General features: G+C 46.9%; 3 protein-coding genes and 1 long non-coding RNA gene across 5 annotated transcripts; 1 reads left to right on the forward strand and 3 right to left on the reverse strand.

Moving 5' to 3' along the window:
- Positions 1-26,197: 26,197 nt before the first annotated feature.
- Positions 26,198-32,746, reverse strand: LOC142764935 (uncharacterized). The gene is made up of 4 exons (XM_075865470.1): positions 32,255-32,746; positions 29,451-29,564; positions 27,356-27,439; positions 26,198-26,307 (listed from the first exon to the last, which is right to left on the reverse strand). Exons 1-3 carry the CDS (start codon positions 32,594-32,596, stop codon positions 27,356-27,358), a joined length of 540 nt encoding a protein of 179 aa, XP_075721585.1. The 5' UTR covers positions 32,597-32,746; the 3' UTR covers positions 26,198-26,307.
- A 2,667-nt stretch (positions 32,747-35,413) lies between these two features.
- LOC119186215 (cystatin-2) lies at positions 35,414-60,817 on the reverse strand. Of its 2 annotated transcripts, none has more exons than XM_075866550.1 (4): positions 60,570-60,817; positions 43,591-43,840; positions 41,211-41,315; positions 35,414-35,680 (listed from the first exon to the last, which is right to left on the reverse strand). In XM_075866550.1, exons 2-4 carry the CDS (start codon positions 43,813-43,815, stop codon positions 35,588-35,590), a joined length of 423 nt encoding a protein of 140 aa, XP_075722665.1. In that variant the 5' UTR covers positions 43,816-43,840; positions 60,570-60,817; the 3' UTR covers positions 35,414-35,587. The 2 variants fall into 2 exon arrangements, with proteins under 2 accessions (XP_075722665.1, XP_075722664.1); XM_075866549.1 differs by lacking the exon at positions 60,570-60,817 and adding an exon at positions 52,855-53,013.
- Positions 60,818-60,995: 178 nt separating this feature from the next.
- LOC142765492 (uncharacterized) lies at positions 60,996-97,001 on the forward strand. Its single transcript, XR_012884289.1, has 3 exons — positions 60,996-62,136; positions 76,553-76,649; positions 96,863-97,001. It is a non-coding gene; the product is annotated as an uncharacterized LOC142765492 (long non-coding RNA).
- On the reverse strand, positions 76,943-86,250 carry LOC119186217 (uncharacterized). Its single transcript, XM_037434919.2, has 4 exons — positions 85,995-86,250; positions 83,957-84,097; positions 81,264-81,559; positions 76,943-77,268 (listed from the first exon to the last, which is right to left on the reverse strand). Exons 2-4 carry the CDS (start codon positions 84,039-84,041, stop codon positions 77,017-77,019), a joined length of 633 nt encoding a protein of 210 aa, XP_037290816.2. The 5' UTR covers positions 84,042-84,097; positions 85,995-86,250; the 3' UTR covers positions 76,943-77,016.
- Positions 97,002-118,799: the final 21,798 nt, after the last annotated feature.

Genomic DNA, 118,799 nt, shown 5'->3' on the forward strand with positions numbered 1-118,799 from the left:
CAAGGCAGCAAGTTGTGAAGGGAAGAAAACAAAAGCAGCAGTGAGCTACGCCGAACAGGTACCCCATGCATTCGTCGAAGATGGTTTATTCGGGCAACAGATGTTTTCCGCGGCTGTACGGTGCGCTAACCCGGGGATTTCTAGTTCCATGAAGGTTTTTCAGCAGTTCCGAAAGGCAACCAGTAAGCACAAGAATTGATTGATAGGTGGGGTTTAATGTCCCAAAACCACCATATGATTATGAGAGACGCCGTAGTGGAGGGCTCCGGAAATTTCAACCACCTGGGGTTCTTCAACGCGCACCCAAATCTGAGCACACAGGCCTACACCATTTTCGCCTCCATTGGAAATGCAGCCACCGCAGCCGGGATTCGATACTGCGACCTGCGGGTCAGCACCCGAGTACCTTAGCCACTAGACCACCGCGGCGGGGTGAGCACGAGAATTCGGACTCATTATTTGAGCAGGTATTGATTTTGCATGAGTTCATATAATTAAACCCATGCATTTCTCTGCAAGTATGAAGGGACTGATAGAACGGTATCGTCCCTTGAGTGAAGACAGCAGCCAAGCTCCTGTCGGGAAAATGCGTTCAATGAAAGGCTTAAACTCTTGTAGGCTCGCCTACGTATTTTACTTTGTTTTGCTTTTGGCGCGCAGTTCAAATTACTTCAAGTAGTTATAGGATGCTTCCTGTTGATGGGATGGTGCAATATAAAAACTTGTGAGTCTTTACTTCTAACACTGTCACACAAATACACGTGAACTAAATGCTTCTAAAAAGGATTACAGAGAATGTAGATCGAGCCAATGTTTTGACAAGTGAACTTTTCTTCAAGGCAATGCTGTTGCCCTGACAAGGACAAGTCAACTTGCCGAAACACTGTTTCCAGCGACGTTCGTTCTCGAAAAACTTCAGATCACTTCAAGCCTCTCCGTGCCTCTCAACTTCAGTCTTGTTTGGCACTCAAATTCCCTAAGAATTGAGTCAAATACGACGTGTTCTAGTTTTTTTGTTGATAATTTTTGTATTAGGTAATATATATTGGGTTCAATGTTTTCTAATTATGTCTGTACGTCACTTGTAAATTAAAGATGCTTTTATAGATTGACACTTTCATACTACGTGTCTGTTTCTATCTATCTATCTATCTATCTATCTATCTATCTATCTATCTATCTATCTATCTATCTATCTATCTATCTATCTATCTATCTATCTATCTATCTATCTATCTATCTATCTATCTATCTATCTATCTATCTATCTATCTATCTATCTATCTATCTATCTATCTATCTATCTATCTATCTATCTATCTATCTATCTATCTATCTATCTATCTATCTATCTATCTATCTATCTATCTATCTATCTATCTATCTATCTATCTATCTAACTATCTATCTATCTATCTATCTATCTATCTATCTATCTATCTATCTATCTATCTATCTATCTATCTATCTATCTATCTGTCTGTCTGTCTGTCTGTCTGTCTGTCTGTCTGTCTGTCTGTCTGTCTGTCTGTCTGTCTGTCTGTCTGTCTATCTATCTATCTATCTATCTATCTATCTATCTATCTATCTATCTATCTATCTATCTATCTATCTATCTATCTATCTATCTATCTATCTATCTATCTATCTATCTATCTATCTATCTATCTATCTATCTATCTATCTATCTATCTATCTATCTATCTGTCTGTCTGTCTGTCTGTCTGTCTGTCTGTCTGTCTGTCTGTCTGTCTGTCTGTCTGTCTGTCTGCCTGTCTGTCTGTCTGTCTGTCTGTCTTCGATCACGCGACCTGTGGGTCAGCAGGTCGCGGGATCGAATCCTGGCTGCGGCGGCTGCATTTCTGATGGAGGCGGAAAAGTTGTAGGCCTGTGTTCTCAGATTTGTGTGCACGTTAAAGAACCCCGGGTGGTCAAAATTTCCGGAGTCCTCCACTACCAACGTTTCTAGACTAGGTAAGTTGCAAAACTCCCCGCGTCAGACTACTCGGCACACGGCGCCGGGACAGCTTCCGGTTTGGTGGCACTGGCGGCGCAACCAGCTTCCGCTAGCAGGCGAAAACGCGTAGTCGTCGTAGCAAGACGCCGTGGCGGCCATTCGGAAAGAGCTTTGCCAACAGTACATTATTGAGAATTGTTGTGCTGCCGCAGAAACTTAATACTGCGTAATATTTAGCGGTGTCAGGCAAGAATAGTATAATTATGGCTTTCTGAACAGCCTACAATAAACAATGCTTGATATATATAGCATAAGATACACGAGTCTTTCGGTTAGCTGCTAGTTGGTGTACGTTCGCAATAGATTATTACACGTGAAAAACCCAATTACAATGCCTTGCATCGTCTCTTGTGGCTGTGTTTTTTGTGCTTGAAAATAAACTACAACTATATGGCACAATCTCGTGGCTTTTGTCTGGTTATGTAAACAGATTTTTTTTTTTTTCATGTCAGTTACATTCTTTAGCAACTTAGGCCGTCGAAAAGCTACGCGTGCGGCCATTATCTTGAGCGTGTCTTCCCTCTGCTTCTTTTTGAGTTCCTCTAATGAAACCTGTTAACACAGCTGCAGCCAAAGCTTCGAGCAGAAATTGGTGAGCGTTTCACAGTCATTACTTACGAGTCTGCCTGCTGACGCACTGGAACAACATGAACACACTTTCAGCTTTTCAATGTCCCCCAGAAGTTTGGCCAATTGGGTGATGGTATCTGCATTGCCGGGCGACTTGGCCAAGCGATGGTGACGGCTGCTAATGGTGACTGTCATGTCTTCTGTGACGACAATACTTTTCTCCACAAATAGCGCTTTTTTAGCACTAGTAACACCACAAGACGACTTGTCTCGCCATTCTCAATAACTTTCCACCAGCATGCAGCATGAAAACAAACGTTTTCTATGTCTTGAAGTGAAATGACGCCACTAGTTGACGGAATGTCGGGAGTTATTTCACTGTCTTCAAACTCAGTGCTCGGAGATAGTCTATTCTTGTTCGCCGGTGATATTCCGGAAAATACCCCACTCCTATCGGGTAGCTTTCGCTTCTTTGTCGCCGGCCCCACGACAAAGGTAAGCGGGCCAATTCGGGAATATTCGTGGAACGCACCCTCGACAAGCCCCACTTTGCTCTGGCGATTTGTACCTTCTTACCATATGACGCGAGCGAAAGTCTTCAGGATGTCCTTCTCATGAAAGTGCATATCACACACACGTGAGGTGCTAGGAAGTTTCTTATCCACACGAGGAATAGCGTGGTCTCATACCTCTCGCTGCTCTGGTACACGTGGGTACAAAAGAAATGTTGTGATGTCTCTCATTGCTGTAGCTACTCTACAGCCGGGAACGCAACATCTGGGCATGATGAAAACACGCAACACATACAAAGAAGAACAGGGCACGCTGAAGCACAAAACTGTTCACGCAGAAAGAAGCCTCCACAGATATCGACGCACTGCAACATGCACAGGCGATGGAGGTTACGGGAATGACACGAGCGAGCATACGGTGAGTGGATCCGGATGCGACAGCGGCGCCACATTTGTTGCTGGCAGCGGTGGCGCCGCGCAATAACGCTCAGTTTTGCAACTTATCTAGTTCTAGAAACGTTGTCCACTACGGCGTCTCTTGTAATCATATGGAAAATATGAATATTATATTTCATCTTGGCGTTTTGGGGCTTTTTTCATCAAAAAGACAAAATTAGGCGAAATGCTAAAGGGGACGTTAGCAAATTACCAGAATGCTTTACTGTAGACCAAAAATAATTTGAGCCACATGTAGTGTGAAACAATGTTGACAGGTGGTGACAAAGATGCAAAAATGTGCTTTGTTGTACATGTTCAGCCGTGAATTCAACATTGAGCCGGTCATACTAAAAAATATGCTCAAGAGCATATTCTGTAGAAACTTTCACTGGCTACTCACTCAGAAAATCTTATCAAAATGCTGATTGTTTTAAGCAAGAAAAACATTTTTAGAATTTGTGTGTAACCGCTCTCAAGGTTCGCACGTGTCAATACGCTGTAAAAATGCGTCCTAGTGGTATGCAGTACGGTACACTGTAAAAGAGAACACTCGAATGCACCCCATCGATATTTGCCGTCTGAGAGCAAGTGAATAAGGAAACAATCTTCATGCACCTCAGTAGTTCGTCAAGAGGCGTCAGAACTTCTAATCACCAGTACTCATATGCATATTTTATCCACTATGCTTCCATAAGATAGCGGAATCCAAACATGCTGCTCATGCAGCTGTTTCTTTAAACAGTGGACCTGTCTGTATACAAGGTGCACGGATGGGGGATCATCTGGAAAACGTAATCATTTTTGTCTGTGAATATTTAAATCATTTAGGGGCTAGTATTAGCCTTAGTGAACGAGAAACGCCAGACCTACTGCCTGCATTTAACCACATGCAGCTGTCTGCTGGCAGCCTGCGTAATATAGCCGTAGAGACTAACTATATGATCCGGCATTCTGAATTAAGGATCAGCGTCCAACGTCTCGCGCGCGCTCGTGCTTCTGGCAGCGCAACTCATGCCTCTCGTGCACGAGCACGAGTCAGTGTGGGATCGACCTTCGAAAAAAAAAAGAAGACGCGCTCGCTGATGAACAGTTCTGTTTTTGAAATGCTCAAGGGTAGGAGGAGGAGGAAATAACTTTAATAAAGAAAAAACGGCAAGATGTGGAAGAATTGTCTCCTTCCCCTAGTAAGAAGCCATGAGTCCTTGAGCTCTGGCGGCATCCTCGGCGTGCCGAAGGAGGTCGAGTTGCACTTCTAGGTCGGCGCTTAGCAGTGCGGTCTCCCACTGCTCTCAATTGCTGCATTTTTTATATTGTCGTGTCAGAGAATCATTCATTTTTTGCACAAGTTTGCCCAAAATAGTGTTTGCTGTTTGTCCTCTTGAATCTATCACGTCAGGTGGAGTTGCTGGGTATGATTGAAAGCCTCCTTGGCACAAGAGAGCTGAGCCCTGATCCTTGTAGATTGGAACCTGGCGAACTGACCAGTACACCGGCGTTCAAGCCGCCGGAATTCGCGTCCCTCGCTAGTGCTCCAGCAACATAGGCAGCGTCCGCAGACAACAATGGAAGGATGGCTTGCCAGGTGAGAGCATCGGAACTTATCCTGTCCTCACTGTGCATCCCTGAGCTCTTCCATGGTGACGCGTTCGAAGATGTAGAGGATTGGTTAGAACACTTGGAGCGGGTTGCGAACACGAACGGCTGGGAGGAGGCAAGTAAACTGCGTCACGTGTACTTCGCATTGGAGGATGCAGCGAGGACGTGGTATGAAAACCACGAAGCGGTCATACCAACATGGTACGAGTTTCGACGACAAATAGTAGCAACGTATTCCAGCACCGATTGTCGGGAGAAGGCAGAGATTGCTCTACAGACCAGGAACCAGCGCACCAACGATAGTGTTGGCACGTATATTGAGGACATGTCCCGCCTATTCAGACGTGCCGACCCGAACATGACCGCAGAGAAAGAGCGGCGTCACTTGATGCGAGATGTCAAATAGGAGTTATTTGCCGGTTTGTACGCAACCCACGTCGTGCGGTGGCTGAATTACGCACCGGAGCCACCACAGTAGAGCGGGCATTGCAGCAGCGCTCCCTTCACTACAACCATGATGTTAGGAGTGTTCCTGTGCATGTACTTTCAGCAAACCTGGGCAGCAGCAGCGAAGCGTTGAGGGAAATGGTGTGATCCATTGTCAAGGATGAGCTCCAGTATTAAGCTACTGCAGCCACAAGTAGCGCCGCCAGTTTCGTCTCTCAATACCTTGATTCGAAATAAAGTTCGGCATGCCATTACACAAGCGGAACCCGACCGCTGCCCGTTCGACTCGAACAGCAATTGCAGGAGCGTCCTGCAACAACTTACGCCCATGATTTACGCCAGCCCGCCGTGCACACTGCTTCGTTTGCAGCCCCTAGTGGCTACCGACCAGCTACGCGTGGCTCACCTTATCAAGCTGATTCAAGACAACGGAAAAGCGACGTTTGGCACACACCTGACAGGACGCCGCTCCGTTTCCACTGTGGCGAAGATAGACAACTGTACAGAATGTGCCCATATCGACGAGTTGGTCACCGTGGGTTTCCTGTCAATGCGCCATGCCCTCAAAATGGCTAAAGACCCATCGAAATTGAAGATTACTTGTCCAATCGTTCGTTTTCAGCTGCTTGTTTCCAGCATCAGCCTAGATCACCAGCACCCGTTCGCTATCGATCACCAAGCCCTCGGCGATCAAGTTCACCTTCTCCATCTTCAACCTCAACACGCCATCGTTCAGGCAGTCCCTGTCAGGAAAACCGAAGCCAATGACGTGGGGAGGCAAGGCCACTGATGTCCGACCAACTGAAGATCCTCCTTCAAGGGCCCAGTGCAGCAAAGACGAGTGGAATATGACGACTAAGTTAGGTAAAGACGAAGTTTCTTCAGACTTACGCATGACCGTAGACGGGTGTGAATTCAACGTTTTAGTCGACACAAGTGCTGATTATTTGGTTGTCAGTTATGCTGCCGCAAAGGATTTAAGGAAAGTTTTGACGCATTGGAGTGGGCCCAAATACGTACGGCTGGGGGTCATCTCATCACACTTCTGGGAAGATGTGCCACTAGAACCGGAATTGAAGGTGATACTTACGTTGCAGATTTTGTCGTACTTCCAGAGGTTTCTAGGGATGTAGTTCTGGGAACGAATTTTCCGCTAGCAAACAGAGCATTAATCAACCTGCAGAATCCTAGTGTCTCATTTTCGACGAAACGGGCCATAGACACAAATGAGCCTGAGTGCACTGCATTACGTGTTATAGATTGTGAGGTTACCGTGCCACCACGATGCGGCGTAACGGTCAGTGTAAGAATTGAAGCATTTGTTGGCTCTGAAGGTATAGCGGATGCTAGCATCGATTTACTGCTGAATAAAGGTATTTGTGTAGCTCGAGACATTATTCAATTACGGGATGGATGTGCTGATGTATTGCTAACAAATTTCGGAAATGAAATTCAGCATGTTGCAAAGGACACTGCTTTTGCCTTCCTGCACGGTTTTGCAGGAGTGACAGACTTATGCGGTCTGGTGTCAGGTCCACCTGTTTCGGAACCTGCGCACGATGTCGCGGCAAGAGTTGCGATCGACAAAAATCTATCAGCAGTCACGAATGAAATCATGCAACACCTCATAAGGGACTTAACTGGATGTTTTTCTACCTCGTAGAAAGTACGGTGGACTCAGGCTGTTGAACACCGAATAGTAAATTACGAAGCTACAAGGCCGGTATACCAACGTCCGCATGCAGAGTATCACGGAGGGAATGATAGATCATAAAGAGCCAAGTGAAAGAATGCTGGAGGATGATGCCATACAGCCATCGAACAGCCTGTGGGCATTACCTGTATGTAGTTCTTGTAAAGAAAAAAGACAACACGCCGAGATTCTTTGTTAATTACCGAAAACTGAACAGCGTGACCAAACGGGATGTATACCCTATGCCACGTATTGATGACACATTAGATCGGCTACGGCACGCAAGGTATTTCTCATAATTGAATTTAAATAGTGGTTATTGGCAATATGAAGTGGACAAAAGCGACCGTGAAAAGACAGCTTTCGTAATCCCGGACGGGTTTATGAGTCTAAAGCACTCCCAATCGGCCTCTGTTGTGCGCCTGCAACATTCCTGCGCATGATGGACAGCGTCCTCTTAGGCCTCAAATGTCAGTCGTGCTTAGTCTACCTGCACGGCGTTGTTGTGTTTTCAGCAACGTTTGAACAACACGTACAGAGCGAATCTGTTTGACACTTCAGGCCATCCAGTCAGCCGGCTTGACGATTAAACTGGCGAAATGCCAGTTTGGATTCAAGAAGCTTCGTTTTCTCAGTCATGTAATCAGCGCTGAAGGTGTTGGCCCGAATACCGACAAGACTGTGGCCATGGGGCTGTTTCCCAAGCCGAAAGGCAAGAAGGAGGCACGCCGATTTTTAGGTTTACGTGCTTATTACAGGTGGTTCATGAAAAAATATTCGAAAATGGCTGAACCTGTAATAAGACTCACGAAAGAGGACGTGCCATTTATTTGGCACCATGAACAAGAGAGTACTTTCAGTGAACTAAAGAAACCTCTTCAAGCCCCAACTACCCTGGCCCATTTTGATGAAACCACTTTTACGGAAATTTATACAGATACCAGCAATCTCAGCCTAGGCGCGGTCCTGGTGCAATGGCAAAATAAAGAAGAGAAAGTGATAGCACATGCTAACCGCTCCCTCTCAAAAGCTGACAGAAACTATTCTGCGAACGAAAAAGAGTGCTTGGCCGTGATATACGCGATCAGAAAGTTCAGACCATACCTCTACGGCAGGCCGTTCTGTGCCGTCAGAGACCACCACTCACTTTGTTGGCTGGTGAGCTTAAAAGACCCATCAGGACGGCTTGTGAGATGGAGCTTGAGGCTACAAGAATACAAAATTACGTTAGAATATAGATCGGGCAGAATATATGACGATGCTGACCGCTTATCACGTTCACCAGTCGACTCGACCCTTTCAGAAGAGGAGGACTGCCCACTCCTTTGTGTGATAGAAACCTCAGAAATCGCGAGCATCAGCGGTCTGACGTGCAACTATTCCCAATGATAAAGTATCTTGAAGGGCATGACGAACAAGTTCCTCACTTATTTAGAAGAGGGTTATCCTCATTCTGGCTCCGAACTAATGCACTCTACAAGAGGAAATTTGAATACAAGGAGATGTTCCTACCAGTTATACTATCAGCCATGAGGCCTGAAGTCTTAAAAGCCTGTCATGACAAACTGTCTGCGGGTCACTTGGGCGTAAGCCGAACATTTGCAAGAATTCATCAGAAATATTGCTTGCCTAAGTTGCTTGCGTCCGTGAAGCACTACGTGAAGACATGTTGCGAGTGTCAAAGACGCAAAGCAAGACCCCTCAAGACGGTCGGACTTCTCCAGCGTATAGAGCATCCTATGACTTCATTTCAACAGGTTGGAATGAACCTCCTCGGACCACTTCCTATGTCGACATCAGGAAAAAGGTGGACCACAGTTGCCACTGACTATATGACATGGTATGCTGAAACCAGCTGCCTTGAGCGAGAAACGGCAATGGAAGTCACGGAGTTTTTCGTTCAGAACAATGTTCTTCGCCACGGAGTCCCAATCGTCATGATTACCGATCGAGGGGCAGTGTTCACGTTTGATTTGATGCAGTCCTTAAAGACAAAGACTAACACCATTCATAGGAAGACCACTGCATATCATTCCCAAACGAACGGGTTGACAGAATGCTTGAACCGCACCATCGCTGACATGCTGTCGATGTACGTCGACATTGAGCATAAATTATGGATGAAATCTTCCCATACTAAACCTCCGCCTACAATACGGCTGTTAAAGAGACCATCCGCGTCACAGCATTTCAGATGGTCTACGGTCGCACTGTCACTACGATTCTCGACGCCATGCTGCCAGTAGATACTGACGATTGCAAATCATCTGAAGTTGACGACTTTCTGCAAGGGGCTGAGAAAGCACGTCAGTTGACACGTCACCGAATACATCAACAGCAACACAAAGACGCAAGTTATTACAACCTACACCGCAGAAAAGTTCAATACCACCCAGGCGAGCGAGTGTGGATGTGGACACCAATATGACACTGTGGCCTATCAGAAAAGCTCCTTTGTTGATACTTTGTTCCGTATAAAAGAGAGAGAGAAACGAGAAAAAAGGAAGGCAGGGAGGTTAACCAGATGCTAATATACGGTATGCTACCATACACTGGGGTTGGGGAATAGGGGGTTGAAAGAGAAAGGGAGAGTTAAAAAATAAATAAAAGAAAAACACCGACACACACGCACACACAAAATCAGTCCACTCAGAGGCGTTCCGACAGGCCAGTAGTTCGTAAGAAGCCCAGTAGCGCTTGCACGGCTTTCTTCTGTGACGATGAGTCATGACGATGGCACAGTATACTTTCTTCTGACAGCGGCTGGTCATCTAACCTGTTTAGTTTATTAGAAAGGTGTTGTCTTTCCAGGTTGTATTTCGGGCAGTCACACAGGATATGTCGAATCGTTTCTTCATCTCCGCAGTGTGCACAGTCGGCGGTGTCGGCCATACCTATGCGGAACGCGTACGCACGGGTAAACGCGACTCCCAACCATAGTCTGCACAGAGCAGTAGCGTCGCCTCGTCGAATTTTTGTTGGAAGCTGCATGCTTAACGTTGGATCAAGAAATCGTAATCTTGCATGCGTAAAGAGAGGCTCATTCCAAAGAGCCATGCAGCGTTGGCGAGCAAGAATGCGGAGCCTCCTAGCAGCGTACGTCCTTGAGAGAGGTATTGACTGGTCGTTGTCTTCTGTATGAGCTGATCAGGCAGCTTGATCAGCTCGTTCGTTACCGATAATTCCACAGTGGCTTGGCAACCACTGAAATATAACGTGGTGCCCTTTCTCTGTTATATGGTGTAGCATTTCTGCTGTTTCAAATACCAACTGCTCGTGTGGACCACGGCGTAAATTTGACAGAAGTGACTGCAGTGCCGCCTTGCAGTCGCAGAAAATCGTCCACCGTTGCGTGCTTTGGTCGTTAATGAAACGCAGCGCAGCGCGTAGCGCTGCAAGCTCTGCTGCCGTTGTTGTGGTTGCATGAGCTGTACTGAATTTGATGGTTGTGGCGTGCGTTGGAATAACGACCGCCGCTGTTGAGCTGTTTGGCAGGACGGAGCCGTCGGTGTAGACGTGAGTGCAGTCTTGGTACTTCTCGTACAGCAGAAGTAAGGCGAGCTGCTTGAGGGCTGGTATTGAGAAATCTCGTTTTTTCTGGATGCCTAGTATTGTCAGGTTCATGACTGGCTGTTTGAGGCACCATGGAGGAATTGAAGGTATCGCCGCGGGCGTAAAACCAGTTGGTAGGGAGTCACCATGTATAGTTATTGTTCGACAAAAGGAAGTATGAGGTCTATTCACTGGTAGAAAGGCTAGGTGGTGATGGGGAGTCCGGCCTACATGCCTTGTGTGTGTCCTCAAACCTTCAATTTCAAAATGTGTCGGCACGAGGTGGTCTTTGGCTATAGCTATAGTCGCCATTGTTTAGGCACCCTGAGGCAGACCTAGACATATTCGAAGCGCCTGTGCCTGAACGCTTTGTATCATGCGTCGACTTGTTTTGCTGGCGTTTGATAATGCAGGCAGACTGTATCGTAAAAAGCCAAGGAAAAGCACCCTGTACAGTTGTAACATAGCATTAGGCTGCATTCCGCAAGTCTTTCCAGCGAGAAACTTGAAAAGATGGCATATGCCTGTCAATCGCTTTTTCAAATATGACACATGACGGCTCCATGATATGTCTCTGTCGACTATGACACCCAGAAATTGGTGAGATCGACGATATGGTATATTCTGACCGTTAATTGACACTCTGTGATTCGACATGGGTTTGCACGTAAATGCAAGAAGAGCGCACTTTCCGGAAGAAATTTCCAGGCCTCGATTGCGTTGATACAAAGTAGTTGCAGTAGCAGCTCTGTATTCTCGCTCGTAACTGCAGGTGAGTTACCGCAGATGTCCAGATGCAGATGTCATCAGCGTATGTTGATAGATAAATATTGTTTGCTAGGTGCGTATTGAGAGCGATTAGTGTTATATTGAATAGCACGGGGCTCAGTACACCACCCTGAGGGACGCCACGACAACTGAAATGTGTAGACGTGTTCCTGGTCTCTGTACTCACAAAATAGGATCGCGTTTGGAGATAACTGCGTATCCACTTAAACATTCGGCCACCCACTCCAATCTCTTCTAGTGCAGTAAGGATGGCGTCATGTGTAACGTTATCTGAGGCTCCTTTGACGTCAAGGAACAGAGAGGCGCAAAGACGCTTATGGCCTTTCTCGTGTTCAACGTACGTGATTAGGTCGATGACGCTATCGATCGATGATCAACCACGTCGAAAGCCAGCCATGGCATTTGGGTAGATCTCATGATACTCCAAGCACCACTCGAGTCGGCCGAGAATCATTCTCTCCATCACTTTATCCACGCAACTAGCCAATGCGATCGGGCGATAGGAGGAGAGTTCTATTGGGGATTTGCCAGGTTTTAGTTGTGGTACTAGACGACTAGTTTTCCAACTTAAGAAGACAGTGCCCTCTAGCCAACAATCATTATAAAGCTGAAGTAGAGCTATTCTCGCGCGCTCACCCAGATGACACAGGGCTCTGTAGGAGATTCCGTGAGGTCCTGGTGCGGAGGTCCGTTTGCATGAAGCGAGTGCTGCTTTGAGCTCCTGAATGGTGAACTGGAAGTCCATACAGGAGTCACGTGGTGGCGGACAACTGCTCGAAAGTGGTGAGCTGCTGATAGCTGGAGTTTGCCCTGATAACCCGGCACAGAACTCTTCGGCAACGTCCACATCTGGTCGATTTTGGTGAAGGGCTAAGACTTCTGAATGGGCGATGACCGCAAAGCTCTAACCGTCCTCCATATTGCCACGTTCCATTTCCCAAGTTTTTGTTATCGTCCCAAAACACCACACGATTCTCAGCGCAAACCGCGCCTGCAGTTTTCGAGAAGGTCCCGGACTGTAGTAGATCATTTCGATAAGATCACGCCCACTGTGCGAACGGTACAGATTGTTCTGGAACCTACGCCACCGCCAGCGATAACGCTAGAACATTCGACGGCAAGAGTATAAATGCCGACGCGCTTCGCCGCTTGTCAGTTGTTGATCGTAGGCCGACGCTCCGTTCGCCGCTATCAGTCTGAGACTGCTATCTGTGCGAGACTGCTGCTAAAATTGGACTTTCCGTTTACTGGGCACAGGTTCGCCAAAATAAACAGTTAAATCCCAACACGAAGTCTCCTGTCTTCGGCCACGTCACGACCCCGTGAAATCTGGTGGAGGTGCTGCTTCGTTCATGTACCGGACGCCCCCGTCAAGCCGTGAACCCAGCCCACGTCGCGGAGAAGACACCGACGCCAACCAGGAGCAGCGAACAAGCCGCCGACAGCAAGGGCTACCACCGGAGTACGGGCTTCTACAAGACAAGGCGCGGAAGACCAAGGCCATGACCGCGACTGCAGCGACAATGACAACCGCAGCGTCCCAGCCCACGATGGTCATGCATCAACCCAGGGAACCACCAATTTTCCATGGGTCATCGTTCGAAGACCCGGAGTCCTGGCTAGAAACATACGACCGTGTGGCCGCCCTCGACCACTGGGACCATGACGAAAAGCTGCGTCGTGTGTTTTTCTATTTGGAAGACACCGCAAGGACCTGGCTCGAAAATCGGGAGTCCACGCTTCGAACGTGGGATGTTTTCTCCGACGCATTCCTGCAAACGTTCGCGAGCGTCGCTCGCAAAGAGAGGGCCGCTGCTTTATTAGAGACCCGGATTCAGCTCTCAAAGGAAAATGTCGCCATTTTCACAGAAGAAATGACCCGATTATTCCGTCACACTGACCCAGACATGCCTGAGGAAAAAAAAAGTTCGTTTCCTCATGCGAGGGGTCAAACAGGAGCTCTTCGCGGGACTGATGAGAAACCCGCCAAAAACCGTCCAAGAATTTGTAGCCGAAGCGACCACTATCGAAAACACCCTGGACATGCGCACCAGACAGTATAATCGTCGCCTGACTGCAGACTGCGCTGCTGCTCAAGCCAGTAACTCCGGAGACCTGCGTGAAACAATCCGAGCGATCGTGCGGGAAGAGCTGCGCAAGCTGTTGCCTTCGGCGCAGCCTCAAGTGGATTCAATCGCCGACATTGTGCGAGAAGAAGTTCGGCAATCGCTTCAAATTCCCCACGCATCGCTGCCAGAGCCGGAAGCTATGAGCTACGCCGCTGCACTGCGCCACAACGCTCCTCCCCGTCCACGCCAAAACACCGCCCCATCGCACTTCCGTCGACAGACGCCACCGCCGCCCCCCCCCCCCCCCACCGACGTCATACCGTTCGCCAGCGGTCCAGCGCAGTGCACCGAGGAAGACTGACGTCTGGCGCACCCCTGACCATCGCCCGCTCTGCTACCACTGCGGCGAGGCCGGACACACATACCGCCGTTGCCAGTACCGACAGATGGGACTGCGTGGCTTCGCCGTCAAAGCACCGCGTCCACAGCCAGGAGAACGACCTCGTGACATCGCCGACTACCTGACAGGAACTCGGTGGACACCACGAAGCCCTTCGCGTTCGCCGTCGCCCAGCCGCCGCACGTCACCACACCACCGGCAGTATACTCCGGCCCAACGCGGGGCCGGTCTCCTAGCCCGTATCCGGGAAACTAAGGGCAGCAACCGGTGGAGGTGCGGTTGCTGTGCGACGAACTACCGAAGATCCTCCTCCGACGACGCCGACGCGACGGAGCTTTCCGAACACAACGCCAACCAGGCAAAGCCCTGACGGCGAAAGCTCACTTACCGAAGGTGGCCTGACGACGCAACATGGAAGCAGCGGAACAAGCAGACGCAGCCGTGACCCGACGCCACGCTCTAACTGTAATGCGAGACGGCGAACTAGCGACCTCGACGTTCTTATCGACGGCCACAGTGTGACCACTCTCGTCGATACTGGAGCCGACTATTCTGTCATCAGTAAGTCATTCGCCGCGAGGTTAAAGAAAGTTAGGACAGCTTGGAAAGGCCCTGAAATCCACACAGCTGGAGGTCATCTCGTAACGCCTGCAGGAATCTGCACAGCGAGAGTCACCATTAACGGTCGTATTTATCCTACAGACTTCGTAGTCCTACAGCGTTGCTCGAGAGATGTCATCCTTGGCATGGACTTCTTATGCCTCCATGGTGCTGTCATCAACCTAAAAACAAAGTCGATAACGTTATCCACAGAAGAAGCACTACCGCCGCGCACGCCGTCAGGACACCATGCCTTGAATGTGCTGGAAGAACAAGTCACCATTCCGCCTCGCTCAAGCGTCATTATTTCAGTCGGCGCTCCTAAATCACCTGACTTGGAAGGCGTCATCGAAGGCAGTCAGCATCTGTTGGTCACCCGAAATATTTGCGTCGCAAGAGGAATTGCAGAGCTACGGGAAGGCAAAGCAACGGTTATGCTCACGAATTTCAGCAATGAGTACAAACATGTGAACAAAGGAACAACGGTCGCATACATCGAAGAAATTGTCGAAGCCACCAGTGCTTTCGCCCTCGCCGATTCTGCGGAACCTGCTCAGAGGAACCAAGCCCCTCCCATAGCTTTCGACGTCGATCCCAGACTTCCAAACGATAAGCAAGAACAGCTCAAGGCCCTGCTCCTGCGATACGAAGATTGCTTTTCGTCGTCATCGAAAATTCGGCAGACCCCAATCACGAAACATCGCATCATAACCGAAGAAAATGCCACACCACTCCGTCAGAGTCCGTACAGGGTTTCGACGCAAGAACGTGAGATCATAAAGAGACAAGTTGATGAAATGCTGCGGGATGACATTATCTAGCCGTCCAACAGTCCATGGGCATCCCCCGTGGTGTTAGTGAAGAAAAAGGATGGAACCCTACGTTTCTGCGTCGATTATCGCCGCCTGAACGAAATCACAAGAAAGGACGTGTATCCTCTCCCACGAATAGACGACGCACTTGATCGGCTCTATAACGCCAAGTACTCTTCGTCAATGGACCTCAAAACTGGCCATCGGCAAATCGAAGTCGACGAAAGAGACCGAGAGAAGACGGCGTTTATAACACCGGACGGCCGCTTCGAGTTTAAGGTTATGCCCTTCGGCCTTTGCTCATTGCCTGCAACTTTTCAACGCGTTATGGATACAGTACTGGCAGGATTGAAGTGGCAGACTTGCCTTGTGTACTTGGACGACGTCGTCGTGTTTTCCTCGAGTTTTGACGAGCATCTCCGGCGCCTTGAAGTTGTAATTCAATCCTTCAAGACTTCCGGACTCACACTGAAGCCAGAAAAGTGCAGATTTGCGTATGAGGAGCTCTTGTTTCTGGGGCACGTTATCAGCAAGTCTGGAGTTCGTCCCGATCCACGAAAAACAGCCGCCATCGCCGACTTCCCGCCGCCCACTGACAAGAAAGCCGTACGCCGATTTCTGGGCCGTGAAAAACTTCGCCCGCATCGCCGATCCTCTCACCAACCTTACCAAGGCCGACGTGGAGTTCAAGTGGGAAACGCCACAGGAACGCGCTTTCCAGGAGCTCAAACATCGCCTCCAGACGCCTCCGTTACTTGCCCATTTCGACGAATTCGCCGAGACAGAAATACATACTAACGCAAGCAGCGTAGGTCTTGGCGCCGTTCTTGTGCAGAGGGCTGACGGACTTGAAAGGGTTATTAGTTACGCCAGCCGATCGCTATCCAAAGCAGAAGCAAATTATTCCACAACAGAAAAGGAGTGCCTCGCCATCATCTGGGCTACGTCGAAATTTCGCCCCTACCTCTACGGCAGGCCCTTCAAAGTTGTGAGCGACCCCCACGCCTTGTGTTGGCTTGCCACCTTGAAGGACCCTTCAGGTCGCCTCGCACGATGGAGCCTGAGACTTCAAGAATATGAATTCAATTACTGTCATTTACAAATCCGGCAAAAAACACTCCGACGCCGACTGTCTCTGTCGTGCGCCTGTCGACCAACCGCTACCCGACGACCCGGATGACGACTACTTCTTGGGAACGAGAACTACCGACGACTTCGCTGAACGACAGCGGGCCGACCCGGAACTTAAGGCCCTAATAGAATACCTGGAAGGCAGGACCGCCGAAGTCCCGAAGGTATTCAAGCGCGCACTTGCGTCGTTCTTTCTACGAAACGGTCTTCTACAAAAGAAAAACTTTTCACCGCTTCGAGCTAAGTACCTCCTTGTGGTGCCTTCAGCTCTGTGACCAGAACTGCTGCAGGCCCTGCACGACGATCCGATGGCAGGGCACCTCGGTGTTTCTCGCACGCTCGCGAGGATACAAGAAAGGTACTACTGGCCACGTCTTACTACCGACGTCACTCGTATGTGAGGACATGCCGGGACTGTCAGCGACGCAAGCCACCGCCGACAAGGCCAGCGGGACTTCTGCAGCCAATTGATCCACCTTGCCGACCTTTCCAGCAGATTGGTATGGACCTACTGGGGCCGTTCCTGACGTCGGCTTTCGGAAACAAGTGGATCGTGGTAGCTACCGGCTACCTCACCCGCTACTCCGAGACAAAAGCCCTGCCAAAAGGCAGTGCATCCGAGGTAGCTAAGTTCTTCGTCGAAAATATCGTCCTACGTCACGGCGCCCCGGAGGTCCTTATCACCGACAGAGGAACCACATTCACTGCTGACTTAACTCAAGCGATCTTGGCATACAGCCAATCAAACCACCGCTGGACGACAGCGTACCACCCACAGACCAACGGCCTCACCGAGCGGCTTAACAAGACGATCGCCGACATGCTGTCAATGTACGTCGATGTCGAACACAAGACGTGGGACGCCATTCTTCTGTATGTGACCTTCGCATACAACACGGGGATGCAGGAGACGACGCAGATATCTCCATACAAATTGGTCTACGGAAGGAGCCCGGCAACGACGCTCGATGCCATGTTACCCAACGTCACCGACGAAAAAAACCTCGATGAGAGCGAGTACCTTCAACGCGCCGAAGAAGCCCGACAACTTGCGCGTCTTCGTATCAAGAATCAACAGACGACCGACAGCCACCGTTACAACCTTCGACGACGCTTCGTGGAATACCAGCCCGGTGAACGTGTTTGGGTGTGGACGCCGATACGCCGACGTGGACTAAGTGAAAAGCTTCTGCGACGGTACTTCGGACCGTACAGGGTGGTTCGACGTCTCGGCCCACTTGATTACGAGGTTGTCCCCGACGGCATCACGAACTCTCAACGACGCCGATCGCGACCTGAAGTCGTCCATGTCGCGCGCCTCAAGCCGTTTCATGCACGTTAACAAACTGAAACAGTGTTTTTTTGTATTATTGTTGTATTGTAATTTATTCATTGTACTTTCTTGCATTATTATTGTACCTTCATCTTTAGTTAAAGCATCGGGACGACGCCTTTTTTCAGAGGGGGGCAATGCCACGTTCCATTTCACAAGTTTTTGTTATCGTTCCGAAACACCACACGATTCTCGGCGCAAACCGCGCCTGCAGGTTTCGAGAAGGTTCCGGACTGTAGTAGATCATTTCGATAAGATCACGCCCACTGTGCGAATGGTACAGATTGTTCTGGAACCTACGCCACCGCCAGCGATAACGCTAGAACATTCGACGGCAAGGGTATAAATGCCGACGCGCTTCGCTGCTTGTCAGTTGTTGATCGTAGGCCGACGCTCCGTTCGCCGCTATCAGTACGAGACTGCTATCTGTGCGAGACTGCTGCTGTAATTGGACTTTCCGTTTACCGGGCACAGGTTCGCCCAAATAAACAGTTAAATCCCAACACGAAGTCTCCTGTCTTCGGCCACGTCACGACCCCGTGACAATATCTGCGATAAAGGCTAACGAGGGTCGAGTGACTCGCAGAAAGTAATCCAGCGTTGGAATTCTAGATTGTCTAACCGACGTTTGATCTTTCTGCATACGTCTAGCAGTCCGTAAATATTCTATGTCCTTCGTGCGCCGGTACCTTCTTTCAGCTTGTCGTCGCAAGGCTCGAAGCCGCTACAGCTCTATGTCGATGTCCGTGATTCTTACAGGGCATGGGATCGTACACACAGTCTCTTTTACAGTGCTCTTGATGGCCTCTTGTAAATCGGATATGTGTTCTTGGCATTGGTCTTTCATACGGGACTGAAATTTTTTCCAGTCAACTCTTTTAACCATGTCGCGCACTTTAGGAGGCGACAATCCTCTGATCTTGACGTATGTTGAAATGTGATCACTTCCGTGCGTTTCTGTATCCGTGAACCTGTCACTAGGCTTCGCGAAACAAAAGCCAAGTCGAGACAGCTACTGTATGTGGAGCCACGTAAAAATGTAAGACTGCCATCGTTCAGTAACCAAAGTTGGTTGTCGGAGGCAAAAGACACCAAGCTTCTGCCCTTCATGTTGGTATTCTGACTTCCCCATAATGTATGATGAGCGTTAAAATCCCCAATGATAACACAGGGGTCGGGAGTTAACGCTATGATGTCTCGTAGTCTTTTTTGATCGAAACGGCTTGATGGTGATATGCGCCAACCACAGTGTTGTTGAGCCTCCTCTTTTTCACTCTTAAGCATATGTATTGGTTTCCGTCATGAGGTGGTACAGGTTGAAGGATGTAAGTGAGGTCTCGGCGAATGTACACCAAAACCGTGCTGCTTTCAGTAACAGTAGACGACATAAAATGTTCGTATCCCGAGAGTCGTATTGCACTCGATAAGTTCTGCTCACAAATGACGATTACAGGAAACATATTGACGTACACAAATCGACGAAAGTCACCAATGCGCGATCTCAGATCCCTGGCATTCCACTTCAGTATTGCTGCTTTACGAACCTCATCTCTGAAAGACAGTGGTGGGTTAGCCATGGTCTACTCTAGGGCTGCGAGCACTGGACTAAGCGCGTCCAGTACTTGAAGGGCACTTTTGGCTGACGGTGTATTCATGTCGTTTAACAACATGCAAATGGTGTCCACTAATGATCTTAGCATCACCGTCACGCGATGATCTGGCTTCCCGGCCGTTGCAGCATTTTGTGCTTGTTCTCGACGCGGCTTCTGTTGAGGCTCAACAGGTCGTGTAGGCGGCTTCTGTTGAGGCTCAACAGATCGTCTAGGCTGAAAGGGTGGCCATTCCTTTGGAGAGAGAGATCTTCCAGCATCTTCTTTTTCAGCGCAGATGTTTGCCGTGCTAGGAGCCACGCTTGTCGATTTCACTTGAGTTTCTGACTTTCTCGTCAGATTTTGCACTGTCCTTCGTGAGGACCTTCGACGATGACGGCGCCTTCGCCTTACTTTTTGCGCAGCTTCTCTGTGAGTCGAGTTGTCTCGCACCATTTGCCTCAGAATATAAATCTCTTTCTTAATCTGAGGACAGTCCTTGGAGGAAGCACTGTGAGCTCCTTGGCAGTTGGAGCATTTCAACGTAGTTGTATTACAGTCGTCTTCTGAGTGGTGTTCAGCGCATCGGGGGCACACTTCGGTATTTCTGCAAACGCCCTTCACGTGGCCAATCTTCTGGCACTTGAAACACTGAATAGGCTTCGGAATAAATGGGCGAACCTGTCGACGGAAATGGCCAACCTTCACGTAAGAGGGAAGACAGTCACCCTTGAATGTTAGTCGCACACAACGAGAGTTGCCTAGGGGACCAGCATGCACAATGACGTTGTTTTCACTCACTGGTTTTACGAGTACAGGAAGATTTTCATTGGTGATTTCAGTGTCTATGTCATAGATAACTCCTGTTACGGTGTCACCATTCGCTGGTATGGTGGATCGGACTTTGATGTTTCCCAGCTCTGACACATGCTGTAGCGTGTTCAGTGCACTCGGGTTCCTCACGTCGATTGCCAAAACATTCTTCTTCGTGTTTATCCTGATGTCCTTAATCTCGTTAGGCACAATGTTTTCAAGGTACAAGGACAGTGCTTGCCTGTTGAGGAAGCGTAGATTGGCAGTAGTAGTCTGCGGCACAAACAGAATGGAGTGAGGCCATCGCTGAGGCGCTGTCCTCACAGTGGCTGTACTTGATATTGATGATGCGTTCATAATTCTTCGTTTGGCCTTGCGGTAGAGCACAGGTTCGAAGTCGTCTTCCAAGGACTCGTAGTCTTATGCAGAGTACAGCTCGGTGTCCTCGCTCTCACTAGATGGATTACCACGCTTTCTTGAAGCAATGCCCGTGGATGAACTGGTACTGGGTGGGATCTCCGGGGATTGTACATCCATGACCGCGATGTAGGGGGCTGGAGACCCCGCTGTTGCGCTGTGGAACGCAGAAAAAAAATTACGGCATATTCACGGGGTGAATGATGATGAATGGGCGAAGCTCCGGAGGGATTCATCGGTAAACTGTGAATCTTCCGTGTAATTCGCCCAGTCGATCATCATGTAAAGACGTGAGAAACGCTGTGTGTGTATATACACAAATCAACTTTTATTTGTTCTTAGACGATGGATGGCTTGCGATGTCCCTTGCCTCGCGCGCTCGCAACGGGATTCTGTCTGCGAGCGCGCGCTGCTGCCGCCTTGCGCTCTCTCCGCTGTGCAGCCTTATCCATCCGGCGACTCCGAGCGCGCGCCAGCAGCGAATGAATTTTATTACAACGCTCCCCCTAGCGTACGTCGCCGCACTAAATCGAACGATTGCCTTCAACCAATGACACGCGCCATATGTGACATCATTCCTATTTTATAAGATCTCGCGTCTTTCATCAACTACAAGTACCGCTTTCTAGTTTATAACATGTTGCATCTTTTCATCATCAGCTACCAGTACCACCATCTAGTAAACACTACAAGAACTAAACGAGAGGTGGCTACATACAGGAGACGATACCACCATCTAGTGAACACTGCAAGAACTAAACTAGAGGTGGCTACATACAGGGGACGGTTCCGCCATCTAGTGAACACTGCAAGAACTAAACTAGAGGTGGCTACATACAGGCTACAGGGGACGCACAGCCCCCGCCCTAAGGAGCTTCGCCCCTAAAAACAGCAAAGACCGCAAGATGTGTTCCACAAGAGAATCACTTCGTCTTCCTTCCTTGTTCCGTATAAGGTTCTCCGACAAATTAGTGACCTAAACTGCGAAGTCATCGCCGATGGACGCATCTGTTCAAAATGGCAAAACAGTGTGGAAGTCGTACACGTTGTCCGTACGAAACCCTATTATGAGAGACAATGAAAAAGCTCCCTTGTTTGACTCCCTCCATCGCGAATCAAAACGATGCGCATTTAATAGGGGGCTAATGCCACAGAGACTAACTACATGATTCGACATTATGAATTAAGAATCAGCGTCTACAATCTCGCGCGTGCTCGCGCTTCTGGCAGCGCAACTCATGCCTCTCGTGCGCGGGCATGAGTCAGTGTGGGTTTGATTTGCAAAAAAGAAGACGGGCTCAGTGATGAACAGTTCTGTTTTTGAAACGCTCTAGGGGACTCATTCATTTTTCACAGTTAGTTTTCAGGGTACAAGTTCACCCATAATAAAGTAGTTTTGGTGTTTCTCGTTTTGAATCTGTCAGAATATGCTTACACAGCGCCGGGAAGTGGTATTAATCTGTGCAACACACCGCTACGTATATTCTAACATTTGGAAGCGGGAAGAGCCCTACTACTAAGAAAATCATCTGCAGAAATAAAATGGAAACGTTTTGCACCTCGGACAAGTCGCAGTTAGGACCAAAATAATCAAATATAATTGACCATTTGACATCGAGGTGTCTCCTGACGCGAAGAGTACCAGAGTCTTGGAAGAACGCTAACATCAACTTAATACATAAGAAAGGAGAAGACAAGGACTTGAAGAATTACAGACCGATCAACTTGCTCTCTGTAGTATACAAGCTATTTACAAAGGTAATTGCTAACAGAGTAAAGAAAACATTAGAATTCAATCAACCAAAGGAACAAGCAGAATTTCGAGCAGGCTACTCAACAATAGACCTCATTCATACTATCAATGAGGTAATAGAGAAATGCTCAGAGTATAACCAACCACTATACTTAGCCTTCATAGATTACGAGAAGGCGTTTGATTCAGTAGAAATATCAGCCGTCATGCAGACACTGCGGAATCAGGGCGTAGATGAAGTATATATAAACATCCTGGAAGGAATCTACAGGGGATCAACTGCTACCATAGTTCTTCATAAAGAAAGCAACAGAATACCAATCAAGAAGGGTGTAAGGCAGGGGGACACAATCTGCCCAATGCTATTTACCGCGTGCTTACAGGAGGTTTTCAGAAGCCTAGATCGGGACAGTTAGAGATAAGAGTTAATAGAGAGTACCTTAGTAACCTGCGCTTCACCGATGACTTTACATTACTGAGTAACTCAGGGGACGAATTGCAACTCACGATTACAGAGTTAGACAAGGAGAGCTGAAAGGCAGGTCTTAAAATGAATCTGCAGAAAACGAAAGTAATGTACAACAACCTCGGAAAAGAGCAGCGCTTCGAGATATGTATTAGTGCACTTCAAGTTGTAAAAGACTGTCTATTTAGGGCAGGTAATAACCGCGCAGCTGAACCCCGAGATTGAAGTAACTAGAAGAATAAGAATGGGGTGGAGCACATTTGGCAAGCACTCTCAAATTATGACAGGTAGATTGCCACTATCCCTCAAGAGAAAGGTACATAACAGCTGTATCTTGCCGGTACTTAGCTACGGAGCAGAAACCTGGAGACTTACAAAGAAAGTTCAGCTTAAATTGAGGACGACGCAGCGAGCAATGGAACGAAAAATGGTAGGTGTAACCTCAAGAGACAAGAAGAGAGCAGAGTGGATTAGGAAACAAACGGGGGTTAAGGATATCATAGCTGAAGTAAAGAACAGCAAATGGACATGGGCCGGGCATGTAGCGCGTAGACAGGATAACCGCTGGTTGTTAAGGGTAACTAACTGGATTCTTAGAGAAGGAAAGCGGGTAAGGGGGAGACAGAAGGTTAGGTGGGCAGATGAGGTTAAGAAGTTTGCGGGTATAAATTGGTAGCAGCAAGCACAGGACCGGGTTAACTGGCAGAACATGGGAGAGGCCTTTGTCCTGCAGTGGACGTAGTTAGGCTGATGATGATGACGGCATTATGGCGGGATAGGAAGTCCCATCCGAGGATGACATCATGTGAACAGACAGCGAGGACAATAAACTCCACAACGTAAACAATGCCTTCGATGGACACTCTTGCAGTGGAGGCTGCGAGAGGCATTACTTGCAGTGCACTTGCGGTGTGGAGTGACAGTCCCGAAAGCGGCGTCGTGGCTTTACGTAATACACGGCAGACATTAGTGGCAATAACAGAAGCAGCAGTGCCGGTGTCTACAAGGGCGAAAGTACAATAACCTTCACCAGTTACTGTGACCACGTTAGCAGGAGAGGAGCGAGGGCTTAGACAGTTCGAAATTGGCGCAGTTCTCGCCTCTTGAACTGCGTTGCTTAGTTTTCCTGGTCAGGAGGTCTGGGCCGGTGACGCATGGGGGAGGGTGATCGCCGACGAGGAGACGGTGCGCGCGGCGTCACGAAGTCGGGGTCGTTGGGAGGGGCATAGCGAGGTGACGAGACCGGCCCGTATTGTGCGAAGGGTTGGCTGCCGGGTTGCGACGATCGGACATAGTCGCCGAACGTCTGAGGTCGACGGCGGCAGTAGCGGGCAACGTGTCCGGGAGTAAAGCAGGCGTAGCATATCGGTCGGTTATCGGGCGTCCTCCAAGGATTGGCGTCTGGTGGTGCCGCCCAAGGTGCAGTATAAGCAGCCGGGTGTGCGGGCTGTGAGCGCGAGGTGTAGGGTGGTTGCGGAAGCCTATGCACGGCGTCTGCATATGTGAACGGCGCTGCTACAGGCTGCATCACTTGCGAACAGGCGACAGGAGGAGTCACAGGCTGCGCTGCATACGTTATGGGCACGGCCACAGGCTGCACGGCTGGTGTATAGGCGACAGGAAGGCCTACCGGCTGCACGACACGCTGGCAGTGAACACGGCTGGATAGAGGCGGCTCGTGGTGCGCAACAGGAACAGCTTGGGCAACCTCTTCCGAAATAGCAGTGCGAAGCGGGGCAGGTAGACGGGTGGTGGTCTCGTGAGTGAAGGGCACTAGGGAAAGTTGGCGGGCGACTTCCTCACGGACGAAGACTCGAACTTTTTGAAGCAACGGTGAATTGTCAAGCAGGGTGTCGAAACTGGACGGTGACTCACCACCATGCTGAGGCTGCCGAGTCAGAGTGCGTTGCTTCTTCAACTCGTCGTAGCTCTGACACAAGCTGACGACTTCAGAAACTGTGCTCGGATTTCTTGCCAAGAGCATTTGAAATGCGCCGTCGTCGATGCCCTTCAGGATGTGTTTGACCTCGTCAGATTCGGGCATGGTGTCATTTGCACGTCGACAAAGGTCGACGACGTCCTCAATATAGCTGGTAAAGGTCACACCAGTCTGCTGAGAGCGGACGTGCAAGCGCTGTTCTGCCCGCTGCTTGCGGACAGCCGGCCGACAGAACACTTCAGCACATGACGTTTTGAAGACGCTCCATGTGGGGATGTTGTGTGTGGTTATTAAACCACCATTCGGCGACGCCAGTGAGATAAAATATGACGTGGCCCAGCTTGTCGGCTTCATCCCACTTATTGTTGGCGCTCACCAATTTGTAGTGCTCGAGCCAGTCTTCAACGTCGGTTCCATCCGCACCGCTGAAGACCTTCGAGTCCCGTAGCCTAGGATGGCCAGGGCAGTTGAACTGGGGGCGAAGGCGTCCATGTAGTGGCGTTGTCAGTCATGACAGGTGGTAGCGTGCGGCTTCGCAGCTCCAAGGTGTAGCTACGGGGATTAACAGCCCTTTCCACCAAATGTGAGGAGGTTTATTAGCCGTTAAAGACAGCGACGAGACAGCGTGAAGAACCGCCCAGCGATCGGCACAGAAACGAACCGAAGCACGAGCCGAGAGAGCCGGGCGTTGGCGATGCTGCTTGCTGCAGGCCCATCTTCTTCACAAAATAAATAAATAAAGCATGGTGGAGTCTCCTGAAATTTCGAGCCTCTCAGGTTATTTCACGTGCACCTAAAACTAGGCAGACGCGCGTCAAGCATTATCGCCTTCATCAAAAATGAAGCCGCTGCGACCGGGATTCTATATCGCGACGCGCAGTGAGCAGCCCAGTGCCTTAGTGAATAGGCCACTATGGCAGGTACGCAAGCTCGTAAGTCTGACACGCAGTTCAGTTGTCATCGCCCCCGGCTGTTGAAGCCCAAGCCGAATGGACAGGGCGTCGGCCTCGGCCAAGCACCTGCCCCAGATCATTCGTCCAACCGATCGCCGACTGCGACGCTGATACTAGTTGCACTGCCTTTGCTAAGAACGTCACGGGTGCCTCCATTGGCAAGAATTTCTTACACAGTATGGTGCAGTCGGCTAGAACTACACATGGACACGGGCTGACGTCCACACCTCATCCCTTTGAGTACTCTTGTAAAACAAACTGAGAAAAGCCCACCCTCAGGTGTACATATGCAAGGAGTCAATGCCAGATACGTGTTTCACACTTTATTGCATTTCAATGTGTGTGGCTCTCTCGCCTGGCGCAGGTGCGCTTCAGGGGGTCACAGATGAGGATCCCGGCTTTGAATACCGGGTAGCTTCTGAAACAAAAAAATACAAAGGCATAGTTGAAGGTATTCAGTTACCATGAATCGCTAATAAACGTTGGTATTTCGCTTCCCATAACCACAACATTGTTACTAGAGACGCCGAAGAGCAGGGTTCCGGAAATTTCGATTGCCTGCAGCTGGGGTTGTTTAGCGCGCACCTGAATCTAAGCCCCGTATTCTAGAACGCCCCTTCACTCAACGCTCCACCTTCACTTGAGAAGGTCGATCGGAGCGTCATCTCTGGGCAGGGCAAGTCACTGCATATCAGTGACCATTCGATGCTATTCTTGAGTAGGGCAGCGTCACTTTCAACCGAGTGGTGGCGCAGTGCTCAACTCTGTCAAATGAAGGGTGAAGGTCGAGTCGAGGAGCGTTTGTGAATACGGGGCTAAGTGCACGGGGCCCGAGTACTTCAACTGCATCAAGGTGCGCACGCCACGGCCAGGATGAGATAACTCGACACTCGTTTTGCCAGTCGAGTACTATAAATACAGGCGGAGATACGCCTTGATAATAACAATAAAGAAGAGACAAAACTACAAGGCAAGCACCGGCCTAAGACAAGTCAGCTTTGCATCGACAAAATATATTGCGCAAGAAACAATCGAACGTAACAATACGCTGTATTGGGCCAGTCAGTGCCTCGTTATTGCTATTTATTGAAATTTGCATTTTTGCTTTAGAAACTACAAAAGGAGATACTCGAGCGATCTACGTCTTTGGAAAGAAAAAGAATCGCGTTTGGATAAACGTGGAACAAGAAGTCATGATAAAAAGAAATTGTGGGGTGTCGGATAAAAAAATGGTAAGACCATACGAGGCACACTATATGGTGGCAGTGAGCCTGCGTTATCAGCTGGATGTGTTTATTATGACCGCCATATAAGCGCACGTACAGTTTCACGAAAACTGTACGAGACCACATTTGCCGGTTTGGTGGCTTTAAAATGACAAACAAGAGTAAAACACTAACTAAACACAATCAAATCAATTGCGAATGCGCCAGTGTGGACGCTGCTTTGGTGAATTTGATACTTACTTAGCCCGTGGGTTTGCACCAAGAACGCTCCAGTACAAAGGCGCTGCCGTACAAGGTGAAGCTGGCCTGGCATAGCCCGTTTGCCTGAAACGATAAAAAATGGCGCAGATTAGCACGCAATTGGAACCGTAATGCGTAACAACGCGCGAGAGCCCTTTTTCTCTGGCCTATTCTATTTGCCAGCCTGATCAACACCTCTTCCGTAGCGTTGAAACACGCATGCACAGGAGAAGGCACAAAAGGGGTGCCATGTCGGGTACAGCAATATACGCAGAGGCCACCGAAGAATAGCGGAATCCTGGTAGGTAAACCTGCCGCGAACACGTTTTTAGTCTCTCGCCACTTGCAAATTCCAAATCTTTAGTGTGGTAAACTAGGCCACCACGACTTTTGTGGAGTGCTTTTGGCGCCTGTCAGAAGTGACCACGCCAACCGAGTCATACCGTTTGTGCAATTACAACTGGATATTCTGTTTTCTCAGAGAAGAACGCTGTGCATGAACGCCTAGCTATAGGTCGCGTGCGCTCCACAAGACGTGGCACACTTCGCTATAGTACCACTATTGCGTCGCCATTACCGACTTTGCAAACGCTGCGCAAACTTAGCAGACACATTCTCACAGAGCCGCGAATATCAGAGGGCGCTACATGGTAAGCATGCCACCCGAAGTCTGCCGGACTTGAATGTATAGAAGGTCCTCATAGAAACTTTGGAATCTACGATGCAACCCTTTAAAAGAATCGATGGGTGGTGAAGCTGTAATGGTCGTAACACAGACACAGAGCGAAGAAGACAAGGAATAAGACAATCGGCCATGTTGTACAATCTTTTACTGTAGTCGTCACCCCCTCGATGCACTGCTAAATTCAAAATGAAAACAACTAGAACAAAGCAAACGCCACAGCGGTGTGATGTGTCCGATTTAAGGCTAAAGCCTTAGATGCCCGACGAAACGAGAATGATGACCGCCGTCCCACGGCGACGTCTTCCGTCGGCGCGTACTGGGGACGGATAAAAAGTGAGCGTGTGACGACGACAACATGCGACATGAGCATGATGTCACAAGACGCTTTAATTTGGGATGTCATGACGACGTGACTATGCCGTCACAAAAACCGCCGTTACAAGAGGACGTCACATGCCATCAACACTTGGTCAAAACGTGGTCACATCTGGGGAAGTGCAAACCAGATGAGGTGCCTCATATACCGGAGGTGATGCCGGAACACACCAGGCGAAAAAAAAACCTTTGGAGTGTGGTGGCGGGGCAGTATTTGTACGCCGATAGAAACAAAAAGTAAGACGGTTTTCGTCTTGAATTGTGCTCACGTGGACACATAAGGACCCTCAAACTTCTTTTCATGTTGTCCGTGTCCTACGCACACTTTGTTGAAGACGCAGACCTTCGCAGCCGGGCTAGTGGCAGCAAAGCAAAGTGACCAGTTCCTAGATAACAGGGCTGTGCATTGTGTTTTGTGACAAAATGCTGCTTGAATGTAACACTGAATTACCCGTTTTGGTGCCACCGTTTCTTGGCAATGAAAATTTCGCTCAATTTACCCGGACGCGATGAAGTGAGGTGCACAAACGTGCTATCCAGAAGGCATTGCTCGATGTCCTTATCGCGGTCACGTCCCGTTTATCCCGAATGCAGGTGCTGCCATCCACGCCTGAAAAATCTGGTAATACCGCTTGCCCCTGCTGCGTGTTAGATCTCTCTCCGACGTCGGTTGCATGCTGCTGTGCCAGCACAGGACTCTGCTGCTTCCATACATCTTTAACGTGCACGACTAACCAGAAGTGCTTCGGTTGCCTCCCCATTTTGAAGGCCTAAAGTGCTGGCGTATCGGCTGGCTATCTTCATCATATCGGCCATTAAAACAAGTTTTAGTTGTCACTATAAGGTTACATGCTGTTTCGAAATAGCTATACTAAGTGTTCCGAATCAAAAAAGTGTAGCCCATGTAAAAATTGTGTGTGTCTGTATATGTGTAATTGTGTCTATCGCGGTAGAATGGAATGCCAAAACGAAAATGGCTTCGGGGCATGTTCAGAAAATATAACACTAGCTTCATGCTGCCAGAGGTAATCTCACCTTCTCGTCGACAGGCGGGCAAACGTAAACAGAGTAGGGACGATGAAGACAGCCACTGCGGGCAGTCAAGAACTCCATGCGAAGAGTGGCTCCGACATTCAAATGACCAGGATACTTAAAAAAACAAGCAAACAGTATATTCATCATTACAAAGTCAGCCACGCTTGAAATCTTTACAGACGCTTTGTAACTGCAACAACATCAGACATTGACGCACGGAACAATGTCAAGAAGCGTTGCATACACAGAATCGCTTGAAATGTGTCTACAGACCAGAAGGTTTCATTGCGTCAACGTATAGCGCTCAAGAATAATGAACGCCGTGAATGCAGCAGAAGAAGAACCGCTCGTCGAGGTACGTATACTGAAGCGGGTTCGCAAAGCAGGAAGCGACAAACGTGACTTCTATGAGTAGCTCCGTCAGGGCGCGATGCCGGATCTATACTTGCGCTGATTACGCGCTAAGACAGGACCTACTCTTTTAAGGTGACCCAGAAATCTGTCGCAGTGCCGTAAAAAAGTTGCATACATGTTGACAGTCGTAAATGATTCGCTAATTTTGCAGAAACCTAGCTTTGCGAAGTGACGATGCAGGTGCTGCTTTGGCGTCTACATATCCGTTGCCTATAGCGTACGATATTACGCGCACGATAAAATTTTCCCCAGATAAGCGGTAGATATGAATGCGGTGCAGCGCCGTTTGAACGATACTATTTGCAACTAAATTTAGTGTAGATTATTGTTTAACGTTGCATTAGTTGACCGAGGGACCCAAACCTACTCGCAAAAGTACTAGATTCGACAAGGGCGTTTCCACTCTGCGAACCGGGAAGAAATGAAAATTAAACATGTTTGTCCCAAAGAACAGAGAATTCCGCAATGTTAGAAAAAAGATGCGAACTACCCGCATGAGATGTGAGTGGGAGATATCTTAGAGAGTCACACCCAATGAGAACAGAAATCGGCAAAGCATTAGGATACCATTGGCAGAAAGAGCTGCTCGTAATACAGAAACTTTGGCTTTGCTTGGTTTCATTGAGGTTCATTTGCGATTACAGAAAAAAAGTGACGAGACGTCTGAACAGAAGATGAAAAAGTGAGGCAACTCCATGGGCCAGGCAGGGACAGCAAAAAGTAAAAGAAGGCACAATTGAACGGGATTTAAGGGAATATTCGTTTGCTAGGAAACGGTAGACCAATGCAACAAGGGTGTTCTAAAAACACACGGTAATATTCGGGAGATGATAGATAGAATTGTAGGTTAAAATTTTTATATATTAAAGGAACTATTAAAACAGAGTGAAAATCAATGAAAGATGGTTCTCGTTGACAGCATACACCGAATAAAAATAATTACGAGGCCTACATGTTGCCGCGTTCGTCTTTGTTTAGCATCTACAAAGAAAATAGTAAATTAACCCGCCTTGGTGTCGTAGTCTACAGTTATGGCTCTCCACTGCTGACCCTAATGTCGGGGGACCGAATTAATGTCAGGCGCCACATTTACATAGACGCGAAATCCCAGAGGCCCGTTCACGTAGATTTATGTGCACGTTAAAGAACACCAGTCAGTCGAAATGTGCGGAGCCCTCCTTTAGTATAACCTAACATATGCCGGCTTTGGGGCGTAAAACCGCCAAGAATAATGATGAATAGCACATTCCCCAGTTACGTATTCTTAAAAAAACTTGCTTGTTGATTACTGTGTTGCCGTTACGCCGATAAGTTAACCGAGTACGCATGCATTAAAAAAATTTCTTAGTCCAAAAATTATACATGCCGAAAGAACGAGAACAATAAATTTATTTGGGCACACGCGGCTTTTCAGAAACTGATTAAACGGGCTTTGTTAGCTATATACAATGAAGTGCTGCCTTGGTCGGCAGTATAATGTACACCGTCGCGCACAGCTCACCTTAGCCATTTTGCTACAACATCGTGTAGTAGAATATGTAGCCAGAGACCATATTTTTCACGGTGGCTATTTTCCATGGTCTAGCGGCTAAGGCACTCGGCTGCTGACCCTGAGATCGCGGGATCGAATCGCGGCTGCGTTTTAGATGGGGGCGAAAATGCTTGAAGCTTGTGTACTTAGGTTTGAGTGCACGGTAAAGGGCCGGTCAACAGGCTCCGAAACGTGCAGGAAAAGGTCGCGCATCTTTCGTACGCCTGACCAACGTTCTTCCACGTGCAGTGACGTCAACTCGGCAATCGGCGACGTTGCCGTTGTGAATACGACGTTGCAATCGGCGACAATCATCATCGGGTGTGTGCACGCTTGGTCTCAGACTGCCCATTCGTTGCTGAGCCCTTGGGCTGAATAAACGCTGTCTCAACCCAGACGTCATACGTGGTAGAGGTGGATTTTTGGTCCTCGGTCCTCTCCCACTTCGCTCGACTCTCTGGAGCTGCGTTCAGGCCACCGATTGCCCCCAGTGTCTGGCAGCATGTCACAGATTGAATTTATAGCTCTTTGTTGAAACCCGGTTTAGACCAATCAACAAGCTGCGTGCTGCGTCACGTCGCCGATCACCGAGTTGACGTCACTGCGCGAATAAGGAGGTATGTCACGCGCAGGCAAAATGCACTAGCTTTTCCTGCGGGTTTCAGAGCCTGTTCACTGGCTGTTTAAAATACCGCAGGCGGCGAAAATTTCTGGAGCCCTCCACTAAGACGTCTCTCGTAATTATACGAAGGTTTGGGAACGTTAAAAACCTAACCATCATTAGTAGCCAGAGACGATTCTAAAGCGGAAGAATTGTTCTCGAGACCGGAAGGTATAAAATCAAAAGCGGCACGCTCACCTTGACCGCGGCGCGGGTCACGTTGAAGACTGTGTTCAGAAACTTCGGATGCAACTGGTTAGAGGGTTTCTGCAGCACGGACTCGGCGAGCTTCGTGTAGAACGCACCGTGAGTGCTCAGTTCACTCGTCGGTACCACAATGCACGCGTGCAGTGTCGTTCGGTGATTCTCAGAGGTCGGCACGCAGCCTCTGAAGAGGTCTGGCCTATGCGACCTGATGGCTGGCGTGCATAGCAGCAAAAGTAGGACGAATTTGAACATGGCGATCGAGCTCTGCGGTTTTCTTCGGAAGGGAACTGTCTCGCTGAAATCGGTTCGGTGAACCACGGAGCGTAAGAGCATGCAGGCTGACTCGTTTTATAAGGCCCTTCTAGTGCCGAGGCTTTCCTTAACTATGGGGATAGTAAAGCGAAGTGTGATAGGGAAGATTGTGAGCGGACAGTCGATGAACCGTGCTGTCTTAGTGTTTGACCTTAAGGTGACGCTGCAAAGAGTCACGTTTGTATGTTCTAAAGGCCTCCGATGAAAAGCATGGGGTGCGCTTTCAAGTCATGCGCACATGTGCTCACGCATACGTGGTCCAAAATGATAAAATTCTCAGACAAATATTGTGCAGGGCACACATACCAATCTTTTATGTTTCTCTGAATAAGAATGTGCAAGAGTAATCCAGATAAATAAAGTTTTAACGCGTTATCAACTCCAGGCGCACTGCAGATGCCTTTATGACGTCGACAGCACATGCGCCAACTATATTCGGCTTGCCATCACAGCCAAACGACGCATGCGCAATGGTGACACGTTCTGATAAGCCTTACTTTTTGATGTAGCACGTGGTACAGTAGATTGTTTAGTTACGTCACGACGCTTCTGAGCCCGATGTGGTGCGTTTATTTGTTAGCTGTGGCCGCAGCAGTTCGACGAGTCCTAACCGTAAGAAATGAACTTATTTCATTATATTTTACGTCCGGAGACCACGATATGGTTATGAGACACGCCATAGTGGAAAGTTCCGGAAATGTTTCGACCATCTGGTGTTCTTTAACGTGCACCCGAATCGCGCAGTACATGGGCATCTACCATTTCGCCTCCATCGAAATGCAATCGCCGCAGCTGATCGAACCTGTGATCATCCGGTCAGCAGCCCAGCACCGTATTGACTGTTCCACCGAGGTGGACTGAACTGTAAGAAATCCCCATCCACTTTTGCTTAGGTGTATTATACACAAGCACTGAACGTTGTCAAGCTTAATCCTGAGTCACTCATTATGGTGTACATGTCTCACAGCCGTGCCGTACGTTTGGCGCTTTAAACACAGATTTTTATTTTTCATGGAAGTCCAACGTTTCACACCGCAAGAATTGGGCTTCTTTGGCGTAGGCGTGGGGCCGGCGCACCTGGAATGAACTGTGGTATTTATTGTTAGGTTTCCGTAGCAACGCAACAAGTCCTGTGTGTAGTATAAGTGTTTGGGAACCCTTTAGACGAAACAAATTTTGGATATGCTTTTGATACTAACGATACTGCCTATAAGGGTCGTGTTTCAATATAAAAGAAAACTTCAATATTGTTTTTCCTGTCGTTATAGGACGCCGCCTTAGTATTGGCCTAACTAGCAGTTATATAGCACTGACAGCGCGCTGGCTTTACAAACGCGCTTCTTCCTTAACATACAGTAGTCACCACAACAATGTGCTGGTAAAATGAGCCAACGAGGGTATTAAATCAATGGGTGGTCAGAGAGGAGGCAGCGAGCCCTCGCCGTTTGCCGTGCACTGTACAACTGTCCTCGACGAACAGCTGGACCTCGTCTTCAGTCTTCTGGACCTCGTTTTAATCACCTCCCTTCTTGAAGTCCTCATTTAGGTAGTTACTCTCTGATGTGCAACTGCTGGGAACGACATACATCCGTCCACACTATTCATCGCATATAATATAGTTCCACTAAGCTCTGTCATTATGCCTTGGTGTTAGGAAATTATTACAAAATATGTTAAGGTAAACGTCCGCGACCCTTTTAGCTAATTAGCCTCATAATTCGATTGTTGCGTCGCGATGTCACATGATACAACGGGGCTTGTTGGGACGAATTAGGTTTTGTTTACCACAGTTGGAATAGTTAGGCTCCATTTAAAGGCACATGGACGCTTTTTTGTTTGTTGACCTACAAATTCTCCAAGCTATGCCACCAAGTTAACTAACTACGGTTGACCCACCGCTGATTGATGCATAGCCATCAATGTTTTTTGTTGTTGTTGGCGGAGTTCAATCATACTTTATATGTAGGTTCATGGGTGCGTTTGCACGTGTGCGTATATATATATATATATATATATATATATATATATATATATATATATATATATATATATATATATATATATATATATATAAACATGCAAAATTTAAACGTTTCGGGGCGAGTGAAGGGTGAATGCTCCTCTCCACAACCAGCAACGCCAGTGACAAAATAAACAGGAGTGTTCTTCCGCAAACTTAAAACCGGCATATCTGTTCTCGGCAGCCCTTTTGTACGCCGTGTATCCCGAAAGGTAACGATACGACTACAAATTCTGCTCTACAGCGAATACACGTGCAGATTTCGGTACGAAGCACAGCATAGGCTATAGAGCTCGTGGTCTTTAGAGTAGAAGTTCGGGCCAGTTGGTGATGCATACTTGGTAAAATAAAGCGCGGTAAACGGAACAAAAAATGTGGCCGATACCGGAGAAAGAGCTACCGTAACTGCATATTTATAAGGTTGGTGGTGATGGTCTCCAGAGCTTTCTTGCGAAAGAGCCGTTTGGGCAAGACTGTCAAATCATCTTCCGTATCTGAAAGCACCAGTGCCAAGTCATTTCTCCCGCTTGAGTGCGCGCGCACACGCACACACACACACCCGTATATATATATATATATATATATATATATATATATATATATATATATATATATATATATATATATATATATATATATATATATATATATAATCACGACGGGTAGATTCTGCACACGTATAAGAGTTATTGTGCTTGCACTGTTATACGGGGCAACGCACTAACATCCGGAAATATCGTGTGTGCAGGGTAGTGAATATGTCATTAGGCACTGCATTGTCGGTCCCAGCAGCTAGAATAAAGAAAAACCACGACAAATCAGAATATTGAGTCCGGCTTTATTTTTGTTCTGTTCAGTAATTGATCGCACGTCATGCGCAAATAAACAAAACAGTATTTGTTCAAATTTCTTATTTGTTCTGATTTGGACCACACGTTACTTTTCTTTGGGCTTGTTGCATGTAGGTAGCTTTGGCGTTGACTTTGTGGCTCTCAATTTGTTGCGCCGGAACATGTGTAGCTGGTCACTTGGGTCGTGTTCATCCAAGGAACAACGTAGACGATTGCCGAACACTTCCCGTTCACCTGTTGTGGGAAATAAAATTGTTCAGTGAGTACATGTGATAATACACGATGATGGGGTGGGAATATTGGAGCGTTGTGATAAGACTTCGCCATTGTGAAGTCACTGCTCTGCCGAGTCACGACAGGATCGACACGTGCTTTGGATGCACGTTCATAGCCAGGGGTGCTAATTTCCCATCATCCACTAAGTGCACCAGGTCACTTCATGTAGTTACTCAATCGCATTTGACCTCTTAGCATCCTGAACAGCCCGAATACAATAGTGCGTCCAGAGTCCATGCGTGGTAGGTAACTGTAGTTGCGCACTTGCAACAAAAGGACGCGGCAAACATGGACGAGCGCAGTTTGCGCTCCTCTGCGTCTGCGCTGTCCTTTAGTGTAGAAGTGTGCAATCAAAGGTACCTACCAAGTATGAACCAACTCACCAAGCAGCAAGTTTTATTGGTCCATGCGAGTGCGTGTAAAAAAGAGTCCTCCAAAATGGGCAACGAATTTCGAGCGAAATCATCATCTTATTTTTAGATACTTGTGTGACATGCTGTATTAAGTGAGGTACGTGGACAAGCATACGCATGAGGGCCCTAGAGAGGGAGCTGCCCCCCTTTAATAACCTAAAAAGGTGGGGACGCAAAACCTGCCCCATTGTTCGCCTTAGTTATTGCCAAGCATTTTTTTTGCGATAGCTACGCTCGAAGGTTCTGATGCTGCATTCCGCGAACTGTTTACTATCCATCTTCAAGAAGGGTCATAAGTAGGCCATTGTGAAAAGCACGATGTCGCTTAATTTTTTTTCTATTTTTCATGCATTGTGAACTATGATGTAGTACTTTGGATTCCACCAATAGGAGGGGGGGGGGGGGCGCTGCGTTGAGGCTTTGCCTTCCCTTCCTCTTTTGTGACGAATCCTACGCACGACTGTGAATATACGCTTACTCGCATAGCGTATGCAAGGATGGGTCGAGGGGTGTGCGAAGTGGATTAATTTTCACTTGAAGACCAAGTCGGCCCATTTTTAGACCATGTCCATGTAATGGTGTTTTTATGTTACTAAGACACTCTTGCCATGAGCCAAACTGAAATGCTAAAAAAATAGAAAATATTATTTAATAGGCAAAAAGGAAACAACCGAAACCAGAACCCAACCGAGCGCACTGTCTACGTATGATGAGCTATTTGGTAAGAACCGGAAGTCGTATACTGGTCCCTCCGGCGCATAGTATGAAAAATGTGAAGACCAGACAAGCGACGCGATGGCCAGACACCTTATAGAAGGGAAGGAAGCTTTCCCTTGCTAAACATCACTGCCGTTGCCATGTAGTTAGTACAATAGTGCAATAAGCGTAGTTAAACATAAAAGTAGTAAACAATCAAAGTAGTTAGTTCAATAAACGCGTTAGTGGCCAAAGTAGTGATGCCATCGGCTGCGTCATTTCCGTTGACATGCTAAAATACCCTCACACAGACAGTGTTGTCAATAATTGTGGGAAGCGAGATGAACGTTTTGAGGAAATCTTTAAATTAAGCCTCTTCAGCCACCTCCGTTCGTGAACTCCTGTGCTCACGACAAAAGAGACCACATGCTGTGGAATTTTCGGCGAATTTTTCCGGGCTCAAGCTTCCTGTAGCAGTATTATCACCACTACCACCACCGTTATAAAGCAAGGTATTGCGGGTAGCAAGTAATTCTGTCTAATCTTTCATATCGGTGAGCAGCATGCAAACACGATAATGAAAATTAAAAAAAATATAGTTTAATAACCTGTAGGCCATGCGCTCTGTAATAGAGAGAGTGACTGTTAGTGCTAGGGTGCAGTAATTTATGCCAATCGATAATTATAGCAGTCCCAGATTAAGCTGTGTTCAATTTGGAAGCATCCTAGTACGCAGAAAACTTACAATGAGCGAGGCCTTTGTGTTCTGTTTGTTTTGTCGTTATGTACTGCGCGCATTTTTATCAAGGATGAATTGAATGTAACTAGTTCGGCTTTCCGTTTTGATATATACGACCACTCTGAGTAGGGCGTCACAAGCATCTGTTTATTAGCAAGTTTAACAACTACATGTGCGGTCGAAACGATTACTTTTCTGTATTCGAATAATTATAATACCTCGTCACTCTTATTGAAACACTGCCTCTTATAACTCTATAACTACTTATAACCTAAATTCTTAAATCCTTAAAACTTTTCTTGTCGGTATGCTAAAAAAAAAAACTGCGTCGTCAAAAGTAGAACGTGCTGGGACCAGTACGCATTGAGCTGTGCGCAATCGGTAGCCTAGCTTCGGTTCTCGGTGCATGCCTCAACCGTGACACCAGAAGACGAATTCATGTGAGGGTTAAACTGGCTGTTTCAAACTATCCTGGAAGGCCTAATGCATATGCAGTTGTCAAATGCCCACTCCGCCATAACCTTTCCTTTTGCGGCCGGGGAAGGGTCCGATACGCGTTCGTAAGGAAACACGCGAAAATACGCGGCTGCTACCTTTGTGGATTATTTTGCAGCAGCTGATGATGGTTAAATATAGCTGAGCGCTTTGTAACAGGTGTGCCTTCAAAACACCACTTGTTGTACATTTGAAGGCACTGTGTAAGCCCTACACGTCCCATGAATTTCTGGTCATTTTGAGTTACCGCTTTCTCAGTGAATAGAAAGAATATTCGCATAAGCTATGCATCTTTTTTTTCTAAATTTTCTATTCTTTTTTTACTGAAGTTTAAATAAGAAAATCTGGATAATAATACAATTTTTGTGAATGTTGACCACTGGGACTAAACTTTTGGGTTCACCTTTGGGCATATACGAAACTTTACAAAATCTCCAAAGTGCATTACTTCAATTTTACATTAAAACTGTATGCACTTATGCGGAATACAAGAAAACATAATGAACTGGCTATCCTGAAAAACATTGAAAATAATGGTACCTAAGAAATAAAAAAAACACGACTTTCAGATAGTCGAGTTCAAAATTAGAAAACGGTAAAAAGTGATCACGCTTTGCCACCAAACACTATTCGCCTACCTTATCTAGTAGCTCTAAGCTTGGTAATAGTTCCCATTGCCATATTTTTACTTTGGAGCCTCTTGTAATGCTTGTGTTGCTTCTTTATTTTTGTGAGATGTCATGTGAGATGTCACCATGGAGCGTGGTCAATGTTTTCCAGTATGTAGACTCTAGCTTGGTCTGGCTTCAATTCTAACTACTTCAGAATTTCGCCTCGTGTGATACTGTCATCATTAAATGCAAGAACAATATCCAAAGTCCCCATACTTAAGATTCTGAACCTCAAAAAGAGACAGCAGAAACTCTGCGACTCCATTCTCATTAACTCAACACTTACACCGGGTCCATTTCCCCTTCCCCAATGCAGGGTAGCAAACCAGACACTTGCTTTCTGGTTAACCTTCTAGCCTTTCTTCATACCATCTCTCTCTCTCTCTAAACCGGCTTGCCCTCACGCGCTATTCACTCTAATTGCATCGCAAGTAACGCTCGTCTTTCACAGCATACTCGTTGTCTGATGCACGTGATTCGCCTCGAAGGACGCTCAAAAAGCAGAGGAGTTCAACAATGAAGTGCTTGCTGGTTCAGCGGCTCAGTGCGCCACTAAAATTTATTCACATTAACGAGACAACTCTATGGGTTGCGGTGAAATTCACTCTTCCTGAAAACCTTTTTTACCGCCAGTATTTAGGCTTACTGACAAGCACGACAAACACAATAAAGCTACGACTGGGAAGTGTTCGAAGCGATGCGCTCTGAAGACGAAGTGTGAATATAAAGGCACACAGTGTCATCGTAGTGCCTTAAAAGTTACCTGACAGTTTTCTATACGCAGCTGACTCTAGACAAGCATTCTTACTTTACTACATGAAGATTTTTATATATGTTTCTATAGAGCCCCGCCACGGTGATCTCGTGGCTAAGGTACTCGGCTGCTGACCCGCAGGTCGCGGGATCAAATCCCGGCTGCGGCGGTGCGTTTCCGTTGGAGCCGGAAATGTTGTAGGCCCGTGTGCTCAGATATGGGTGCACGATAAAGAACCCCTGGTGGTCGAAATTTCCGGAGCCCTCCACTACGGCGTCTCTCATAATCGTATGGTGGTATTGGGACGTTAAATTCCACATATCATCATCATCATATGTTTTTATAGAAATGGGAGGCCGTAAGAACAGAGCATATACGAAGGGCTTGCGCTAGGGCGCCTTTCCATTCTTTACTTGCTTTCGGGAAAACTAGTTATGAGCCACGAAAAACTGCTGTTTTGGAAAATAATGAATGTGGATAGTATGCACACAGAGAAACCCTTCAGAAATGGCCAAGAAAACAAAACGTGATTTTTTTTTCATGTTTCGCCCTACCCTGTCCTCTTCACATGTTTCGAAGCCTGGCACAATTCTACGCTTCGGCCACGCAATGTTACAAACACTTCAAAAAAGCAAGAAAAAACAACTAAGGCCTGGGTTTAATTTTTAGTCGAACTAAACATTTTCGGTGTTTCTTTAATTTTCACCTTTGCCGATTTATCGGTCACACTCAAGATTAGGATTTTCTCTCGCAACCATCGACGCTGACGCCGCAGTTTTGGCGAAGTAAACTCTTTAACGCTGTCGTGTTAAAATGATTATTGATTGATTGATTGATTGATATTTAAGCTTTAAAGCCGCAAAATCATCGTATAAATCATGTCAAAATAGGTGAAATGCTCTTCAAATTCTTCGTGCAGAACAACACTTGCGCTGCTACACCGTCCCATAAACGTTCATCTGTATTATTAAAAAAAAGGGCTGGCAGGCTTTCATGTCCTCTATAGAAACGTGACACCTCAATCTGAACTAAACCTGAACTATCGATATATCACTAAACCTTACACGTCTCAGACTTCAACGTGTAATAACGGTGCACCTCGTTAGATGGTGACGAATACTAGCTCGCGAATGGCACACCAGAGAAAGTGGATTCCCCTTCATGTAGTCCCTTTAGGCATTACTTCGAGACATCGAATCTATGCACAACAGACATCGAATCTATGCACAACAGGCAAACAACGTACGGGCATGACACACACGCAACCGCTATTATAGCTGCGTGCGCTGTGAAACCTACACAGTTAAAGTGCGCAAATAAATGACAGAACATGCGTGATTGTTACAAGAACGGCGTCGCCAACTCGAACTATAGGTAAACGGCATAGCAGATAATAACCGGCTGAGTTCAGCTGATGCAGCTCCACAATTGGATTACGGATAATTCCGGGGGATGCAAACACACGGGATGCAGGAACGCTTACGATTCAAGGGTGGCAGTAACAAACAATAGGCTTGAGGTAAGCTTGCACTCAATTAGGTTGGATTTGAATTCACGAAGCCCGTTTATGCCGTAGAAAGCTTAGAAGATATACAGAAACGACTCCTTACTCGGTCAAGTTGCTCGAGTGAGACTTGCGTATAGTTTTTCAGCTTTGTCTATGCACATGTGAAGCGGGTATAGTTCCTTGATTTAGAAGCACACTGGCTTGCAAGCTTACCGGTCCGGCTGGAGGACATTGAGTGGCCGAATATTGCACTTGACCGATCCTGCAGCTTGTCGGCGCCGTAGTGAAGGTCAGGTTGTAGTTCACGCCAGCAACAACCTGCACAAATGTAAGGGTGAAGAGGTGTTGTTTTTGCTCATATGGGCTAACGTACTCAATCTTCACTATCAGTCATGAGGGACACTGTAGGGAAAAGGCTATGGATTAATTTAGGCAACTACGCATTCTTTAAGGGCGTGTAAAGGACATCGCTGGAGTATTCTTGCGTTGCGCTCTCATCAACCGATATGCATTATAGCCGCTACTTGGATCAGAATCCGCGTCTATATATGCAATGAGCCAGAAAACCGGAAATAGCCGAACAACTAGGCGGACCCTTGAAAAAGGCGAGATATCGGGCTTGTTTAATCAACATCAAGGTAATAATTTTAAAACGAGCATTACCTATGGGGCACATAGAGCGAAAACATCAAAGAGGACCTCAATAAATTATGTTTTAAGGTGTCGGAGCATATTCAATGGTTTTGGAAACTGCTGCAGACACTCCGGACGAACGGTGGTGGCTCGTCGCCGGCACAAGCCTTAAGCGCCTCTTGAAACACGTAAATTGATTGTCGCCCTCAACTCCAATGATGCAAAAGAGCGTCACGCAATGACGTCAATGAAATGCGCCATACTGGCTCAGATCAGCACAATGGGTGACGCCATCCATGACAGCATTCTGACGTGCCACGACGTAGCTTCACACCATGACATCACAAACGACAGCGTCGCCCAAATGCGGGCCTCTCACGGATGCAGCGAAAACCATAGAGAAGTGCGGAAAGCTTGCAATGCCTCCTATTTCGGAGGCAATGCTGGACCACGCTAAGTGCAGGAAGCTATCGGAAGGGAGCGGGGGAGGATCAATACTTAGGAGGAAACGAGTAGCATGGATTTCGCTCTCGGGTCGTCTTAAGCAAATACATAAGGAACCATGTGAGTTTTTATTATTCATTCAGTTCATGCATGTGGCACGTAGATTAGAAAATTATGTCGGTAAAGAAAGTAATTGTACAAAAGTAAACGGAAACACTGAAGTGTTGACGTAAGAAGGGGCTTGTCACTACGTGTGACAAAAAACAAGACAAAAACAGAAAAACGCATTTGATATTGTGTTTAGTTGAAAAGTACTAATATAACAATGTGAAAAATAAAAAGGTCACAAACTTCAAGTTGAGGAAACTAACAAAAACCATCATTACTTGGCGACGACGAACTGCTCCCAGGAACGACAAATTTATCAGCGTTAGACGAAACTTTGCGGGCAGGAACAGTTAATACGGCTCTCGCGTTCGGACAATCATACCGCAAATGAGTGCGCTCCACAGTCAAAAGTCACGCTGCTTATGAAATGTTGCCGATTACGCTGAGTGAATGCACCAATGACGGTAATTCTGACGAGACCTGACGGATGCACTTCTAAGCACTTTTAAGCACTTCTAAGCACTTCTAAGCACTCGTGAGATTACACTAAATATTGACTGAAAATTATTCACCTCCCTGTCTTTAATTTTAAGACAAAAGATTTGTGCAATTGTGATCACACTCTGCGTTTATTTTTTTTTGTTCTGGTCAAGTTCTGGTCATTTTGTTACTAGGCTCGTGTTTAGTATCCTACTTTGGCGCTTTCGCTTCAGTGAGATAAATGCGCTGGATGGTGAGCCATACTCAAGAGTTTCTCACCACGACAAGCACCATATTTATATTTATACAGTGCAGTATCGATCTTAAAGCTATTGTTTATGGGGTCCGTAAAATGCCTCTGACAACACAAAACCAAGCGAGTTACTCTCTCTTGGTGTTTCAAATCATTAAGGTGCTCATCGTGACTTCGGAATGCTGATTCACGTTACCTCATTAGAGCACGTACTTCAGACTGGTCCACATATATACGAGAAATGTCAGTTGTGAATTGTCTCCCACCTGCTTTACCATGCAGTCGCCCACCCTTTCCTTTTTGTCTGGCATGACTATCGTCTTCGATCAACTTATTTCACTTCATTTAGTAGGTTTTCAACCACACAAGCGGAAACAACAGCGCGTAGCGGGAAAGCACGAACGAAGTCCTGCTGGACTCTACTCTTAGTCCTGACATTGTCCGTAAATTTTATGACAAAATAGGCGGCCAAAAAGAAATAGGGCCCGTAGAAATGGTGGCCAAATCGAAAGAAACGACTCTCTTGGCACTGAACTCGGAGTACTTTAGGGGCTCTTCAAGGTAAATTGTATCTTACAGTATTCATGTGCACGTGCCTGATTTTTGGTTGCACAAGCGGCCAGTGAACAAATAAACATACAGACAACAATGAAATAAGCAATGCTCCGCCCTAACCTGAGTGGCGACGTTAGTGAGGTTGACGACCGTGTTGTATACTGTCTCGCCCTCTGTTTGCGTGGACACTGCGTAGTGGGCAAGCTTCAGGTACTTGGGGCTTCCCTGGGGGTTCTGCTCGGTCCAGCCTCCCACCATCGTTGAACCGGTATAGCCACTTCCCAGCAAGGCGCTTGTCCACAAACCAGCCACCAGAAGCAAGCAGGTCTGCTTGATCGCTATCATGGCAGCCGAAAGCTTTCAACACGTCCTGAAACCGATATACACCGTAAAGGTTAAGGTTACACTTTATTTTCATGGAAACATACCCTGTCCTACAGCAGGTGTATGCTACCACCTCATGGCAGCAAATAACCCACTGCCATCGCCACTACTACTCCACACTCGGCTATGCTATTTTTTGTGTGGCATAGACAAGCGACGGTTCCAGCCTGGTTACCAATCTGGGCCTTGCGCCTGTGAAGTTCCTGTCATTTAACCATTCAGTTTGTAAGGAAAGCAAAAGGAACATTTCGGACATCGGCTATATACTGAGGATGACGCCCGAAAATGTTAGTCATGCGGACGATAGAGTGGTCGTTAACCAATACCCAGGAATTATACCTGTTTATTGCTGCAAAGAGAGAACAGTGAGTGAAAAAAACAAAAACAAAGGGGGTTAGGGATGTCATAGTTGAAATCGGGAGAAAGAAAAATGGCACATCCCACGTACAGTGGGAATCGATGATATGCGAAGCATGAATTAGAAATTTTGATATGTCACTATGAATCGGCACTACGTTTTGAGGTGGAGGTAAATGATGCCATACATGACTTCCGTGTCATCATTATCATGTTTGGATGTGTCGTATACCTTCGTCATCTATTCACATCACGTGATACCAAATTTAGTGTATGTGCACCTAGCAAAACGGCCGCGAGCATGCTATGAGCGTTGTATGCTGTCATGTTCCCACATGACACGCGTGTCAGGATTATGTTTGCACAAATAAAACATTTCGCCACCATTGACGTCTCGGAACACCAAGTTTGGTATATATGGAGCTAGCAAAACGGCCGCGAGCGCATCATGAAGGGCCCAATATACTCCAGTGTAGCGTTGAATTGCGCGCACGCTGGGCACAGCGACGCTACGTTAGCGAAACGTGAGCACTCCTTGTCTGACACCAGGTGCGACCGGCGTCCATCGGCGCGGCCCGACGGCAACCGGCGCGAAATGAGACATGCTGCATCGCGCGCCGATGCCACAGAGTAACATTATTCTATGCCGATGCGTTACCCAGACAACACTGCGTCTCTCTCTTTTCGTGACGGAAGGACACCGGATGCGCTGAAATGCGCATGCGTCAAATCAACGCAACTCGGCGCGCGCCTGTGAGTATATGGCAAGATCGGCGCTTGGCGGGGCAACGCCGGTCCGCTCGAAATGAACGCCGACGAGCATGCACACCACATCATGTCGAAATGTATTGGCAGCTTCACTATGGCATGTAGTCGTGTTTTCACATGACACGCATCTCGTGATTATGATGTTTCAACCAGTCACATACCTTCGGCACCATTCACGCACAGTAATACAGAATTTGGTATATGTGACGCTAGCGAAAGGGCCACGAGCGCATCATTGATTTGATTGATATGTGGGGTTTAACGTCCCAAAACCACTATATGATTATGAGAGACGCCGTAGTGGAGGGTTCCGGAAATTTAGACCACCTGGGGTTCATTAACGTGCACCCAAATCTGAGCACACGGGCCTACAACATTTCCGCCTCCATCGGAAATGCAGCCGCCGCAGCCGGGATTTGAACCCGTGCCCTGCGGGTCAGCAGCAGAGTACCTTAGCCACTAGACCACCACGGCGGGGCGCGAGCGCATCAAGAGCGTGGCATGTAGTCATGCTGTTACATGACACGCATGTCATGATTTTCATGTTAGAGTCTGTCACTTGTGTTCACCATGCAATCATGTCGTACCGTACAGTTTTTCAACATGCCATGTGAAGGAAACCACAGCAAGGGTTACATAACCATGAAATGTAAATCATGACATTCATGGCATACATGTCAGGATTTTCATGTCATGACTAGTCAGACTATGTTCTTCATACAGTCATGTTATGCCATACCAAGTTTTGTATCGATACAATTATCGAAACGGCCAGGAGAGCTAAAGGTCCTAGGCTGCTAGATAGATAGATAGATAGATAGATAGATAGATAGATAGATAGATAGATAGATACGCTCAAAGTCACTGAAGTTTGCTAAAAATGCATCGCATTTAAAAGGAATATTGGCAGGGCCCGTAGCGCATAGGAAGGCTGGTCGCTGGTCACTAAGCGTAAATGACTAGATTGCAGGAAAAAAAAACTAAACAAATGCGCGACGGGGAAACAGATTTGGCTGGCAGAGGAGATTAGGAAGTTTGAGGGTACAATGGTGGCAGCACAAAACACATGACCGAATTGACTGGCGAAACATGGGAGATACCTTTGCCCCACAGTGGGCGTAGTCAGGATGATGATGATGATTACAATGAAGCTGTCTGAGCCTAAGCTGTAATGTCTTTATCATCACCGTAGTAGTAGCAGTAGTAGTGGATATAGTATAAGCCTCACGCAGGTCATATGACGTGAAGGGCGAGAGTGAAGCTGCATGAGGGCGACCAAACAAACGTGGGCGTCGTCGGCAGGAGGGTGCAGAAGGGGGAGGACAAATGTAACACCAGCCGTTATCTACTTCAAGTGCCAGTGTGCCACTTGTCCCTCCCCCCTCCCAGCCAAACAAACACTACTCTTCACCGTCCAGTCGTTATGCAGCACAATTTTGCAGCACCAGCCGACGCCAATGAAAACAGACGCTCGCTCAGGAAGAAGGCGAGAAGCGTTGGCGCTCCCTCGGTCGCACAGAGAGAGGGAGCGAGAGGAGGTTAATAAATGTTTACGGTAAGTAGGTCAAGCGGGAACGAGATCGCAGTCTTGTACATCGTATTCTATAGGTTGAACGCATGCGATGCATTAGGGAGCCTGTTTGAAAAAAAATTGGCAGATCCCACGTACAGTGGGAATCGATGATATGCGAAGCACGATTGAGAAACGTTGATATGTAACTTTAAAATCAGCACAACGTTACTAGGTGGAAGTAAATTATGCCGTGCATGACTTCCGTGTCATGATTATCCTGGTTGGATGTGTCGTTTACCTTCGTCATTTATTCACGGGGCGTGGTACCAAATTTAGTATATGTGTAGCTAGCAAAACGGCCGCGAGCACACTATGAGCGTGGTCTGTTGTCATGTTCCTACATGGCACGCGTGTCAGGATTATCATGATTGCACCAATCACAGATTTTCTCATTAATTGACGTCACATAACACCGATTTGGTATATGTGGAGCTAGCAAAGCGGCCACGACCTCATCATGAAGGGCCCAATATACTCCAATGTAGCGTTGACGCGCGCGCACGCTGGGCACAGCGACGTTACTTAAGCAAAACGCGAGCACTTATAGTCTGACGCCAGGCGCGACCAGCGTCCACTGCGTGGCCCAACGGCAACCGGTGCGAATTGTGACATGCTGCATTTCGCGCCGATGCGTTTCCCAGGAAACACTGCTTCTCCCTCTCTTCGTGACGGAGGGACGCCGGACACGCTGAAACGCGCGTGCGTCAAAGCAACGAAGTGCAGCGCGTGCCTGCGAGTATATGACAGGACAAGTGCCTGGCGTGGCAACGCCAGCGTGATGCGACGAAATGAAAGCCGGCGAGCACGCGCATCGCAACACATTGAAATGTATTCGCATCTTGACTATGGCATGTAGTCGTGTTCTCACATGACACGAATCTCAAGATGATCATGTTTGCACCCGTCACATACCTTCGCCATCTATTGGCGTCGCGTAACACCGAGTTTGGTACATTTGAGGCTAGCGAAACGGCTGCGAGGGCATCAGGAGCGTAGCTTGTAGTCATGTTGTTACATGACACGCATCTCATGTTTATCATGTTTGCACCAGTATCAAAGCTTCGTCATCCATTCACGTCCCGTAATACCAAAGTTGGTATAAGTGAAGCTAGCGAAACGGCCGCCAGCGCATCATGAGCGTGGCATGTAGTCTTGTTAATAGATGACACGCATCTCATGATTATCATGCGTGCATTAGTCACATACTTTCGTCATCTATTCACGTACCGTAATACCAAATTTGGTAATTTGACACTAGCGAAACAGCCGCGAGAGCATCATCAGCATGGAACGTAGTCATGCTGTTACATGACATGCATTGCACGATTTTGATGTTAGGGTCTATCACTTGTGTTCGCCATGCGATCATGTCATACCATGCCAGTTTTGCAACATGCCATGTGAACGAAACCACCGCAAGCGCTGCAGGACTATGAAATTTAAATAATCACATTCATGGCATACATGTCATGATTGTCATGTTATGACTCATTGAATATGTTGTTCATATTGTCATGTTGTGCCATACCAAGCTTGGTACTGATACCATTATCCCAGCGGCCAGGAGAGCTGAAAGTCGTAGGTGGCTAAATAGATAGATAGATAGATAGATAGATAGATAGATAGATAGATAGATAGATAGATAGATAGATAGATAGATAGATAGATAGATAGATAGATAGATAGATACGCTCTATGTCGCCGAAGTTCGCTAAGAATTGCTTCGCATTTAAAAGTGAACATGTAGACTCCCTTCGATGCATCGTCTGCCAGCGCCACAGTGTGCCCACGCAAATGGCGTTATGGGAGGTGAGGCCGTGGTGGAACGCTACCAGAGTGGCGGTGCATGTTAGGCAATGAAGTAGCACTTGCAACAGCTTGATGAAGAATTTTAACAGAAGAAGAAAGACGAAGCACAGAAAAATAGTGTCTTTCGCACCTCATTCCTGTGATTCGTCTTCTTCTGGTTGTGCTTATGGGCGTCGAAATGTTTTCTCGAAGTTATGTACCGTAATATGCATTTTGGGTGAACGGGTGGGTGAAATGGAGCACAATGGCACTGGAACGCTAGCGTCCCAATCATGCACAGTGTTGATTGCTCATATGTCGCAATGAATCCACATTGCTTAAAGAAACGCTAAGGAGGAAAACGATTTTTCACCTGTTAAAGTAGAATTTCCCCATCCTGAAAACACCGCTGTTACCACTACTTGACATTTGTTAAGAGGGAAAGCGCGCGAAAAAAACAACTGCAGGTGGATACGCCTCCGTGAGATTACCGCACCAAACATGATGTCATAGATTTCGAAAGTGTCTACTGAGCTTTACGCAGCTTTTGAGCGATAAAAATGGAATACACTGTCATTTGTAACTGTCATAGAACCAGAATACCAAGTTTAGAAAAATTTGATTGAGCCATCGTCATGAAAGCGGGATAAACATTCTGAAAATTTATACGTCATACGCAGAGGTTTCAGCGTGAAATTTGAAAATGAAACGGCAACCTTGGCATCCCCCGCTAATCATTAACGTATGATAGTGAAACCTATGGCAGTAGAGTTCTCAGAGCTGTATTCATCAATTTAAATCAAGTAATCGTTTTTCTTTTCTGTTTTTTTAAACCGAAGAACAATGAAACAACGAATAAATTTTAGCGAAAAGCTAGCCGGAAAAAAGGAGTAATATGCAGGGCTAGATGACAGGCATAAAAGCTTCCTATTTGATGGTTTTCGTGCTGTATAACTAGCTGAAAGTTTCGTTTTAAGGTACACATCTCCGTTTACAAAATGTAGTCTGTATGTTGGAACTGTATTTACATGAAAAGAACACTGAGGGCATGCAAAAGGTTATGAAAGCGCAGAAGGTTAGTTTTGAAACTTTATTTTAGTTGCAGGTACGGCAGCTCCTACAGAGGCTCATGAAGGAGCGTACACAAAGAATACAAACAGACAATAACAAGTACCTACATGTAAAGGCAGAGCAATGTTCTGTACTTGTCGTAATACTGCATTAAGACTTCTAAGGCACACGTCAGTATCACGTACAACTGTGCTTCAATAATCAAGAAATAAGATAGGTGCAAGAAACTATTTTGCGCCATCTGTGGCACATTTCGGGTCTAGCCTGATGACGCACTTGGAAGAGCCAATCACCAGTACTAAAATTACTCGTGATAAACAAAGATGGCTGCACTGAGCACAAGACCGCATAAAATGCTGCTCGCCTATTACTGAACGATTGACGACGCAAGATGGTTAAAACATTCCCGAAGATGCGGGTAGTCAACGTGGATGGTTCCCTTTTTGCCACAATGGCCAAAATAAGACCGGCTGACCAGGTATCGTCCAATACCACCTGGATAATTTGAGGCCTGCTCACTGTCTCTGCCGCGGGCTCTGACGTCACTCTGTTTAGACCGCACTGTTTCGCTGCACAGTCGTGCCAACGCTTGCTTGCGCTCGTCGCTCGACAGGCATGGATCGCCAAGCCTGACGAACATTTTCGTGGTGTACTGGTGTGCTTGTGGGCGACTCTAGAAGACCGTGTTTTTGTGCCTGTGAACTGCAGCGTGGATATGTGATGCGCTTTGTGTACTGGATATTCGCAATGTGTACACGGCTGCAAATTCGATTAGTTGGGCGATGCTGCGTGGCGAATTGTCGCGGCAATTGATGATTGATATGTGGGGTTTAACGTCCCAAAACCACCATATGATTATGAGAGACGCCGTAGTGGAGGGCTCCGGAAATTTAGAGCACCTGGGGTTCTTTAACGTGCACCCAAATCTGAGCACACGGGCCTACAACATTTCCGCCTCCATCGGAAATGCGGCGGCCGCAGCCGGGATTTGAACCCGCGACCTGCGGGTCAGCAGCCGAGTAATTTAGCCACTAGACCACCGCGGCGGAACAATTGTCGCGGCAAATAGACCGAAGTTGCGAGTGTTCTCGTGTCCTAAGGACAACCGAAAAACGAAATGCGAGCAGGTCGTTCGTCAATCTCTTTTCTCCCCTTCATTCTTTCCACCAGTGCAGGGTAGTAAACCGCACGAGCGTCTTGTTAACCTCCTTGCCTTTTCTTGCATCTCTCTGTCTTTTTCTATCGGCTATTGATTCATGATAGATAAACCATTGGATAACTCTTGATTGGTTCCTCATCGGTTATCGATCGCCTATTCATTGGTTATTACTTGGCCGTAGTTATCTATTTGTGCCATGTGAAGCGCAAGAAAAACTTTTCTAGATTTTATAGGATATTGAATGATCAACGATTAGCTATGCAGTGTATATTGATGGTCTATCACTGGGCATTGATGCTTGGCAAATATTCACTTCGAAGGTTTTGCAAACGCCGCACGGTGAACATAAAGCATCAAACGCTCTTTTTATTACTGCTCAAAAGACGCAGTACGCAACTCACTGAGTTTTTTTTACAGGCTGTAAAGATAATTGCGAAATATTAAGATGTTCTTTTTTGTCGCCTTGTAGTTATCTGTAAGTTCTTTTAAGACATCAATTTATATAGACGCAAAAATAATAGGTTTCCGCAATACATTCGAATCAAACATTATTGTCAACTAATAAATAGCTAAATGAAGCCGAGTAGCTGCCGTTCTATTGTATTAAGTTGAAGGCAACAGCTCAACACAGAAAAATAGGAGCTTGAAATATATAGGATGATATTTATGCCTGAATCACAGTCAGTGCTCTCTAGCTAAAGACCACGTCTAGCTAATGGGTTCATTGCTATATTTGCTATTAGCGAAGCAATGCGAACAGCATATGTTAATAAAATTGAATGATGTCAGTCTCTTTTGTAATTACAAATCTTTTTGTATTCCTTCCGAACAAATTTTGATACGCTGAGTTTTGTTATCATTTTATTCCAACTTGGTTTTAAGTGGACGAAGGTTATAAAGTTAAGTCGATAGTGACGTTCTATCGTACGTTGTATATGCTGGACAAATCTTTACGCATTTTCGGTTCACCAAAGTACCGAGTACTCGTTCATATTGACTATTACAGTGAAGTTTCTAAACAGCTATAATATCGCTGTTTTTTTTGTTTAATGTAGTTCATGTGGCCACAAAGAAAGTTCAAGTTCCAATTTTCATAAGTACGTTACCCGATTGGTGAATGAATTTAAAGGTACTGTAGGGCAGTTTTATTCACACTAAAATTTCTCAGGTTTTAATTGATGTTTGTATGTATTAGTCCACTGATTACTTTTTATGCTTTAATGTTTTGCGTTGCGTGATTTTTTTTAATCTATATAATGTCTAAGGAGTTAGATGATGATGCACGTGGAAGGTATCGGCTACACTTTGGCCCTTGAGTCAATATTGAAGATGTATATTTAAAAGGAACTACGAAGAGCAGTACACGGAGAGTAAAACACACAAGCACACGTGTAAAAACCCACTCACAAGCATATGTCGTTTGATTTCATTCGGACTTTAAGAATTTACACGGCTATATTTTGTTTTTATAATAATATTATTATGTGATATCTTACGTCCCAAAACCCACGATATGATTATGAGAGACGCTGCAGTGGAAGGTGTCTGAAATTTATACCATCTGGTGTTGTTTAACGCGCCCTGACACCGCACAGCATCCGGGCCCCTACCATTTCGCTTCCATCAAAATACTACCGCCGCGGCCGGACTCGAACCCGAGACCCCCGGGTCAGCAACCGAGCAATGTAACCACTGATCCACCGCGGTGGACTATCTTTTGTTTTGCATCAATGAATCTTGTGCCTTGTAAGAAACGGTACATCTTTTTGCACCGTCGAACTGTTGCCGTATGTTGTAAAATACTTCGGGTTTTTGGCCTGCATATTATCTATTGTCATGTAGCGTTACGCAAAAAAATAGACAGCAACAGAATACGCATGTTGCTCCCTTGATTTATTTAATGTTAATGCGCTTTCTTATAGCATACTTTCTTTCAGTAATGCGAATGTGTCCTAAAATAACTTGAAATGCTTTTTTGTGTCATTATATAATGCTTCACTGAATACATCGTGCATACTAGACCATAGGGTCCGCTAATGTCCGCAAGGTGATGGAAGACGGAAATACAGGTGGGGTTTACAAATTGCCAAGAGCGATCTGGTTTCCAGCTCACGCTTGTTGAAACAGCTCAAGTTAGTTCTGCAAGTCAAGTACATAGCAGCAATATTTTGTTCTTCCACACTTCATCGTTCGATCTCTGCATGCTATTGTCGCTATTATTTACCACCGACGCTAGATGCAGTACATACGGTGCTACCGAACAGAAAACATTCATGGTACTCACCCAAGAAAAGCAGAAACTATAACGTCGAGATAAAGCGATCGTCGCTGGATGAATCGGAGTCGGTGTAACACGACCGTGCACTATAAAGCCTTCTGATTGCGGGGCGCAGTCGTCCGAACGCAAACACGAAGCCCGGGGAAAGCGTTTGACAGCTAAGCATGGACGAAAAACCCTGCGCGCAGCAAATGTCGATTGCTTGTAGAAAAAAAGAAGAAAAAGGAAAAGAAGAAAGCTTGCACGCAAGTCCGGCACGTGCTTGGCTAGCGGTGTAGGAGATAAGTGGCCGTGCGATGAAGTGTGCGTTGCACGAATTCTACAGCTGACGTTGCGCAAGGACAGACGTCAGACAGGTGCACTGGACGCCTTCTGCGCGAAAAACAAAATAGTCTATAGGCGGGGGCTGTCTCGACGATTCATTCATTCTGTCTCGACGACGGTTGTTGGTAAAAGTAAGGGAGGCTCGGTCAGTGGCGTCGCAGTGCACACAGACTATTTCGCAAGCACGTGCGTAGGCAAGGTTGGGGTATTCGCCAGCTTATATACACACGCCCACATACAAATGTACGCGCGAAAGTATATAAAACTTTTGAAGCGCCCCACCCCCCCTCACCTCGCGAAGAAAACAAAAAAAGACGTGCGGCTACTCTCCTGAATTTCAGAAATCGGTTTCAGTGATTTTTTATCGAACTGTTATGCCCATCGTTTTGTACCTTCAATACTGACGAACAGTGCTGCGGTAAACGCATACGTGTGAAAACAGTTGAGTTGGTAGATTTGGCACCTATTTATTCACTTTATTTATTTATTTGTTTATTTATTTATTACTTATTTATTAGCATATGACCAAGAGAGAGAGGGTGTTACAGAGGGCCTGAGCACAATATGAACACAGTAAAAATTATAACAGCAGCTAAGGAAATACTACAAATCACAATAGTTAAAACAAGAAAAACAATCACAGCATGTCCACGGAGTGAATGATGATTGGTGAGGCGAAGCATTCATCAGTCCGTCCGTGCTTTCGTCCATCCATTCATTCTTGCTTACGTCCGTACATGCGTCCATCCGTGTATCCATCCATCCGTGTGGCCGTTGGTGCGTCCGTCCGTCCCCGCATTCGTCTATGCGTCCATATGTTCGTCAGATCGTTCGCCCGTCTGTCTGTCTGTCTGTCTGTCTGTCTGTCTGTCTGTCTGTCTGTCTGTCTCTCTGTCTGTCTGTCTGTCTGTCTGTCTGTCTGTCTGTCTGTCTGTCTGTCTGTCTGTCTGTCTGTCTGTTTGTTTGTTTGTCCGTCCATCTGTGAGTGTTTCCGTGCGGCCATCCTTCTGTCTGTCCATCTGCCCATCCGTCAATGCGTCCATCCTTCTGTCTGTCTGTCCGTCCATTCATACGTCCATCAGTTCGTTCATCCATCTGTATTTCCATCCACCTGTCCGTCCGTCTACCCAGTGAACACTTCTAGTACCGCCGTATAACATGTTTTCATGATGTATTCATCATATACAAGTACCGCCATCCAGCGGACATTCTAAGGACCACAATTTTGGATAAGTGCCAGCAGTGGTTACGCACTACAACGAGGGACGCACAAGCCACGCCATAATGAGCTTCGTTCCTCAAAACAAAGAACAATAGTAGTCTGCAGTTCCCCCATAAAGGTTTGTGAAACTACCGTCATGAAGAGCGCTTGGTCCTTAGTGGCAGCAATAGAGAGGGACGGCGGTTCCAATCTCTACTTGTCTTTGGAAAAAAAGATTGCAAATAGTGGTTAGTGCTGCAGAAAAGAATGGCTACTTTAATCAGGGTTGTCAACATGAGATGAGAAGTATGCAGGTTCCTAGGTGAATTCCTCTCTCAGTGCTTGATTATGGAAAAAATGGCAGCATATCCACGGGGTGAATGATGGAAAGTGTGGCGAAGCATCCGCCCGTCCATTCGTTCTTGCTTCCATCCGTCCATGCGTCCGTCTGTGTGGCCACCCGTGCGTCCATCCGCCCGTTCGTGCGTGCGTCTGTTTGTGGGTCCGCACATCCATTCATGCGTCCATCCCTGCGTTCGTCCATGCATCCGCCCCTGCGTCCGTTCATGCATCCATTCATCCGTCCGAGCAGCCATCTCTGCGTCTGTGTCCATTTGTCCATCTAGTCAGCACTCCAAGTACCACCATCTCGCATCTTTTCATCATATATTCCGCATATAGAAGCACCACCATCTAGCGTACATTCCAAGGACTAAACGAGAGGTGGCACACGCACACTTTCTTACGGCTTGCGCTTCGTGTCTACTTCCCACCTTTAACCACCTCGAGTTCATGGTATATACTAGTTCACTGTATTCATGGCACTGCGACCCAACGCTCGCTAAACCTTTCAAAACCAAGGAGGTTACGCCCAGCGAGTATAACGTAGCAACCCTGTAGCAAATTTCTGGAGCCCTCCACTACGGCGTCTCTCATAATGATATGGTGGTTTTGAGACGTTAAACCCCACATATATTATCAATCATTGTGCCATTGCTGAACAAAAATAGCCTAGCATTGGTGGCGAATATGGCTGAGGACCGAGTACTTTCATACGAGGAAGTTCGCGATCTGATTCTGCATGAACTGAAGCTCACACCTGAGGAGTACAAACGCCACCTTTACGCCTGTCGGAAAGGTGATGAAACATGGGGACCAACTTCACAACGAGACTCGAGATTTTGCTTGATTATTATTTCCGCAATAGAGAAATTAGCAGTGTTCAGGAGCTGCTGGCGTTGCTCATTTTAGACAGAGCCAAGCAGCTGATGTGTGAAGACATGCGTACATACGTGATTCAGCATGAGACAGCAGAATGGCTGTGCCCTCATGACCTCGCGAAGTTGGCGCAAACATATGATGAGAGCACGAGTTATAGAAAGCCACGAAATCCAGCTACTGGACGATCTAAGAATGGTGAAACGTTCAATCACCACTCGACAGTTAGGCTAGCTCAGCGAAACAAGAGAATGGGCTCCCGATGCTATGCTTTCGGAGAGAGTGGACACTATCAGTGGCAGTGCTCCCAAACGACACAGACGGCAGCAGAAGAGGCACAAGACCGTTTGTCTCCGGATAGACTAACCGCGCGGGTGGCATGTGAACAGGTGGAGGCCAACGTTGCACGGGCACGGTGGTGCTGGAATATCAAGATTGATGTAAATGGAATTGATAAGTGTGGGTCGCAAGTTTCACGCGTGCTTAGATTCAGGAGGCGGATATTACAGTGATCTGGGAAAAGTTAGTCCCGCAATCAGCGAGAGTTCAGCGAGTAGGCCAAGTATGCTTGAGAGGAGCATTTCGGCAGGCAGTTGCAGTTGACCTAATGTACGTCTCGTTAGCCCTGTATATTTCGGGTGGAAGCTCAGCTGCGGAGCTAATGGAACTGTGCACGGTCACAGATGAACTCGTGGAAGGAGTATAGACGCTCTACTTACACCAGACACGCTGGAAAAGCTTAAACAGACGCGAAGTGAATCGAAGACATTGGCGGTTTAGATAGTGAGAGTAGAGGTGAACGCTTCTGAAGAAATTGATCGTGAAGATGAGGTCAGTGCTAAGGAGAAACCGGAGCACCAGCCAGATCTAGCGGGATCGTGATCCGTTTCTTTGACAGGGCAAGTAGCGGCTAATGAGGCGTACAATAAAATGTTCGCAAAAGACCTAAGAGAAGACAGATCATTGTTTTCGCCGTGGTAAGAGGCGCGTGAGGGAACACATGAAATGTTCATAGAGGGGGTCCTATCGTTCCACCGGGAACTCTTAACGGGAGGCAGTGTAACCAACTTGTATTACCTGAATAACTCCGCGAAGTGCTTGCTGTCGCTCACGATGCACCTTTTGGCGGGCATTTTTCAGCGAAGAAGACAAAAGAGCGCGTTTGTAGTGCATTCTTTTGGACGACAATGGTGCCGGACATAAAAAGCATTGTCAGTCTTGCCATACATGTCAGAAATTCGCCAGTAGGAATGTGGTAATAAGAACTGCAGCGTGAGCACGAAGGTGCTAGAAGAAACAGACGAAAGGCGAGGCAAAGAAAGCAAAGAGGACAACACGAGCGCAACACAGCACTCGTGTTGTCCTCTTTGCTTTCTTTGCCTCGCCTTTCGTCTGTTTCTTCTAGCACCTTCGTGCTCGCGCTGCAGCCCTTATTACCATGATTTCAAACCAACTAGCCCAAACAGCAGTAGGAATGTGGCCGATCCAGTGCAAATCGCTCCCCTCACACGACCGCAAACACCATTTCAAGTAGTGTACCTTGACTGTGTCCGTCCCGTAGAAACTGCATCATATTGTCGCCATCGGTACGCTTTGTGCATGATTGACTTATGCATGAGGTGGCCTGAGGCCATCCCGCTTCGAGCTTTGACCGCGAGCGCAACTTGTCTGGTGTTGTTGGATATATTCCCGCGGTACGGGGTCCCAGAACTCAAATGCAGGGACAGGGAACTAACTTTACAGCCACGTTGACTCGAGAGCTGACAGAAAGGCTAGGATTGGAGGTACGCTTTTGAACACCAGAACACCCGCAGAGTAACGGCTTAGTAGAGTGGTGGAACGGAACATTAAGGCGATGTTGAAACATGTCATACACGATCATGCGCGAGATTCAGACCGCTGCATGCCATGTGTTCTGTGGGTGTATCGTGAGATCCCTCATAAGAAAACACGGGTGTCACCATTTAAGCTAATGTACGGTCGTATGGCCCAAGGCCCGTTAAACATACAACAAAAAAAGCTGGACGGGAGATTGGCAACCTCCAATAGGTCTAAATAAATCTGCGACTGCTTACTTGACGGAGCTACGTGCTCGAGTGGCAAAAGCAGCTCGCGCAGTTGACGGCCACGCAGAACGAATACAGCGTGAAGTCTGAATGTTCAATAATTGCAATGGTGCACCGAGGAGTGTACGGGACAGGGTCCAACCTGCGATTGTGCGGGTGTGACTACTAGACTGCGTTTTTCTGCATTTTTTTATTTTCGAGTATGTGTCTCTTCTTGTTATTTCTGCGTGACTTTGTGCGTTTGGGTGACCACCAACATTTTAAAAAGAGACACTTGTGTGATAGTGCTTTGTAACGATGTAAGACATTGTAGTGAATTCCTTGTAACATGTTTTTGTTGTTTTAGTTACTTTTGTAGGATGTTTACGCGCGACTCGAAGTGTGGGCAGTGTGCCTAGTGCCCCCCCCCCTCTCCCTATACGGTTCTTGAAGTCGTATGTACAACAAGCGTACATACAACATTCTTGGGTTAGAAGGAGTTGTGTTTGGGGCAGGCGAAGGATGGCCAGTCGGTAGACGGCGCCCGACGAAAAGGGAAGTTAGTGAAAAGGGGCTGCCCAGACGCGGACTACGCCGTTCTCCTCGAAACGCGTCTTTGTCGTCAAACCCCATAAGCCTTTGTTCACCGCTCCATGTGCTGGGGAGTATGAGCTTGTATAGTTTTGTCGCTTCATCAGTAATGCGTGACCAAGTACATCGATAAACTGCCCCATTGACACAATAATAATTCATCAAGTTTTGTCAGAGCACTAAGTAACTTCGCATGAAAAATAAGTTGAATGTAGTCTTCATAGCCACCGGATATTATAGTTTCGCTATGTAAAGAAAAAAAAATATTCATACGCAAACTTTTATGATATTGCCCATTTTAATTTAAATGTAAATAACATACTAATTACTTTATGTTCATTATATCTTCACAGAAACCTTGGAGGACACTTTGTCTAAAGACACAGTAAATTCCGCTTTGTTACGTTGAATAGTTTCACCGTACTCGCAGTACAACGGAGGCTTGTACAGCGAAAATGCTTTTGTTGCCCACACTATTTTCATTGCTACTAGGTAAGGCTTGCGACCAGGCATCAAAATGAGATCTCATTGAAAAGAGGGGACAATAAGCTTTTTGAAGTAGCCCAATGCTGTTTTATCTGTGAAGCGCAGCGAGCCCAGTGCATGCGCAAACAATGCGTAAAAGGCGGAGTGGTTGCAGCCGGAGTGGGACCACCAACTTGAATTTGAAGCTGAGATGCTGTCATCCTGAGACTCTCAGCTCGTACTCGTTCAATTGAAGTGCGGTTGCAAGACAGTTTCGAGTGGCGCGTGCTTTTACAGTGCAGGTGCACACCCGTGCGCGCGTGGCGATACTGCCAAAGGAGTGAATGGTGATACCAAATGCGGCCCTGTGGCTGATATAACGATGCAAGCTAAACCGAAGCTACTGAAAACTGGCTAAGAAGGCCACCTCAAAACTTCATACATGCGGTGGACCTTTGGAAATATTTTTTTGTAGAATAGGCTTTCTACTAAATACCTGGCATACATTTCTGATAATTAATACTGCTCAACACGGTCAGGTTGCGAAGTTCATACCATGATGTGATAGTTGGCTTGCAAAGCTTTGAATTACAGAGCGTTGATATTACTGTAGCATAACCACGAGGGGCACACACTTCTAATAAGTTCGCCAGCCAAGTGCATTTTCTCAATAACACACGCACATTGCTTCGTGTAAAAATGGTCTGTCAGAAATCATTGTTGCCAGAATGGGCAAGCTCGAACGGATTCTGAAAGTTGAGTGGCTGGAGTAACTACTAGAAAGTGCTGGATGCGCGAGAAGTAATTTCAACATACCGATATCGACTATCCAAAGCATTGATCAATGGTGTTTAATTTGAATATGCGTAGTAATAGAAGAGTTAATGAAATAAGCATTCTACAAAGGCAGAAAACAAGGTAGTGTGTTTTTTCTTTGCATACAAGCATCTTTCACCGTGAAATGTACACTACACTGCATGTACGCGATAAGCATCCAATACTTTGTTGTTACCATCTTAGATGATGAACGGTTGCACCTCACAAGCTTTCTAAGAGCACTCTAGCGTCGCGGCGAGACGCCAACTTCGTTCGAAGTCATCGCGTCTGGCATACGCAATGATTGCAGCTATAGCGCCGAGGTGGCAGCACCAGCCGGAAGGGATCAGCAGACTGCGCTGCTGCGTACGCGAGTCTTTTTTTTTTTTTCACCAGGAAAAAGAAGCTTTTGCACAATGCGAGCGCTCAGTGTTCTAAGTAGCGGCACATGTAAAAGTGTCAGACGAAGCGTTCAGCGAGGCCCATTAGCACATCTCCATCTATAGAACAATGGAGTAGTAGACGTAGTCTCCCATTGAACAACTGAGAACATCAATCTTCGAGGAAAGGAACAATATGTTTTCAGCTTTCCTGAATGGTGAACCCATCCAGCGGTGGTCACTGCCGGGCGGCTTTGGGAATAACGAAACTTAGGGCCATACAAATATATTGAGTGACGAGTGAACTCGCAGTAGTTGCCTTTAACATTTTGTAAAGTGGGCGTTATAGTTTACGATGCGCGTACTTCCCACATGAGTTTTTCCATAGCGGCTACGTTTTCTTCAGCTCACTCGACAGCGAGGGGAATGGATATCGTACTCGTCATTTCCACTGTCTGAAGTAAGAACATTGTCGCTGATAACGGCGGTGTTTAAATAAATATATAAGTTCATGAGTTTACAGCAAGACAGAGAGAAGAAAGACCGAAAAAAAATTGTAAATGAGAATAATACTCAAGTTCAAGAGTCTATCCTTTGTGCGTAAAAGACCAGAAAACGCTGATTGCACTGCTTACACTACAAACCTTCTACCCACTATAGTTTATCTGAGCAGTTGCCTACCTTTCTGGATGGCACGAAACCCTTCCTGGAAGCCTGGGACGCGCGTTGCGAAGTGATGACACCGTGGCCATCGTCGGTGTACACGGGATATCCGCTTACAAGATCAGCTGTTGTTCGTTCTTTGTAGTTGACTGTTTCCGGTTGTTGATCTTACCTACATTCTAGGTGTGTGGGAAAAGAAACAGAGCGAAATCTCAAGACGTCCTTGTTTCCGCGATAACCTGAGCGAGTTGTAAAAGCGGGCGCAGCTGCTGCGGGCCGCTGGCCGGGTTTCTGAGTCGCGTACTCTCGACACCAGGCAGAACGTAAACAGACTGGGCACAGCTGCGTGTCGCTCAAACACATTGCGTTGTTTGATGGCGAGCTTCATTCCTGGGAGACCCGCGGACTCTGAGAGTGAGGGATCCCGCATTTTGCTCTCGACAAAGTCGTGTTGAGGAACAGCTGCTGGATCTTGCTTTGCGACTGCTGATGTATGCGCTTGCGAAAAAGGCTGATGACTGATGCTGAAAAAGACCCAGATGGCTGTCGACGAAAAAGACGGACTTGTTATTTCAACTGTGGGCGTTATTTGTTTCGCCAATGTCTGTGGCGACATCACTGTATGAAACGTCGCAATATGGTGAGGTGACGTATAGTGAGACGCTCGATGTTAATTAGGATAAAAATAAGTCACGTATTATGATTGTTGATGCAGCCCCGCCGCGGTGGTCTAGTGGCTAAGGTACTCGGCTGCTGACCCGCAGGGCGCGGGTTCGAATCCCGGCTGCGGCGGCTGCATTTCCGATAGAGGCGGAAATGTTGTAGGCCCATGTGCTCAGATTTGGGTGCACGTTAAAGAACCCCAGGTGGTCTCAATTTCCGGAGCCCTCCACTACGGCGTCTCTCATAATCATATATTGGTTTTGGGACGTTAAACCCCACATATCAATCAATCAATGACCGTTGATGCATCCAAGGTCAATTATTGTTGCGAAACTGTGAACGAAAAGGGGTTGAAAACCTATTTACACTGACATGAGCGTACGCTGTATCTATAAAGCGCGACTAGGTGAGGTGGTGTGAAATAATTGAAATCAAATACTCAAAGGAATTTTGCATTAGAATGTGTTAAACATGGCAGCGTGAACTAGCAATTTGCTTTCCGGCTACCTAGCATTTGGCAAAATAGTTTCTTGCCCCATTCCTAAGCCGATCCCCAGAAATGGAAGGCCTACGAAGGCAGTCCATTTATGCGGGCTTTGCTTCGGTCAACCGGCGCCTTGTCGGCTAAAGAAAGCATTGGTCAGTTTTATGGAGGTGTTGTGCGCCTATCTTTTATAGGTTATTTCTTTCTCACACGTTGAATAGGGGTGTTGCATTTTATAGAAGATAAGCGAGCACATAGTAGCTGTAGATAACCGTTCCTTCGGCTATAAATTGCTTTCGCTGGCGCACGGCCGCAGTGCTCTCGCACTTTGTGGCGGTGGATGCGGTGTGCTAAGCGAAAAAAAAAAAAAAAAGACTGCGCTGTGTGATTATCTCACGGCTGGTGTTTCGCTCCAGCGGTTTCCCTTGGATGGGCAACGTGAGTAACGATTATGCTCGTCAGTAGTATCATATTCTTTTTTAACGTGGAGAGTGTTTTTGTGTAAGCGACAAGAACATCATTGGGATAATAAAAACAACCACCCGTTCCTGGGCCAGCTGTTTCTTGTGTGTATATATATATATATATATATATATATATTGTCATGATGAAGAAAGACGCTGGGGTTTCTGGCGCGGGGACAGCGAGCTGGGAAAGGCAGAGGAAGACGAAGTTAGATAAAGAACAGCCGGCCTGCAGCAAAGGCGTTGTCTCTTTGTCTTATTTCTCCACGTTACAATGGCGCAGTCGATGAAGAAGACGTCATACGTCCCGGCTTCGTCATCCAGGACGCCCGCCGACGTGCAGATGCGGTAAGCGTCGCTTGGGGACGGCGTCAAGGCCTCCTCAGCAGCTGTGCACCTGCCGCCACTGCCACCACCGTTCGGGGATGGCGCCAAGGCCTCCTCGGCGGCTCTAGTATACCCATCACCGGTATTTCTTCATGAAAAGGGACACCGTCTACGCGTCCTTCGCCCCGGATTGTGCCGTGAGCACAGGTCGACAAGTGAACCCTGCGGCACAAGCCACCTGTCCGTATCCTCGTGGATCATCGGCAGCGTGGTTCTCTCATCGTAAAAACGCTGTTCACGCTTCCTCGATCATGGAGCCGACCGCCCTCCTGCAGCCGGGAGCACCTGTGCCGCCATTCGGGGACGGCGTCCAGGCCTTCTCGATGGCTCCTGGGCAGGCTTGCCCCGGCCCCACCACGACAGTACATGGCCTGTCGTTGACCGGGAATGCCGTTCACGCTTCCCACTGCGACAACGTCCTGCTCAGTGCTTCATCGGCACCTCAGCCGCTCAGGGGTGCTGTTCAAGCTCCCTCGGCCGAGGGTACCACAGCAGTGAGTACGCTGATCGGGGAACACGTCCCCACTGGCTCCGCATGTGGGCCGCCCGAGAGTGCCACCGAGCTTTCGCGCACCATTGCGCGACTCCGCCTCGAGGTCGGCGCCCTGACAGCGTCGAGTTCTGCGATACTCCCTGCTGCTTTGCCGGGACTTCACATTATCGATGAGGCGTTGGCCGCGGCCGCCTCGCAAGACCATTCAACAACTTCCCCCGAGAGCCGCAGCAAGCTCCAGTATACTCTCGCGGCTCTTTCACACCAACTTGGCTGTGTGGCGTCGCTATTTTAGGGAGCTTCGCCTGCCGTGACACCACCACCGGCTGCCTCCGAGCTACCCGAGTTTCGCGGCTTCCAGGACGATGCCGTCGATTGGGTGGCTACCATCAATGCTCTCGGAGCTCGCAAGGGATGGAGCGACAATCAGAAGTGGTGCGTAGCCTTAGACCGCCTTCAAAATCCTGCTGCTGCGTGGCACAGGTACGAAGGCGTGCGGCAGCAGTCCTGGGCGGACTGGAGCGCCAAGCTCATTGCTGCGTTTGGAAGAATTGAGTCTGACCTCACTGCTACCTCTCATTCTACCCTCGCCACTACCGAGCAAGGGGCTATTGAGAAGCACAACGACGAGGCAGCTGCACCCTCTGCCAACCTGCCCTACCTCGGAGATCAACCTCACGAGGCGCCGCGCCCCCCTACAGCTGTGCCGCGTGCCCCCTCCCCGGACAGCTTCTCGGAGTACCCTGCGGCAATCATCGAGACAAGCTGGACGGTGTACTCCTCCGGGCAGATCTCTGACTCCGCGTCGACACCTGACACACAATTACCCTTGACCCAACTTAGGACCGCCTATAAAGCACAGAAGCCAGTGAGCCAGCCTCCAAGCTGGTCAGCCTCAAATGGCTTGGATCCATTGACCTGCTGCGTGACGACGGCGGCTCTTCCACAACCAGCCGGAGACCAAGCACACGTCACAACGGCCAGTTTGACCCATAGTAAGGAGCCGCACCATCCCCTGCCACCTTTGCCGTCATTGGCCGATTGCGTGGACGCTCGTAACCTGCCAAATGCCGTCTTCCCTAACGAGCCACAAGTGCCTACTCCACCTGAGGAGGATGCCATCGAAGTCATTCCGGTGCAGTTCACGGTTACTCCGGATGGCGAGGCAACTGGCCATGTCGACATGAACGCACGTGACGGATTGGCAAAAACCTCCACTTCGACCAGCAGTGCATCAGCGAAGCCGCTAGAGCACGACTTGCGTCGCAAGTCTACGCGCAAAGTCTACACAGCGATGTCGCTGATATCTATCGATATAGCCCATCGTACCTTCCCTCGCTCTGAACAACGCAGGCGTCCCCGCTCAGTGTGGGCCGCAGTACTGCATACTGGTGTCCCTGCAATGTCATCCAAGCAGCGAAGGGGTAGTCATCGCGATGGTCCGCCACCAATGCGATCCCTCCGCACCAGCCAGTATCACCTGCTGGGTTTACATTCTCCAGGTGACTACATTAACTTGCCGCGCGGACGCGACCTGCAACGACCACCTCGACACAGCCAGGGTCGTCCACCAGAGTACAGGACAGTTCCACAGGACAGCTCGAGGCGTGCACATGACAGACTACCACGGCACTCCCAGTGCCGCCCTCCAGAGAAAATTGCCCTTTGCGCGCACGCAGTCGTGGCCGAGTGTCATGATGAAGAAAGACGCTGGGGTTTCTGGCGCGGGGACAGCGAGCTGGGAAAGGCAGAGGAAGACGAAGTTAGATAAAGAACAGCCGGCCTGCAGCAAAGGCGTTGTCTCTTTGTCTTATTTCTCCACGTTACAATATATATATTTACGTACAATCCAAATGGTGTACGAATAACTGTTTATTGGGGCGAACTTGTGCCCGAAAAGTAGCGGCGTCTGTAACAGGCGATCAGCAAAAAAAGGGATCAATCTCCGAGAGAAAAAACCCTCGAGCGGTGGTCCACTTCTTTTTCATCAAAATCCCGTGCTGAGGAAGCGCGCGCCGTCACGGCCTTTTCTTGTTTGATCATAAAGCCGCTGATCTCTTGGGGGGGCGCATGAACTAGCGCGCGTAGTTTGAATACTTCGTTCACCTTGCGTCATTATCCCTCCTCCGAAAACGCATCGTCCCGATGCGTAAAAGCAGTGTTGCTGAGATGGTCTGAATGCGTGATTTCCAATGGAGAAATAGGTATTCCTCATAATCGGGTGTGTATAATTCGATGTTCATTGCCTGTCATAGTATGGCTTCATTCAGACTACATGCACGATTTCTGTGCTCCTTCGGCATCTTGATGAGCTCACTTGTCCTTCCGGTGACACCTCGTAGTTCAAGGAGCTGACGCGACGAAGGACTCGGTAAGGGCCGAAATAGCGGCGCATGAGCTTTTCGGAAAGGCCAGGCGTCCGCACAGGAGTCCAAATCCAAACTAGGTCGCCTGGTGCGTAGTCGACTCCTCTCCGACGAAGGTTGTAACGGTTTGCATCCACGCGTTGTTGTTGTTTTATGCGATGTCGCGCCAACTGCCGTGCTTCTTCGGCTCGCTGAATGAATTCGCTGATGTCAGGCTTGTGCTCTGTATTGTCGCCTACAGGCAGCATTGCATCTAATGGTGTGGTAACTACTCGATCATAGACTAGCTGGAATGGCGTCACTTTAGTAGTCTCCTGCACAGCAGTATTGTAAGCGAAAGTGGCGTACGGCAGTATCTTGTCCCACGCACGGTGCTCCAAGTCAACGTAAATGGACAACATATCGGTTAGAGTTCTGTTGAGTCGCTCGGTTAGCCCATTAGTTTGGGGGTGGTAAGCCGTTGTTTTCCTATGACTTGTGTGGGTAAGTTTCATAATGGACTGCGTCAGATTGGCTGTGAATGCAGTTCCTCGATCCGTGATAACCACCTTTGGGGCACCATGCCGTAGTACGATGTTAGTGACGAAAAATTCAGCTACTTCTATAGCCGTGCCCCTAGTGAGAGAGGCTGTCTCGGCATACCGGGTTAAGTAGTCTGTCGCCACTACTATCCATCGGTTGCCCATTGATGACGTGGGAAATGGACCAAGTAGATCCATTCCTACTTGTTCGAACGGAGACTCAGGTGGTTCAATTGGTTGGAGAAATCCTGCAGGTTTCAATAGAGGCGTTTTGCGTCTCTGGCAATCTCTACATGTCCTTACATAATGCTGTACAGCATCCAGTAACTTTGGCCAGTAGTATTTTGTGCGGATGCGAGCCAATGTTCTACTCACTCCGAGGTGTCCTGCTGCTGGGTCATCGTGGCAGGCTTCCAGGATTTCGGGTCGCAAGGCCGAAGGAACGACGAGTAGGAATTTCTCCTTGCTGTGCTCGAAGTTTCTTTTGTATAAAACGTTGTTTCTCATGAGGTACGAGGACAATCCCCGGACGAAAACTCGAGGAACACGCATGGGTTGCCCTTCCAGATGCTTGATCAGTTTAAGCAACTCCGCGTCAGATCGCTGATATTCAGTCATGTCTGCGGTGCTTACGGCCCCAAGAAACGGAAAGTCGTCTCCATCTTCCCCAGGTGCAGATTCCATTAATGCGCGTGATAGGCAATCAGCATCGCTGTGCTTGCGACCCGACTTGTATACGACTGTTATGTCGTATTCTTGCAACCTGAGGCTCCATCTAGCAAGTCGCCCAGAAGGGTCCTTTAGGCCTGCGAGCCAGCACAACGAGTGATGGTCGCTCACTGCTCGAAATGGTCTACCATATAAGTACGGTCGGAATTTCTGTATGGCCCATATTACCGCCAGACATTCTTTTTCCGTCGCCAAATAATTTATTTTAGCTCTCGAAAGAGTGCGACTAGCATATGCGACCACTCTTTCCTCTCCGTTTTGCAGCTGCACAAGGACGGCGCCTAGTCCCAAATTGCTTGCGTCCGTGTGAATCTCTGTTTCGGCTTCTTCGTGGAAATGTGCCAGGACAGGGTGGTGTAGGAGTCGCTGTCGTAGCTCATTGAACGCCTCTTCTTGCTCGCTTGTCTAGGTGAAAGGCATGTCTTCTTTCGTCAGTCGGGTTAGTGGCTCCGCAATCTTCAAAAAATCTTTAACGAATCTTCTGTAATAGGCACAAAGTCCTAAGAATCGTCTCACAGCCCGTTTATCTGTCGGTCTAGGAAACTTTTCTACAGCTGCTGTCTTTTCGGGGTCAGGTCGAATGCCTTCAGAGCTAACCACATGACCGAGGAAAAGCAGTTCATGAAAACCAAAATGGCACTTTTGGGGTTTTATCGTCAGCCCTGCTGAACTAATCGCTTCGAGCACAGTACGTAGTCTTTCCACATGCTGATCGAAGGTGGCCGAAAAGATCACGACGTCATCGAGATAAACAAGGCAGGACTGCCATTTTAACCCGGACAACACAGTATCCATCATCCGCTGAAATGTGGCGGGTGCGGAACACAGGCCAAATGGGAGTACCTTGAACTCGTATAACCCATCTGGGGTCACGAAAGCAGTTTTCTCGCGATCTCGTTCGTCCACCTCTATCTGCCAGTATCCGCTCTTGAGGTCTAGAGAGGAGAAGAATTTCGCGTCTCGTAGTCTGTCAAGGGTGTCATCGATCCTTGGAAGGGGATAGACATCCCGCTTTGTGACGACGTTCAATTTTCGGTAGTCAACGCAGAAGCGCAAGGTCTGGTCCTTTTTCTTTACCAGTACTACAGGTGAGGCCCATGGGCTGGCCGACGGTTGAATTACGTCGTCCCTGAGCATTTCTTCAACTTGGCCTCTGATGACTTCTCTCTCTTTTGGTGACACTCGGTACGGGTGCTGGCAAACAGGTCTAACAGATTGATCGACTATGATGCGGTGTTTGATGATAGATGTTATTTGCACTTTCGATGACGTGGAAAAACATCAGGCGTACTCCCGTATAAGGCTCTCGATTTTTTGTTTCTGGTTCGGTGATAGGGCTGCTTCGATGTGGATAGATGCGAGTATGGAATCTATACCGTCAGGGTGCAGTGGTGCAGTCTCGGTAGAATTCAAATCCGTAATCGGCACGTAATCATGCAAGTGACCAACCACAGTTCCCTTCGCAAGGTGCTGCACCTCATTTCGGAAATTTGTCAGGAAGACACTCGTACACCCATCACGCAGTCGTACAATACCTCTTGCTGCACCGATCCCTTTCTCGAGTAATAGCCCAGTATTGCTTTCTGCCATTCCTTCATAGTCGTTGTACACATTGCTTTTTACGGTGACAACGATGATGGATCTTGCAGGTACTGTTACATCATCACTTGCAATCTGGAGCGCATCGAATCGTTTTTCACTCTCGAAAGTCGCGATGGCGTGTTTCGTCGAGAACGAGACGCACGTTTCCTGTAAGTTTATCACTGCGCCATTGGCCTGCAAAAAGTCCATTCCGATAATTACATCTCTTGAACACTCCGACAGGACAATGAAGCTGGCGACGTAGGTGAAGCCGCGTATCCCAACTCTAGAGGTACACATGCCTGCCGGATCGATAAGGTGTCCCCTGGCGGTTCGCACTTGTGGTCCTATTCAAGGGGTCAGCACTTTTTTCAGCGTTCTGGCAAGTCCCCTGCTCATGACGGAATAGTCAGCGCCTGTGTCTACTAAAGCATTCGTTTCGTAGCCGTCTATAATTACCGACAAATCAGAAGCGACGTTACCATTTCCGCACGTAGTCTCGTGTCCGTCATCACATTTTGAAATCGGCACTGGAGGTTGTTTTCTTGCGTCGGCAGCGGCCTTACCTCCCCAGGTCGCCGATTCTAGTTTTCCCGAAGCGGGCTTTGGGGAAGTCGCCTCGGAGAGTTTGAAGATGGGCGCGGACTTGGTGACCGATACCTCAGTGGCGCTGTCGACCGAGACTGATGCTGCTGCGAGGAGTGAGCCCCTTGACGCGTTGACAAGTACTCCTCGATTTCAAAAGGACGCTCCCCATTCTGTGGACAGGCAGCGTTTACGGGAAAACCCCGAAGTCCAGCTCGGCGATATGCACGCATCCGGTAAAGATGGCCAGCTTCGCCGCAGTGATAACAAAGCGGAATTCGATCAGGAGTGCGCCATATATCAGCTTTTCGGATCCTAGTCTCGGCTGGGGACTGCGTAAATCGAGGTTTCGGCCGATGCGTGCTTGCTGCGGCGAAATAAGGTCCAGGAGCGGCGAAAGGAGGTCCAGGGGGTGTTTCTCAGTACCTCGGCGTACGAGACTGCGGGCTGCATTGGAACTGACGCTTGAACAGGCTGGGCTTGTGGCTGCTGCTCACGGACTGCCTGTCTCACCTCCTCCCGAACAACTTCCCCTAAAGACGAGACCGTTGAGGGGTTGCCGTTTAGCTTCTGGAGCTCTTCTCGAACCACCGATCGAATGAGCTCTCGTAATACGTCGATGCCATTCTCGAAGGCTGCTGACACCGCGTCTACGGGTGCGACGTTAACATCTCGATTGTAGTGCCTCGCTCGTTGTTGCAGAGTCTTTTCAACCACTGTCGCCTCGGTGCGAAATTCAGCGACGTTCCGCGGGGGACATCGGAGCAAACCGGCAAAAATCTCCTGCTTCACCCCACGCATCAGGTGCCGAAGTTTCTTGTCCTCGCTCATATTTTGATCAGACCGGCGGAATAACCGGCACATGTCTTCCATATACATTGCGACGCTTTCATTGTTGCGCTGGTTTCTTGCCTGCAAGGCAGCTTCCGCTCTTTCCTTGCGGTCTGTACTCGGGTATGTGGCCAGTAGCTCCCGTCGGAAATCATCCCACGATCGAATGGTACCTTCATGGTTTTCAAACCACGTTCGTGCGCTGTCCTGCAATGCGAAATAAACTCGGCGGAGCTTCCGTTCTTCGGGCCATCCGTTGCAGTTGGCGACGCGCTCAAAACCCTCCAGCCAATTCTCGGCGTCTTCATGAGGATCGCCATGAAAAGGGTCCGGTGTACTTAGGGATGGGAAGGTCAGTCGATGATTCGGTCATGGTGCTGGTCGCTGTGTGTGGCCAGGAGATGATTCCGTAGTCGATGTATGGTCAGGGCGTCTTGTGGAGAACTGCGTTCACTGTGAGCAGGAAGTCACGGCTGGTTATTTTTTCATCCACTTTTCTTTGTTCTTATTTACATTCCATTGATTCTAATAACTTTCCCTGTACATTCCTTGGCATTACTGTCTGTTAGATCTCATTACATATATATATATATATGTATATATATATATATATATATATATATATATATATATATATATATATTGTAGCGAAACATCGGGGTTGTTCAAAGTTAGGCGCATCGGACGACCAGAGAGACGAATAAGTGTGGGTGAAACTTCGCGGAGGCAATGGATGAGAAGTCAACACGATGATTTCGGGGAGCACTCATTGGGGGTTTATTTGGCTAACACAACTTCAATTTACAAAATGCACTAGGTCACAAAGACAAAACATAGAAAATGGTGGCATACCCCTCGGCCTGCATGACATGTTCTCCGGTGGTGAGATCCGCTGTTTATTCCGACTCCGCTCACTTCAAAAAGAGCCCCAGTCGCTGCTTAAATAGGGTTTTTTTTTTAGCGTCTCCGGTAGCGCCGACCAACCGGGCCAGCCGAGGATAATCCAATCAGCATTTGGTTGCCTGTAGCCTGTCTGCGACAACACTGTCGCAGCTTCTGAAACGGGCGCGTTCTCCGAAACGGCCTTGACGCGCTCACGACTGCTCAAATTTAGGTGCACTTTGTCCCCGGAGGACCTTAGCGGCGGCTCGTTCGTATGAAGCGGGGGGGCTCAGTAGTTAGAAGAAGGAGAAAGGCACCCAATTTCTGTGGTCTGGTCTAAAGCAAGGCGCGTTGCCTACCTTGGCGCCAAGCGCACAGAGACCGACCAGACGCAGCCCTGTCTGTTCCCTCCTTCTTCCTCAAGGCGCGCTAACAGGGGCGTCTGGCAAAGAACAACCAGCTGTAGCCGAAAAAGAACAAGGTTTACCGCGAAACATTGCTCTCGCGACACCTCCCCCCTACGAAAAAGAGTGTCCCACTCGTTTTATCTGTAAAATCCGACAAGAAATAGACTAAATATACAAAAAGGTTTTGCATTCAACAAGTGTGTGAGATGCTTATTTAAAGACAGTTATGCTGTGTATAAAAAGTGAGAGGCTTTAGAAAAATTACATAAAAACAACAGATGAAAAAACAAAACAAAATCATAGGGCACAGAAATATATAGGTTCACTCGTCGGTACTGCAATACAACTCAGTGTCCGTTTCGTAAGCACTGAAATTCTGTTGTGCGTTGTTATTACTTGAAAATGTCTTCCATTCACAGTAAAGTTCAGTGTCCGTGTCGTAGTTTTCGCACTGCTGTACTGGAACACTGGTCTGTGTCCCGCGCACACAATGTTGCAAACGGAGTTCTTGACCCACTCGCGAACCGCATTCGCTCACATCACCATTGGAGCCGCACTCGCGCACATCACTTTGACAGAATCCCTGTTCATCACTCCTTGCGCTGTTCCCGCGCACAACACTTCGATGCAATAGTGGTCATCTTTCCTGGCACTGCCCTCGTGACATCACCACCGAGATCGCGCACCTCATGATTATCATCAGACCCATCGTCCGCGTCGTCGGCATCGGAGCCCAATCGAACGTGGCAGGGCTTTAAACGCACCACATTCACAACGTCACGTTTTTTCCCAGTTTGGTCTACCACCTCCCAGTTGTTCTCGGCTACCCGGCGCACAAGGCGGAAAGGTCCGTGATATTTGTGAAGAAGCTTCGTCGTCTTCCCTTTCGCCCGGGAGGGAGTCCACAAGTACACCAAGTCACCCTGATAATAAACAACACTTTGTCGCCTAGCATCATAGCTGCGCATGTTCTTCTCCTGCTGACGCTTCTCCCGTTCATTTACTATTTTTCGAGCCTGCCGCAGCCTGCGGGCCACTTTCATTGCATCCAGGGTGTAGTCGAATCCGCGTTGCGCACCCGACTCTACATCCACCGGTAGTGTCGGTTCGTGTCCGTGAAGAAGAAAGAAGGGAGTGAATCCAGTCGTCTCGTGGGTGGAAGAATTGTATGCAAAAAGAACGTACGGTAGGAATTCATCCCAGTCGCGGTGGTGTGAGGAAACGTACATGCTGAGCATGTCAGCCAACGTGCGGTTAAAACGCTCGCACAAGCCGTTGGCCTGTGGGTGGTATGCTGTTGTGGTGGCATGCTCGCTACCCACGAGCCGGAATATTTCTTCGGTCAAGTTGGCGATAAAGTGCTGCCCACGATCGCTTATTACTTTCTCCGGGGCACCATGACGTAGGACGATTTGTTCGACGAAAGCTCTTGCTGCTTTTGCGGCAGTGGCCGCTGGACACGCGACAGCCTCGACCCATTTCGTATGGTAGTCGGTAATCACGACGATGTAGTGGTTCCCTGCTTTGGATTTAGTGAAAGGCCCAATGAAGTCCATGCCCACCTGCTGAAAAGGTCGACCTGCAGGTGGGATCGGTTGGAGGAAACCGACCGGCCTCGCCGGTGGTTGCTTTCGTGTCTGGCAGTCGGGGCAGGCGAGAACGTACTTGCTTACGTACGACAACGTCTTCGGCCAGAAATATCGGCAACGAACTTTCTCTCATGTGCGCTTGACACCTAAGCGGCCTGCCGTGGTGGCGTCATGGCAGTACCTTAAAATCTCAGATCTCAAGCACTTGGGGACAACGAGCGCCGCACGATCCTCCTGAAACCCTTTTGCCCTTCGATACAGTACACCATCGATCAACCGAAAGCTCCGTGCCGTTCTTGTAGTTTTCCTGACAACGGGCGCATCCGGGTGCTCGAGGTGCTGCATAATTTCTTTCATCCATGGGTCTGCCCTCTGCTTTTTTCCAACATCCACCTGATCCAGAACCAGCAACGGTAAGGGGTTTTCTTCGCTTACAGGCGCGGGATCATGAGGAAGGCGGGAAAGCGTGTCGGCATTTCCATTCTTGAGGACAGGGCGGTGTCGCAACGTTATGTCGATGGGGCGGCCGGGCTGGCCCCCTAGGCCCGGCCGTTCTCGTTTTCCGAAGGATTAGGCTGCACATTCTGATTGCCTTGGAGCTCCGCCTGTTCGTTCCTGCCATCTCGGAACCGCTGCCAGCACTGTTGTGCTATGTGACTTATGCGGCGGCAAATCTGGCATCGGGGACGGCCGTCGTTGGCACGGGAAGTTTTCTGAGGCCAAGGCATTGGGGGGCGACGCACCTCGTCTTCGATGCTTTTTAGCCGGTCAGATAGCAAGGTGATCGAGTCCGCAATCGCTTTCAGGTCTCTTTCGTGGTCGGCAGCCTCCCGTGGGCAACGCAATTCGGCCGCGGCGCAGGTGGCGACACACGTAGGAGGAGAGTGCCCTGTCGCTGCGGCGGGTGCGAACCCTACGGGATGCGCGATGTTTTGCATCCACGACTGCAATCCGGTAGAATGAATACTGAATGCCAATCGGTTGTAGCCCCGACACACGGCTCATCAAAGCTGCCAGAGTTATGCGTTGCAAAATTTGGAGGAATGCAGTGCAGCTCTCCGGGTTTGCGATTATCATCTTCTCCAGAATATCCGGACGCAAACCGCGCATAAGGTGCGCAACCGATCATCTTCCGTCACGGATGGGTTCACTCTTGCACACAGCTGTAGGACGTCATAGTAGTACTGCTCGGGGGTTTCGGACGGCAATTGGGTGCGGTTTTGTAGCCGCAAATGGGCGATCTCGACTGAGTGGCGACTCGTAAAGGACGTAAAGCCAGATATAGAAATTTCATCTTCGTGGCTTGGTCCCCATTGTTAAGCGACGCTACATGTTTGTATCAAAGTAGCCACTCGGAAATAGATTCCTCCGGCGCGCCTCTAAAGAGTGGTGGTCCGACGAATGGTTTAGCTTGGAGGGTAGACATAGCAGAGTAGAAGGTAGGGGGTTCCGTCATAGTAGAGCTGTCAGAGGTAGGTTCCTGATATTTGTTGTTGACTCGGAGCATGATTTCAGAGCGGGACTATCGTTACCCCGCACCTCCACCACTTTGTAGCGAAACGTCGGGGTTGTTCAAAGTTAGGCGCATCGGACGACCAGAGAGACGAATAAGTGTGGGTGAAACTCCGCGGAAGCAATCGATGAGAAGTCAACACGATGATTTCGGGGAGCACTCATTGGGGGTTTATTTGGCTAACATAATTTCAATTTACAAATGGCACTAGGTCACATAGACAAAACATAGAAAATGGTGGTATACCCCTCGGCCTGCATGGCATGGTCTCCGGTGGTGAGATCCGCTGTTTACCCCGACTCCGCTTACTTCAAAAAGAGCCCCAGTCGCTGCTTAAATAGGATTTTTTAGCGTCTCCGGTAGCGCGGACCAACCGGGCAAGCCGAGGATAATCCAATCAACATGTGGTTGTCTGTTGCCTGTCTGCGACAACACTGTGGCAGCTTCTGAAACGGGCGCGTTTTCCGAAACGGCCTTGACGCGCTAACGAATGCTCAAATTTAGGTGCACTTTGTCCCCGGAGGACCTTAGCGGCGGCTCGTTCGTTTGAAACGGGGGGGGGGGGGGCTCAGTGGTTAGAACAAGGAGAAAGGCACCCAATTTCTGCGGTTTGGTCCAAAGAAAGGCGCGGTGCCTGCCTTGGCGCCATGCTCACAGAGACAGACCAGACGCAGCCCTGTCTGTTCACTCCTTTTTCCTCAACAAGGCGCGCTCCCCGAGACAAGTTAAACGGCGCCGCTAACAGGGGCGTCTGGCAAAGAACAAGCTCCAGCTGTAGCCGAAAAAGAACAAGGTTTTCCGCGAAACATTGCTCTCGCGACAATATATATATATATATATATATATATATATATATATATATATATATATATATATATATATTTTCTAGGCACAAATTGTGCACTTCGTCTTCATCTGAGCAGCAATCAATCACCATCATAGTTCATGGGTGTACGCTTCATGAACGGATCTGTGTGTGGCGCTTGTTCGCCACCGAGTTTGCGGCTATATATACGCCGTTATAACCGAGTCGTCATAAATGGTGCAGGTGAATTTACTATCTCTGATCCACCCCATTCGGGTCTCTGTTTGCACCCTCTATCCTCCGTTATACCGTATAACTAGTGGACCGACGCTCATGCCACTTCTATCCCCATGCCACAAGCCCCCCCCCCCCCCCTCTTTACGTCGTACTCACCATCGTCACCTCCCGATCTTCGCCATTCTTAAAGGAGAAGGTACGGGGGACTGGCTCAGCAATCACAAGAAGCAAGCGTTACTTATCTGTGGGACGACTTTACCAAGCTCCATCGTGCCTCCATTTATCTCATGGGTGTTGCGAAGACATGGTTCTTTAACCATGAGTTGACTTGACCGACTGGCCTGGCCTTTCTACCAGCGTAGCGATGTACTTAGTTCCCTGCCTTTTGTGGCAGCATCACATACTCCCGACATCTGCCCTACCGGCCAATCGCCGCCAATTCTGTGCCCTACAACACCATTCGAGGTCGCATGTACGTGTTATGGACCTCTTCACATGACTGGCGCTGGAAATCTTTAAATAGGGACTACCGTAGGTTATCTGACGTACTTCGCCGAAACAACGTCTATGGTTACTGGTATATTCGTGGAAGTTGCTGACTTCATCCTTCAGGCTATAATTCTACGTCATTGGGCTCCTAGCATAGTTCTGAGCGACCGCAAAAAGACGTTGTTATTCCAACGGCTAAGTGAAGTTCTACGCGCATCTGGCACTGCACACAAGCCAGCGTCTAGCTACCATCGTCAAAATAATGGCCTGACCGAGAGATTTCATCCAAATCTTGCCGACATGACCGCGGTCTACATTAAACTGGACCACAAAAACTGGGATAACTTCTACGATTCCTCACCTTCACCTACAACACCACCGTTTAGCGCACAGCTGGCTGATCAAGTAACTGGCTGTGCGAGCGTGTGCACTTCGGCAAACAACAGTGTTCAGTGGTTACCTGTTGCTCGATAAGTTTCAACGAGAATGGAAGTTTCTTTAGTTTCATTGAGCTTGGCGCTGACACTGGAAAATTTTCATCAGCAGAAGCTGGGATAAAAGACGATGGCATCGCTGTTTGCTTCACGTGGCGCCACAGACGCTATGACAAATGGGCGGTCGGTGGTGGTGGGTGGGATTTATAGCCGGCGCTTTCTGGACCTCGTTCGTGCACACAAATTCTTTTAAGAGGCATTTTTCTTATCTGTGTAGACTAAATAAACCTTGTCCTTCTAGTTCTCGCTGAAAAAGACACATTATTAGGTGACCGTGTCATGGTTCCTTTAACTAGGCTCGTCTAGTTCTGTAAGCTTTAGTGTGTCCTGTAGGCTTACATTCACCAGCCTTATTGACAATTCGACTTGCCTTGTCAGATGTGACTCGTGCACACGAAGAGAGTTTTCTGGTATCGTGAGTCAGCATAACAAAAAACTTAGCATCACAGCTCTAGAACCAACACGCATGCTCTTCCTGCAGCCTCCGTTATCAGTGGATGATGACAACGATTGTGTTGCCCCTGAGAGCGCCCGTGGGCTGCCATAACGCCCGTGCACCAGTGCGAGGTCACGTGATGGTGAGTACATTTTGCGGGCTTTATCTACCTGTCAAGAGATTAGACACGCCATCTGTGCCTTGTTCGAACAATTTAATTTTCGACATTCGGAACACGCACCGTTGTACGTGGTAATTCAACTTGGCGACAAGCGTCAGCTGACGTTTCATGGACAAGCCATCTTTATTGCACGGTCACCTATGATGCCGCCACGCCTTTCAAGTGCATACCTGCGTTTGACTATTTGCGATGCACACTCTAGGTTCAGAGGTGATAGGCTCCATCACATCAGTAAGAAAGAAAACTACTCGCCATAGTGACGCAAAGCATACTTTATTGATATTTACGTCACAAATGTTAAATGTATGTGCTGAAACCTTACCGTCGATTAGATTTTGAGGTCGTCCCTGAGTATGGCAACCGCGTCAACACGAATAAATCTGCTCCAGAACAGCTGAAGATGCGGCATGAAGAATACGCCCAATCCTTCCAGAAACTCGGTCAATCCCGGATTGGCCCCTGTTACGTAGAGCTGCGCGTCGTCGATTCGTTCGGGTGAGACGTTGTAAAGCTGAATTCGATGTGGTTCCTCGGGAGTCGGATCAACGACAAAGTAGAGTCGGAGCCTGGCGGCCGAAATCTTGGAAAGGTACAAAAGAAGCAATTGACTCATTAAACCTTGTTGATGAAACAGCTGGATTGTTATGTGCAAGAAGCTTACAACGCAACAGCAGGCGATCTATATAGGGCAAGAAAGAGTGTCAAAAACGCTTTTGCACGTCCTGAACGCTTCGCCTTCCGTTAAGTTAAAATAATTTTGCAGGAGAAATGATGTTTTTAATGAAGGACACCTGGAAAGTAGAGAGATGAAAAGCTTAGAAAATGAAATAGGCATCGGTTTCAGTTCGCTTCAGAATTCGCGGGAACCTAATCGTCCTAGTCTAGCATGTAGTTTGACAAAGCGCAACATGAACAAATATCGACTTCTACCACGTTTGACTGAACTACAAGCCTCTAGTGAGAATAATGTGGTAGGGGAGAAATTGTGAAAAGCATTAGGTTGGAACATCCACGTTACAGAGAAGAATAACGTTGTTGCCAAACAATAGCTATAGCTTAACTTTTCCAGTAACTTTGGAATGCCATTAGTCGGCCCTCTTTGCCCCCACGAACATAGTTTTATAATTTTTCTTGGTTTTAGAAAGCACTAGCCCAAGGAATATTAGCTACAGCTTAAACAAAAACGCCAAGGCTGCGAAGAACGCGCTGCACAGTCCCAACGAAAGCTGGAAGAGTGGCCTTTCAGGGCATTTTATAATATTTGGGTAACTGCTGCCACTTTCTGGGTACCCACTACGCCATTATTAGTAACCTTTTTTTTGTAGTTGGCCAGCATTCACTGTGCCATCCTTCGCCATTTTTAGGAGAAGCGTGGTATTCGCAACACACTTGCTAGGAATTTTGCAAACTTTTTAATGCCATGGCTGACGACGATGAAGAATCATGCCTGCAGTGCGTATGCACCGCACTTAGTAAATGATAATGGAGAACAAGCATTCGAATGAGTTTGAGCATGAAACGACCCACTCGTTACGCAATCCGCAATGCGTGATACCTGGTTGTTCTTTTGGTGTTCTAAAACGCTTTATTGCTCACATTACCGCGATTCCTTTCCCGGCGTCAAGCGTACCTAAAGGCAGTTTAGAAACGAGTTCCAAGCCCCGGCGTGGCTCAGAGGTAGAATACTGCGCTTCCGCGCAGCGAACTCGAGCACGAATCTCGTTATGTCCTTGGTGTTTTCTGTTTACCGAGTTTTTTTTATTTATTGCGATACTGCTTACGGACACCGGCGGTGGCAGCGGCATCAGCGGACAGCTACGGTGCCACACATAGCCCGTGTTCTTAGGTTTTACCTGCCCAAACCATGATGTGAGCATTATGCAAGCTGTAATTGGGTTCTCCGTATTATCGATAAACATTTTTAAGCGTGCCTTTCTTCTTGCTCCCTTGTGTTACTGGGGCTTTCTATCTCTAATTCTATTCCCTGTAAAATGAAATAATGTTTTTTGCCTGCCTGTCTCTATAAAATGCTGGGCATACCTGTTTATGTATATGCCATAAGGATTCTTTCATTCTATGAACATTCTACACGTTGTCGCGCTCTTAAAGCGCCAACTGTTTACGCATGCTAAAGTACAAATAACCATTTCATCATTTTTCTTCGTATCTACCTTCGTAATTACCTGGCATGGCAACTAGGTCTTTAGTATATCGAGAGAATCCACTTCATCTAAATAGTCTTTGTGTAACTGTTACTGCAACAAAATGCGTAACTCTTACTCAGCATGATTCAATTGCAAAAACAAATGCTATGTGGCGGAGTAACTACACTAATTCACACGTGATTTTATCTTGAACGAAAGGAAAGCCGTGAAGAATGAGGACGAGCAAGGAACGACTAACATGATCGGACATACTGTATTTCGCGATGATCATTTGTTCCAGATGGAAGCATACCAAGTGGTCCAAGTATCTATTCTGGTAAAAAAAAAAATGCTTTTGAAGCCAAACGACTTGCATTTTGCGTGCCCGTTCAACCATGCATTACTTTCAAAGTCTATCACATTAACTGAATACCGATTCAGTTTTTCCATGTGCCACAAGCTATGATTACGCTCTATAATATTCCAATTCGTAGGCTATGTAGATAGATGAATATATCGGTACTGAGATATTATAATGATCGTGTTTTGACTCGTCGACGGGAACTCGTTCACCGCTCAATTTTTATCAAAGCGGCCTTGTTTAGTGCGAGGCCCATGGGGCGGCCTATATTAGTCTCCCACAGTAGAGTAACAAGTACTCTAAATTATTAACCACTTTTGCTTAACAAATTTGCTATATGTACACATGAAGAGTGCACGGGGTCACAACCAAGATGACAAAATCAGTGCCTCTTTCTTTTTCTGGTAGGGAAGTAGCTCATAACAATAAAAAAATGGATGTGTAAAGGTTGAACAATGCATGTAGAAGGTTGCCAGCAAAGCTATTCATTTCATGAAACGCATTCAGTGAGCTGAGCTCTCCTCATCATGCGAGAGCCACGCAATGCATAACTTCAACTCGTGTTATTGTGATAGCAAACATATGGACACTCTCGGCTGGATTTTGCGGCCAGCGCCGGCGTCACTCACCATACATGTATAAGTACCTATATATATATATATATATATATATATATATATATATATATATATATATATATATATATATGTGTGTGTGTGTGTGTAAACACAAGAAAGAAAAGGGATCGGGAAAAAGACTCCGGCGCACGCAATCGAACTTATGAATCGTGAGTGCGAGGCGTTAACCAATGTGCTACCGAGAAGCACCTCCTTCAACGTTCAAACGGCAAGATATCTATATCTAACACATACCGCTGCTGACGGGCATATCGGGGGAAGGGAATTATCGTGTTTTCAGCATTACCAGCAAGACGGTGCATTGAGCGCGCGTCGCCACATTGTCATACGTGGCGGCGCGCGCACGCGCTCTCATCTCCCATGCGTACGTTATGGCAGAAAAGAAGGGGGGAGACGCTCATTTGCGTGCGCTTATCTTGCGGTGGGCAGGATCTACGTCTTAGCTGGCCTTGGGTTGTGACTGGAACGACTCACAAAGATCACTGCAATCGTTGCACAGTCCCCGTTTGCGAAAAGGGCGCGCTTTTCAGACACAGCGAAGTAACAACTGAGACGCTTATTCGCGTTCATCTGTACCCCTGAGTATGTTTCGTGTGTCATTTGTGCGTGACAAACGTGGGGCACATTTCGATCTGCTTGTCATTCTGCGCGTGACCTCCCAACTAGTTGCTATTTTGTTCATTGCTTTGACTTTGCGGTAAAGATGTGACTTCTTTATGACTTGACAAAGCGGTTGCTCAGGCTAGTAATGTCTCCTCTGTTATGCTCTAGTTTGTTGCGCTGCGCAAACAAGTTTCATGGTGGTATCGTGTGAGAGCTACAGTTAGATAAAGGTAGAAGCGAGAACATGGACATAAAAGAAGGAGGTGTCTTGGCGACTTCGGAAATTTTATCCGCAATAGACCTTGCATGGGTTATGAGTGACACTTATGTTCGGGTGCACTGTTGTGATATGGGGGTCCGCAAAAAACACCGTATGCAGGGTAGTTTATAAGTCATCGTTGCGTACACTGCTGCCTCGCGCTACGCGCGACTACATTATTGTCTGCCCAGGCTTTGTTTTAAGAAGTAGAAAAGCTAAACATATTTAAAAGGAGGAAACCAGGTAAGTCAATGCCTCCAAATTTCACAAGGTACATCCACGCATAGTGTGTAGCATCTTAATCATTAAAGGCGAATAGAAGACAACGAGGTGATCACGTTTTGCCTTCCTTTCTACGAGTGCAATTTTTTCGTTTGGCTCTGCGCTGTGCATTATAAAGACTCAGAACGTCATTACTTATAAACTCGCCCAAACTGCTATACATGTGAAATTTGTTTTTCAATATTGTGGTAACCATGTACACATATTGGAGTCACAGACGTTCGATCGCTTCCTAATTTCAACGTTAACGTCACCGCCAAATAAGTGTGTTACTGCAAAAATTATTACCGTGGTTCCCAACTTTCCGGTGCCACCCGTGCAGCTGTTCCACTCCGCGTTGATTCGCAGTGGATCGTCGGCGAACGCCTCGACCTCAATGAGCGTGCGGTTGGCGACGCAGAACGTGTAGGGCGGCTTGTATGCCCACAAGCTCCCGAGGCCCGTCACTTCAGGTGTGGAAGTCTTGAATCCCATTATCCAAGTCTTCTCCTTGCTGCCCGATATGGCGATCGATTGTGGAATGCGCCGCAGGTAGGCATTGATGGTCGCTGTCCAGTCGATCTCCGGAGTGTTGTCACAGCGTGCTGCACATGAAGTCTGGAATTATTTGTCGAACGACTCGGCGTCCGAACATTATCCAGAGTCGAAAATAAACATACCAAACCAACACATGACAAATCATTGTTCATTTTGAACAGTTGTAGAATCATCATGTATATACTTTCTATGAATAACATATTTAAGTACCGAATTACCTATACCGGAAAACCCTTTCTGATCTTCTTGAGATTTTGTATAGCCTGGATTGACTAATTGTTTTATATCCAAAGGCGTGCGGTAAGCGCAGCACATTTTTTTTCCATCTGTCTCTCTCTGCAGAAGTGGTAAGAATTAACCAAGGTTCCTCAAAAGCAATCAACCTATTGTTTAATCCTCCAATTAAACCTCTGTGATATTGAACGTCGCACGAAAGTGACGAAAACTGGTGAAGAATGAAATATGTAAAAGAGGGTGGTTTAGATCAACTATCATGAAAATGAGGAGGGTTTCGGCGCTCTGAAAGAAATATATTTGATGACGCAGTAGAGGTGGCAGCCTTTGCAAAATAAATTTACACAGTAGTGAAGCTTGCTTTCGTGTAAATTTAGAATATTGTTTAAGTAAAAGCTTTTGGCAATCTATAGACAAAACCTTACCAATTGCATATGCTTTGGTCTAGTTGTATTATGTAGATTGTTTATAAGCCTGAAACTGGGCACTTGAAAAAAGGTGTTTCCGCTACTCTAACGTATTGCAGGAAGGCTGCGTTAGAATGCAGCTCAGCCTCAAGTAGTTCTTTTTCCCTATATGCCCGGCTTCAGCCCCCAGCGACAATTAAGGAAGGATGTTTTATCCACTAACGCTGTCGGCTACTTGTCCGGGAACCTGTTGGCTTCATCGTTTTTGTTGACCGGCGGTGAGGTGTGGAATATACCCAACTTTCGTGGCGCATACCAGTTGTTTGATGAGCCGTGAATATATGACACCCCGTGAGGACACGCCGACAAGCCTTGACATTGAGGTGCTTCGCACCTAATAACACCTGCCAGAGTCTTTTCAATAGGCGGTCGGGAATCGTTGCCTATTCTGAAAAGCAGATTATAACACGCTGCAGATGCTTTGTGGGCGTAACAAATGCTGCCAGTGTATCGCAGTGGTTGCGGGCGGTGCCCTGCTGTTGACTCGAGCGTGACATGCTCAGTCCCGGCTTTCACATCTCGGCCGAAACGAGATGCCAGAGGCCCGTGTACTGTGCATTGTCAGGGCCGTTAAGCAACACCGGTTGGTAGAAATTTCGTGAAGCCCTCGACTAGGGCGTCTCTGATAACGTTGGTAGTTACGGGACGTAAAAGTGCATCTGTAAACTACCACCTCAACCGTACCGACGGAACAAGAAAAATTACGTAGATAACTGTACGGCGTGTTGTCGTATAATATATCCGTTTTTCAACCAAAATAACTTATGTCGTTCAAAAAAAAAAACAGATAATCGAGGTCACTTGTGTGAGAATTCGAGAGCATAACTGAGATACGAGGTTTCTACTTCAAAGTTTGGAATGTCCACTGAATAAAAAAAAATTACTTGGTTTAGATTCACCCATGAATCAGTGGCAATTATTGCCCAGAGATGTACATCATCTCGACGTGAACGTAGGGTGGTGCCGAAAAGCTCGATTATTTTTTATGCTAGAAATTATGATATTGAAGGACGTCAGTATACCAAACACTGCGTGAATTCTGTGTAGTTCAGACAGTTTTGTTGCTATAGTTAGCACCAGATTGCCACTATCTCTCATGAGGAAGGTATATAACAGCTGCATCTTGCCGGTACTTAGCTACGGAGCCGAAACTTGGAGACTTACAAAGAGGATTCAGCTTAAATTGAGGACGACGCAGCGAGAAATGAAAAAAAATGGTAGGTGTAACCTTAAGAGACAACAAGAGAGCAGAGTGGATTAAGGAACAAACCGGGGTTAATGATATAATAGTTGAAATCAAGAAGAGGAAATGGACATGGGCCGGGCATGTAGCGCATAGACACTATAACCGCTGGTCATTAAGGGCAACTAACTGGATTCCCAGAGAAGGCAAGCGGGCTAGGGGGGAGACGGAAGGTTAGGTGGGCAGATGAGATTAGGAAGTTTGCGGGTATAAATTGGCAGCAGCAAGCACAGGACCGAGTTGTCTGGTGGAACATGGGAGAGGCCCTTGTCCTGCAGTGGACGTAGTCAGGCTGATGATGATGATGTTGATGATGATGATAATAATAATGATGAGTTAGCGCAATCGATGGTTTCTTGTTCAGGGCTCTCTAGCTTAGTTCTCTCCTTTAAATATTACTGACGTTACCTTGTCTTGTAGCTGCATAATAGTCGTGACTCCTATGCTCTGTTAAACGAAACTAAATTAAATTGTAAACAGGATGACTGAAAAATGCTCACCTGTAACAAGGTTATAGTCGTTATTTGAGGCAGTGCCCAACTGGAACACAACGAGTAAAGCAAATGTGAATGCTAGCGGCACCATGATGGCTCAGAGATTCTTTGACGAAGTCACGCAGCTGAAATGACGAGTTCGGACCACTGAAATGATGCAAAAACAAGAGCATGTTTGACGTAAATATATAGGACTTGCAGCAACCATTTGTCATCTGAAAAAGTACATTATCCTTTTGTTGAAATATTATACAGATATAAATTTCAGGAATTATTTAGGAGCTGAAATACGTGAGAGGCACCAAATATTAGCTGACTACAGCACATCCAACTGTGCCAAATGCCCCCACGCATATAATTGTTTGGCTGATATAAGGATCTGTGTCGGTGGATCAGATTTAAACGACTAGCGTACTGAGCTTACGGGAAACCTCATTGCGTATTTGCTTCTGCGCCAACTCATGCCTCATTTCTAATAACTAGCACTGAAACTTTCTTTCGATTTGTATCGTCGATCCTAAGAGAAGTGTGGAAAACGCACGCAAGACCATTAAAATATATGAGCTTATCAAATGCCATACTTATGGGCTTCTTCGCCTCATGTTTTCCTGCTGCTACTTATGGTAAAATGTCTACAACTCACTTGAAGAACTATAACCTCCTTACCTGGCATTGAATTAATATAACATTTCTTATTTAACATCACCGCCAGCCTATTTTCCACTTTAAATTTGGAGAAATTTATGTCATACACTGAGATGAGCTATGAAGTGGGCTCTTAAGAACTGTATATACATATAGAGTACGCTAGTATTGTGCGGTTGCCTCACCAGAAGGTGTTGAGGACAAAAATGGAAAGAATACTAAAATTAGCAGTCCGTTTCATAAGCGGTAGATACCGACACACACACTCAGTGACAGCTTTGTTAAAGTCCTGTGAGCTTGAGTCTTTGGAATGTCGCAAGCGCAAACATCGCCTTAAATTTCTTTTTAAGATTACAAGCGGGCAAACAAAAATAAATAAGGATTCATGTCTTCAGCCCCCTGCAAGGCGATGTGATCGTCTTAATAATAGTAGAGCAATTAAACCTTATTGCACACGCACGAATGCTTTCCGCCACTCCTTTTTCCCAGACACAATAGATATGTGGAATAGTTTACCCAACGCGGTTGCGCAACAAACAACGTCAGTGAATTTTTAAAATGCATTAGACTGTTTTCTTTGTAGTAATGCGTGCTAAATTCTGTTGTGAGCATTTATTCGTTGATTTTTATGTGTATTGTCACTGTTTTTTTATTTTTCTGTTGTTGGTTATTCATCTCGTAGTAAATGTGCTTTTGAATTTTTATTTTATGTGCGAACGTTACGTACTTTGTGACACCCGCCCTGTAATGACCCGAAACACGGGCTTGACAGCATCAAATAAAATAAATAAATAAATAAATACTTAAACATCATTCGCTGTTTTCGCCCACAGCTACAGATTATGATAGCCAGCTTTGACCTGAAGTCGTTGGTTCAATTCCGATCGTGACCGTCGCATTTCGAAGGATTCGAAACGGTCGATTTCCGTTTGTGGTGCTATGTCTTTGCACGTTGAACAGCTCTTGACGGTACAAACTTTCGGTGCCCTCTACTACGTTGCAGCCCTAATCACAAAGCGTATACTGATGGTAACCAATGTGTTTCTGAGAGTGGAGACATATTTTTGATGTTGTTTGTAAATAAATATAAAAATATGTAACTATTGTGCGCTGTCCATTATTGTTTTTCACACTTACTATCGTCGATACTAAATCTATCACCATGTACACCACTAACTGATGTTTGGCAAATATACGCTTCGTGAAATGATAATCTTTTGAAGCTTACCACAACATTAGTTAGGTGTTTTATCTTACGATGTATTTTTGCTAAGCAAAAGGCAGCACAGTGGTCATGTTGGAGCTATTTCGGTGCAATGCATTATTCAACCTTGATACCCTGTATACTTGAAACAAAGACATGCTCCCATCATATGTCTTAAAAATTTAAGTTGCTTACCTTATGTCCCGTGCGCCTCAGTTCGACGTTTGAAAGTGCGCCTACCCACTGGCATACCACGTTTATAAACACTCCAATGTGTTTCTTCAAGGATGTGACCGCCACAATATCGGGTGCATTCCGTAGTACGCCGGAAAAACAATTTGACAAAAAACACGGGCCCACGTCCTAAGGCTTGTGGCAATCTCGACGATGCACGCATTGTGGCGACTAATTGAGGCCTCATGAGGGACTGCGGTTGCGCGATATGCTCGGGAGTTCGTAAGCCGCCGCACCAACCACGTCGCTTCCTTCGTACTCGAAGACTGATTGAGAGCGGCCTTGCCACTGAATTGCGTCCGTTGCAGCGTGACCGCGAAAGCGACGCCGTATCCGGCCCGTACTGTTAGCCTCGCTCAACGCAGCTTTTGATATGCTTTCTATATTTGTCGAAGTGAAAGCCTTAGATGTGTCATCAAACGCTATAACTGACCGCTGGTGCCGGTAGAGGCATCGCCACGCAGTAGCAGAAAACGTATCATTATGCGATGCCGTCACTATAACGTTATACGTATTACATGACGCCAGAATAGGACGTCATAATGTGTTATCGCCGCTTCGTCAAAGGTGTCCCGAAACGGTGGTACTGTGAGACGTTATGAGGCACAGACACCTTGCAACACCATCGATTCCGGGAGAAAGGGCGCAACCACGTTCGGGGAAGAATGCTTTGGGGTAATGGGATTCTATACAAGCGACAGCGAAAAGAAACAAGATAGCTTTACCATATTCGAGTCTCTTAAAGTAAATCGAGAAGGGACCGTGTATGACTTTTATTCATTTGTTTATTTTGTGAAATTGGTCACCAGGGCCTAACTGGTTATATTTAACGCAGAACCTCTGACAAGAATGTACGTTGAGTACACACTTTTAACAAGTTCAGCGAAAAAATTCGCAGCATTTTCGCAACGCCAACGCAGCGAGTATTGAGGTAATTTACACAGTAGATGGATACCAAGAACGATATATTAACCTAAACGACAGTATTCAAACTAAAAATGCAATTAAAATATTATCTATAGTTAAAAGTACATCATATAGATAATATTTTAATGCAACCCTTAATGCATGCTGCAACGTACACAATACGCGCACTTGAAATGAGCTTGATGATCATTTTCTCGTAAATCTTAGTCAATGACTTCGCACATAAGGTGAAATGACGGTACAAAAAAGAAAGACATGCTAAAGCGCTTTGGTTTTTGTTTAATGTTGTCTTTTAGCGTGGTGTGAACTCTCATATGCGACACTCAAATCACGAACTAAATCATAAAGGTCGTGGTTTAAATATGTTGGACGGTTGTGTGTTTTCAATCAGTGACCTTAATGTTTTATTTTAGTAGACAGACCGACCAAATGATTGCTTCTATCAAGAACAGCTCATCTGAAAACAAACAAACAAAAAGGTATGTTCTATTTTGACACTGTAATTCATTAGTTCTCATTCAATAGCTATATGTGTCAGGACGCAGTTGAGGTGTTTCGTTGTGAGAGGTCATTAACCAAGTGTGTACACACTTCCACGTTTTTAAGGATACATCGTTCACGCTTTGACCGCATGCTGTGTCAGCACTCCAAAAAGGCCTTCAACACATCCAGAGTGGCCAGAAAATGCTGCCGATTACTAACAGACAGTGCTGACAATACTCTACAGCTTAGCAGGTGGCAAGGAAATTACAGGTATAATTTAAAGTCAGTTCGATATAGTCCCTTTGTCTTTCGACAAATGGTAGCACATACAGAAATGGCCGTGCCACATTCCCGTATTCGTGGGTGTATGAGGTGAGTACATATATCCAACTGGCTGACCTGAGCATCGTTGACGCCCCGCCGCGGTGGTCTAGTGGCTAAGGTACTCGGCTGCTGACCCGCAGGTCGCGGGATTGAATCCCGGCTGTGGCGGCTGCATTTCCGGTGGAGGCAGAAATGTTGTAGGCCCGTGTACTCAGATTTGGGTGCACGTTAAAGAGCCCCAGGTGGTCGAAATTTCCCGAGCCCTCCCCTACGGCGTCTCTCATAATCATATGGTGGTTTTGGGACGTTAAACCCCACATATCAAATGAGCATCGTTGACGGCACAGTTACCGGTGACTCGGTGAGATGCCTCCACTTTCCCGTGCATGCGAGCGATCGCATGCACTGGAGGTAAGCCATGGAATTGAAAAAAAAAGAAAAAGGAGGGGGGGGGGGGGCGTTTCAAGGTTATCACGCTTTTGACATAAGTTTTCTCCCCAGAGCAGTGAGTGAGTGAGTGAGAATTTATTAGAAGGCAGAGAGGTCGGCCTGAGCTAGTCGCTCTAGCCTGCTACTCTACACAGGGGATAAGGGAAAGGGGAAGGAAAGAGGGATGAAGGGTGATGATGGGGACAAGAAGAGGTGGTGCGTATGTACAGTAACCACTTAGTATAGTACCCTACAGTCTAGTTTCTAGTACAGTGCTTTTTATAAAGTCTAGAACAGCCTTTGTAGCAGTTTTTGACACTGTTTGGTCGTTCATTGCTGACAATATGTGGCTTTCACTTAATGGTGTTCGTCCAATGCTTGCCAACGTTGCAGTTAGCATTTCTCTTTGTGCCACGTATAATGCACAGTCACAAAATATGTGAGCTATCGTTTCGCGCACTTGGCAGCGTTCACAATTTGGGCTGTCCGCACGGCCGATTAGGTGGGTGTAGTGACGAGTGAAGGCGACGCCCAGGCGAATTCGGTGCAGTATATTAGCATGTCTTCGGCTGATTTTATCTGGAAGACGAAAAGTTATACTGGGGTCTGTTTCCCGCAGGCGCTTGTTCCGGTGATCTGGTAGCAACCAGTAAGTGGCAGCGCATTCCCGCATGAGTGATCTCAACAATGTGTTGACATCACCTCGCGTGTAGGGTACTTTGACGTACATAGGAGCGTTGTATATTGCCGCTCTTACTTCGCTATCAGCTGTTTCGTTGCCAACCAGGCCGCAGTGTCCAGGAATCCATTAGAGTGTAATCAAGTGACCACCCCTGTGTGTTAGGTCAAATGCTTGGACGATTCATAACGTTAACTCGTCAAATTGGCCTCTTCTTAAGCAAGAATGGATAGCTTGAAGCGCTGAGTTTGAATCAGACAGAATCGTCCATTTACGCGGTGCTTGGTCGTTCACAAGTTTTGTGGCTTCTTGTATAGCAACAAGTTCTGCAGCTGTCGAAAATGACCTATGATGTAATTTGTCCTGTCGGGAAATACCGAGTTGAGGGATCACGAAGGCTGCAGCTGAGGCGGATGACGTTACGGATCCATCGGTGTAAATGTGCACAGAGTCGCTGTATCGGTCATCTAAATGTGCCAAGGTGAGTTGCTTGAGGGCAATATAAAAAACATGCGACTTATACGAAATTCCACGTATGTGAAGGCACACCAGCGGTTTAGTCAATGTCCATGGAGGTACTGCAGGGATTACGGCATGTGCAAAGCCCGACGGGATCATGTGCCTAAGCGTATCGAGGCATCGCGAATAGGTACAGCCTGGTCGGTCCACTTGTAGCGAAGACAACGAGTGCTGTGCATGTCGGGTCAGCAGACGAAGGTGCACTCGAAGAGGCTCCCAGGACGTGTAAACCTGTATAGGGTAGGTGCGTGACTCCTCTATAGTGCCAGAGGTAGATGTGTACCGTGGCAGGCCAAGGCATATTCTCAGTGCTCGTGCCTGAAGGCTCTCTGAAGTACGAATGCACGTTGCCCGCATGCTGGAAAGCACAGGTGAGCTGTACCTTATATAGCCCACAAACAATGCCTTGCATAACTGCAGAAGACTTTTCTTCGAAGGGCCCCATCTCAGTCCTGCTATAACATGAAGAACATACACAAAACTGATTAGTTTGTTCCTCAGCACAGTCACATGCTTTGACCAGGACAGGTTGCGATCAATGACGACCCCTAAATAGCGGTGGTGCTTAACCACGGGAATCACTGCTACGTGAGCGAAGATTGGGTACCGCGACATTGATTTCTTCGTAAATGCCAATGCAGCCCATTTTGCTATTGAAAGTTCCAGGCCCTGACGACGTAAGTACTTAGATGTTATTGATGTGACTTGTTGTAGCCTTGCTCGCAGTTGTGGTCGCGTTGCTCCAGATGCCCATATGCATATGTCGTCCGCATACGCACTGATTCTGACAACGTCGGGAAGCTCAGCTTCAAGGCCAATGAGTGTTATGTTAAAAAAGCATGGGGCTCAGGACGGCGCCTTGCGGAACTCCATGGCTTACGAGGTGTCTGGCTGTGTCACCGTCGGATGTCGACATAAAAATGGTACGTCCTCTGAGATAGCTCCCTATCCATGCGTGTAGTCGTCCACCTACGCCGATGTCTTCAAGTGCGTCAAGAATGGCCTCATGGTAGACGCTATCGTACGCGCCCTTTATATCTAAGAAAATGGCCCCTACCAATCTCCGACGTTGTCTTTCCTTTTCAACAGAAGAAACTAGATCTACAACACCATCTATAGATTATCGACCTCTACGGAAGCCATTTATAAAATCTGGTAAGCCGACATTATTCTCCAGCAGCCATTCCAATCTTGCCAGCACCATGTGTTCCATCACCTTACCGATGCAACTGGCTAGGGCAATGGGTCTATAAGAAGACAACTCGTGTGAACACTTGCCTGGTTTCAGTAAGACCACTATGCGGCTGCACTTCCAACTCTCTGGTATTGTCGCTGTTTCCCACGTAAAGTTGTAGAACGACAAGAGAGCCTGCCTTGCTTCCTGGCCGAGGTGATATAGAGCCGAATAAGTAATTCCGTCAGGCCCTGGTGCGGACGACCGTCGGGACGTAGAAATCGCAGTGTCGAGTTCGTGCATTGTGAATGGCAAGTCGAGGCGATCGTCGCTGGATGGCGGTGAGGCTAAATACGAAGGGGATATCGATGAGGAGGACATACCTACGAGTAAGTGGCAGTAATCTTCTGCAACCTCTACTTCAGGGTGACCATGCTTAAGAGCCAAAGATCGGAAAGGGAACAAGTGTTGAGTGGGCGTCTGAAGGCTTCGGACAGTTAGCCCTATTCGAGACAGGGGTTTTCTGGGATCAAGAGAGCTACAAAATACCCTCCACCATTGCCTATCGAGCTTATCGAGGTGTCGCAATACATGTCGTTGTGCTTGGCGTGCTGTAGATAGGTCAGCTGGTGATTTCGTCCTCCTGTATTTTCTCTCTGCCCGGCGACGAATTGCACGAAGGTATTCATATTGTGTGTCAAGTTGTGATCTTGGTAGCGATACATTCACAAGTTTCGTATGCGTTGTTAAGGCAGATGCAATTAGGCTTTCTATTTCAGATATAGATTGAATGTTCCCGCACTGAGCATTTACAGAAGCTTGGAATCCTGGCTAGTCTACGCTTTTCACAGGCCGGGGAGACGAACGATGGAAACCTTTTAGCTGCATATATGTAGGGAGATGGTCACTTCCATGTGTTTCAACGTCTACAAACGAAAAGGTGGTTGGCAAGAGACTTCTGCTCACAAAACATACGTCTAGACAGCTGCTGTACGATGCGCCACGGAGGTAAGTAGGTGAGCCATTGTTAATGGACATAAGGCCTTGATTGAGCACAAAATCGGCAATGTGCCTGCCGCGGGTGTTCATTGAGGCAGAACCCCACATGGGATGATGTGCATTAAAATCCCCAACTAATGCATGTGGTCCAGGGCAAGCTTGGAGAACAGACAAGAGATGGGGACAGTCCGCGTGGCTTCTAGGAGGAATGTATCCACCAATGATTGATATTGAACGTCGCTTGTGCTTTATAGATAGGCAAATATAGTCGTTAGAAGCATGAGGAGCCACGGCATGTCTCACATACGTTAAATCTTGACGTACGCATATAATTACTTTGCTCGCATTTCGATCATCACGTGACCACAAAGTGACGTATCCGGAAATACGAAACGACGACATCGTATTCGGCTCACATATTACAACCAATGGAAATTTGTATTTAAACATCCGTTGTCGAAAGTCAGACAATCGGCTTCGCAAACCCCGTGCGTTCCACTGCATTATGGCAGAGGTGCGCACACGCTCATCGAAGAAATTCGCCATATTGTTTATGGAAGGGTCAGCAGTAGCGGTTCCAGCACGTTGAGGATCTGCACTGCTGTTTTCGCTCCTGGTGTGTGTAGCTCGTTGAGAATCGCACGAATAGATTTTAATAGATGCTTCAGCATAGTTTGGCTCTTCTCAGTGTCTTGTCTATCATTTTCCGCCCTCTTTGAAGTTGCAGCCCATGATGTGGTCTTTTTTATTGCTCCAGTCGGTAGCGAAGGCCACTCAGTATCTGAAGCATCGGCGTGCAACGCGGGCGTTGGTCCACTTTCTGCATCCCTGGGACGTGGTGCATACAACATGGGTGTAGCGGCCTGATAATGCGTACGCGTATGTTCATCTGTTGCTGATGGTGATGCATCACTCCTATGTCCACTATGCTTTCGCTGGTGCCTACGTTTTGGACGACGTCTGTGTCGGCGGATGGACGTGACTGCCTCTCTGTGTGTCGAGTTGTCTCTGACCATCTTCCGCAGGACGCGAATTTCTTCTTTGATCTTCGGGCACTTTTTCGACGTTGCTTCATGTGCACCAGAGCAGTTTGGGAATTTCAATGGAACAGTAGTATCGCAGTTTTCCACCTTATGAGACCCGCCGCACCGCTGGCAAGTTGTCTCACTTTTGCACACTGCGCTGACATGTCCCAACTTACAGCACTTGTGACACTGCAAGGGCCGTGGCGCGTAAGGGCGCACGGGATGTCTCCCGTATCCAACCTTCACGCTAGGGGGCAGAGTCTCAAAATCAAATACTAGTTTGATGCAGCGAGACTGCCCGAAGCGGCGTATGGTCACGATTTTGACTGTCGACGTCACAAGATTCTGCAGGTCAGCGTCTGTGATGTCAGCGTCGACGTCATTTATCACGCCAGTCGTTGTTTCTTTCCCGTGAGCGAGAAACGCGTGAACTGAAATACTTACAAGCTGCGTGACGGCCTTCAGTTTGTCAAGAATGGTTTTGTTTGTCACATCAACTGACAATATGTTTTTCCTGCTATTTATGCGAATTTCATTCACTTGAGCAGGTGCACCTCGCTCGAAATAATTAGTCAATGACTGCCTGTTTAGTGAGTTCAGGTTGTCTGATGTAGACATGGGTACATACGAGATGGTGAAACATCGCTTGCCTTTGTCTAGCGCCGGTTGTGGCTCCGCCGTTGATGACGTCCTGCGAAGCTTCCTTTTCAGCCGGCGGGTATGGAATGTCCTGAAGTCCGCTTCCGATTCCATCTCTTCCACTGATGAGCTCTCGGTAGAATCATCACAAGGAGCAGATGCGCCAACGCGGTCACCCACATTCGGTCCATCCTTATGCAAACGGCTAGGGCCCGCTGTCTCGTTGGATGTATCGTCCCCCATCCCGGGGGGTGACGTCTTCCGTTCCGCTTGTTCAGAGAAAGTCAGGAATTCTGACAGTTTAAGAAAAAAACGATAGTTGTTCAAGGCAGAATTATGCCCGAACGCACTTCTTCTTCCTCGTCTTCCACTTATCCCTCTCCAGTGCAGAGCTTCCAGTGAGCTCATTCATCCCAGTGCAGAGCTTCCAGTGAGCTCATTGAGATGAAAACAATAGGAAAGCAATGACAGCGTGCTTCAAATCTGTCTCTGTGCTTGTACTTGATATATCTTTTTGCGGTGGTCAAGTCGTGTGGCAATGAACTCCTTTAATGAAGCTATACAATTTTCACTTGGGAAAAATGTTTCAGGGCCCGAATAATATATGCAAACACACTGGCGGTGCAGCTCTCAACTTCGCGCTGCTTCCGCTCGTGAATCACCCCTTTTTCTTCTTCTTCTTCTCCCACGGAACGTCTACGTACTACCTCTTCTACCAACCAATTCGTCTCTCACCTTTCGCCGCTGCCGCCGACGGCTGCGTAAGCAAACCACCGACGCGCGCCTGCTTGTCTCCTCACACAGGTGTCGTCATACCAAACAGACGTTAGACAGTTATAGTTTAGCGTTAGCGTGATAGCGTAGGTTAAGTCAATGACGCTACCGTGCAGCAAACGTTCGTTGTAGGCAGCGTCTTATAGTTTAGCGAAATAGCGCTTAAGTGGTTTACGTGCCCCCAAGTGGGATGGTGGCGCCACCTATTAGATGGTTAATAAGTTGAACAGTGAAAATGAAAATAAAACGAGAATGTTTGCCTATGCTACCACGCGTAGCATTGTTAGAAGTTTATTTTTGTGTTAATAAAAGTAAATAAATATGAACCACGCACAAAACGCGAAAACATCTACGTTGCCGATTTGTTTACATTTATCTTGTATATAGTTAGGCCTAGGCGCGTTCGAAATGGGAAGCTATCTCAAAAACTACGCCAACTTATCCGTAATACTCAGTCATCGAAGCTAACTGAAGGCAAGCGAAGTTACTTTAAACAGTCGTTTGTTGCAAACAAGGTGAATATTTCACCAACTACGCCAAAATCACTTGGAAGCGGGCGTCCGATAGCGCCGCCATGTTTACGTACACTACGTGCACCTACGCTACCTTAAATCTGAAAAATACCGCACGTACGGTAAGCAGTACGCGTAACGTACGTATCTGCGCATGCGCACTTCGATTCCCGTATCATGGTACGCCTGGTATCATGGTAAGCCCGGTATATTATCTCTCTATTGTTCTCCTCACCTTAGCGGCCTCTCTTCCTGTGTTATAGGGATATGCCGTGACCCGGCAGAGAGCCGCCATGGACGTTCACCTCAACGTGCGTAGTCTTGTCTCGTGACTCTCGCGCCGGCAATATGAAGCGTGTGCTGGCTGGTCTGGGTGAGAAAAAAATTTTGCCATCCCAAGGAAAATTTAGCATTTCCCTGCTGAAGTGCTATGCAGGATGGCCTGAGCTCGGCGAAACAAGGAGTTTTTCAAAGCTCTGGCTGCACCCTCTTTTGAATGAGTCAACAGTACGAAAATCCACCCCTCGGTGCGCTGCATTTTATTGGTTAGAATGAAACCCGGCATCACGTCAAAGAGAGTAATAAAATGAGGGAAAGGCAGGGAGGTTAACCAGAAAATAGAGCATCCGGTTTGCTACCCTGCACTAGGGGAAGAGGGAATGGGGAAGAAAGATGGGAAAGAAAGCGAAGAGGGATATAGACGTGCGCAAAATAAAAGGGGGCGGGGAGCTAAGGTGCTACTGTCTATACAATAGGCCGCTGCCACGCAAAAATTTCAGTAAGGCCTTCACTGATTTTCTGTGAGCACACAAATCATGTCGTCTTTCCAGCACTGATTGTTCAGACAAAGGTCTGCCGTCAAGGCGAGCTAACGCAGCAGCTAGTTGCCGTCTTTGCACGCTGTAACGAGGGCAGTGACGTCCGTCCCCGCAGCCTTACAACGGGTAACTCAACGCTGTAGCTTTTCAACAAAGGCTCTCCAAGTGCCGCCTAATCCCCTCCGTGATGTTGTAGGAATGCGGAACTCCCGAAATGTGCACCTTTTTTCTACTAAGGGCCCTTTGGAGCAAAAAAAGGGGGGGGGGGGAGAGGCAAGGGTTACTGAACAGTACTTTACTTTCCCAGAGTCAAAAGGGATTACCAGCTTTTTTTAAAGCGTAGCAGCTTTGAAATCGCACGCCTGTTCTTGTCGACGAAACACCTTATTGGGATCAGTGCCGAATTACGGAGACAGCTGTGTCTCCTTTCCTCTTGCTGCTCCTTCTACCACAAGGGACAGGTCGCCGGAGGTCTGTGGGCATGCTGATGGCCGTCCAAGCATGTGTATTGTGCTTTGGCACTGCAAGTGAGGTGCTATGCAGTCCGACGAGGCAACGCTTTCCGCTGAAAGTACTGCAATAGTTCCCGGCTACGACACCCTCCTTGAGGAGAACGGTGTCACGGTGGATGGAAACAAGCCCGATGTAATTGAGCGTGACTTGCGCTGGTTCATTTCGTTGCTCCGATAATACGAGTGTGAGATCCATGACCCAGCCGCCTTCTCACATCAAGAAATGGACATGTTGGCGACATAGGTAAAGTGTGGTGGTAATGCCTAGCGAAAAACGTCGACCTGGGTGAGCGTGGGCTCAGTGGGGACGAAATGTTCATTTGGTTTGACGATATGTTCGTCACGTAGAATAATGTTTGTCCTGTAAATATTTGAACTAAGTACATGCTCCCACACTCTTCAGTTTGCGTAATGTTTGGCTAATTTGGACGTGACCATTGCGTTAGTCACCACTGACTTGCGATGCTGTATTCGAAGTCACATAACAAGGTTATCTCGAGCTATTGAGAATACCGCAACTGCATGTCTTGTTTCCATTGAAACGAAGGAAAAGCTTAGAACAGCCGATGAATAGGGCACATTAAATTTGTCCTTGCGAACCTGTTAACCGGAACGCTGAAAACAATACGGGTGAACCTGTTCTTTTCAATCAGGCGAAGGAGAGATTGAAGTTGGCAATACACTTCCAATAAAGGAGGCAATTACTTCACCCTCATCGCTGGGTTTTGGTAATCTACTGCACTGCCAAACACCACGTTGCTTACAATTTTATAATGAATCAGTTAATAATATTGAATTGTATCTGCCTTCGAATCATATTCAATACGGTATATACTCAATATAACTGCAAACTTCCTCCTTTTGAATGTCTAACAAAGCCTACTATGCATCTCGCTGTCAGGTGGTGGTATAATAAACTTGGTGTCAAAACTAGATACGGGTGTCTATCGGCAAACTAGTATACATCGGTAAACCAGGTGCCTCGCAATTAACAGATGGCTCTTTTGCCTTCAAGCTTGCCAACCTGAGCGTCTGGTGCAGCCGACGGACAACTTCGTCGTTTCTCTGCATACTTCGCCCAGCCTTTGCTTCACGAACCTCCTCGCACATTCTTCATACGAGTATTGGATGTCACTGCTTGGCGGTCTACAGTGACATGGGCAAGTAGATTTTCTTTTTCTGGTGACTGCTTTGTAGGCTGTGTTTGCATATTGTCAAGAAATGATCTTCCATGTAGTGAAATATACTGCAGCTTTTGGGCTGGTCATCTCTTGAAATCCTGCCTTAGGAGATCATGTTAAAGGAGAACAGGGAAAATTTGTGGTCTGCACAAACCAGACACTCAAAGCATTGTGGTATGGGTGGCTTCATGGCGTACATACTGAGAGGTGGGTGGCAAAAGGTTGGTTGCCTCCCTAGTCATGTAAAAGGACGGGGGCTCAGTCTACTTCCCTGCATTGACTTATTGGGTGAGGGGTGTGCCACAAAAAACCTTTGAACTCCCCCCCTTCAAAGTTTGAACCCTGCGCACGCCTATGAGTATACGTTCTTTTACCTTCACGTTGTTAAAGGTGAATCAAGAATGGTTCGAAATCGTAGGCGCGAAGAAGACGCACTAAATATGAGACATACGCGGGGAGGGAGGAGTCTCGTATGTCTCTCCCCTTTTCCTTTTGTTATCGTTGCACCTGCTATTTCGAACTGTTTTCGGCGAAACCTTTTGCAAACCAATTGCATTGGCACCAGTGTACCTTGCCCGACAGAACTATATAGGAATTTTCATAAGCGCAGATTTGATGAAGGAACTCTTCCCCAGACTTACTTGCATTATCTCAAGGTCATACCTGGTAGATATGCATGAAGAGCGAGCACAGACATGCAAACACGTGAACAGCTTTCTCCTGATCCACGCACATGCCTTCAAAACTTATTACCATTGTTAATGTTAATAACTGGGCACCTCCTCCCTCCACTCCCCTGAAGGGGGCCAGACATGCCAATGGGTAGGCTGTTCAAACTTAGCTGTGTGAAAGCAGCACTGAGAATGGTTCAAAATTGTAGGCGCAATGAAGACCACAATCTAAAATGTAGACAGGAATATGAAGGCGCTCTGCGTGTCTTTCCGCCCGACGTCTTTGCGTCTACCATTCCAAACAATTCTCGGTGCCGCTTTCACACCGCGAAGTTTGAACAACCTACCCATTGGCGTGCGTAGGGCACGCCAATGGGTCGTGCCCAGTTGTTCAATCTCATACTGGTAATACATTTCGAAAGCATCTGCGTGTGTTAGGAGAAATATGTCCGTGTGCTTGCATATCTCTAGCTGCTGTCCCATGTATATCTACCTGGTATGCCCTTGAGATAATGAGAGTGAGTCTGGAGTAAGAGTGCTTGATCAGATTGGCACGCATGAATATAAATTCTTAGACGGTTTCGTTGAGCAACGGTATACCGCCGCACGTGCGATTCCCTAGCTAAAGGCTCCTTGAGTCGGCTGCCGTAACTGATCGCAGAGTGACAGCCGACGAAATGGCGATAAAAACCTTGAAAATGACCTTTCAGACTGGAGCTTCAGGAAGAAGCCTGCCGGGATCAAATGACAATGAATGAATCTCTGGTGGATAGACGAGCATCCAGCACGCTGCCGCCATTTAGCATGTCGGCGTGCGACAACTCATGTCATTTACGACACCTCACTTTATGGGAGCTCTTCCTACGTGGTAATCGCGTTGGCAGTGGCTCTATGTCCAGAACACTAAATTCAAGAGTTTTATCAGCTACTGATCGATCGAATTAATTCATTAACAGACCTAGTCTCCCTATTTTACGTACCATTTTTATACACCTGCACTAACTACATTAGAACCTTGCGCTGCTCCAGCAATTATACTGCTGTGTGCATGTGATCAAGTCACGTGGTAATGCGTGATTTTTTTTCTTGTAAATTAGATTCCAGAGACTGCATGTGCTTGCAAGTATCATTGCACTTGTTGTTTCATGGGTGCAACTTCTGATGCGAAGTAGATTTTACTGGCAGTTTAACCACTGAAATATGTAGTCCACGTTGAGCACACAAGTGAAACTGGAGAATAGGACGCGGAACTAAATTGTCACCTTGAGACCTTCCAAAAAAGGAAAATAGTTACAGTTGATAAAGACATTTCGCTTTCAATAGTGTCTGCTTGGAACTTGTTTTGTGTACCTCACGAAATGAATAAACCGGACATAAGCAATGGAAATTATAGGTGAACACTTTTGCTATACCACGTGGTAATAATTTGAATTTAAAGGAAATAATTTGGACGATGAAGCACTCATTCTATTTCTGAGAACTGACCCCAAAACCTTCAAAGTACATGTCTAACGCTGTGCCAATGGAACTTGGATAAGTTCCCCCGTCGTCTTTAGTGTTTGTGCATTTAATCCCTAGAAGTGCTACCAAGCGCCAGTTGTGGGCAAGGCTACGTGTGGGGAACATTCTGGCCTGAGGATGACATGAAACTTTGGCTCGAGACGGCTGATTACTAATAAATCCTTGTGCGCTAACTTAGACTGATAATTCTACAATATGAAGAGCTTCCCACTTCGAATGAAAAAAAAGGGGAATGGTTTTCATTGGCCTATTCTTTCTTAGTGATCAATCACCCCAAGGAGAGCATACAAGACATTCTAGTCTTCATGTTTATTTGTTACAATCTAGTGCAAAGGAGTAGCCGTCTCCAAGTAACGGTGACAACTCTCTTTCGTATATTTGGTATTTCAATAAAAAAAAAGATGCAAATCACGGTACGCAAAATGTCCCTTTCTGTACATGGTATCGGAACCCCCAAGTTCCGCATATCACATCCGATGCTCAATGACTTGCAAAAAAAGGCCCTTCTTTCATTCATTCCTCGACACCTTGTAGGCTAGGCGAGCAGAAACTCGTCAATGTCTCAAACATTGTGTTTCCCGGGATGTTGTGTTATCATGCGCAAAATTTGTATGTGCACAACATATAAACAGGAATTGTTGGCGTCCTTACAGCTTTCTGACTTTCACTATCATCCGGTGGATTACTGGTGGAAATTATGACCATGCCTTCTCTTCGACCACAGCGAGTCGTCTTCGGGATCCTGCCTCTTGCTTGCCTTCTGGGGAATCAGGCAAGCAGCACAGCCCGTCGATGTGGCCTGTCCATCTGCCATCACTTCGTTAAGAGACTCCCTTCTGTGTTGCTGCTCAGAACTGCTCTGCGACCAACGCCGGATGAAGTGTGGGCGACGAACTGTATCTCACCTCTCCCCTGCGGCACATGCCAGCATTTTCTGGATCCATCCCGGGGCCTGTGAAATGCTGTGAAACGTCCTCACGTCAGTGTGCGTCAGTTTTATCGTATGGTGCACTTCCAAGGACAATCTCAAGGCTTGCAGATCATGTCGCACCTCTAACTGTTACGTGGTTCGGCTGCTATATAGAGAATCTAGTGTTTTTAGTGACTGTCATAATGTTGGACTCTTATTGTTAATTCGCACAAGTGTAACATTTGGTGAATCGTTCTTCCATGCTTGTATTTCACCACCCTATACGACTGCAGTAAAATTAGTCAACCTATTTGAATATTGTCTTATCCATGACAGAGAGATCTTTTCACAATGTGGCATGGGGGGGGGGGGGGCATATTGATGCTATTTTCCTCTAAACTGCATGGAAAGCTGGGCAACTTGGCTAAATCGATCTAATCAATCTGCGTCACCGGGAGGCTCTCATCGTGCGTGCATGTGTTTGCAGGTCTTCTTTGCGCATCTAACGCTCTTCCAATTGTCTCATTTACTTCTGAACTCGGTGCTAATTTACTTCGGTGTTACGGTTATTGTGCGGACCCTCTCGGCAGGTGCTCGTTTGTCCAATGAAGAAATTCAGCTGAAGCATCGTCTAGGTTCGCTTATTGACTTCATTGCTTCGGAATCTCTTCTGGTATCCTGCTTGGAAAGCGTCCGCAGCATTGCTGAGTTATTCCTTCCTAACATTTGGTCTCCTCGTTATGGTCCACGACAATCACCCATCTACCACTTACATCCTTCAGTCTGTTTCCGCTGGTACTGAATTTCAAAATCGGCAGTGCACTTTGCGTGCTTTCTTCTAGCTTCGCTGCGCCGGTAAACATGTAGGAGCATCAATGTGCAGGAACGAGCACAATGCGACTGAAGGGTATGTGGGGCCGGGCCATGCATAATCATGGGACAAATAAAACGATTCGCTATGACGGTAGTTGGTTTCGACATTTATGACACGTAATGCTTGCTCTTTTTTGTTTAGTCTGTGACTGTCTTCTTCTGTATGCTTTTGTAGAACACAGATACAGGTTTGAGGACAATAAGCAGTACTTTTGGGGTGTCGTGGATTTTAGGGTCTGAGTCGCGTCCCTTGACATCCAGAGTAGTACGGCGCAGTAGTAGCCACTTCTAGTTTAAGAACGGCTCACTAGATGACGTTGTCTATATGTCCTTGTAAACAACATCAGTAGATGGCGTTAGTCGTTTTCGTGTAGTTCGCGGATGAACGCTTCCCCCCACTCATCATCATTCACTCTTTAGATATGCTGTAAATTTTTTGCGGGGAATTTTTCCCAGGAGAACTTTTGCCCGGGGGAACCTCCTGGGGAACTTCTGGTTTTAGGGTGTTTTCGGTTTCCGGCGGAACTAACCTTGTGAAATTTGCAGGCAATCGCCCCACCCAAATGCTTACTTCCTAGCTATATATATATATATATACATCGCCAGCATTGTTTGTGTAGTAAAGATAAATGCGGTGAATGCATTTTCTTTACCATGGTGATCAATATGTAGTCGAGTACAACTTCAGAGGACCGTACGAGCCTCACCCAGATACGTGAAATACGGCCGCCTGTCACGTGTGTCTAAGGAAATAGTCCTGCTCGTGCACTCTGTGACCTTCGCTGAGCAAAAAAAGAAAAAAAAGTGGCCGGTTGTTGAGTTGTTGACATCCAGAGTACAAGCCCATCGAAGCTGACTTGCGTGACATCGCCTTTGAGGGAGAAATCTCGTTCACTTGCATCAGTTACGTAAGTCAGTGTAGCAGAGCGCGAAGATATATTTAATGCGCTTAGTAGTGAAACATCGTTTTTCAGAAGTAATGACCATTGTGTTTATTTCTTATTATATGCTGATGTGCACATTTGCACTTGCGCAATGTCTTTCTTTTATTGCTCCACATTCATCAAGCATGCTTCGGCATTTACCATTTCAGTATTTTTTCCTTAACTTGGCTGAAGCATATGGTTCGTTACATATGGCTTGCTCAATTGAGAGCATATATAGGCATGCAATATGTTCACTCCAACTCATAGTACCACCACATGCCATCTTCGCCTAGTAAGGTGACAGTTCCCATAGCTTCCATATCGGACTTGACTACACATGCAGGTTTCTGAACAGATTCTTCGTCCAAGGACTTGAGCTGTTGTGTTCGTTTACATACTTTGTTACAAATTTCGCGGTTACTAAATTACACAAAAAATTAATTGTAGATTGGGTATTAAGGTTATTTTTATTTAGCGCTTGCTGGTGCTTGGCTGTTCGAGTGCTTCTCTGCTGCCTTGACTGGAACGACAAGCCTGATGTTGCACACAGCCTTTCTCAGCCAACCGTTCCTCAAATAGTTGGCTAGACATTGGAACGACATATGAAACATGCTCACAAGATTGAAATAGGAAAAAAGCAGCAGATAAAAGACTTCAATAGGTGAATATTCAACGCGGCATGTTTGCGGAGCTGTTTTGACAAATTGTCTTACCTTCATAGAGAATGAGGGGGGGGGGGGGCGACTTGGACGAGACTGCTTGCCAAAAGATTGGTTTAGGCGCAATAGTTTTTTATTCTACGTAACCCCCATGTGTGTAAATATCCGTTTCACCACCTGTTTTTTAAAGTACTAATTGTACACGGTTGGTGGGCGAGCTTACAGCTTAACATGCAGATGCGATGTCGCCATTTTCCGCATCTTTGCCGTGATATACGTGGTCTGGTATCCAACGATGGTTGCTTGTAAAGCAGTAAAAACCTGTTTTTGGACAGGGCGTACCTGAATACTAAGATTTTGCGGGCGATGTTTGATGCTACGCAGCTTTTTTATACCTACCAAAATTATCAAACTGGGCACATTCCAAGGGTTGTGAGCAAAGTTGACGTTAGTTCAGATATTCGTAAGGATTTGAAGTTTTTAAGGGTACAAAGTAAATGGTGTTTACAGTAGTTGAGAAAGAGTTAAGGTGCTTCAGTAATGTTTCGTAGGCTGAAATGCCCCAGAATCTTTCGAAGCCGTCGTCGAATGCCCCGGAAAAGCCCTTGCAAAGGTAAGCTTCGCCTCTCATACTTACTGGATGTTACCAATCAGAGGCGCAGGCATCGGCTAGGTAGCTGCCCTTGGAATATTGCTGCGTGCCTCCCCTTGCGCACCCCCGTACCCCCAAAAAATGCTCAAACACAGAATCAGTTACCCAACTACCTGTCTCTGCTCCCCCCCCCCCACCCCTCCCCTACTGAAAGCACTCGTTTTAAGTGGGTTCCCTCTCCACCCGATGAAAAATATCCTGTTTCCACCCCTGTAACCAACTAACTGTAATTGCTCCTTTGCGTAACATGACATAAGAGGAATATTAGTGTATTCCTGAGTAAATGATACTTTGTAAAGCTGAAGCCCCCCCTTCCTCACCTGCCCCCAATTAGGTCGGGGACGCCACCCTCGAGCAAACTGCGAAACTAAGTTCCGTCTGCATGAAGTTCGGTGTAAAGAAAAAAACTGAAATATTGGTTCACTTTGCCGTACATAAGTGATGTACTCCGGATCCTCACCAACTTGTTAAAAGTAAGTATTTGCTTTGAAATTCATTCATGCTACTTTAAAGTATCGGTGTCACCAAGGTACAGTCTAGCACATTTGCAGTTGGTCTTTTCCATTGCCCGAGAGGCACAGGTGCATCTTCTTTTATAATCTGGCAGTCCCTATACCCTAGCACACGCACACGTTACAAGGCTTCTTCGTCTGTGGCGTGTTGATTTCCCGTTGAGTCGGGTTTATATATTGAAAGACAGGGCGCACTTGGTCGGTGTGCACGCCTTACACGCGCTCAAGCGTGAGCAACAGAGACGGCAATGGAGAGATCGAAACACGGGAGCAAAAGCGACACAAGAACAGAGACATCCTGCACTCCCGAATACTTTAAATAATGCCGCCGAGCCAGAACAGCCAGCGATGGCCCGTGTGCCAAGAATGAAGAACCCTAGGACACCTGATAGGAGTATTTGACTTCAACCAATATCAAACGCATCTGCTCCTCACACACCGCACTCCTAACAACTCCCTCACCCTGTCCCGCCCATTATAGTGCGTTGGAAGGTCTCCCTTTGCAGCTCAGCTCTAATAGGCTTACTACTGCTCGTTTCGAAGGGCCAGGCGGCAAGAAAGGAATTTACATTCCCGTTAAGAGGAGACCACTTCGTTCCGGCGCATTCGCTGGAGAGCTCATTAAAATTTTTTCATTCCTCCATTACAGCCGACGGAGAGTGGCAAGGGACAGGGGTTAATCTCCTCTTTCCCCACCTCGCCCAGTGAAAACTCCCGGACTTTAAATAAAGTTTATTCATTCATTTCTTCATGTAAATCTATAGCAGTGAATTCAGGACTTCGCACGAGCTCGCAAGATGCCGTATATGCGTCAGCGTGTCAATGACGCAGTGTTGCGTGAAGTGGAGGCTCCCAAACGAGAGTTCAGGAAGCCGAGACAACACGGTAAGAAAAGCTTCATAATACTACTGAAGGTACCAAGGGTCGCCGCTGGGAATGCCGCAAGGGGATCATCACGCGTGGACAGCTTCGATGTACGGACATTTGCACGTTCTGAACGGGCCATACATGCTCTCCCGTCTGCATCTCTCGCCTTCGAGTCATGTGTAAAAGCGCAGCGCTGTTCAGCTATAGGACGTTTACTGCAATCAAAAAAACTATTCAGAAATCATGGTGCTTCCCAGCTGGCCCACTCACGCCACCCGCACACTAACACAAGACGCAAGAAGACGCCACTGGAGGTATAATAATAATAATAATAATAATAATAATAATAATAATAATAATAATAATAATAATAATAATAATAATAATAATAATAATAATAATAATAATAATAATAATAATAATAATAATAATAATTGTATTATTGGTAATAATAATTGTATTATTGGTAATAATATTTCTATCACCGGTACGGTGAAGGTACACGACTTATCGACATTGGCGCTGTGCAGATGCGGGCGCATAGCTTAACGCCTAAAGTGCCAACCACTGGCACGCGTACGCTCGCGTCTACGCGTCAAAAGCGTCAAACGCGCCTCTCGGCGTCGACGTCAGAGGGGCATACGCGATCAGGCGCGAGGGATCAAGCCGGGCTTGATATTTCGCCTCGCGTGCGCTACGTCCCCACGCGTACAGTGGCGCCAACCAACCAGAGGCCGCGCGCCAACGAACCAGAGGCCGCGCGCCAACCAACCAGAGGCAGCGATGACTCCGAATGCTGTGCCTAATGGCCGCCGCTTCGAAGGCACAGACGAATGCTGAAAGCAAGCATGAAAACTACTCCAAACGTTCCTGAATGACCGCTTCGTAATCTAGAACGACAACGAAACGACGAACGACTGCGAGTGCTACCAGCGTGACGCGGTTTCGTGCCGAGTTCGAGCGACGCCGACAAATCCAGCGAATGCCGGCCGGCTATGCTAGCGCCGGTCCCGTGTGCGATCGTCGGCTGAGCGAAAGGAGCATGTCGGTGTTCTTGTGCTTTGATCTGTGACTTTCTGTGCTAAAAACGAGTGTGAACAGACTTCGGAGGTTCGAAGGTTTGAGCGTGAGCCCTCGCCTACCGCGGATGCAATTCAGATCGGTGTCATCTGCATCCAGCGCAGGCCTCTACCATCTAGTTCGTATGAACCAGCACATGCGAGGCACATCGGCTGAAAAAACTCTATGGTAGATTCCGTCGCAACATAGACACCATGTACGACGTCCGAAATATCGCGTAGTTCATACGGAGGCGTTTTTATCTCCACTGTGTTTGTTTTCAACATCGGTATTCATAATCGTTGAAAGCGAACCTCGCACTAGCCAACACATTTCCGTGATGTGAAAACGTACGTACTTATATAAGTGTATTCGCGAATCGCATGACGCGGAAACATTCGTTGGCTTCGGTGCTAATCGTTTTCGTGTGTTGCCAAGCTAATCACAAGCGTGCGCTGGTTGGTAGCAGTGAGATGTGACTTCATGTCGGGTACCAGCTACGATGACACATCGAGCTGTCAGCGGTCTCATTTCCATTCACGTACAAGACAGAAACTCGAGCGTGCGTTGCTGTGGTGATCGAAAAAGAAAATTGCATGATTAGGTGCTGCTGGTATTGCCTGCTATTTCACTTCTCGTTTCTTCTGCTTCTGTGCCACGCTCAGTAGCACATACGTTGTTTGAAGGCATTCTAACACACACATTCTTAATTTATAGTTCATTCTGATACTCATTGCTATAGGCATACAATGGCGCTTCTCCGTCGTTAAACAGTTTACTATATAACATAACGCGTGTTCTGTTTACAGCTGGACAGATAACTGAAAACCTTGTGAGAAGTACCTTATTTGAAATCAGCTGCACGATGACACGATTGTGGGAAGAGAAGATCACATGTATGCACAGAATGAATGAAGGTGCACTAGTATGGTACTGCACTTCGTATAGAAGAAATGCAAAAAGTACCTCATGTGACTTATGAGACCTTTCAGAGCTGTGCATGTATTTATCTTTGCCTCCAGACTGTAATGAGCTGAATATATTCGATGGTTCCGAACATTGAATATTTGCATGTGTTTCCAAGGAGTCCTTCATTTCTGTTCGGTTTTTTAGTATATGCATTAACTTGGATTATATATACGCAATCACTTAAGCATATTCTGTTTAGTTCTGTTGGAAAACTTGCCAATACTTCTGTACGGTGCTCTGGTGCAATCCTTTGATCAGTATCTGTCCCATCAAAAATTTTTGGCATCCTTTATTGCATTATAGGGTATTTTGACAATTGATGACATGTGAAAGCCACAGTGCTTGGCTGTAATCTCAAAACCAATGTCTGTCTCATCAAGAAGTGTCAGATGCATTTTGTAGATGTTAAAGGATATTTAAACTACCAGCAAAGTGCTGAAGTCTTCAACACAGCACTGATCCGCAATCACCACCCAGCTTAGAAGTCATTTGTAGAGCTCTCTAACACGTTCAAATAAAGTTATCAAAGACTGGATTGATCTACTTGGTTTGATTCCTAATACCAGTGTGTCTGACTTTTTGGAGGCACTTGTATTAAAATAATGTCCTATTTCTCTCATTTATTACAGGGGTGCACTCACGGTAGTGATATTTGTTTACCTTGGCACACTTAATGTGATATTACTGCTTAAATCCTTTCATTTTGTATATATGTACGCCACTTTTGCAGTAGCCTCACAGTGAGCAGCCATATTTGAAAATAAATGAGTATACCATCCGAAAGTGTTCCACGCTGTGCTCGGTTCCAATCTGGGCACTAATATCTGTTGCATCATGAGGTGTCGGGTGTGTTTTATTGCATTCGAGAACATTTTGGCTGCCTTCCATGAAGGGTTCAGTTCCAGTATTATGACCGATATCTGTGACTTCATGAAGAGTTGGGCGTTATTTGTCGTTTTAGAGAATACTTTGACTGAAGACAACGTCCAGAAGTCTTGCATTAAGGTTTCAGTTCTAATATTATGACCGATATCTGTGACTTCATGAACAGTTGGGTGTCGTCTGTCGTTTTAAAGAATACTTTGACTGAAGACAACGTCCAGAAGTCTTGCATTAAGGTCTCAGTTCTAATATTATGACCGATATCTGTGACTTCATGAGCAGTTGCGTGTCCTCTGTCGTTTTAGAGAATACTTTCACTGAAGACAACGTCCAGAAGTCTTGCATTAAGGTTTCAGTTCTAATATTATGACAGATATCTGTGACTTCATGAGCAGTTGCGTGTCGTCTGTCGTTTTAGAGAATACTTTGACTGAAGACAACGTCCAGAAGTCTTGAATTAAGGTTTCAGTTCTAATATTATGACCGATATCTGTGACTTCATGAACAGTTGGGTGTCGTCTGTCGTTTTAGAGAATACTTTGACTGAAGACAACGTCCAAAAGTCTTGCATTAAGGTTTCAGTTCTAATATTATGACCGATATCTGTGACTTTATGAACAGTTGTCGTTTTAGAGAATACTTTGACTGAAGACAACGTCCAGAAGTCTTGCATTAAGGTTTCAGTTCTAATATTATGACCAATATCTGTGACTTCATGAACAGTTGGGTGTCGTCTGTCGTTTTAGAGAATAATTTGACTGAAGACAACGTCCAGAAGTCTTGCATTAAGGTTTCAGTTCTAATATTATGACCGATATCTGTGACTTCATGAGCAGTTGCGTGTCCTCTGTCGTTTTAGAGAATACTTTGACTGAAGACAACGTCCAGAAGTCTTGCATTAAGGTTTCAGTTCTATTATTATGACCGATATCTGTGACTTCATGAACAGTTGGGGGTCGTCTGTCGTTTTAGAGAATACTTTGACTGAAGACAACATCCAGAAGTCTTGCATTAAGGTTTCAGTTCTAATATTATGACCGATATCTGTGACTTCATGAACAGTTGGGTGTCATCTGTCGTTTTAGAGAATACTTTGACCGAAGACAACGTCCAGAAGTCTTGCATTAAGGTTTCAGTTCTAACATTATGACCGATATCTGTGACTTCATGAGCAGTTGCGTGTCCTCTGTCGTTTTAGAGAATACTTTGACTGAAGACAACGTCCAGAAGTCTTGCATTAAGGTTTCAGTTCTATTATTATGACCGATATCTGTGACTTCATGAACAGTTGGGTGTCGTCTGTCGTTTTAGAGAATACTTTGACTGAAGACAACGTCCAGAAGTCTTGCATTAAGGTTTCAGTTCTATTATTATGACCGATATCTGTGACTTCATGAACAGTTGGGTGTCGTCTGTCGTTTTAGAGAATACTTTGACTGAAGACAACAACCAGACGTCTTGCGTTAAGGTTTCAGTTCTAATATTATGACCCATATCGGTGACTTCGTGAACAGTTGGGTGTCGTCTGTCGTTTTAGAGAAAACTTTGAGTTAAGACAACGTCCAGAAGTCTTTCACTAAGGATTCAGTTGCAATACTATGACCGATATCTGTCACATCATGAAGTGTCAGGCACAGTTAGTTGCATTAGAGCACATTTCGACTATGGAAAATGCCTGAAGGCATTCTACACAGTATTTGAAACCTATTTTATGGCCAATATCAGTTGTATCAATAAGAACCAGGTGTGCTTTGTTGCATTAGAGGATATTTCGAACACACACATCATCCGAAAGCCTGCTACTCTGGCCTCAATTGTAGTCTTATGACTGACTTAAATCTGTCAGATCATGAAGTTGCAGGCGTGATTATTAGGTTAACTGATATAAAACATGTGTAAATATACTGAAGGTACCAGCATATGCAAGATATTGTTAGTAACTTTGGTAGTGCAGGTATAGAAACCAGGTGGTTTGTAAACGTGATCAGGAGGGCAGCCACGCCTCATTCACCGCAGAGAGGAGGGGGGGAGAGCTCAATGTCAACTCCATATATTAACCTAATAGGGAGGGGGTGCTAAGTTAGCCCTGGCGAGGGGCACTGGGACAAACTTTTGCCCCCCCCCCCCTTCCTTAAGGAGAACCCTGCACACGTCTATGATAGACGTACAGTATGCTAGACGCGAATGTGCATTCGCGGGAGCAGCGCACGCACCGATGTTGATTTCTGGTGTATACCGCTGTAGTTACTTTGGGCACTGAAATGTCAATTACTTCTAAAAAAGTCTAAACTGTGGTCGTTGAAGCACTATCAAGTTGTTAACGTATTCTCATATCTTCTAAAACATACATTCCCGCTCCACTTGAGAACGTGCCGTTCTGTGCTGAACTTGGACAGTTTTAAGCCAAAAGATCAAGCAACATTGTGCATCGGCCTTGGACGCGTGGGCGTCAACGCGGTCGACGCGTGCGAGTAGTTGCGCGCCCTTTTCCTCCACAGGCGCGACTAGACGCTTTTGACGCGTAGGCGCGAGCATACGCGTGCCAGTGGTTGGCACTTCAGACACTTGCCTCCGGAGCGGAGGTGCTAGGTTCGACTCCCAGCACTGTATGAGAGTTTATTTTTGATTAAACAATAAGCAGTGGGTCTCATGGTTTTTTATTGTTTATATCCGTTCTAGATTATATAAACACGGACAGACACGCAATTTAAGTCATTAATTGCGTTGGGTTCTGACGCTCTCACATCATCGCTATAGAACGATGGACCATTCCGCAAGGTTTTCAGCGTAGCGAAATAATGCGACAATGCGCTCAGTTCATTGTATCAAACAAACATCTGACCATACCACATTGCTTAGGGTCAACAAGGCAATGGTGTCTACAATGGGAGAAACATGAGGCAAGAGTTCCCCTGGTGTGCTGGCTTTCCCGCTCTAGATGGGCGAAACTATTAAAAAAAACGTTGAGGCCCTTATCACCCCTTATAAGGCTCGTGTTTTGTCTGACAACAGAACTTCTCACGTGGGCGTACTGTATATTTGTTCCGAGTGAAAGGTTCCCCAAAGAAGGTTGCTTCCCTGCAACTCATGTTGAAAACAAGCGAAAAAATTGAGGCTCTTATCACTCTTGATAAGGCGCAACTTCTGTCTGACGTCACGCCTTCTCGCGTGGGTGTACTGTATGGTTGTTTCAAGGTAAGGGTTCCTTTTATAAGCTGGCTTCCCCGCAAATTATGGTCAAAACCAGTGAAAAATTCCGAGGCTCTTATCAGCCCTGATAAGGCACCACTTTTGTCTGACGTCACGCCTTGTAACATGGGCGTACTGTACGTTTGTTTCGAGCTAAAAGTTTTCCTGAGAAGCTGGCCTCTACGCTACGCATAGTCTTAACCAGCGAAAAATGTTGAGGCTCTTATCGCCACTGATAAGGCTCAACTTTTGTCTGACGCCACAACTTGTCACATGGGTGTACTCTACGTTTGTTTCGAGCTAAGCTGGCTTTCCTGCAGCACTTGGTCAAAACCAGCGAAAACTTTTGAGGCTCTTATCAGCCCCGATAGGGCTCAACTTTTGTCTGACATCTAGCCTTGTCAGAGTAGGCTTACTGTACGTTTGTTTCGAGCTAAAGGTTTCCCTTCAGGACCTTGCTTTCCTGCAATGCATAGTTGAAACCAGTGAAAAAAATTAAGGCCCTTATCATCTCTGATAAGGCTCAACTTTTCTATGACGTGATTTCTTGTCACATGGGCATACTATACTTTTATTTAGAGTTAAAGGTTTCCCTGAAAAGCAGGCTTCCCCGCGATGCCTGGTCGAAACCAGCGAAAACTTTTGAGGCCTTTATCATACTTGATATGGCTCAACTCATGTCTGACATCCGCTTTGTTACCTGGGCGTTCTGTACGTTTGTACCGAGGTAAAGGGTTCCCTGAGAAGTTGGCGTCCCCGCAATACATAGTCAAAACCACCGGAAAAAGTACAGGCAATTATCAGCCCTGATAAGACTCGACTTCTGTCTGACGTGCACCCTGCCATGAAGAGCGCCCACGTGACAGGACGTGACGTCAGAAAAAAGTTGAGCCTTATCAAGGGTAATAAGGGCCTTAAATATTTTCAATAGTTTTTACTTCGTATCACGGGGAAGCCAGCTTCTCAGGAAAATCTTTAGTTTGAAACAAACGTACAGCAAGCCTACTCTGACAAGACTAGACGTCAGAAAAAAGTTGAGCCTTATCAAGGGTGATAACGGCCTCAAAATACTTCGCTGGTTTCGACCAGGCGTTGCGGGGAAGCGTGCTTTTTAGGAAAACTTTCAACTCTAAATAAAAGTATAGTACACCCATGTGACAAGAAATGACGTCAGAGAAAAGTTGAGGCTTATCAGAGATGATAAGGGCCTTAAACTTTTTCACTGGTTTCGACTACGCATTGCAGGAAAGCAAGGTTCTCAGGAAAATTTTTAGCTCGAAACAAACGTACAGTGAGCCTACTCTGACACGGCTAGACGTCAGACAAAAGTTGAGCCCTATCGGGGCTGATAAGAGCCTCAACATTTTTCGCTGGTTTTGACCAAGCGTTGCAGAAAAGCCAGCTTCTCAGGGGAACTTTTAGCTCGAAAGAAACGTAGAGTACACCCACGCGACAAGGCGTGACGTCAGACAAAACACGAGCCTTATCAGGGATAATAAGGGGCTCAATGTTTTTTTTTTACTAGTTTCGCCTATCTAGTGCGGGGAAGCCAGCACACCAGGGGAACCCTTGCCTCATCTTTCTGCCATTGCAGACACCATTGCCCCGATGACCCTAAGCAATGTGGTATAGTGAGATGTTTGCTTCATATAACAAACTGAGCGCATTGTTACATTCTTTCGGTACGCTGAAAACATTGTGGAATGGTCTATGCTTCTGTAGCGATGATGTGAGAGCGTCAGAACCCAACGCAATCAATGACTGAAATTGCGTGTCTGTCTGTGTTTGTCTAATCTAGAACGGATATCAACAATAGAGAGCTATGAGACTCACTGCTTATTGTTTAATCAAAAATAAACTCTCAATTAGTGTTGGGAGTCGAACCTAGCACCTCCGCTCAGGAGGCAAGTGTCTTGGACGTTAAGCTATGCGCCGGGATCTGCACAGTGCGAATGTCAGTAAATCGTGTACCTTCACCGTACCGGTGATAGAAATCTTATTATCAATAATACATTTATTATTATTATTATTATTATTATTATTATTATTATTATTATTATTATTATTATTATTATTATTATTATTATTGTTATTATTATCTACCTCCAGCAGCGTCTTCTTGCGTCTTGTGTTAGTGTGCGGGCGACGTGAGTGAGCCAGCTGGGAAGCACCATGATTTTTGAATATCTTTTTAATCGCAGTAGACGTGCTGTAGCTTAACCGTGCTGCGCTTTTACACATGACTCGAAAGCGAGAGATGCAGACTGGAGAGCATGTATGGCCCGTTCACAGCGTTCAAATGTCCGTACATCGAAGCTGTCCATGCGTGATGATCCCCTTGCGGCATTCCCAGCAGCGACCCTTGGTACCTTCAGTAGTACTATGAAGCCTTTCTTACCGTACTGTTTCGGCTTCCTGAACTTGCATGTCGGAGCCTCCGCTTCACGCAACACTGTCATTGAGATGCTGACGCCTATACGGCGTCTTGCGAGCTCGTGTGAAGTCCTGAATTCGCCGCTATAGATTTACATGAAGGAATGAATGAATAAACTTTATTTAAAGTCCGTGAGTTTTCACTGGGCGAGGTGGGAAAAGAGGAGATTCACCCCATTCTCTTACCACTCTCCGTCAACTGTGACGGAGGAATGAAAAAACATTTTAAAGAGCTCTGCAGCGAATGTGTCGGAGGGAAGTGGTCTCCCCTTAACGAGAATGTAAATTCGTTTCTCGCCGCCTGGCCCTTCGAAACGAGCAGTAGTAAGCCTATTAGAGCTGAGCTGCAAAGGGAGACCTTCCAACGCACTAAAATGGGCGGGACAGGGTGAGGGAGTTGTTAGGAGTGCGGTGAGAGAGGAGCGGATGCGTTTGATTTTGGTTGAAGTTAGATACTCCTATCAGGTGTCCTAGGGTTCTTCATTCTTGGCACACGGGCCATCGCTGGCTGTTCTGGCTCGGCTGCATTATTTAAAAAATTCGAGAGTGCAGGATGTCCTTTCGCTCCCGCGTTTCAATCTCTCCATTGCCGTCTCTATTGCTCACGCTTGAGTGCGTGTAAGGCGTGCACACCGACCAAGTGCGCCCTGTCTTTCAATATATAAACCCGACTCAACAAAAAATCAACACGCCACACACGAAGATGCCTTGTAACACGTGCGTGTGCTAGGCTATAGGGACCGCTAGGTTATAAAAAAGATTCACCTGTGCCTTCTGGGCAATGGAAGAGACTAACTGCAAATGTGCTAGACCTTTCCTTGGTAACACCGATACTTGAAATTATTATAAACGAATTTCAGAATAAATACTTACTTTTAACAAGTTAGCGAGGATCCAAAGAACACCACATATGTACGACAAAGTAAACCATTATTTCAGTTTTTTTTCTTTACACTAAACTTCATGCAGACGGAACCTTGTTGCCTGGTTTCCTCGAGGGTGGCGTCCCCGATTTAATTGGGTGTGGGTGAGGAAGGGGGGGGGGCTACAGCTTTACAAAGTTACAAAGTATCATTTACTCTGGAATACACTAATATTTATCTTATGTCATGTTACGCAAAGGAACAATTACAGTTAGTTGGTTACAGGGGTGGAAAGAGGATATTTTTCATTGGGTTGGCCGGGAACCAACTTAAAACGAGTTATTTCAGTAGGGGAGGGGTGGTGGGGAGTGTATAGAGGCACTTGGGTAACAGATTCTGTGTTTGAGCATTTTTTGGGGGAAGGCGGGGGCGCAAGGGGAGGCACGCAGCAATATTCTAAGGGCAGCAACCTACCCGATGCCTGCGCCTCTGATTGGTAACATCCAGTAAGTATGAGAGGCGAAGCTTACCTTTGCAATGGCTTTTCCGGGGCATTCGACGATGGCTTCGAAAGATTCTGGAACATTTCAGCCTAGGAAACATTACTTCCAGCACCTTACCTGTTTCTCAACTACTGTAAACACCATTTACGTTGTACCCTTAAGAACTGCAAATACTTACGAATATCTGAACCATCATCAACTTTGCTCACAACCCAATGTGCTCAGTTCGATAAATTCGGCAGGTATAGAAGAGCTGAGTGACATCAGACATGGCCCGCAAAATCTTGGTCTTCAGGTACGCCCTGTACAAAAACATGTCTTTACTGCTTTACAAGCAACCATCGTTGAATACCAAACCACGTACTTTACGACAAAGATGTCAAAAATGGCGACATCGCATCTGCACTTTAAGCTGTAAGCTGTGACGATGCTTCAGAAGAATTTCTTCACTGGACAAACGAGTAATTGCCGAGCACGTCTGCACAATAACCGCAACCACGAAGCAATTTAGCACCGAGTTCAGTAGTAAATGAGCGAAATGGAAGAGCGACAGATGCGCAACGAACGCGGCCAAACACATGCATGATGGATGGGAGCTACCAGCCCACAATATGATGACGTGCTACGCGACGCCAACAGAAGAATAGCAAGTTCCACATTCCCCTCAACGACAACAGGTGGTACTAATTAAGCTCTCATTCTTAAATTCACATATATTCTCCATAAAGTGGGCGAGGGGACAGCAATGGTTGCTTAGAGCATTGGACGAGTTACTCGAAGGTCGCAGGCTCGGTTTTTGCCCACGGCAAGTATTCTCTTGGTACACTTTTCTTTCTTCACAACTAGATTACTACTTAATGATATGTGCGGCTAAACGTCCCAAAACCACGATATGATTTTGAGAGGCGCCATAGTGGAGGGCTCCGGAAATTTCGACCACCTGGGGTTCTTTAACGTGCACCCAATCTGAGCACACGGGCCTACATCATTTCCGCCTCCGTCAGAAATGCAGCCACTGCCGAAGGGATTCGAACCCGCGGCCTGCGCGTCAGCAGCCGAGTACCTTATCCACTCGACCACCACGGCGGGGCGAGATTACAAATACTCCTAATAACATTTCCTAAACTTTCTTGCCATAATTGTCTGTGAGCTCTCATTATTAATATGCCTAATGAAGTTTTTAACAATGAATAAACAAAGATAATTTTTTTGGCAAAACATGCAATACCAATGATTGGTTGCTGTTCCCTTGAATAATTTTATGTATATGGTCTTCTCTTTTTTGTTATACGCCATATATATTACCATGGCAGAAAAATAAACACTTGCAAATTCAGAGCTCTCTATATCTACTCTATGCTCGTCATCATTTGATGCGCCGTGAAACGTTGAAATCGCGCTACACCAATTAGCCCAACGCTCAGGCTTAGTGCACTCTAACACTTTGAAAGTCTTCCTTCTTAGTAACTGTACTATTTATTTGTGTACAGCCTCTGGCCAGGAAAGAGCACTAACGCCAAACTTGGACGTGATTTAGTCAATCAAATGTATTTACTGAGAACAGAAGCAAGTATACATAGCGCTAGACACAAGACAAAACTACAGACAGTCGGTGCCCTGTCTGTCGTTCTATCAATGTCCCTTGAATATTGTATGTTCTTGTATTGATTAACGAACAGCCCAGTTAAATTGGCGGAGGCATTTACATAGTACGTGATGTTTTCATAGAGCTAGGTTTTCTTAATAGACCATCTGCATCGGAACACACAAGTTCTTTCGTAACAAAATATGTTCACCTGCCTTAGCTGCAATTATAACCGCAACATCCGTGTCTTAGTTCATATCAGGGCAGCTATGTTTAGAGTTGGTTATACGGTCATATTCCGGCATGCCTATGGTAACGTTTTCAGAGAACCATGACAGAGAAAAAAATCAGCTAGAAGCAGTTTTTTTTTGTGTTCAAAACTACTCATGAAAATATGAGATAAAGTGCTTCCTCAAGGAATTGCCCCGAGGATGCCCCCCAGGCGATTTTCGGCCGAAGTGGCACAGTGTGTCATGAAGACAGATCCCCTGGGGAAAAGTCGATGAACTTATTAATCACTCGAATGTCAATGTACACAATCAGACGCAAGTAGGGTTTCGCCCGTTCGTGGGTATAGTGGCCAAAAAAGAGCATGATAAAGGAACACCGAGCAGAGCTCTAGCTGCCATGTGTTACTGTTAAAAGACTACGCATAGAAACACTGACATTATCACAGTTCCGCCCAACACAAAGTAGCAGCGATATATAGCATGATGAAGCGGTTTGCATGCGTTGCGATTTTCTTAAGTTCTTATCACAGTCTGTGGCGAGAGAGGGAACTCAGAAAATCTTCTTAAAAAGACACTAAAGCGAAAAACAATCTTTATTATGTTGGGACGTAATGAAATGAAAATGAAAACTTTATTGTGTCCTGCGGAACACGACTGAGTCACACACCCGGCTCAGAACACAACTTCTTTGCCCACACACGTCCCGTAATACCAAATTTGGTATATACCGTTCGAAGCTCTAACCACGGAGCTACTACAGTGGCCTGCAAATTTGGTATATGCGAAGCTAGCGAAACAGCCGCGAGTACATTATAAGCGTGGCATATAGTCATGTTATATCACACGCATCTCATGATCGTCATGTTTGCACCAGTCACATGCCTCCGTCATCCATTCAGGTCCCGTAAAGCAAAATTTGGTGTAAGTGAAGCTAGCGAAACAGCCGCCAGCGCATCATGAGGATGGCATGTAGTCATGTTGTTACATGACACGCATCCAAAGATTATCACGTTTACACCAGTCACATACCTTCGTCTTCTATTCAGGTACTGTAATACCAATTTGGTATGTGACGCTAGTGAAATGGCCGCGAGTGCATCATGAGCGTGACATGTAGTCATGTTGTTACAAGACACACCTGTCATGATTTTCATGTTAGGGTCTGTCGCTTGTGTTTTCCATGCAGACATGTCATACCACACCAGTTTTTCAACATGTCATGTGAATGAAACCACCACAACAGCAGTAAGACCATGAAATGTGCCCGAATAGATTGATGACAATGATTAAATACATGTTTATGATTTTCATGTTATGACTAGTCACTTATGCTCGTCATACAGTCATGTTATGTGATTGAAGTTTGGTATTGATATTAATACCGAAATGGCAAGGAGAGCTAAAAGTCATAGGCGGCTGTATTGGTAGATACACTCAAATCATCGAAGTTCGCTGAGAAATGCTTCGCATTTCATATAAACAACAGCAAGGAAGACCATCTTGCTACGGTCTTCATTAAGTGGTGGAACTGCAAGTGCAAAGTTATGATAATTTCTTGTTTGCAGAAAGACTTATGAGCTCGTCTTAGATTTTAGTGTGTGCGTGTATATATGCACTCACAATATTGAAAAAAAAACAAAAACAAATCAAAAGTTTGAACCTCGTCCACCTATATGGCTTCCTTAGTGGAGGACTACTCTTTTTCCTCGATGTAATATCCCGTATCTTAGCGCAATAAGTTAGCATTCTCTTTCATGAATTTACCTATGATGATTTGTGAAACGAAAGTATGACAAAAAAAATTGCCCGCAGCTTCCCTCGGGGGAACACTGAGGAGGATGCGGAGCATATAATTGGTTAACGGGGTGTTAAAGTGCGACTTACTTGGGTCGATGGCTAAATTGGTTAACGTGGTTGTGAAATGGGGTGTTAAATTGCGACTTACTTGGGTCGATGGCTAAATTGGTTAACGTGGTTGTAGGAGGGGGTGTTAAATGAGTGAACACGTACACACGTATGCGAAAGGGCGGCGCTGGTCGAAGGGACGTCGATCATTGTGTTTGTGGATTCGTTGGAATTCATTTCACCGCGACCTTGGACATCGACGCGCCGTACAAACCAACCGACGAGCGGCAACTGAGCGAGCGAGCGCCGACCTTGAGTATATATACAGCTCGACGGCGCATGCACTGTCAGCTGTTGAATGTTCTCGAAGCGCGACGCCACATGCGCGTCCACTGGAGAATCAGGAGAATTGTAGATGTCGAACGCGGTGTGTAGAGGAGGAAGGGTGCACAGATGGTGGAGGAGTGAAGCACGCGCGGTGTGTAGAGGAGGAAGGGATGCACAGATGGTAGAAGAGTGGGCGACGGCGCGACGGCGCATGCGCGCGCGTCAGCTGTCGAATGTTCGAGAAGCGGTGCGGACGGCGCGGACGGCGCGGACGGCGCACTACAAGGCGCGAGTA

This window comes from Rhipicephalus microplus, chromosome 6 (assembly GCF_043290135.1).
Source record: "Rhipicephalus microplus isolate Deutch F79 chromosome 6, USDA_Rmic, whole genome shotgun sequence".
NCBI lineage: Eukaryota > Metazoa > Arthropoda > Arachnida > Ixodida > Ixodidae > Rhipicephalus > Rhipicephalus microplus.

Bases quoted from the DNA above. Each gene is read 5' to 3' on its own strand.
- LOC142764935 (XM_075865470.1), bottom strand. From the start codon at position 32,596: ATGCTCTTACGCTCCGTGGTTCACCGAACCGATTTCAGCGAGACAGTT. The intron at 29,565-32,254 runs GTGAGCGTGCCG...TGTTTTTTTAAG, and splicing joins TGACCCGCGCCGCGGTCAAG to TATCCTGGTCATTTGAATGT. The intron at 27,440-29,450 runs GTGAGATTACCT...TTATCGTTTCAG, and splicing joins GCCCGCCTGTCGACGAGAAG to GCAAACGGGCTATGCCAGGC.
- LOC119186215 (XM_075866550.1), bottom strand. From the start codon at position 43,815: ATGATAGCGATCAAGCAGACCTGCTTGCTTCTGGTGGCTGGTTTGTGG. The intron at 41,316-43,590 runs GTTAGGGCGGAG...ACATTTGTGCAG, and splicing joins TCACTAACGTCGCCACTCAG to GTTGTTGCTGGCGTGAACTA. The intron at 35,681-41,210 runs GTAAGCTTGCAA...TTCCCACAACAG, and splicing joins AATGTCCTCCAGCCGGACCG to GTGAACGGGAAGTGTTCGGC.
- LOC119186217 (XM_037434919.2), bottom strand. From the start codon at position 84,041: ATGGTGCCGCTAGCATTCACATTTGCTTTACTCGTTGTGTTCCAGTTG. The intron at 81,560-83,956 runs GTGAGCATTTTT...CTTCATGTGCAG, and splicing joins CGACTATAACCTTGTTACAG to CACGCTGTGACAACACTCCG. The intron at 77,269-81,263 runs GTAATAATTTTT...TACCTTTCCAAG, and splicing joins CCGGAAAGTTGGGAACCACG to ATTTCGGCCGCCAGGCTCCG.